Genomic DNA, 144,179 nt, shown 5'->3' on the forward strand with positions numbered 1-144,179 from the left:
CCTTTTCTCACGGTAGCATTGCTCCCCAGGTATCTTAAGGTAATTGACTAGAGCTGGACAGAACCTGGAATTCCCATTCTTCAGGAAATTCCAATACTCTGATTTTTTCCCTCCATTCTGAATTGGAGCAACAGCAAAAAATTTTTTGAAATGCACAGGAGTAGAAGGGATCTCATGGCTCATTGAGGCTAGTCCTTCTGTCTCAGGCAACATAATGTAATAGTTGAAACATTTCAATTAATTATATGATATAAATTTTATTTTTATATGATTTTATAAATTGATAATTGGTTTTGAAATTTGTATTCTAATTGGTTTGGTAATTGTATTTGGTTTGCTCAATTGTTATTTTAATTGGTAATTTCCTATTGCAATTAGTATAATAAAAGTAAAATAATGTTATATATATATTTAATAATACAATACAAAAATAGAAACATTACATGAATAGTCAAAACATTTGTCATAAATATAAAGGGAAGGGTAAACCCCTTTGAAAATCCCTCCTGGCCAGGGGAAAGCTCCTCTCACCTGTAAAGGGTTAAGAAGCTAAAGGTAACCTCGCTGGCACCTGACCAAAATGACCAATGAGGAGACAAGATACTTTCAAAAGCTGGGAGGAGGGAGAGAAACAAAGGGTCTGTGTGTCTGTCTATATGCTGGTTTTCTGCCGGGGATAGACCAGGAATGGAGTCTTAGAACTTTTAGTAAGTAATCTAGCTAGGTATGTGTTAGATTATGATTTCTTTAAATGGCTGAGAAAAGAATTGTGCTGAATAGAATAACTATTTCTGTCTGTGTATCTTTTTTGTAACTTAAGGTTTTGCCTAGAGGGGTTCTCTATGTTTTTGAATCTAATTACCCTGTAAGATATCTACCATCCTGATTTTACAGGGGGGATTTCTTTATTTCTATTTACTTCTATTTTTATTAAAAGTCTTCTTGTAAGAAACTGAATGCTTTTTTCATTGTTCTCAGATCCAAGGGTTTGGGTCTGTGGTCACCTATGCAAATTGGTGAGGCTTTTTATCCAACATTTCCCAGGAAGGGGGGGGGTGCAAGTGTTGGGAGGATTGTTCATTGTTCTTAAGATCCAAGGGTCTGGGTCTGTAGTCACCTAGGCAAATTGGTGAGGCTTTTTACCAAACCTTGTCCAGGAAGTGGGGTGCAAGGTTTTGGGAAGTATTTTGGGGGGAAAGATGCGTCCAAACAGCTCTTCCCCAGTAACCAGTATTAGTTTGGTGGTGGTAGCGGCCAATCCAAGGACGACGGGTGGAATATTTTGTACCTTGGGGAAGTTTTGACCTAAGCTGGTAAAGATAAGCTTAGGAGGTTTTTCATGCAGGTCCCCACATCTGTACCCTAGAGTTCAGAGTGGGGGAGGAACCTTGACAACATTTCAACTATTATATTATAAATTGCAAAAAAGTCACAATTAAATATTTCAGCCATACAGAAATTATTCATTTTGATAATAAGTTCATAAGAAATGTGAGTAAAATTGATACATTCCTGCAGAACATTTCAATTTGGTTGAATCATCATTTTATGATGGAAAAAGTAACACTGGGAATTTTTCAACCATCAGTTCATTGACCCAGGTTATCAGAGAAAGAAAAAACCGGTTGTTTTGTGGTGTGTAAAAATAAGTTAGTCTCAGTTTCACACGCAGCCCCCGGCGTCAGTCATAATTCACAGCAATTGATATCTCTCTGGCCTTCTTAGTAGTGAAGACAAGAACTAAATGGGAATGGAGACCAAGCTCTCCTCACTCTCATTTACAGCAGTCTGATTGTGGGGAAAGTCAATGCTGATCACAAAGTCAACGCCGATCTCAGCAAAAAGTGTGAACAAAACACCGGGAAGAAAAGTTCCCTTCCACTTTCTGCTGCAGAGTACTGAATGCAAATTGAAAATTAATATGGAGCAGCAGAGGTTTATGAAATTGGGAAAGCAAGTTCATAGCCTGCCCTTTTCTTGGGTTAGTCTGCCAAAAAATTTATTCTGGTGAATTTTAAGTTATTTTCCTGGACTTTTCTATTAACTATAGAATGCAGAGTAGCCAGCAGTATTAGTAAAAGTGTTCAAAAGATCCCTTTCCCCAAACTCACAGAGTGGCAGGATGTCTGACAGGGAAGAACAACAAGATAAAGGAACATAAGTTATGAACTTACTAATTCTGAATTTGTGTGTCTTTCACTCCTTCCTTTCTTTTTTCATTTCCTTCTCCTTTTTGGCTGCTTCCATATCTGACTTATTACAGTTTTCTTTATCCTGTCTACTGTTCTCTTTTAATTTTCTCCCTTGCTCTCTTTGAAAAAAGCAGCATCTCCTTCCTCTCATCCTCTCTTTCCCAGTAATTCTCTCTCCACCTTGAAGTCTCTTGTATCCTGGTTATTCTCCTTATGCCTATGCTTCCCCCCTTGTTCCAAGCTGTACTTCATTATCTTTTTGCAGCCCTTCCCATCTCTCTCACTACAATAGGGTTAGTATTTGTGTAGCATTTTACAATCAGTAACTCATCCATCTTCCAACACCCCTAGGGAGAAATCAAGCCAGAAAAGTCAAGTGATTTGTCATGTCCACAGAAGAAGTATGTGTCAGAGATTCTGGGGTTGAAGATTTTTGCCATCAGATCTGTGATTACCATGCTGCCTCTCTCACTTTTGAGCTGCCCCTCCTCCCTGTGGCCAGAAAGCATGTTGGCTGCTGAGTGCAGAAGCTGACTTAGATGCAGGCAGCTGTGTGGCAGCTGAGAGGAGCTTATAGCAGTTCTAGCACCACCAGTCGTTCTGTGCACAGCAGTACCCACTTTCCTAAGAGACTCTCTTCCTGGGCTTTTGGGTGCAGCTGTCCTGGCTCTTTTCTTTGAGTTCCTGAGGCAACTCCTCTGGGTCCTAACTACCCATCCACAATTTTCAAAGCTGATGTAATCTCCATTTATTGGGCAACTAGCACATGGCAGACTGATGACCACAAGGACCCTCTTTTGCATTCTGAAGGATCTGCACTGCCCATCACAGAATGCTATGTTCAACGAGAATAACTGCTCCAACAACAAAATCACTTCCATCCCCATAGGAACCAACCTCCTCAGAGGAAAGGTGAGCAAACAGGTCTTGCAGTATATCTAACTCACTATATTTATATATAGGTATATTTAGTCAAAATTAATCACACACAAGCTGCTGTGTCCCATCCAAGACTTCCCTAATTGGCACTGCAAAACTCAGAATGTTGTGTTGTTGTAAAGGATAACAATGAACCATTGATTATCACTGGAGAATATAGCAGATGAAACGTTTCATTTTTAATTTAGTGTCACGTCAAATTAATTTGTAAATAACAAGAAACATCTATTTTTGGAACTGTAATTAAACTGTTATTGAGTAGGATATTAGATAGAATAAAACAAATTATGAGGTCTGATTCACCCAGCCTCATAAGTTTCAGGAAATAAAGATAAGTAACCTGGATGTGGTCTGTGAGTCTGACTCATCATCATGTAAAATAGTTAAGGAGTACTTGTGGCACCTTAGAGACTAACCAATTTATTTGAGCATGAGCTTTCGTGAGCTACAGCTCACTTGAGCATGAGCTTTCGTGAGCTACAGCTCACTTCAGTGAGCTGTAGCTCACGAAAGCTCATGCTCAAATAAATGTGTTAGTCTCTAAGGTGCCACAAGTACTCCTTTTCTTTTTGCGAATACAGACTAACACGGCTGTTACTCTGAAACATGTAAAATAGTTGTTTTCACATGGTGAAATATACTTATGAAGAACCTGTGTACACATGTGGGCTACTCAAGCCCAATGCAGCGGCCATGCATGGGCTCCTGGACACTGAATATATGTCATAAAAAAGGTTTTCACAAAAATTTATGCAGAGCAGCATGGAGAGCAGTGATGGGATGGGAGGTAGATCGTACAAGGAAGGGGCCACTGGACACACATTTCTATGGATTCAGTGTCCCTAACGCAAGTTAACTGGTGTGGAGGGCCTGGAGTAGTGGCTGCAAATGAAGAGGAGGCTACATTGCAGCCCTACCCTTTGGCCTCAGGGTAGGGTATAGATTCCAGAGCTTCCCAACCCACTTCTGCATAGAGGCCAATTGTGTGGGTGAAGTAGGCATTACTCCTGAAGTGGCAGTGTCCAAAGAAAAAATTAATATGGAAGACTAAAGGGCAACCTGGATTTGCTCTTGGAAACAACAGCTAAACATTTACAATTTGGGAAATGCTTACATATTTGTTTAGGGAAATGTATGAGAATAGATCTTTGAGGGTGTAAAAGATCCTTTGAGACATGTTTTCTTTGCAGTGTGTTCTCAGAATCCATTTCAGAGCCCTGGAGATCCCTTCACCATTGCCAACTTATGCCCTGACCCCAACCCAGAAGGCATCACATCATGGCCACAGCCATCTGAAGGGAAGAGTCTGAGAACAGACTTCTCATTGTGACCCTTCAGCTCCACTTCTGCACTAGATGGGATGTGTTTGTGAGGAATGGAATATTCCTACCCCTCTAGGGTTCATCAGGTTGCCAGTTCCCATCTGTCCAAAGAACAAGACCCCATAGCAGCACCACTAAGCCACTGGGCTAATGCAGCTTGTCCTCTTCATCCTCAAACTCTTGCAGCTGCATGTTTGCATGAGAAAGTTGAGATAACAGTAGATTTAGGATGAAATTCATTCCTATACAGATGACTAGGACGAAGCCTATACTAAAAATAGGGTTTAAGTGGGCATAGACCTTCTGCTGGCCCTTTGCCTTTGGGTTAACTTTACTCTTAATGAACATGACAAGGTGCACATAATATCACATGAAAATCTGCTGCAGTTTTTCCTTGTAAGTTGCATGGATATTTAGCACAAGCATTGTGCACTTAAACATTGTGTGAAGCAGTCAAAAGATTGTCATTAATACAAAAATTTTGAGCCAGGATTTTTTCAGTGCTTTTCAGTTTTGCATCTTATTTTGTTTGCTACAAAGACTAAAATTTACTTCATATTAGAAAAGTCTCTAAATTGCTCAAATTAATGTATCTTACTTTTTATTCATTCCAGACCATGGAACTGAAAAGCACTTCTGAGCTAGGTTTGATTCACAGTTGTATATACAGGAATAACGCTATTGAAGAGAATGAGTATCAGTCTAAAACTGGTGTAAGTCAGATCAGAATCAGGCCTGAAATACACAGAGTCTGTCAAAATTCTGGACTGAATGACCTTTGCATAAAAGTGTCATATCATATCACAAATAAATGCACTAATTTCTCAACTTCATGTGAAGAAAGTTACATCTTAGTTGCAGACAAAAACTAGGCTAAACCAGTTTTGAGAACTTTTGATATTCCTTTATTTTATTCCTAATGCCCCATTTACCTGTATGTATCACCCAGATATTTTTGGAACTATGAAACTTCCTATGACACACACAAACATCCCACATTGAAACATTTTTTCACCATTTTTTTAAGAGAGAAAAACTATAAAAGACAAAAATTGAGCAAGAATCTGTGAGATGTCATGAAAGAACAGGAATCTTCCAAAGTGCTTTTTAGGCTCCGATTCACCAAAGCACTTTTCCAGGAAGTTAGGCATGTGTCAATCTCCACATCCTCAATCCTTTGCAGACTAGAGATGAGATTATTCACACAAACATGTGCTTAAGTGCTTTATCGAATCAGGGCCATTATTTCTAAACTACTTTGTCTTTTTTGCAATCTGATTTCAACTACTTCTGTAACTTCTCTAGAATTATTCCTGATTTACACCAGCATAAGTGAGATCAGAATCAGTTTCTTAAAGACTAGCAATATACTAACATAAGCATAAAATAAAAAGCAATCCATGGACAACATCCTATAGAGCAAAGCAAACTATATTTGTGTGCAAGCTTCTGCTTTGTACTCAAGATAATAAGAACAAAGACAAAGAGAGATTTATATAGTTTTAACAATACAAATGTTTTTTCTTTTAAAGACCTTCCTGCCATGCTGCTAAATAACTAATTAAAAACAAGGTGGGTAATATCTTTTATTGGAACAACTTCTGCTGATGGAAGGTACAAACATTTAAGCTACAAAGATCTCTTATTCAGGCCTACAAAAAGAAAAGGAGTACTTGTGGCACCTCAGAGACTAACAAATTTATTTGAGCATAAGCTTTCGTGAGCTGCAGCTCAATTCATTGGATGCATTCAACAGAAAATACAGTGGGGAGATTTATATACACAGAGAATATGAAACAATGGGTGTTACCATACACACTGTAACGTGAGTGATCACTTAAGGTGAGCGGCAGGCGGGGGGAAATTTTTGTAGTGATAATCAAGGTGGGCCATTTCCAGCAGTTGACAAGAACGTCTGAGGAACAGTGGGGGTAGGGGCAATAAACGTGGGGAAATAGTTTTACTTTGTGTAATGACCCATCCACTCCCAGTCTTTATTCAAGCCTAAGTTAATTGTATCCAGTTTGCAAATTAATTCCAATTCAGCAGTCTCTCGTTGGAGTCTGTTTTTGAAGTTTTTTGTTGAAGAATTGCAACTTTTAGGTCTGCAATTGAATGACCAAAGAGAGATTGAAGTGTCTCCAACTGGTTTTTGAATGTTATAATTCTTGACATCTGATTTGTGTCCATTTATTCTTTTACATAGAGACTGTCAAGTTTGGTCAATGTACATGGCAGAGGGGCGTTGCTGGCACATGATGGCATATATCACATTGGTAGATGTGTAGGTGAACACGCCTCTGATAGTGTATCTGATGTGATTAGGCCCTATGATGGTGTCCCCTGAATAGATATGTGGACACAGTTGGCAACGGGCTTTGTTGCAAGGATAGTTTCCTGGGTTACTGGTTCTGTTGGTTCATATCTATAATGTGATATAACCAAAACTAATCAAACTAACATAATCAAAAACCAGTTGGAGAACACTTCAATCTCTTTGGTCACTCGATTACAGACCTAAAAGTTGCAATTCTTCAACAAAAAAACAGACTCCAACAAGAGACTGCTGAATTGGAATTAATTTGCAAACTGGATACAATTAATTTAGGCTTGAATAGAGACTGGGAGTGGATAGGTCATTACACAAAGTAAAACTATTTCCCCATGTTTATTCCGCCCCTCCACCCCTCACTGTTCCTCAGATGTTCTTGTCAACTGCTGGAAATGGCCCACCTTGATTATCACTACAAAAGGTTTTTTCCGCCCCCGCTCTCCTGCTGGTAATAGTTCACCTTAAGTGATCACTCTCCTTACAGTGTGTATGGTAACACCCATTGTTTCATGTTCTCTATGTATATAAATCTCCCCACTGTATTTTCCACTGAATGCATCCGATGAAGTGAGCTGCAGCTCACGAAAGCTTATGCTCTAATAAATTTGTTAGTCTCTAAGGTGCCACAAGTACTCCTTTTCTTTTTTTTAATGTCTTAGTGAAGGAGTGGAAAACTGATTTTTTTTGGTATTAAAACAAGAACGTAAGAGTTGCCATAGTCCAATATCCTGTCTCTGATAGTGGCCAGCACTAAGAGCTTCAGAGGAAAATCTGCCCCCACATTACATCTCTTCCTGATCTCAAAAATATCTCTTACAAAATTTTTGTTAGCAATAATGATAAGTCTGGATATTCTTGCTGTCCCTGTAAGAGTTTGGTCCCTTTGTGAATCTAGTTGAATTCTTGGCCTCAGTGATGTCCTGTGGGAATGAGTTCCACAGTATAATTACACAATGGGTGAAAGAGTATTTATTTTTATCAGTTTTGAATTTGCCAACTTTTATTTTAATTGAATACCCCCCTTTTTTCTCGTGTTATGTGACAGGGAGAATAGAAGTTCCAATCCAGCTTCTCTAGACCATTTACTCATTATTTTATATACCGTAAGAGGGGACACTATACATGTATATAAAATAATGAGCGAATGTTCTAGAGATAGTAGAGAGGAAGCTTCTGTTCTCCCTGTCTCATGACATAAAAACAAGGCAATGAAAATTCAGTGAAAATACATTCTCAAGGCTTGACATTCTGCCAATTTTGCAAGTGATGGAATGGCAGTAGGAATAGGTGAGGCAATGCTCATCCCATTTTTCTTTGACATGTCTCTTTTTATATCTTTCCCACCCCCCAAAACCCTTTTCTCCCATTAATTTTCACTCTTGCAGAGATTGTATGTCATTTTTTGGTTACCAGTCACAAATATAGCAGTGATCATACAACAAATATAAAAAGAAAATAACCCCTCCGCCCACATTCCTTCCATTGACGTCAGCAAAATGCCCTGACTTGCTGAGTGCCAGTGATGATGTATTGTGTACTCAGAACTTGTGATTCTGGCTATGATGTTTATAGAAAAGAAGAGTTACTCGCAGACCTGGAGAAAAGAAAGATGGACCAGTCTTTGTAATGAGACCAAAGTTATTTCGTAGAGCATTTGTCTCCAGCATTACATTAGCGCCTAGATACTATCGTGACTAACATTCTATAAATGCTATACAGAGAAGAGAGAGGGCATGTGCTTTCATTGATGATAAAGGGTGATTTAAAAAGAGATCTAACGAGTACTATTTAATGATAAATTGAAGCTAGGAACAAACAATAATAGTGTTTTTATTACCTTTTCAAGAGCAGAAAGTGTTTGCCAACTAAACGATTTGTCTTATGAATATTTACAATCTTGCATTCAAATAACACTAGTATGGTCATCACCCTCACAAAATGGCTTTATTTGCATTTTGGCCTAAGGTTGGTTCTTACTTTATGTAAATAAATTGCCCGGCTGTGGGCTAAAAGAACCCCTGTAATAGTTATACTTTCTACATAGGCCCGAATAATAATGTTTGCAGCTGATATATGAGGCAACTTTGCCTTTCATTTGTCCAAATGATCCTTAATTCTTCTCATTGTTTGCTTTTTTTGGTTTGCTTTTATAATTTTAGAGATTTCTCCCAATTTGAGTGATAGATTGTTATTCCTTTTACTTTTCTAGTAAGAATCAGTTAGACTGGTAAGAGAATAGAAATTGTGCACTTCCAAGATAAGAATCTGAATAAGTCACCACTTATTTTAATAGCCTGCAACTATATGCTTGTGCATTATCTTCTGGTATATATGTATCAGACAATAAAGGGAAGGAAGCACCAGAACCAGAAGTGAAAGGATAACACAAGGGCTGAACTACCATACTTCCAGACTGATAGAGATGAGTATTATCATTGACTGAGTACCAGTCATAGTTAGAAAAAAAGATCAGAGCACCAGAAGATTCCAGCTGCACAAAGCAAAGGTTGGGATTTCAGTCTAGCTCAAAAGAAACCACTTACTCTGTAACAGAATTTAGAGAATAAAGAAGTTTTAGCAGATATTTCTGTGAATACCTGTCAGTTTGCTTCTCTAGCGTTTACAGATGAATGAGTTTTTAATTTGTAGGAATCAAAATGTTAATAGAGTATTCACATCAAAAAGCTTTTCTAGCATATTTTAAAAGCTCTGTTTAGTGCTCACAGAATAGTCAGACGGAACAATTAAGTAGTCTCAGACACAATTTATTAACAAAGTACTTTTTATAAAGCTTAGGGGTAACATTTTCAAAAGTGCCCAAATGATTTAGGAGCCTAAGTCACATTGACTTTCAGTAATATTTGTCATTTAAGATAGAACATGATCGGTTTATGAACGGGATTATTTCATGGGGTTGCTTGCAATAGTAAGGAACTGGCCTAATGAACAAGGAGCTCTGTAAAGATGTGGGCCTCCTTTGGATGCCCTCTTGTGGGTCAGTGAGATGCTGTGGGTGTGTCTTGCCTTAATTTCTTGTGGTTGGGGTGGCAATAGTTTTGCTTTAACAGCCTGGGACAAGGAGAAACCAACACACTAACAAAATTGTCTCTCTCCTTTTAATAGGGGTTTAGGACTGAAGCAATTACAATAAACAGTGTATAAGGTGGACGCTTGGTCAGAGCTCCCAAACCTAAAATCCACAAAGTCTCTGAGTCCAGTTGAGCTGGTGTCCTAGAGCCTGAGAAAGCAACCAACACCCACTGCAGCCTGCATGGCTTCTAGCCCCCACTCTTGTCTCTTGCCATTGATTTTACTGGGCCTGGATTTCACCCATAAGCTCCTAAGTACCCAAGCTATGGTTGAAAATGAGATGTAGGAGCCTAAGTCACTTAAGTTCTTTTAAAAACTTTGTCAGTCATCTAATCAGGGAACAAAAACAATAATGTGTGTCTTAAATAATCAATCATATGGCACTTCCCTGTCCTTCACCAAAAAAAAAAAAATCACCAATATGTAACAAACCAGTTTATTCCTTCAAAGACTTATTCAACATATCATGCAATAAGGTATACCTGAATAGTTATAATGGAATAGCGCCCATGTGGACACTTTATTCCAAAATAAAAGTCACTTCTACTTCACAGGGAAATTATTCTGGAATAAAGTGATTTGTATTGCAGAATAGTCTCCCCCCAGGAAGCTAGTCCATTATAGTTATGCCAGTCAATTTCCCCATATAGACAAGGCCTAACAAAAAATAGAAAATAACCTCTGCACAATGATTTCTGCATGGTACACCCTACTTAAAACTCTGATCATCCTTCTGGGCATACATTAACATGAAGTTCTCGCTAACATTTCTAAGGCAGTTTCCCTAGCAGTTGATGGGAACTGCCTGGTACAGGACATTTAGTGTTCTCATTTGTGTGTACCAGTGTCGCGCATTAGCTAATTAGCATTATAATGCAACTTTATTTCCTTGATATCTTTTTTCCCTATATTAAGGTATCTTTATTTTCAGACAGGTATATTCTATCGGTCATATATAAGACACCTCAGATGATTATGTAAGTCCAACAGTAATAATCTACATTGTATTAGTCTTCCAATGTAAAACATAGCTAGTTGAGAAAAGTATTTTTGTTACAAGAGCTATATTTTCACCTCTCTGTCTCTTTAAGGGTTGGACTCTGCTAAAAGGTCAGCAGTGCACAGCTCCTTTGAACAAGCTGTGTTGTAGCAGTGGTTTCTGTTCGGTGCAAGCAGTTCAGCAGTGGGCTATGTTGTTTGATTCCGATGCAAGTTTGAATACCACGTTCCTGTTTAAGCATAGTCCTGGTCTGTGAACATAAGCCATACTTTTTGGATGATTTCTTGGGTCTTGTCTAGATAGAGACATTTTTTGTTAAAATTTCCCAGTATTTCTCCCACTGTTTCAGCTCCTCTGAGGATAGCAATGATGGGAACTCTAGTGTAAACAAAGCACTAGCAGTAGATACCAGCATTTTAAGCCCTGCGTCCTGAGTAGCCCTGCTCTGAGCATGGTTAGATGACGTGGTGCTTAGAATGAAAGTGGTTCTTCTGGAGGGCCCAATTTACACTTATCTACCCACAGCTGCGACCCTCAGTGGAGTTGCACTGGCAATTGCAAGAGGAAAAATTTTATTAACAACACAGTCTCTCTCTTGACACCATGTTTTCTCTGCTCTGAGGCTGAAAATGCTATATTGCTTTATGATTAGAGGAAAAAAATGCATAAAGCCAATGTATTCCGCAATGTACCAAATAAACCAATGTATCTCCTTGGCTTTATATTACACAATGGCATTAAATATTAATCCAGGTACATTTTCTGCCCAGTAATGCTCTTTAAATTTAACACATTACATATGAGCATTGTGACTTCTCCACATTAAATATCTGAGAGTGTTAAGTGAATTTTATAAATATTTTCAACATGCTGTGTTACTCTAACAGTCACATAATTAACACTCACCCTCCCATTGCACACGCTAACTTTTCCCCGTGAGTGCTCCAGCCCCGGAGCACTCACAGAGTCGGCGCCTATGGCCCCGAGGAAAAGGGCAGGTACTTAAATTGACCACATTTCTTCCTGAGCCCCCTGGGTAACGATAGGTGCCTTATACTCTGAGCCCTTGGAAGGGAAAGGATGGGGGTGCCTAAATTGATTGGGTCATGCTTTGAGCCATCGGTAGGGTATAGGCGGGGTGCCCTGGATTTTTTGCAGGTAACAAGACCAAAGGTCCATCTAGCCCAGTATCCTGTCGTATGACAGCAGCCAATGCCAGGTGCCCCAAAGGGAATGAACAGAACAGGCAGTCACCAACTGATCAAATTCTAATATAGAATTCCCCTGTGTTGGCTGCAACACATGTCTGCATATGTGTTTGGCAGCATACAGTATTTTGCAGCTAAAATACAGTTTATGCAATAAACCACAGCATAAAACTACTTTTACCTTCAATACTTGTATTTTTTTCTATATATTGCTTTCTTTCTGTCCTCTTGTCCCACAACATTAACCCAGATATTTACCCCGGAAACTGTGAAGTTAATTTTTTGCACAGATTTTCACCTGTTTTTTTAATTTTTGTAATAAACACAGATTGCTGGGAAATTTTAAACAAAATAAAAATAGAAAACAAAGGGTCCTGCTTATTCTACAGTGGTAACCTGTTGAATGTATGTGTACAGTGTAAAAGTCTTTTATCAAGAGTGAAAATACATCAGAAAAGATTCCTTCTTAGGCTGATTTTACAGCCAAAAAACCCAACAACAACAACAAAAAGTGGAATTTTTAGAGTGAGAAATATATCTTGAGTTAGATATCTCTCTCTATAATCCCAGTGGATTTTTACCACCTCAATGTAACTAGTCGAAGTAAACTCTAGGTAGGGGTATAATCTTGATAAAAGCTGGGCAAAATGTTTGGATTAAACTTCTTTTTGCCAAAAAATTCATACTCAGGTTGATTGAGACTTTTTACGAAATTGCTGATTTGAGTCATCTAGGATTGGTGGGAAGGAAAAGACTATTCCAAAAAAGTTGAAACAAGTTATTTCAACATTTTTTTTAAACAAAACATTTTTCAATTTAAAATGACTTTTTCATTTTGAATTTTATGTTCATTTTATTAAAAAAGTAAAAAAAAAACCCATTAAAACAAAATGAAAAATGTTTTATTTTGGGTTGAACTAAATGTTTGTTTAACCTGAAATAATTTTTTTCCAGCTGTTTTGTTTGGTTGAAAGTTTTGATTTTTTTGTTTGTTTGTTTTTAGGTCAATCCAAAACTCTTCATTACTATTTTTTAGTTGAGCCACTGAATGAAAAAAAAAAATTTTCACACAGAATTAATGTTGACTTCAGCTAGCTGCATTAAGGTAAAAACTAGCTGTGCCTTGTCACCACATGAATTTTACAGCGAGTTAGCTAATTTGATATTTTTTTGGCAGTGAAGGCACAGATATAAAGGGACACTATCCAGATTAAAAATCAAAGGCCAGATAAACCCCTTTTGTGGAAAATCCAAGGGAGAGGTTTAGGAGCAGGAGGTAAACTGTGAGGCTGTTCTGAGGGAATTCAGATCAGACTGTTTTGTTGGGACAATGAGAAATGGGTTTGTTCAGGTTGGATAGCGATTCAGTGCTCAAAATCTGCAAGCCTTGTTGTTCTCCACCAGAGTTTGCTGTGCATCCACACTGCCTCCCTGCATGGTGGCTCTCCCCAGTTCTCCTGTCAACAAGACTTGAGTCAGTGCAGCTGTGGAACTATATTTGTGGATCTGTTTGGATGGCTGGGTTCTTAGGCTATATTCACACTTCTGAGGATGACTCGCTTATAAACTGAAGTAACACTTGGTGAGTCAGGCCCTCGATTTAGATTCGGTTTGAATAAGCACTCTAGGGATTTTCTTCATCCAAGCATTTTGGAACCATAGAAAAGCTTAACTTCAGGTTTGTTTCTAGGGATGAGCAAATATATTTCTGACCCAGGTTATGGTGTTTTGTTTTGTTTTTCTCTGACTTGGTTGCAAATCTTTCATATACAGCACAGTGAAAGTAAAGATATACATACAGAACCCTGTTTTTCCAGATGAAGGCAGGTAGCACTAAGAAAAACAAATTAACCTCTATGTTCTCAAGTAGCAACAGCCTATAATTTCAGCTAAATAATTAAATTATGTGCCTACCATTGAAAAACAATAATCTATAAGCAACTAAACCTTACTCTGAAATGCACACCTTGTTTGGAACCATTAAAAGTAAAGGAGATTGTCCTCCCAACCAGCGGTCAAATTATAAAATGCTCAGAATTATTAATAAGTTTCTTCATTCACAGTTTCCCCAGACAGATTCATAATAGATAAGACAATGAAAGGCACAACAATCTCTTGAATTGATTTTATGGCTAGAAGCCTGGAAACTCCTAAATTCCAATTCCACCCCTGTTGCAGACTTGTTTTGTGGCCTTGGGCTAGTGATATGCTTACCTTACCTTGCTCCTCAGGCAGTCCTGTTATAAGCTACTAGTCAGCATGGAGGCATAACCTCTGTGTATTTCAGTTTTCCCATATGTAAAATGGGGCTGATATTTACTTATGTACCTCATAGGGTTGCTGTGTGGATTAAATAGTTGATATTTATACATCATTTTAAAATGTGAAGTAGAGTGTGGCCTAGTGGATAGTGCACTGGACTGGGACACAAGACAGCTGGACTCTATTCCTGGCTCTGCCACTGGCTTGCTGGGTGACCATGGGCAAGTCGCTTTACCACCCCGTGCCTCAGTTTTCCTATCTGTAAAATGGGAATAATGATAACACTCTCCTTTGCAAAGTGCTTTGAGAACTTTGTATTAAAAGGAGCTAGGTATACTTATTATTAGACTCAAGATACACTAGCTAGGATGTTTTTAGGCCATTGAAAGGTGCACATTCCTTTATAATGGTAAAACCTTAATTAGTGCAGCACTAGAGTAGATCTACACGATCCTTCTGGACTGCTGTCAATCTGCCAGATGCAATCAACCAGTTATGAACAGTGTATTCTGGCCTGGAATGGGGTATGCAATCTGTAAAGAGAGCTTCATAAAGATTTTTAAAGAAAGAAACCAAAGTTGATGCTTAAGCTCATTGGCCTTAGTTTAAACTTAGAGTGCAGTAAGTCTAGTCTGATTTATAATAATAATAATAGTATGTAATCAGCATTTTTAGTGAGTCATAAGGCTAAACTAGATAAGGATGGTAAAAATATTTCAACATTACAAAGTACAAAAAGGAGTGGGGGAAAAAAAGCAGTGCAGTTAAATTAAAGCCACACAGAATTTCTGTCATTCTGAAATCCTAAAAGCTTTAGTGGGTCATGATATAAATGGAAGAGCTGTTTTTACAAAAGCAACATGATTTGCTTTAACCTATTGAGCCTAATCCTTCTCCCATTGAAATCAACGGGAGTTTTGATAGTGACTCCAATGGGAGCAGGAATGGATCCTTTGTCAGCGAAGTATTTTATACAGTCTCAGAAAAGCTGGAAATAATTTTTAGGAGTTTTTCTGTCGGGAAGATAGATTTCTGCTAAAAACTGTATTTTTGTACATGACTTTTCACATACTAGGAAACTTGGACAGTTACTAAAAGATGCTTTGAATGAGCTTATCAGAATCACAAAATCTGCACCATGTTCTACTATTTGCAGTTATTTATTTCATCTTCATAGGGAGCAGATCAAACAGCTGATCACGTTAAGCAAACATGCAGAAACGTGCGGTATTGCAAAAACACGAGATCAGGAATAATTTTAGATAAAGATAATTAATATAAAAGTAAGACAGTTCTTGCAATAAGCCAAAGAAGCTATAAAACAGAACAGTCAGAGATTAAAGTAACAAGGTGTGGGGAAATGTAAGGCTGCCTGCAGTGACTAATGTGCATGAGTGCCAACCTCAGAGTAGACTGTTACGAACTAGGGCACAGATATAATTATATTTTACGAACCAATTATTAAGTGTAAAATCCTCAGGCACTAAAACAGCCTTAACATGGAGTCACAGACAGTCCCTTGGGGTACTTCAACCTATCTCACCAACCAGGTGAGGATACCTTTGTGATAGATGGTCCCTTACTAACACAAAGAATCACAGTAATATTCAGGTTACTCCCAAAGGATCAGTCACTTACCCCAAGTCAATTGCACATTATATCTCACACCCAGAACAATGCTAGTAGTCAATTCTTTAATAAATTCTATAAAGATTTATTAAATAGGAAAAGGAAACCAGAGAGTTATTTACAAGGTTAAAGCAGGTAAGCCTAGATACACAAGTGAGTTACAATCTTAAGTTTTGAAAGGTAATAGAAGCCTCCATAATCAGCAAGTTCTATATGTCTGCTAGGGCTAACCCAGGCTAAGCAGCTAGGGATCTTTCTTATGCCTAGAAACAATTTGTTCCCCTCACCTCAGAATCCAAGCAGCATAGAGATGACTATGGCAGTTTTTCAGGGAGTCATTATTACGGCACAAGAACAAACTATCCCACTGTGTAGGAAAGAGAGAAAGTGACCACCCTGGCTTATCCAGGAGATCTTCAATGATCTGCAACTCAAAAAAGAGTCTTACAAAAAGTGGAAACTAGTTCAAATTACAAAGGATGAATATAAAAAACAACAACAACCCAAGCATGTAGGTACAAAATTAGAGAGATCAAGGCACAAAATGAGATTAGACTAGCTAGAGACATAAAAAGTAGCAAGAAAATATTCTACAAATACATTAGAAACAAAAGGAAGACCAAGGACAAGGCAGGCCCATTACTCAATGAGGGGGGGAAGACAATAATAGAAAATGTGCAAACGGCAGAAGTGCTAAATGCCCTTTTTGTTTCAGTTTTGTTTCAGTTTTAGTTTACTAAAAAGGTTAGTAGCAATTGGACATCTAACATAGTGAATGCCAGTGAAAATGAGGTAGGATCTGAGGCTAAAATAGGGAAAGGAATAAGTTAAAAATTACTTAGATGTCTTTAAGTTGCCAGGGTCTGATGAAATACATCCTAGAATACTCAAGGAGCTGACTGAAGAGAGATCTGAGCCATTTGTGATTATCTTCAAAACCTCATGGAAGATGAGAAAGATTCCAGAGGACTGGAAGAGGGCAAATATAGTGCCAATCTATCAAAATATCTCCTCATAAACAAACTACAGTAATATAGCCTAGATGGAGCTACTGTAAAGAGTGTAGTTATCAGTGATTTACAGTGAAGCTGGAAGGGCATGTCGAGTGGAGTCCCACAGTGATCAATCCTGGGTCCGGTTCTGTTCAATTTCTTCATCAATGATTTCGATAATGGCATAGAGAGTATACTTATAAAGTTTGCAAACAGTGCCAAGCTGGGAGGGGTTACAAGTACTTCGGAGGATGGGACTAAAATTCAAAATGATCTGGACAAACTGGAGAAGTGGTCTGAAGTAAATAGGATGAAATTCAATATGGACAAATACAAAGTACTCCACTTAGGAAGGAACAATCTACTGCACACATACAAAATGGGAAATGACTGCCTAGGAAGGAGTACTATGGAAAGAGATCTGGGGGGTTATAGTGGATCAAAAATTAAATATGAGTCAACAGTGTAACACTGTTGCAAAAAATGCAAACAGCAGGAGTGTTGTGAGCAAGACACAAGAAGTAATTCTTCCACTCTACTCTGCACTGGTAAGGCCTCAACTGGAGCACTGTGTCCAGTTCTGGGTGCCACATTTTAGGAACGATGTGAACAAACTGAAGAAAGTCTGGAGGAGAGCAACAAAAATGATTAAAGGTCTAGAAAACATGAGCTATGAGGGAAGATTGAAGAAACTGGGTTTATTGAGTCTGGAGAAAAGAAGACTGGGAAGGGACATGATAACAGTTTTCAAGTATATTAAAGGTTATAAACAGGTTGGAAAAAAATTGTTCTCATTAAACCTCTGAGGATAGGACAAGTAATGGGCTTAAATTGTAGCAAGGGTGGATTAGGTTGGACATTAGGAAAAGCTTTCTAAATCATGGTTGTTAAGCACTGGAACAAATTGCCTAAGGAGGTTGCGGAATCCCTGTCACAGGAAGATTTTAAGAACAGGTTAGACAAACATCTGTCAGGAATAGTCTAGTTATTACTTAGTCCTGCCTTGAGTGCAGGGGACTGGACTAGATGACTTATTGTGAGGTCCCTTTCAGTACAACATTTCTATGATTCTATGACTAGTTCCCTCCTCCCATGTGCTCTGAGCTGCAAACTCAACTGATGGGAGGAGTCCACTTCCATGATTCATCTTCATAGGGAGGAGAGCAGGACAACAAAATTCTTTTATCCTCTTGTTGACGATATGTATGGAAGTTCTTGTCACAACATACCACAATAATCCATCTGGTATTGATGGACCTTTCCCTTTGGGAAGGGTATAAAACCTTCTGTTGAAGATCAGCACTTCATACTAATGTCTCTCTCCCATCAGGTTATTTGCACAGTCACAGAGACTTACACTACAATCGCTCAAATATTAGCTTGCACTAGGGAACACATATGTTATAAATAAGAGTAATGCATGCAGCAACTGAGAAGCATTTGATAAAGTCTCAATGCTAAATAAATTTTTACAATTCTAATATCTATTTTAACAATACTAGTACACGGTTGAGTCAGACGGATTCCAGGTATGTATTTGTCAGCGTTCAGGGTGAGCTGGCATCTGGTCTGCCAGTGTCATAGGGGAGAAAACAATCCTCCTACCTTTCTTTGTCTCCCCCTCCTCCTTGGCTGGTACAGAGAGTTTCTCCTCCTGTTTCACTTTACTTTAACTACTGGGACTGATAAACCACTAGTGGTGCAGTGGTAGAATTATGAGACTGTTATGTTGTACGACAGATATGTACAAAGAAATCCATCAAATTCTGCTCATGTGAGAACAGATAACCTGGTGCCCTGGTCTTCAGCCAAGTCTCATTCCCATCAGGGAAGTGATGATAAGGACAGGTGCTGAAGGAGAATATTTGAACAGCAAACCAATGGGCAACTTGGGAGTTTGGGACAACATTTAAATCAAGCTTACTGTTACCCTCTCAAAAACCATATAAAGGGCATGCACCTGCACTCCTTGTACACCCCAAATTTCACTGGGGAATCTGAGGTGTGCAATGAATGCAGTGTTGGACCTTAAAAATTGCAATACATAAAGAAATTCAGAGGTGTTACCTCACTTCCTTAAAATTGCCCTTCACATATCAAATGGGATCTGAATTTATTATTTAGAAATTGGTATAGAAAGGGCTGAAGGAACGTTCATGTCCCTAACATACAGTAGAGAGCACAGAGAATTACTCCTCCTTATACTAATGTAACTATTAATTAGTCAGCCATTACTGTATCAGGGCTGAATTTGGCCTTCCCCCTCCCGGATTTGAAGATTTAAATTGTTTCTCACATCTGGCAGAATTCGCAAAATTGCACAACATTAATTGACAATGTATGTCAGAAGTGGATAGGGACAGATATAGAAGATTTTAAACAAAGCAAACTAAAAATGAAATGTTGGAATACAAATCATGGAGTTGAAGGTATGGCTAAATGTGTAATACAGATGGTCTCATTTAAATATGGCTGGCCTGATTCTAATCTTACTTACTGGTTTTACACCAGTAAACTCCATTGATTACAATGGAGTTACTCCCCATTTACACCAATGCAAGTGAGATCAGAATCAGGCCTGAGGACCAAGACCCACTGAGCTCATAACAAAGTAAGCAAGCTGAATATTGATTCTATTTTGCTGCTGCTAGCTTGAGAGATGTGCACGCATAAAAATTGAAGAACAGAGCTGTTTGTGTGAATTCCTCTTGTGTGATTAACAGAAGTTATCTGAGAAAATTATTTTTCTCTTGCCAGTAAAGACATTTGGGTGGATTCTGGAAAAAAAATCATAGATTTTTTTTTTTTACAAAACCATTAAAATTTACCTGATAAAATATTGGGAAGTAATTTTTCAGAGTCAGCATTTGAAAAAGATTTGATGGTATTGATTTTAGCTGTGTACACCTGCTCAGTACTGCAAGAATATTTTAAAATCACATCTCTGTTATCCATATACATTTTCCCTGCTTATTATGAGCAAATGTTTTAAAGAACTATTTTGTGTGATATTGTACCTAGCCACCTTAAGAACTGCTGTTGCAACTGGTATTCTTTTCTTTATTTCTTTCTGAGTATTTAGGGCTCATGAAAGACACAGCCAAAAGTCGGATGTCCCCTATTTAGCCATAAAGCAGGTTCAGTATGAGCAGCACAGTGCCAAAATACTCATTCTTGTTCTCGAAAGACCCCCTTCAAGGGATGAGAAGATAGTTTACTCTTGTTTAACTAGCTCACTAATTAACTTTTGTAAAACCAGTTCAGCCTTTCGCCCTTTTGCCGAGAATGCCGACAAGATAGGCAATTAGAGCTAAGACGTATTTCTTCACATAATCCACAGTCAGCCTATGGAACTCTTTGCCAGAGGATGTTGTGAAGGCCAAGACTATAACAGGCTTCAAAAAAGAACTATATAAACTCATGGAAGGTCGGTTCTTCAATGGCTATTAGCCAGGATGGGCAGGGATGGCGTCCCTAGCCTCTGTTTGCCAGAAGCTAGAAATAAGTGACAGGGAATGGATCACTTGATGATACCTATTCATTCCCTCTGGGGCACCTGGCATCAGCTACTGTGGGAAGACAGGATACTGGGCTAAATGGACCTTTGATCTGACCCAGTATGGCCATTCTTATGTTCTTAACTGCAGTGGTTTTGAGATGCAGATAACTGCCTTTCAGAAACCAAGATCATCAGAAGTAAATATCAGCCTATAGTGTAACATAGGCCAGTGAACAGTTAGAAGGCATGGAATTAACTTTTAATTATTAGTATCTTGGGGACTAATCCTGCTTGCCTTACTCCGACATTAGCATTTTACTTCAGTTGGACTATTTGTTATTTTATTTATTATTTGTATTACTGTAGTGCCCAGGAGCCCTAATCACAGCCCACTGTACTTGGTGCAGTACAAACACAGAACAAAAAGATAGTCTCTGTCCTAAAGAGCTTACAAGCTAAGGGCTTATCTACACTTGAAACTCTACAGTGGCACAGCTGCAGTGATTCAGTGTAGACACTATCTATGTCGACAAGAGGGATTCTCCTATTAGCATAGGTAATCCACTTCCCCAAGAGATGGCAACTAAGTAGATGGAAGAATTGTTCTGTTGACCTAGCACTGTATACACAGGGACCTAGGTCGGTTTACCTCTGCAGCTCAGGGGTGTGGATTTTTCACACCCCTGAACAACACAGTTATGCCAACCTAATTTTCTAGTGTAGACCAGGCTCAGCTGCGCCGCTGTAGTGCTTTAGTGAACACACTACTACGCTGATGGGAGACCTTCTCCCATTGGCATAGTTAATCCACCTCCCCAAGAGGTGGTAGCTATATCAACGGGAGAAACACTTCCATTGACATAACACTGTCGACACGGGGGGGTTAGCTCGGTATAACTATGTCACTCAGGGGTGTGGATTTCACACCCTGGAATGACTTAGGCCTTTTCTACAGTAAGGGGGTAAGTCGACCTAAGTTACGTAACTCTAGCTACCTGAATAACATAGCTGGAGTCGACATACCTTAGGTCAACTTATTGCGGTGTGTACACCACGCTGTGTCGATGGGAGATGCTCTTCCGTTGACTTCCCTTACTCATCTCATTCCGGTGCAGTACCGGAGTCAATGGGAGAGCGATCTGCGATCTTCACTAGACCTGCTAAATCGACCCCCAGTGCATCGATCATCACAGCGTTGATCCCCAGTAAGTATAGACATGCCCTTAATTATACGGATATAGGTTTGTAGTGTAGACCTAAAAGAGGCAACTGAGGGATACAGAAGGACAGATAGAGGAGTACACAGAAATAGTGGGAACTGTGTGAGTAAACCAAACAGGATTTGGCCACTGGAATTCATTTGAACCAGCAACAGAGAGGTGAGAGACTCTATCCAATTACAAATAATCTGAGCCATTCAGCTGCATGACTACAATTCTTGGTTCAACTGACCTGCTAGGATCTCAGTAACAAGCTTCCTGAAAGGGGGTGTGGTTGTTTGTTTGTTTTTGGAATTACACATTCAAGAGATTAAAAGTGCAAGCTTTACCAAATGCATCTACGTGGAGCCATTAACATAAGATTTTTACAGTTTACATGAAAAAAAAAATGTCTGCAACACATTAGTTCCTAAGAATTGCAAATAAAAATTAAAAATAAACAAACACAGGAATATCACTAGAGGGCAAAAATGATACTTTATATATCAATAGTTAACAAGAATTGAATGTAAAGTGTTATTATCTGCAGTTATTAAATTCTATAAGTCAGTGACATTACCCAGAATTTCAAAAAATCTTATCCAAGTTCTGCCTTTTTAAAAGTGAGTTTCCCCATCATTTCCTACATTTTGTTAAATCGAAATGTTATGGCTGGATGTGTGATGTATGTACGGGCTATATCTTTGGCTCATTTTCAGGTTTTCTGCACCTTTACATTGAGAGAAGTGTTCGTCTCTGCTTCAGAGGCAGCTGCCATTTTGTATTCAGATGGAGCCTGTTGTAGAAGGGCACTGGATGATCCTGATGACCATGCTGTCTATCTCCCTCCTTCCCTTTCCTTCCTGGTCTGTTGGGTTTTTTTAAAATGGAAAACTGAAATCACTGAGGTGGAAAGAATGTGGTTGTTCTTTGTCCATCAGACAGGAGATCATTTGTCTTTCTCTTCCAGTGATTGGCTGTAGAGTAACTAATAAGTGGGATATTATTTCCCTAAGCTTTAAACATTGTATATTTTTTCATAGACCTCCCAGCAATGTGAGGTGCTGAGCTTCTTCAGTTCCCTGTGTGTAGTGGGCCTATTGGGGCACTCAGCACCATACAGGTAAGGCCCAACAGGACCAGTGCCAAATTGCTTTTGGCAAATATACAAACAAATCAATTGCTTCCCAAATTTTTACTACTTAGGACACGATCACCAAATATGTAGAATCATGCCCCTTCCCTCCCGCTCCAGGCCCCACAATGCTTCCAGCAATCTTTTCCCATGCCATTTATCACCTTTTTTATTCTGATGGGTGTAAACGTTGATAGATTTGGAGTAATTTCTTCTGTAAAATCAAACAGAACAGGAGGCACCTGCTCTCCATATCCATTTCCATTCATCTGGATCATTTTCTCTCCAATGATCCCCTTTCCAAATTCTGCAAGAAAGGCAATTCTTTTTCTGCATCAACATCTTTCCAAGTTTTATACATACTAGATGCAGCTTCCTTTATACTAATTTCTTCAGCAATATACAGCACTGCTACTTGTAGATCTCTATTTAAAGCCTCTATTTCTGGGGTAACATTTTTTATGACTCTTCTACATCCTACAACTATTAGGAGTCACCCCTTCTCATCATATCCACAATGTCCTGACACTCCCCTCCTTTACTTGCCTTCTCAAAATCCATTTTACTAGGTTTATAAATCATAGTAATATAGTAACAAAATAAATAGAAGCAACTACCAAACCCCTTGTATAATCCTCAAGACATAGGCACTGCTCATCCAAGCAACTGCATAATCTTATTACGTTGACCCTTCTCTTTCTTCCTTTTTATACCCCTTACTGTGTTTATCTTTTTTTCATATTCACTTGGGTATTGATCCCAATTATAAGAAATATTCTAATAATCATCATCACTGTAAGACTTAACCAAGAATTACTGGTTGAAACTAGTATGATCATCAAACTCCACAGTGGTCCAAATACTCCTTGGAGAATTCCATCCTCCACAAACTCAGTGGAAGAGTCCTTGTTCATATCATATTTATCCAGTTTTTGTGGAGGTCTTGATGTTGTGGCCCACGTGAATCAGTGTTCACATCGCACTCCCTGTCAGTACCCAGCCTGAGCTGGGGAAATCTAATGATCCACGCAGCCCACCAAATTCAGTGATGAATCCTGGTCACATGCCACCTGAGGCACATTGTGCATATGCTAAGACTACTTACAATTTTCCTAATATTAGAAAAGAAATATGAAAGAATCCGGGGATTCTAATATACGTGAAACAAAATGAAACTTAGGAATGCAAACATTCTCATTTTGATGTGGCCAAGTGTAAGGACAGCTGTGGGTCTAATCCAAAGCCCTCTAAGTCAGTGGTAAAATTCCCATTATTCCATGTAATTTGGATCAGACCCTGTTTTAAGAGTATCCTACAAAGTAGGTGGTGATAGGGAGCTGATGGTTTATTCATTTTATTTGTTTCTCGTGTTATTTACTTCATCTGTTCTTTTGTATTTAGCTACTCTAGTCTTGACTTTTATGCTTTATGAGTGTCTTGATTTTTTCCACTTCTATTGGGTTTTGGTGTTAGATAATAATGCCTTCTAGACTATTACCTTTCTTTACTAAAATGTATATAGCAATTTAAACTGAAACTACATAGACCCCTGGAGCTTTACCAGCAATTACTAGACCTCTTCATAGCAAGATGAGGTCAGAGCAGATGGGTTTGTGATCACGTAGAAGGGGAAACAAAATATTTTTCCTAATAAAATTGAGTCTATTTAGGTCAGTAGAGACTCGTGAAAAATCTCCTTGCCTCACACAGCAGGAGCAGCAGCACTGAAATAACTATATTGCTCAAATCCCTTTCTAAAAGCCCATGGAACAGTAATATACAAAAGAAACTTGTTAAAATAGATAACTTTGTGACACCAAAATTATGGTTTTTCCTAGCAGTCTGATCTTGCAAGACACAAAATTCAGTTAAATGGGATCTGATGTTTTATTCAATATATTTTGGCTTTCTGAGCAGAAGGTATTCATTTAAGAGATCTTTTATTTTATCAGGTCAAGTTGCTATTTCAGCTTTTCTTCTACTGGACTTCTCTTCTTTAGCATATATGTTCCATTGTAAGGTATTCATTGAAAAAGGCATGGGTGTATTCGATTATTGGCCCTACTGTGCAATAGATTAACCATTTATACCTGGTGTCTTACCAGGGGACTTACCCTATGTCAGAGGATCCTCTATATTTTATTTTTTTAAAATTGCAGTGTTACTTTGTAACATACATAAAATCCTGCATCCATTAAAGTCAGTGGGAGTTTCCCCTATGTTAGCGGTTTTCAATCTGTGGCCCACAACCACTGAGGGTCCATAGACTATGTCTAAGATTTCCAAAGACACCCTCCATTCAAAATTTTAGGGGTTTGCAAATGAAAATGGTTGAAAACTACTGCCCTATGCTGATGGAGGGAAGCAGCAATAGCAGCTAAGATCTTGGTGAAAAACAAACAAAAAAGCAACTCATTTGTAAGATCATAGAATATCAGGGTTGGAAGGGACCTCAGGAGGTCATCTAGTCCAACCCCCTGCTCAAAGCAGGACCAATCCCCAGCTAAATCATCCCAGCCACGGCTTTGTCAAACCTGACCGTAAAAACCTCAAAGGAAGGAGATTCCACCATCTCCCTAGGTAACCCATTCCAGTGCTTCACCACCCTCCTAATGAAAACGTTTTTCCTAATGTCCAACCGAAACCTCCCCCACTGCAACTTGAGACCATTAGTCCTTGTTCTGTCATCTGCTACCACTGAGAACAGTCTAGATCCATCCTCTTTGGACCCCCCTTTCAGGTAGTTGAAAGCAGCTATCAAATCCCCCCTCATTCTTCTCTTCCGCAAGCTAAATAATCCCAGTTCCCTCAGTCTCTCCTCATAAGTCATCTGCTCCAGCCTCCTAATCATTTTTGTTGCCCTCCATTGGACTCTTTCCGATTTTTCCACATCCTTCTTGCAGTTTGGGGCGCAAAACTGGACACGGTACTCCAGATGAGGCCTCACCAATGCCAAATAGAGGGGAATGATCACTTCCCTTGATCAGCTGGCCATGCTCCTACAAATGGTCAGGTACATGATGAAAAGTGTGGTATAAATACCTAGATACCTTAGCAGATCTGGCCTGCAGATCCTCAGAATTGGGAGAGCAAAAAGTTGACTTAAAACAGCAAATCAGGTCCCAAGGATCAGGCCAATAGACATATGATTGATCTCCTTATTTTAGAAGCATCTGAGATTATGGAGGTCAGTAGAGAATATCCATATTTTAGAGAAAGTTAATTGCACAGGGAAAGATCACAGCTTGTGGGGATGGATCTGGCAAAGTGTTCGAGGAATGTCTTGGCTAACAAACTTCAGAATGAGTGTTAAATAGTAGCTCATAGTATTTCACATTCTTTCTCAGTCCCTGCCCTTTAAACATAAGGTCCAGACTGAGTTAAAGCTGTGAGAATACAAAACACATAAGCACACATCTTTGGTACAGCACAGCCAAACCCACAGATTCCTAGAAAATGTAATGAACTTCCTATGCTGCCGGTGACTGGCAGCAAAATAAAACCCTAACATGAACATACAAAAGCTAAGTAGTATTTTTATTTTCACTTCCAACATACAAATATTGATAGGATACTAGTCTGATTTCTTGCTGGTGGTGATGATTTATGTATCAGAAGAGCAATGCACATTTGTTAGCAGGAGATCTTATTGTCAGTGATTTCTGCTTCTGTAGTATCCTCCAAATAACTCAGTGTATGTCTATACTACCCACCAGATTGGTGGGCAGTGATTGATCCAGCATGGGTCCATTTATCGCGTCTAGTCTAGACGCGATAACTCGACCCCTGAGCACTCTCCTGTCGACTCCTGTACTCCAGCACCGCGAGAGGCACAGGCAGAGTCGATGGGGTGTGGCCGCCGTAGACTCACCATAGAGAAGACACTTCGGTGAGTAGGTCTAAGTACGTCAACGTCAGCTATGTTATTCACATAACTGAAGTTGTGTAACTTAGATCGATCCTTCCCCGCCCCCCCGGTAGACCAGGGCTCATTGTCAGCCCAGTGCAATTTAGTGGCTCAGGTACAATTCAATGTTTGCATCTTTCAGTCAGGACCTGGCTCTCCTACTTACTCACTACATGACCTTGGGCAAGAAATAGAACTTCTGTGCTTCAGTTTTCCTATCTGTAACATGGGTTATATTATTTCTGTAGCATCATAGAGTACTTGCTGTTCTTTAAAAAGGATTTTGAAAAATTGGAATTGATTCAGAGAAAGGCTACATGAATGACTTGTGGTCTAGCAAACATACTTTAAAATTAGAGATTAAACAACCTCAATCTATTTAGCTCATTGAAGAGAAAGTTAAGAGGTGATTTTAGTCACTGTCTATTATTACCTACAGTGGTAGAAGATATCAGATACTAGAGGGCTTTTTAATCAAGTAGATAAAGCATTATAAAATCCAATGGCTGGAAGTTGAGGTCAGTAAAGTTCAAACTGGAAACAAGATGCACATTGTTAACTGAGGGTAATTAAATTGGAATGGATTACTAAAGGGTACAGAAAATTCTCTATCACTAGGGGATGTCTGACTGCATGTCTTGCTAAAATATATGCTCTAACTCAGACTTGATAGGGATAGATACAGAAGCTACTGGATAGAATTATATGGCCTGTGTTAAAGCTATTAAATCTATGAATCTTACTATCTAAGCTAAGACAAGAATAGGAGGAGACATCAGGGCAATGAGGAGTTTTTGATAAAGGACAAAATGAATACAACAGAGTAATGATGTTCGAAATTAATGCATTTTGAAAGTTATGTATGGGCTTTTAAAGCTACATGAGATAAGACAAGGAAGAGCTGTAAATGCCTCCCTCCCCCGCATATCCATTTCCCAATCATACATATTGCTTGGTCTGAGAAAAGAAGGAATGAGGGGAGAATGGAAGGAGATGACCTGAAGTAGGAAGGAGCTGAATGGTGGAGGGCAAAAATTAGGCTCTTGAATTTGATTTGGAAAGACATGATGAGCCAACGATTGCAATAAAGGTAGAACAGGGACACAGTGTCAGAAAAGGTGGTAGAATTTTGGGCTCCAGGACCCTGCAAGGTGTGAGAATCGACCAAAAAAAACCAACAGTTGTGTTTTTACACTGGGATAACTCACACTTATTAGCTATCCTGCTGTCAAATCCTAGTGGAGACTAGGCGCTTAGTTTTACTGTGAGCTAAAGCCCAGGTGGGAGTATAGAGCTGACCTCACCCACCTACCAGGAAGTAAGCACTACAAATGCCTGGTCTCCACTTAGGATTTTACAGCAAGATAATGGTGCCCCCTTTCGACCTAAGCAGCTAGACAAAGTTTGGGGCCCGGTGGGTGTTCCAGCCAGGAGTAGAAATTGGTGATAAAAAAACAGTGTCAAAGAAATACCTGATATTTTACAAAGTACAAAGCCCTGTGTCTCTGAACACAGAGGGAATCAAATAGCAAGAAACAGCTTCTTTTGCTCACAGCACCAAGAGCACTCTTTCAGCCTGTGCCCCTGACCCAACCATCTCTTCTCAGGTTTCTTTGAGGGTCAGCCACACATTTTCAAGTACTCCTTCAGGCTGCCTCTCTCACTCAGCCTGTGCTCAGTTGTCCCTTTCCCCTGCCCTGCCCACTCCCCTACCCCTGGTCACAATATTCAGTCAAACCTTCTGTCCACCTGGTGCTAGTTTCTGGCCAGACTCCATTAGGCTTTGTTTTATATGTGGCCCCTTAATTGTATCTTACAACTGACTTAGATGCAGGATTCATTTACATATCAGTTTAAGGAGGTTTTAACTTAACCTGTAACAAGGTTTCACCCAGATCATAACAATAACTATCCATGGTTTGTCCTCTTACTATAAAAACATATCTTTTAAAGTAGTGAAGATAAAGCCTTTTTTCACAGCAGTGTTTTGAACAGATTGGAGGGGTTATAATGAGGTCAGGAAGTCTAGAGAAGACACAGAATAATAATTCTTACCTCCCAAGGGTGTTCCAAGCTTTAATTACTTAATTTGTATAAGACATTTGTACATCTGTAAGTTAAAAGTGCTATAAAAGTGAAGTGTTGATCATGGGCAGCCTTTTCCTCAGGCTTTACATTTTACGGTAGATCAGCATGGAATGTTGTGTTAAAGGTTCTAAAGTAGTGGAATACTTGTAACAATTGTCCATTTGAACCACTGAAGCCAAAGCCCAGCATGGGGAGATTGATATCTCACACAATTTTTCCAAGGGATATAGTTAGGGGAAACTAGTCTAAGGTCTCTTCTAATACAGTGTATATTGTACATCATTCTTTAAATCAGGGGTCTCAAACATGCGGCCTGCGGGCCACCCACCATAGGCGCCAACTCCACCGGCAGCCAAGCTCCCTTCTCCGTCCCAAGCGCACTGTGTCCCCACTCCTCACGCCAACCAGCTGTTTGGTGGTGCTTAGGACTTTCCAGAAGGGAACGGGGAGGAGGCACGCTCAGGGGAGGAAGCAGAGAAGAGGCATGTCCAGGGCTGGGATTTGGGGAAGGGGTTGGAATAGGGGCAGGGAGGGGGTGGAGTTGGGGCAGAGACTTTGGGGAAGGGGTTGGAATGGGGGTGGGGAAGTGGTAGGACATGCGCAGGGCCTCATGGACTAGACGAGCAGTCTGAGGTATGAAGTTCAGCATGTATGATTCTTTGCTGTGAGTAGTTGGGAAGAATGTTGTTAAAAGTGGCAACGTATTTTATATGAATAGTTACTTTTAAAAGTTCCTGCCATTACAGGAATATTGATAGACTGTTAGTGTAGATCATCAGTGTTACTGACCACATAAGGAATAGTTGCAGGGGTTTATATTTTATTGAAACCCCTCTTTGCATTACAGTTTTAAAGATGTTAATACATTGACTTTTAATAGCATACTATATTACTCTTCATTTTTTTCATTTTTGACTATACTTTTGTTTTGTTGTATGAAAAGTTTTCAGTGATGTGGCCCTTGGGTCAATGTACTAGAACTCATGTGGTCCTTGTGGTGATTTGAGTTTGAGATCCCTGATTTAAGTCAACTTAAAAACACCCCAACACTTTAGGACTGTTCAGATATGAACTTAAATCTTATTTTTCTGCTCAGGGATATTTTCCTCTATTGACAAAAAGAGAAAATGATATATAGAATTAATATTTTAAAAAAATTCAAACTGTGATAACTATAGCAAACTTCTTATGCTTCCTTTGTGCTCTCATATAATTTTTTTATATTTTGCTTTAGCTGAAGAGGGGGCTTTTGATATGATAATCCAGATAAAACTAAGTTTAGATTTGGTTTGAGTGGGGGGCAGAGGATAGGGAGTGGAAACAACATGGATTTCAAATATATGTCTGACTTTTTTTAAGTAGAAGATTAAATATTCCATAGATACCTAACAAATATCTCCCAGCCCTTGCTACAAGTTATTCATTGTATCTCACAAGCCTGACCTTTTCCAACAAACCTAGAACACTGAAAGTCTTAGAGTACCCTTTTATTCGTCCTTTGTTGTTTATGAAAATCATGCCATGCTCATTAATCTTTCTTAAATTAAAGTATAACATTGTTTATACAATCCACTGGACAAGTTATAAAAAGGCTTTAATCTTTAAAATGTCACAGCATCAGCCACTTGATTGATTTCATAAAAGCAATCTTCTCAAACTCTGTTTAACCATTTAAATGCAAAGGCATGACTGTAGCTATATCCATAATACCATCCTAGAATTGCATGCAGAACTCCTACTCATGTCAGATCGAGAACAGCAAAAGGTGTGGGCCAGATTCTCTGATATGATTTTGCCTCTTTGCTCAGGTTACAAATGGCCATTGAATTCCCTCAGCTGAAGGGATCTCTGCTTGTGTAAAGCCAGAAAAAACAGTTCCAGTCAACATTCACCCCAGTGTGTGGGGTATGCCATGAGAGAGAAGGGGCATGTCTTGTATAGGAAGAAGGTATAGCATAGCCTGATCTCCACTGCTGATACTTCATTTCCATGGGGTCTCTTGAGGACCCCACAAACAGAGGTGTAATTTAGAGCAGTCTTTAGGCTATGCTGAGGTACGCGCAGGCCAGAGCCAACTCCAGCCAGCCCGCCCTCACCCTCCACTCCCCTGTACAAAGCAGAGCTCAGACTCAGGGCAAATCCTTTTATATTTCTCCTTGTACTGGAGTGTGTACTAGTCAAATTGTTTCTGACTGTAAATGCAATAGCTTTGGCCAAGATCATTTCCCCCAACAGGAGATTTACAGTGGGATGAGGTTTAGGAGAAGTCTCTCCCTTCAGAGTTGCTTCCTGACTATTTCATTTGTTTGGGGGAAGGGGGAATGGGATGGCAGCTCACCCTGCTCCCAAAGGAATAGTCTATGGAGCCTGCCTCCAAACCTCATAGATCCTTGTTAATCCACAGAAGGCCCTATATCTTCATTTCTCTGACATCTGATAGGTCTCTGTACTCCACTTCCTTTGCGGTACTGCTCCGACTGAGTCTCCAGACCTCAGCTACTCCTAAGAGGAACCCTATGGAAAGCAGGAGTGGAGACTGAATTCTGAAAACTAATGGATGTGGATAATTTTACTCACATGACTTGTCCTACAGAATGGAATGGGATTGCCCTCATACATGTGAGTAACTTAAGTGTTTGCAGGATCAGGCAGATTACATCACACAGCAAACTGGTTTTTGGGGTTAAGGAAGTTAAGTTGAGGTGTGCAATGGACTTTGGAAGCATGAACCTGATTTGATTTCCTCCCAACTTTTATATTGATCTCAGAGCACACTCCTCCTCCTTTTTAATATTCTAGTAAAGAAGAAACATTTAATCTAAAAACAAGGAAGTAGCACTATGCCTCACAACTTTTAAGTCAGATTTTAAATCCAGTTTTTTCTATCAAATGTGTACTCACTTTGGAGTAAAGATTTAATTAAGCCTAAAAATGTAATGAAGTGCTGTTGAACATAGTAGATGGCTGTCCTATGAAGGGAGAAGTGCAGCTGCTAAATAGGACATGAAATTTACTACCAAGAGTGGTTTATTTATATAATGTAATATAATAAGAGGTGTCCTTCAACAGATTAATGTTTCAGATGATCATTGGCGAACACTTAAGAAGGTGACATTGACAGGATGGTAGTATTATTCTACATCTGTGATGTTTAATCCTTCCCAGGGGACTGGACCTTGACCTGCTGTGCAAGCGTGTGTTTGAATGACCCTAGGCCCTATGCTTTCCGGCATTTTAACTCTTGGCAGGGTCACTCCTGCCAGACAGGTTAAAGTGTGAAGAGCAGACAAAAAGCAGTATATTGCTCCTACAGATTGGGAGTTGAACAATAGGTCAACAACCTATCCTCTTAAAAAAGTTATAGAAACATAAGCTTGCTATTCTGGAAAACAGCATGATAGACAAGTATGGCAGAGCCTTGTTCATGCCCTAAGCAATTCCTGATGGTGCAGGAAGGATTCATATTTGGAGCCAGACATTATCTAGAATCCTGTATTTTTATGAGCTTTAAAAAAAAAAAGCCATCACTAGAATTAAAGTTCTGAAAAGACTTTTTTTCCCCATGCAAGTTTTCCAGAAAGTAATTTCAAATGTGTTTTTCATTCTCAAAATTTCACTCTTCATTGAAGTTTCAGCAAACTAATTATTTTTATATAGAAAAAATGAGTCAGTTACTGTACTCAAAAAGAAAAGGAGTACTTGTGGCACCTTAGAGACTAACCAATTTATTTGAGCATGAGCTTTCGTGAGCTACAGCTCAAAGTTCAAGTTACTTTCTGGGGTTTTCTTTTTGTTTGTTGTGTGTGTGTAGGTGGGAAATATTTGAGCAGATTCTCTTCAACTGTTTGAGTTTAGCATGGGTAACAAGACAAAAAACAAACCACTTATGTACCCTCCCCCAACACTGTAATATTACTAGGACAAAAGTTAATGTATTTGAAGTTTCTGGCTAATAGTGGACATAGACTTCATGAGGACGAGTGACTGACTAGTTTGAAAGACAGTTTTTGACTTCTTGAAGTACCAGAAATAGAGTGTTCAAATAACCATTTTTATCTGGGGAATGAATGTCCTCCAAATAGTTTTGAAATAGCAGAGGTCCATACCTAGAGCTCTCTCTTCAATGGTAAATGTTGTCTTCTTCATAGAAGCTACAGGGGGTGAAATCCTGATCACATTGAAATCAATGGCAAAATTCTCATTGACTTTTGTGGAACACAAATGTCTACAGATTTGCAAAATACATAGGTTAGTAAATATTAACCTTTTTAGTCCTCTTTTTTATATTAATTCCTCCAGAATTTTTATGACATTAGCAGAAAGTATGTTTGAATTCTAAGAGCATTGATTATTAACCTGTGAGTGACCTGTACTCAGGAATTTTTATGTGATTGAGTGTTGGGCTGTATCTAATTATTCCCAGCATCTCCAGGTCTGGGAAATCCAGGTATCTGGAGAAAAGACCCCTTCAAACTACTAGGAATGTCTACAGAAGTATGTTAACAAAACTGGGTGATTGATAAGAGATACTTTTTATGGCAGATGTTTTCTGTAGTGGGGTGGGTGATAAATAAGGAATAATTGTTATTACAGATAGGTTCTGTAATGGATGTAATAATGAACCATTGAAAGATGTTTTTAAATTATTAAGAACTGTTGGTTTTCACAGCGGTTGGTAATAATGACCAGATTAGAGTTTCATTTTTACTCATCAATCAGGTAAACTGAGGACCATAAATTCCATCAGTAATTAGGAAAACAGAACACATGATAAATGTAACCAATCAGAAAGTATTTTTGCCCTCCAAGAAGGGGTTTCTTTGTCTCCCACCCTATAAAAACCAGAGGGCTTGAAAGTTAGGTCAGGGAGTACAAACTGCCAGCATCCCACTTGTTACAGAGGAGAGACACACAAGGGCCAGCTCTTTACCTAACACCCAGGATGATAATGTATCTATTCTTTCTGTATTCTGTATAGTGCTGTACTAATTTCAGACTGATAATCTTTGATCAGATAATTCCATTTCAGCCTGTTATTTGACAATCTTGAATTATGAAATTCAAATATGCAACCTATGTGATTCCTGTGAACATGATTATCATGAGCTTGATCTTCAGAGGAACTCAAAAACTGCTACTCCCATCCAATGGCTAACTCATGGGAAGGGATGACATACCTTTAGAATTATCTGCCTCCATCAGAACAAATAGGAATACAAGAACATTGGATTTAGGACTGGAAGGGACCTCCTGGGTCATCACATAGGATCCTTTCCTATCACAGGCAACCCAATCATACAATTCTGTTCATAAACTTATCAAGCATCATCTTCAGACAAGTTAGATTGTTTGTCCCACTGTTCCTATGGAAGACTGTTCCAGAACTTCACTCCCCTGTTGGTGAGAAAAACTCAAAGTTGTACTTTTTTGAAAATATTGCATCATCCATTTTCAACCCTGGTTGCATTGGGAGGGAATTGCCCTCTTCTCTGTAATTTTGCTTTCTTTTCAATGGGAGGACTCTCATTGGCTTCAAGCAGTTTTAGATCAGGCCTGGTGCTCACACATCCTATACGGCTAAGCAACTGATGCTGGGCAAGTAATGCAGGTACTGGTCAACATGGGATCAAGAGAAGTCTTGGAATACTCTAGCTAGCAGATTTCAAACTGATGCAATTCATGTGATGTTTGAAGCAAATTAAAACTTCTTAAGCAAGTGCAAAGAAAATTCAAGGCAACAGAGTTGCTAATAATCTCACCATTCAGGTCCTCTGGTCTACCTAGCCCACCTTCTTCTGAAGTATTAAATGGAATGAACAGACCCAATAGCAGAATTAATGAACAAAATATGGAACATCAGCTGAGAAAAAGATTACTGCAAATCTTCGTGAGCTTTCTCATTGCTATGACTTTGACTGAAGCCTGACTGAGTCTGATCACGTGGCTATAACTGGAAGGTACTCTAAACATTTTCAGAAGAAATGGTAAATTAAAGATGCTTCAGGATAAGACCATAAATAGGTTGCAAGGGAAGGAGATGTTTACCATCAGTTTGAGAGTAGCAGGGAAATTACCAGATGTCTGGAAGACTTCTCAATGTTTGGAATGAAAGGGAATATTGGCATCAGTACACGCCCACAGAAGTTGGCTGGACAACAGGGTCCAAAAATATGAGTTGCTGCAACAGCAGCAGAACCAGCTTTGTCAATGAGAACAGGAGTAGCTGTCCTTAAAGTCTGAGCTGACAGGGGATTTAAAGAGGCTTTCCAAACAGCTCCCGACCGGCTCTTCCAGTTTTGCAGTGGCAAGTAACGTTTCCTTTGCACAGCCAGCCGTTTAACAGGAATACTGCGCTTCTCCTTCTGTCATGGGCTATAATACCAAAGCTTCAGAAGCAAGCAGGCACTCCAGCAATACAACAAACATCAACTCCTAGAAGAGCAAAAATCCCAGGAGATTCTCAGACCCCTACCCATTGCTCAGTGATGGCTCCAAACAAGGAAGCTGCTGGGCTTGTGACGTCTGCAAACTTCTTAATGACAGTTCTTCTGAACAACACATTTAAGTACTATGAAGATCCTATTAGCTATGCAGCAGAGAGACAAACACTTATCCTGTGGCAGAGCATTAGCTGTATCACTAATGTCACCTTGAAAGGACAAAAAGGAAAGGAGTACTTGTGGCACCTTAGAGACTAATCAATTTATTTGAGCATAAGCTTTCGTGAGCTACAGCTCACTTCATCCGGCGTGATGAAGTGAGCTGTAGCTTACGAAAGCTTATGTTCAAATAAATTGGTTAGTCTCTAAGGTGCCACAAGTACTCCTTTCCTTTTTGCGAATACAGACTAACACGGCTGCTACTCTGAAACTTGAAAGGACAGAAACCCAAATGTCCACTTCCTGGCTACTTCACAATAGGACTTAAACTATACAGATCAGCAGTGTCTGAAACTCATTACTATCTGAAAGCTGTTCAGTAGCCTATGTGAAGTGAGTCCAGTTCTGTTTGGATAGATGTCCACCTAACAATTGGCACCATTTAGTAAACTTGGTGGCAGACCCAAATAAGAATCAAAGGATTGAATGATTGGATGACTCAACTCTGCCCTCCCTACAGGTTCTGTTCAGAACAAACAATGAAGTTGGGAAATCTGGATTGCCACTACCCAGAGTGCACCTGCTCTGTGGATGGAGACAGCTTCGTTCTCCAGTGCTGTCACTATGGCACAAAATTCATTAAAAAAAAGCCAAACTGTGACATTCCCGGGTGCTTTGTCATCACCTGCCCTGTAACCAGGGGTGACCTGCAATGCCTTGCTGCTGTAGCTCCCAACCTGGATCGCTCATAGTGACCAGCATGCAGGTGCTCCTGAGTGTCTGTGTGTAACTGCAGCCTGCCAGGCACACACTGATCACACTCCAGCTGTCAGCAGCGTTGGTTACTACTTCAGGGTGACCCCAACACACTCCCAGTCTCAGATTCCCCCCCAAAATGTATGTTCTGTACTGTCCAGCCCTCTCCTGGACAGTCCCAGAGATATTAGGTCTGTTGTTCCCAGGGCCATCCTTAGGATTTATGGGGCCCTAAGCAGTATTATTAAACTGGTGCCGCTATGCCCAATGGCAGCCCGGGTTCACAGCCTGGGCAGGGGGGGAAGGGATGAGGCAGCAATGGATACAGAGCCACCTGGCCCGCCTCACGGCAGCAGAGTCACAGTTCCCCGCAGAGACCCCCGTACCCTCTCCCTCACACAGAATGCGCGGCACCGGCGCATTCAGCTCTGTGAATACAGCCCTTGCCTAAGGAGACTGCAGCGTGCACTGGGTGTGTGGGAGCCGACCCGCTCTTACCTGCCGTCATGGGCAGTGGATGAAGCTGCTGCTTAGGGAGGCTAGCTCCCCAGCCCATCTCTTCTGCCTGTGGCCCCATGCATACTCTACTCTCCGCCCCAGGCCCCACCTCACTCCACCCAGGCCCTGCCCTCTCCCCACTGTCTCCCTCCTCTCTTCCCTCCCCCACCCTGCTCACCCCCTTCCAGCCAAATCCCTGAACCCAAATGAAGCAAATGACATCTGAAGGGAAAAAAAAAAAACTCTTCTGCAATTTCTTTCTAAAGAAAATGGGGCATGTTTTCCACTGCATGCCAGATGGTGCAGACTGGACATGCAGAAGGTTCCTAATTAAAAGCACTAAATCTGGGAATAAAAAATGTCAGTCACAGGTTTTTTGATATGCCCTGAAGTTTGTCAGAGATTTATTTGCAAAAACTTTGTAGTAAGGCCAGGCGAGTCAGTTGTCTCGCTGAATACAACATTATATATTATGGAATACATGATGCAGCTCTTCTCTGTTTTATATTTTCTTAATCAGTATTTCTAAGCTGATTTTATATTTTAAATATACTCTTAAATCTTCATAAAGTAATCATCCCAGATTACTACATATTTAACTCACTGAAACAATTATCTTAATCAGTCACAGAGGTTTAGTGTGTTCATAACAATGTTCATTGCTTTTAGAAAAAATTAACACTAATTTACTTTGTGTGATCTCCATAACAATAGACATGTTTATGAAATTTCACCAACTTTAAAAAATATGTTTCCAAAGATTTTAGGCATAACAAAAAGGTTTTTATATCTTACTAGGTACGGATTTTGCTGGAGGGTTCTCTTAAAACTAGCTCATCAGATAATCAGAAGTAAAGAAAGGGAAACTCTTTATCTGGAAGGAAAGGGTTTTTGTCCCTTTAAGGGCTCTCTTCAACGGTGGGGTGTGTGTCTGTCTGCGTGTAGGGAGAAAGGGATGGACAGAAGGGACAGGAAAACTTTGGAAGCAAGATTTTTTTACTATAGTAATTAAAATGTGTATTTTAGACCAGGGTGGTCTTTTGAAGGATTTATTTAAAAAACTATATGTCTGAATATCCAAGCATTTATGGCTAAAGATGATTGTGCATCTAAAAATCTATGCAAGGATTTTTTAGAGATGTGATTTTATAATCTTCACCAACTCACTAGTGAAATATTTTTAAAGCAAATGTTAAACTAAGGTCCTGTAGACTAACATGTTTTGAGTAAATATTACAGTAATGCACAACTATTTTTGTCAGTAAATTCAGAAACTGACAGTTGGCAAATGCTTGTTAAATGGATTAATTACCACTGGAATGGCTCTTTAACAGTTTCAATGTTGTGCTAATAAGTCTGGCAGGCTGGAACGCTTTTTCACTTTTAAGTTACTAGATCTTTTCTGGAGTAAGAGTCACCAGGCTGCAGCAGCCAGCTACGGGAGCCGGCAGGAAGGTCAGAACAGGAATAGGAAAGGGGGAGAGAGGATACTATGACCCAGTGGTGCCCCAAATTTTCAGGTGCCCTACGCAACCGTGTATGCTGCGTATGCCTAAGAACGGCCCTGGTTGTTCCTCTAATGAAACAATACAGAACAATTTGCCACCTTAAATGGAGCTTACAAGACTATTTAACTTAAACACACTGGGTTCGATCAAACAATAAAACAAACAAAAGAAGATAGGATTTTAAGTGAGTACAAGTAATGAGGCATAAAAAAGTCAGAAATGGTTACAAGAAAAATAAAGAAAATTCTTTCTAGTGCTTAACTTTAACTGTACTTGATTCAAGGTAATGTCCTTTCCACATCCTTCCAACAGCATTATGGACCAAAATCTTCACGCCCAGACCCTTCCTCACAAGTCCAACAAATGTTTCTTTTGTCTTTTTAGGTGCAAGAAGGGAGATGGATAGGGAAAGAGATACTGTGACATTGCACCCCACAATGCTTTATAGAAATATGCTTATGAATGTAAATATGACATAACTGGAATATGTTTTATGCTAGATATGGCATGTAACATATCGTTGCAAAGGTTATGTTCTACTGCATGTATTCATCCTATTTGTATGCATTTATCATTTTTATATTTGAAGTTATGAGCATTGGCTCTATGCTTGTATTTAAAGTGTTCGCTGTAGAAAGCACCTAAGGCAGATTTGGTCAACCTAGTGTGAAGGGATTATTCAAGTAATTGGGAATACTTGGCTAACAATGAACCTTGAGAGACACCAGTTCACATCTGAGCTTTCCTGGGAACGTTCAGGCTAACATGAGGACAATGGTTCGGCCTGTAGAGAACTGAGTCATGCATGGACATGTGACTCCAAAACTCCATCTTGTAGCTGTGATTCTACACAGGGGAAAATAGGGGTTACCACCCACAAGAGAGACTCTGTAAGCCCATGAAAACCCCTTCATTTTGTCTTCACCTGGCTCAAGAGATAGCCTCTTCATCCCAAAGGATGCCTGAAAGAAACTGGAACAAAGGACAGTAACTATGGGGTGTGAGTGATTGCTAGACCCAGACTAGCAGGAAGTCTAATCTGTAAAAGAAGCTTATTGAAACATCTCTGAGGGTGAGATTTATCTGCTTTTAGTTTCTTACTGTATTAGGCTTAGACTTGTGTGTTTTATTTTATTTTGCTTGGTAATTCACATTATTCTGACTGTTATTACTTGGAACCACTTAAATCTTACTTTTTATATTTAATAAAATCACTTTTTACTTATTAATTAACCCAGAGCAAGCAATTAATTACTGGAGAAGCAAACGGCTGTGCATATCTCGCTATCAGTGTTATAGAGGGCGAACAATTTATGAGTTTACCCTATATAAGCTTTATACAGAGTAAAATGGATTTATTTGGAGTTTGGATCCTATTTGGAACTGGGTATCTGGGTGTTGAAGGCAGGAGCACTTCTTAAGCTGTTTTCAGTTAAATCTGCAGCTTTTGGGGGACATGGTTCAGACCTGGGTCTGTGTTTGTAGTGGGCTAGCATGTCTGGCACTACCAGGCAAGGTACTGAAGTCCCAAGCTGCCAGGGAAAACGGGCTCAGAGGTAGTCCCAGCATATCAGGTGGCAGTTCACAAGGGGGTTTCTGTGACCCAACCCATCACAGATACCTTGGGGTGTTTGCCCCTCACTTTTATAGTTCAGCCCCCACATCATAAAGTTCTATCAAGCTGAGCAGAAACAGACATGGAGTCTAATGAGGAAAGATTCTTCATGCTGTTTTCTTTTACCTGTGTGTGCTGAGATGCAGATTTTCTTTTCTCTCGCTAGGCTTCAGGATCCTGTAAGGTGGGAGAGTCCTACAGCCCGGGCCCAGCCTGAGCCCAGACGTCTAGACTACAATTAAACCACCCCTTAACTCAAGCTCCACGAGCCTGAGTCAGCTAACATGGGCCAGACATGGGTTTTTAATGGCAGTGTAGACATCCCCACAGTGGTAGGAGTTTAGGCAGCCAGTCAGTCACTAATATCTAATGGCCCATAGCAGCAGAAAGGGAAAAAATAACAGATTTAATTTACATTGCATTGTTGAATAAGTCCAACAATAATATCAATAAAAGTAAAAGTTATATCAATAAAAGGAATATCAATAAAATCTTAATAGTGTGTTGTCCAATTAGCGGACAATGATGTATGATCATGAGTACTAAGAAGATCACAGGAGATAATTTCATTCTCGTTAGTTCATTGGTATCACTAAATTCTTAAACCTGACAGCTCAACCCCGTAGGAGAGTTTTGCAGCTGACTTTACTGAAAAAAAGAGACCCGATAGCACCTTTGGAAAGGCACAATGGGTCCAGATTTTCAAGAGTGCTCAGCTCCCAGTTAAGCACCAAATAAGGGCCAAAATTCCTCTCCACAAGAAAAGCCCCATATCTGGTCTGTACTTTTAAAACTTTGGGGGCAAATCCTGCTCCCTTCTTAATTTTCACCAAAAGCCCTAGGTGCTGCAGTCCAAATGTGGTTCACCTGCACACAGATGCGGAGGCCACAGGGTGTGGGAAGCCAGTGAAAGGAACCTGCATACCCCCTACATGCCATATGGCCCCTCTCCATGGGGTCCTATTTTTGCACAGGGGGATTTTTCTGTGGGTGAGATCACTAGAAAGATTCATCATCAGCCATTGACCAAGTGAGGGGGCTGCCCCACAGCCTGATGCATAGGATAGTCCCCCCATCAACACTCTGGAGAAAAACCTGTACTTCAATCCCAGCTGCTCCTGCTTGAGGTATGGTGGTGAATTAGTTCTTTAATAATTTTGCTTTGCCTTTTTTTTTTAATGCTGTACTACCTAACCTTCTTTGCTTGGACAGAGGACAATCACTGTATGAGAAATATTCCTACAGTAAAAAGCATGTTAGTAACTTGATATTACTGTTAGTTACTGCTTTCTAATTAATTTATCAGCATGCAGGAGTATATTTTTTAAAAATGTCAGTGTTATTAAAATTTTATTGTGCCAGCATACTGGTCTTTAGTCTTAGATTGTGAGTGAATTACAAATACGGTATATACTCTCCATCAGCCACTCAGGGTGCTGGACTACAGCCCTTATCCACAGAATATAAATTGAAAATAAGCTTTATCATTCGGATACCAGCTTTTGCATAATATATAGACAAAGTCCATGCAATTATGCACAATGCAAAAGCCTGCATATCTTTATCTTCCCCCCCCAAGATAATGCATATAAATTTGTTTGCCCTGCGTAAATCCACAAAACTGGCCAATTTTCCTGCCATCCTCAGCCTCTCATCCTGTCTGGCCATCATTTAGCTTTTTTCCTCTATGTTTGCATATTCTGCTGTGCTCTCCACCCAAAGGTTAAGCCCAATGAAGACCAACAAAAATGATTTGAGGGATGGAAAACCATACCTTTTTTTTACAGCAAGAGACTTAAAGAGATCAATCTGTTTAGTTTATGAAAAAAAAAAAAAGATCAAGAGATGACTTGATTGTGGTGTATAAATACCTTCACAGGAAGAAAATACCAGTTACTAAAGGGCTCTTTAATCTAGCAGAGCAAGGCATCACAAAACCAATGGCTGGACGCTAAAGCCACTGAGGCTGATTAACCATTCAAAGAAACTATCAAGCAAAGTGGTGGATTCTTCATCTCCTGAAGTCTGCAAATCAGAAGTGGATGCCTTTCTGGAATATATGCTTTAGCCAAACACAAGTTATTGGGCTCAGTACAGGAGTAACTGGGTGAAATTCTATGATCTGTAATACAGGAGATCAGGTTAGATGATATAGCAGTTCCTTTTGGCCTTAAAAATCTATGAAGAAATCAATGGAAAGTTACCTATTAACTTCAGTGGCTTTGATCAGACCCTAATTGCTACCATGTTGAAATGGGCCCAGAGAGCCCCTCTTGCTTTTCAGGTCTCCCTCCTCTGCAATACAAATGAAAAAACATTTGTAATTTGGTAACAATGTTGAATAATAGGCTCTTCGCTTTTTGATCTTGTGTCTCCTGATTGTGCAAATTGTTTTCAGAGGCATCTGAAAGCACATGGAAAATGCCAATTTTGTGATCTTCTAGCAAATTCAGAACCCAGACCAGCTTTTCTGAATTACTTATTAAACTTCCTGAACCTTTCCATGCCAATAGGTCTTGTTTCATATGAATCCATGCTCATTTACGGCTTTTCATGGAAGCTATGTGCAGTTTTGCATTGCTTGGCTTGCAAAACTCAGCACTTTGCACTGAATTTTGCTTTGCCTTTTTAACTTTGAATTTCAGTTTCAAACAAAGCAAATCTTGAGGTATGTGATGCAGACTCAAAAACAAAGAAAATATTAATAGAAACATGTCCAAAGCAAAACTGGAGAAATTCACAGCTCTATTCAGAAGGTGGAAAATTATCTGTATAGCTACTCACCTAATGGTGTGCATTTGCTTATATGCTGTAAACACAGGGCCAGATCCTCAGCTGGTGTATATCAGTGTGACTCTCCATGGGCTTCAATACAGCTACACAAGTTTAACCCAGCTGAGGATTTGGCCTCTGTTATATACAACTCTGGACATTGCTCACCTTGCTGATCTGCTGCATCCCAGATTCCTTAACCTTTCAGGCATACAAAGCCCATCTTTTATCTGAGCAGGTATAACTTGAGGGAAAGATGATAGTTTATAAGCCTATAATGACTCCTTCCCTTAAAAGTATCAGTGTTATCGATAAATAGAACCAAATTTTGATCTATTTACTCACAGTGAGTTGTACCTTGCTCCACAATAGAGCGTGACAAGTCAATGGGACTACTTTACAAGGGTATCATAACATTCTATTCAAACAAATGTTATATTGTATGTATTGTTTTTTATTTTCTGTTATGTGTTATATGTAGGATCTTAAACTATAAAATAGAAATAAATAAGATATAGGTAATGCAGAATGTACAGCGTGGAATTATTTCAGACTCAGAATACATAAAATGCAATGCATTAGAGTAAAGATGCTACTGATTTCCCCCAAATTGGTTCAATACATTAAACACTTTCAAATTTTCAATGCACATAGGAAAAAAATGTTCAACTGTACATATAAAATGATGGGATCTAAATTTGCTGCTATCTCTCAAAACAGATCTTTGAGCTATCATGGATCATTCTCTGAAAACGTCTGCTCAAAGTGCAGCAGAAGTCAAAAAAGCTAACTTTGGGAAAGGGATAAGACAGAATATATTATAATACCATTTTATAAATTCATGGTATGCCCACACCTTGAATGCTGCATGTAGTTCTGGTTGCGCCATTTCAAAAAAAAATAAAAAAATTGGATGAGGTGCAGACAAGGGCAACAAAAATGCTATGGGGTATTAAACAGTTTCCATATATGGAGAGATTGAAGGCACTGGGCCTGTTTATCTTAGGAAAGAGGTAACTAAGGGAGGATGCAGCAGAGGTCTATAAAATTATGAACGGTGTGAAGAAATTTAACAGGGAAGTGTTTTTTACCCCTTCACATAACACAAGAACTAGGGGTCACCCAATAAAACAGACAGACAGCAGGTTTAAAAACAAACAAAATAAAGTACTTTTTCAACACAACCCACAGTCAACCTGTGGAACCTGTTCCCAGCGGATATTGTGAAGGCCAAAGGATAACTGGGTTAAAAAAGAATTAGAAAGTGGAGAACAGATCTATCAATGGTGTTAGGCGAGAGTCTTAGGGCTACAACACCATGCTCGAGGTGTCCCTAAACATCCAACTGCCAGAAGCTAGGACTGGATCATTTGAAGTTGCCATTCTGTTCATTTCCTCTCAAACACTGGCCATTGACTGGATGCTAGGCTAGGTGGACCATTGGTCTGGCCCAGTATGGCTGTTATTATGTTCCTAAGAAAGGCAAGTCTTTAAAAAATGCTTGTTTTACTTTGAATATATGACCAGAAAAATAACTACAAATGTTTAATCAGCCTTTTTCATAGCTTGGAAAGAGAACATTGTCATTTTTGCTGAGTCAGTTGGCTCAGTCTAACCAGTAAATTGATCTCTTTCTAAAGTGATCTATAGTCTACCAGCATGCCCTGAAATATATCCCAGAATTTCATAATGGAACATTTACACTATTTATCTCAAATGGCAGTTTGACAGTATTTGTTCGTTCCCAGGGCTCCTTATTTCATATCGTAGAGTTAATTTCCCACACCAAGAGCAAATGAATCTGTAGCACACATCCCCAAATTCTGTAACAGTTAAAATAGCAACAAGTTCCTTTAGTTGTCTGCAAAGAGTCCCAAACACTGCTTATCCAGTTTCCAATGGCATAATCTGGCATAAACAAACATCAATTATAGACAATGTAATTATCCTTTTAAAATGTCAGTTTAATGGAGATTTTATATCTGTCATTTGTTTCAGTTGCGGAACTATAATTTTACTCAAATAGCAATTACAATGGGATTATACAAGATTTATAGAAGTGATGTATAATCAGAAGAAGGATTATATACTGAGAATGCAGTTCTCTCACACAACTGCAGAAATGCCTGTGCTGCAAGGAAGAATTATAAGAGCACAGAATCATAGATGTTAAAGACTGAAGAGACTTGGGGCTAAATTCATCATAGCCTTTGGCCAGGCATAAATCCCACTCCCAGAATGCTCCTCCACTCTCCCCAGCCTGGCACAGGGGACCTGTATGCTAGGTGTAGTGATCTGTATTGCCTGTAGAGAGATGCTATGTCACAGGTGGGCAGGCAGTGGGTAGGCAAGGACAGAGTGGTTGGAGGCTTGACTCTGCCCCACAATTCAGTAGGTAGAACAGCAATTACAATCTGCTTCCCAATCCTGGGCTCCTCCTGGAATAACACAACTGGGCTTGCCACAAAAGAACAAATTAGAATAAAGAAATTAAATATCTCCATAAATATCTCCTTACCATGGCATCATTTGATAGACATAATTAAATCAGTTATATAATTAAGCTTCAGCACCTCTGTGGTAAATTGTACTTGGAAAAGATGTCACATACATTATGAATTGTACAGACAAAAGTATTACACAACTCACGTTATTCACTCCATTCTGTCACAGAAAAATTCCCAATACTCTGCTAAACAGACAAATCTGAAATATGCTTTTCATTTCATTTTAGAGAGATCCTTTTTACTTTCAAACTCTCATCACAAAGAGCCAGATCTTGTGGAAACAGAGCTCTTATGTGACACTGATTTTAAACAGAAGAAGTTGTCTTATAATCGGAAAAAAGGAATCAGAAAAACATTGAAATCTTAAAGCCAGAACAAATCCACCTGATTGTTACATCTCCTCTGCTATGTTTGGAAAATGTAATTCTCAGGAAGGGATTTTCATAACTGAAGTGACATAGGTCTGAGTCAAAACCTCCAACAATCGTTAGGAGAAAAGAAAAAAAAAAGGGGAAGAAAAGAGACACTGGGTATAGAGACACACACCTATATACATATACAAACACACATACATACATACACGTACATATATATACACACAGATATATATACTGTCCTATGTTTATGCTGGGCAAAATTCAATTTTTATTTTCTTATGTCAACAGATATTAATGCTTCCTTTTAAAATTTCCCATTTTTATTGATTTAAATTTTTACAGGTAGGAAATTATGGTGGGGGAGTCAGACATTTAATGACAATAGATGTTGACAGTTTGTGTTTTAATGGTTATAAAGCTTTAACATTTTGAATCTCAACATGACATGTCAAATTGTTAGCCTTAAATCAAACATCAGTAAGCTCCCAAACAGCATTTTTCTTCCTTTGCCTACCTGTAAATTTTGATAATTATCAATGGAAGTATTTTTTATTTAGTTTGTGTGTGCACAGTGAAATAAACATTTATCAACATTTAACGATAAAAATCTAATTCTTGCAAGCCTACCTGCATTGTAGGGGAGCATTGTTAATGCCGTGTATAGGAGAGGGGCAATGAGATCATTGTTATAACAGCATGTATTCTGTTTTCTGACAGAATTTTAAGACATATGTTCAGTGTTATCACTCGTCGGTTGATAAACTGACATTTCATTCCATTCAATGTAACCGGGCAGCACAACAGAAAGGAGGGGAAAAGCAGGGAGCTAGCAATGGAAAGCTAAACAGAATGTACAGTATATATGCGCTAAATTCAGAACAGGTTTGAGCAGGCGCAAAACTCTGCAGAGTATTTGATTAGATGGGTAAACACTTTCAAGAGCACTTAAGTAATTTAGGAGCCAATTTTGAAAACATTACAATTTACGTTTTTCTACCTTAGTGTCCCACTCACAGAATCATAGGGTTAGAAGGGACTGCAAGGGTCATCTAGGCTAACCCCCTACCAAGATGTAAGATCCAAGAGACATTGGGACATGTAAGTCCCAATCCAGCAGAGCACTTACTCACATGAATAGTCTCATTGACTTCAGTGGGATTACTCACGTATTTAAAGTCAGGCACATGTTTAAGAGCTTCGTTGAATCAGGGACCTGGCACTTACATCAGCTTTATTTAAAGTTAAAAGCAAATTTGTTCCACATGAAGTGTTTGGATTTTATATAATAAGCAATTTAGTACCAATGGTGCATGATTACAATAAAAAGCCTGTAATTTAGAGGCATGCATGGGAAAAAGGTGTTTTGCTTTTCCTACTTTGCAAGTGGACAGGAAGTGTCTGTTAAAGCGGCATTGTAGAGATTAAATTGGAATCGTTCTCTATGCTAGCACCCAGTTCTCACAAGGGACTTTCCCTACACATTTTCTTTTGCCTTCCTATTTCTGTCTGCCACTAAATCTGACCCCCTCAATTTCCCCTATAAAACCATGGATTTTATTTGCTTTTTTCCCCAAATGTACTCTAAAGGATAAACTAAACAATTGTTTTAAAGGTAAAGTTGTTGAGGCAACTGGAATATATTCCAAAAAATGCAATTTAGCACCAGATCAGATTTAATCAATTCTTAAGAAAGCATGCAGGAGAAAGACTGAATTATAAACGAGATTAAAAAAGTTTACAAGAAGTCTTTATTAATAAAAACTAGAAGAGCAATAGGGAAGAAAAAGACCCAATCAATTCCCATTTAAATCAGTGGAAAGACTTCCACTGAAGTCAATGGAGTTGGATCAGACACCGAGTTACTTAAGAAACAGATTACTGAACCAAGAATAAAAGGAGAAAGCAATGTAAGAAGATACACAAGACAGCATGGACTGTAGCTGCACATATCAAGAAGAACAAGTTGGAATTCCAGAGTTGTATTCTCTTCTCAGATTTACCACTAACTAGTCGTGTGACATTTGGAAGGACCCCCCAGAGCTGCTCTAATTTACAACTTGCACTGTGTCACCCACTGCAGTAGGTGAAAATCTAGGTGTGTAAAGCCACCCACTTTCCTACACCCTCTGTGCTATGTCTCAGGAGATGCAGCACAGAATCTGGCCCAAGTTATCTACTGGTTGAATGAAAGATCATTTTGAACTATCTTTCTAATGAAGTATAAGTAGTTCAAAAGACATTGTCATAAGAATATCTAGCAACATTTTAATATACCTTTTTGATAATTCAAGTAAAATTAATAAGCCAAGCTCTCCAACACCACTTTCTACAAGCCATTACCCTCTGATCCCACTGAGAGTTACCAAAAGAAACTACAGCATTTGCTCAAGAAATTCCCTGAAAAAGCACAAGATCAAATCCGCACAGACACACCCCTGGAACCCCGACCTGGGATATTCTATCTGCTACCCAAGATCCATAAACCTGGAAATCCTGGGCACCCCATCATCTCAGGCATTGGCATCCTAACAGCAGGATTGTCTGGCTATGTAGACTCCCTCCTCAGGCCCTACGCTACCAGCACTCCCAGCTACCTTCAAGACACCACTGACTTCCTGAGGAAACTACAATCCATCGGTGATCTTCCTGATAACACCATCCTGACCACTATGGATGTAGAAGCCCTCTACACCAACATTCCACACAAAGATGGACTACAAGCCGTCAAGAACACTATCCCCGATAATGTCACGGCTAACCTGGTGGCTGAACTTTGTGACTTTGTCCTTACCCATAACTATTTTACATTTGGGGACAATGTATACCTTCAAATCAGCGGCACTGCTATGGGTACCTGCACGGCCCCACAGTATGCCAACATTTTTATGGCTGACTTAGAACAACGCTTCCTCAGCTCTCGTCCCCAAATGCCCCTACTCTACTTGCGCTATATTGATGACATCTTCATCATCTGGACCCATGGAAAAGAAGCCCTTGAGGAATTCCACCATGATTTCAACAATTTCCATCCCACCATCAACCTCAGCCTGGTCCAGTCCACACAAGAGATCCACTTCCTGGACACTACAGTGCTAATAAACGATGGTCACATAAACCCACCCTATACCGGAAACCTACTGACCGCTATTCCTACCTACATGCCTCCAGCTTTCACCCTGACCACACCACACGATCCATCGTCTACAGTCAAGCTCTGCGATACAACCGCATTTGCTCCAATCCCTCAGACAGAGACAAACACCTACAAGATCTCTATCAAGCATTCTTACAACTACAATACCCACCTGCGGAAGTGAAGAAACAGATTGATAGAGCCAGAAGAGTTCCCAGAAGTCACCTACTACAGGACAGGCCTAACAAAGAAAATAACAGAACGCCACTAGCCGTCACCTTCAGCCCCCAACTAAAACCCCTCCAACGCATTATCAAGGATCTACAACCTATCCTGAAGGACAACCCGACACTCTCACAAATCTTGGGGGACAGGCCAGTCCTTGCCTACAGACAGCCCCCCAACCTGAAGCGAATACTCACCAGCAACCACATACCACACAACAGAACCACTAACCCAGGAACCTATCCTTGCAACAAAGCCCATTGCCAACTGTGCCCACATATCTATTCAGGGGACACCATCACAGGGCCTAATAACATCAGCCACACTATCAGAGGCTCGTTCACCTGCACATCTACCAATGTGATATATGCCATCATGTGCCAGCAATGCCGCTCTGCCATGTACATTGGTCAAACTGGACAGTCTCTACGTAAAAGAATAAATGGACACAAATCAGATGTCAAGAATTATAACATTCATAAACCAGTTGGAGAACACTTCAGTCTCTCTGGTCACTCAATTTCTGATCTCAAAGTGACTATCCTTCAACAAAAAAACTTCGAAAACAGACTCCAACGAGAGACTGCTGAATTGGAATTAATTTGCAAATTGGATACAATTAACTTAGGCTTGAATAGAGACTGGGAATGGTTTGTTCATTATAAAAAGTAACCTATTTCCCCTTGTTTATTCCCCCCCCCCCCACTGTTCCTCAGACGTTCTTGTTAAACCCTGGATTTGTGCTGGAAATGGCCCACCTTGATTATCATACACATTGTAAGGAGAGTGATCACTTTAGATAAGCTATTACCAGCAGGAGAGTGGGGTGGGGGGAGAGAAAACCTTTTGTAGTGATAAACACCCATTTTTTCATGGTCTGTGTGTATAAAAATATCTTCTGTATTTTCCACAGTATGCATCCGATGAAGTGAGCTGTAGCTCACGAAAGCTTATGCTCAAATAAATTGGTTAGTCTCTAAGGTGCCACAAGTACTCCTTTTCTTTAAGCTCTACTCTGATTTACATACCTCATGTAGTCCACTTGCCTTCAGTGGGGCAGTCCAGGGCTCTGTTCAGCATCCAAACACTGCAGACAAGAGATACTTTTTAGAAAAATTATACGCATATCTGGGGAACTAGGACTAGAACCTTGGTCTTTCAAATCCAAAACTACAGACATCTACCAACTGAAATTAAAGAGATGGGGTTAATGCCCTTAACTGTCAGCAGTAACACCACCACCTAGAAATTGGAACAACAACATATACACACAGACTTACAATGACTCTACACGGAACTGGGTTCAGTGACACAGGCACAGACTTCTTCTCTTCCGGGGTGGGGAAAGAGTATTCTACTCCTGCTCTTCTTCCCCAGGTCCTGCCCCCACTCCACCCCTTCCTCCAAGCCCACCCCCACTCCGTTCTGCCTTCTTCCCCCCACTCCCACTTCTCCCCACCACCGCTCCCTGCAGTGCCTCCTGCACCTTTCTGAACTGCAGATCTCAGTGGGCTGGAGGCAGTGGGAGGGAGAGGTAGGAGCTGATCAGTGGGGCCCACTCGTGGATGGGGGGTGCTGTGGGAGGGGGAGGAGCTGATCTGTGGGGCTCCCAGTGAGTGCTGAGCACCCATTATTTTTTCCCTGTGGGTTCTCCGGCTCCCGAACACCCACAGAGTTGGTGCCTATGTTCAGTGACTTCAGAATTAATTAAAAAGAAGCACTGCAGCCCTAATCCAGGGAGATCTTGCTGAGCCACCTCAACATTAGGACCTCAGCAACTCACAGGTTTGGTTTCCTATTGTATGTTCAGGCTCATTCTTCATGGGGATATCACCCAAATCACTCTGCTTGGCAGAACATCCACAGTGCGTGCATTCTGCCCAAGAGCAATAATTACTCCATATTACACTGTGGCATATGGGGGAGGGAGGCATGCTCTCCTCCTGCTCACTCTCTACCGGCCGAGACATGGTGGGGGGGAGACAAGTTGTGTCACAAGGCACCAACAGGGACACACAGAACTCCATCTGCTCATATGGCTGCATATTAACAGTTATTTGGAAGCCCAGAAATGACTTGCTTTTCAGGGCAGGAGTAAGTACCTTTACATGTTTACTCTTTATGGGGGTCTTCTCTCTTCATCCGTGGAAATTACCAGAGAGAGCCTTTTGAGATTGAATGTCTTGGAAATATTGTTTCTCTCTCTTCTTTGTCAGTAGTGGCAGTTTACCCTGCGATCCACATGCAATGTATAAGTTAACAAAATTTTAAAAGGAAGGACAAACACCATCTTATTTTCGAGAAAATAAGTATAGTTAATGATTTGTTCTCAGATGTGATGGCATGTTTCTGCTGTTGGTATCTCATCTTCTAATCCTGTGCTCAGACCATGTCTCTGTTAAAAGGCTCTCCCTCATTCATAAAAGTCAAGACTGGGATGTGGGTGGTCTGACCTAGGGGCAGGTCAGCTACCAAGAGATCAGTCTGTGATATGCAGCAGGACAAACAGAATCAGGTGTCAGGTTACTAGAATCAGGCAGTAACAGCAGGGAAGCCACCCTAAGCAGGAGTAACCCAGGTGTATGGAGAACTTCCTGTTCTTCTGCTTGATTTAAATAGAAGAACAGCCCCAATCAGGACTCCCAGAGTTTACCCAATCAGAAGCCATGGTTGGAGTCTTCTGATTGGAGTCTTCCGTTGGAGGTCAGCTTCTAGTTCTAACAACTGTGGTGGTGGGTCAGACTTTCCAACTACCTAAGATCCCTATGAACTGGGGTTCAAGATCTGTAGTCCCTGACATAAAATGCTTTTCAAAATGAAAAAGTCTCTTTTGCTAATTGAGCTAGAGAGAGGCGGAAGGTAGAATGACTTTAAACAGGATATCATTATTTTGCATAGCTGGTGAGTTTTTAATAACATATTAAATAGATTTTCCATCCATATTTTCATTCTCCTGGTGCCAAAAGAAAGAGAGAGAGAAAGTAGGCACAGCTGATGTTATTTTTAGATTTGGTGTAGGCATCCTTTTAAGTGATAATACACTGTAGCACCCTAGACTGTCACATACTGAAGAATAATTACAATCAAGCTCATGAAATTTTAACACAGAAACTGTTGCATTATTTAGAACGTTAATGTGGTTTCAGGAAAAGTAATTACTGGTTATCTATTGCCAGAGACCTCATTTGCTGTCTAACTACAGGGGTGCTGTCTGTGCCGGGATCAAGGCAGAAAGCTCTGAATATTTCAAATAAGTCCATAGTAAATGCTTTCTTGCAGTTGTTTTTCCACAATTATGAATATAACCTATGTTTAAAAGAGAAAAACTTATAAAAAGCTACTTGTACTAACAAAAACAACTGCCTTTTGGCAAGGGAACTAGGTTGGTAGCAGAAAGAATCCCTGCAATATCGATCTCTTTGTACACAATGAATTATCTTCGTTTTGATCTTCTAGGGTTACAAACGTTTAAATATCTCCCCCACTATTACAAATGCTTCCAACAGTTCTGCAACCAAGTCATTATGGCAATCTGGGGGAAATGTCAGGATGATCAGCACACGAAACTGTATTAGAAGTTAAATGTATTAAATTACAACCTTTGCAGTTATAGCTGAAGCCTATTTGAAGGACCCTTTCCTCAAATTATTATTTATATTGCAGTGGTATTCAAAATGTGCTAGATGCTTTCCAAATTCAGGAAGAGACAGGTCCTGTCCCTAAAGTTTTGTAATCTAGGCAACTAAGTAATATCTCCTTTTCTAATGTTGGAGCTTTGTGTATAATACAACTTCACTGCTGTGTAGGTGGCTGAATAATTCCCCATTTTTTTTAAATAGCTGCATATATGTGGTCTGAGATTCCATTATTTTTTTTTCTCTAGAAAATATGGTTTAAAAGAAATTTCAAAATGTGAACCATGTGTAACTGATGCAGTGAACTTCTGTCTGTACCTGCTGACAAATGGAAACAATACCCCACAAAAGTGTAAATTACTCACACTCATCTTAATGAGCTGTTCACTTGGTAAAGTAAATTAAATATTGATTATTTCACTGCTTATCATGTTAGGAATAAAAATAAGTAAAAGCTATACATTGATGTGGGACATAATGGCACATATGCTGTCTATCTCTCTCCATTTTAACTAGAGCTTCACATTATCTTTGATTTTTTCTTGTTTTCTTTTTTTTTAAATCAGCCATCAATAAACTCTTGTGCAAATAAGAGGACAATCACTGACATCTACTTGAACTCAGAACACTGAATGGTCATCATTCTTGAGTAGTAATGGCTTTAGGTTGCTTTGTGCTCTCTGTCGCCTTTGTGTGGCAGAGACTGCTTCTACTTCCGAGAAGATAAATTATTACTAAAAATGCAGCAGGACTCCACTGAAGTCAATTGAGTGACAAAAGTGTACAATTAGTGTGATATCAGAATCAGGCCCTATATATTTTGGAACATGTTTATTACTCTGATTGAAGGAGGAAGGTCTGCTATTCTACTTCTCCCACCTTGAGGCAGAGGATCACATTTATCATTTCAGGGGTTTGGGCTGGAAGGACAGGCTGGTGTGGGAGGGGAAATCTTGGATCCCTTCCAAATTCATGTGACTGAACACATTTCACAAAGAAACTCCAGATATTTTGCAGGCCCCACAGAAAGTCTCCACAGACTCCATGGAAGACATGGACCCCAGACTGAAAAGTCTGTGGCATCACACTGTATTTAGAATCAGTTTAAACCCTGTATAATAATTAACATGACTAATATACAGGAAATGAATATTACAGTACATCTTTTGTCCTGAGTGGCCTGATAGAAGCAATAAAGTCTCAATTGCAGTTTCTGTTTTGTACCCCAGAAGGCCATGATGGATGGATAATGGATGCGGTCTCTTTTACTACCCTTGCACAAAAATAGCAGTTTATTATAAAAAAAATTTCTATTTTATAATTTGAAAGTGATACAGCTTTACAATGTAATGAAGATTAACTGAAACTCATGACAACAACATGGCATGATTATTCTGAAGTTATGGATTTTTATCAAGACCCAGTTCAATTTGTTTCAATATTGCAGAGGTCTCTCATTAACAATCAGTAGCACAGTCTGGATGCAGTTTGTATACTGATTAATGTGGAACTTACAGTCTTCCGCCTCTCTCCCCAGAAATATCCTAACTGCTGCCTCTTCAACTTCTTGTTGGTTTGACGCTACATTAGCTTTATTGGGTTCAAATAAATGCATGTGGAATCAGACAATTATTGCTTCATCACAATATAACTGCTGTCGTATAGCAAACTCTACTTTGCAGATAAGTGTCCTTGTGTGTTTTGGTTTTAGTAGCACATTCCCCATTGTATTTTTAGTAACAATTTATCTTATTTGGGTTTATTGATGGTTGGTTTAAAAGGAAAACAATAAAAAAGAAAAGCATGTGAAGCTATAGGCAAAACAAAAACAAAAAAAAAGAGGGACATAGAGGAAAGCAGAGGCTATATCTACTCTGATCACCACTGGTGTTTTGTAGGGCATGTTTATCTGTCCACACAGCAGTGTGTAGCTACATATGTCAGTGAAAGGCTCTGGAAGGGGGAGGCAGTGGGGAAAGTCTCTGGCAGCTCCTTACCACAGGAAAAGGCTCCACAGCAGCGGGAGTTGCTGGAGCCTTTCACTGCTGTTTCACCTTGTCAGAGCTGTTCTCTGCTGCTGAGGTCTTCACTGTGGCAGGGAAATGCTCTCTGTGACAGGGAATGGCTCTGGCAGCAGGACACTGGGGAGGCACTGCTTGGGTAAGCAGAGAGCTGTGTAGGGTACATACCCACAAGGTTCAGGCATGTCTTTAGTCGCTGGCTCCACTTCTACTTATGCCTTAGGTAGGGGATGCTTGTAATGTATGTACTCTACATGCCATCATAGACCTACCTTAAGAATGCCATAAAATCCTGCCCCCACCCTGACACAGAGTTGCCGGGTCTTTGATATTATCATCAGACTCATGATATTTAGTGTTTCTTAAAGTACAGGTTCGTAGATTCACCTGATTATGGTTGATTCTTAGCTTGCTTTCTTTTCTTAGTTTTTAGAGGAAGTTTCTAGTCCTCGTGGTTGGGGAGAAAAACTGGGAAACGTGAACCCTAAAGGCTTAAATACCAACAGGCAAATAAAAAACGAATTTTAAAAAAAAATCTCATGGTTTTTAAGTCAGTCTCATAATTTATGGTCTTGGTTTCTAAACCCTTGGGGTTGGCAGTACTGCTGCCAACCTCTATGTCTGTGAGTAGTGTCGAGATATGTGACTGAATAGCTTTATGACACCTGAGAGATTCCCTTATGCCAGCAGCTTTCCAGCATTGTAGGGTGTCCAAAACAAAGGAAGAGGATCTGGTGCCTGGTTTAAACTGGTATATCTGAAAACTGAGGCAAAATCTGCATTTATAACCCTCCATGGAAAATTCCTCTGGGTCACTTTTCCCAATGAAGGAAATGTTTCTTCATAAGCAGGAATGCTAATGAATGAAATGCAATGATATTTAGAATCTGTTGATAGGTTTTTGTTTGCTTAAAAAAAATCAATAAATCAGTATTGCATAAAAGAGGCAATGGGTAAACCAGTTATTTTATTTTTTGAACTTTCCGTGAAGTCTGAAAATGTAAGTCTAAATATATGTAAATCTCATTGGCAAGGATAAAGACTTTGTTTTAAAGAGCTAATGCATTTTAAAGGCAAGAACTTTCATGAGGATTGAGACTTCTGACATTCCTTGTTGTTCAACCGTGTAGTACTGACATGTAAATACCATATAGTATTATGGACAAGCTGGCTGTAACTTCGTAGCAACAGATGCAACCACATTTTCATTATAAGGTTTATTTTAACCCTTCCCTCTAACATTTTATAAGAAGGAATTATTCTGATTTGTATGTTTTGATTAATATCAATTTGTAGTAGCTTTTTTCTGTTATGCACTTTAAAAAGTGTAGCATAAGAAGTGTTCATATGACAATGACTTGGATACTCTCTTTTCCAAAATAAAAATGAGATCTCATTTTTTGGCTTGTATCTGAATACTGTTCATTGTAAAAGTATAAAAATTTATATTTAGCTACATTTTAAGTCACTGGTATTTGTGGTGTAGTTAGGTTTTTTTTTCAAAAAATGTCTGAAATCTAGTTGACTTTAGGAACAATTATATTATTATTTTTGATTAGCCATGCCAAAGGAGGATATTGTATGTTAGGAGAAGAATATTTTATTTGTCGACAGTTAAAGAATATATTTTTCAATGTTAAATTCAGACATTTACTATATTCAGAACAAGAACATCTTTACAAAGCCAAAGGGCTTTATAGAGTATTAGATCTGTTTATATCTCATGAACATCATGGCTCTTTGTAAGGCTCAACTTTTTTTCCTAGGCAGTTGAAAATGAGAAGTGAGTGTTACTTATAGTTATACTTACAATTTAAGTGGGAAGGGGATTTGTGATAGGTTATCTAAGTTGCACTTAGGTTTTAAATTGTGTCAAGGGCACCTAGCCATCGCCTCTGGCTAACCTTATCAGCATTTCTATAAATCTAAATGGAATAAATAATATTGCAGAACAACATTCTTTGTTTTTTAAACCGATGTAGACTATTCTACCCTTCAGCCATGCTGCTATAAAAAGGCTTTCACTTTGTGGTATTGTAGAATAATACATTATCCTTCACTCATGACTCCATGTGAAAGATTTCATGTGTTTATAGAGCAAATAGTACTCTTACAAACCTAGGAAACTACCTAACAGAAATAAAGAGGATTAATGCTATATAATAAAGATACATTTATAAAAGATTAATAGATATTTTAAGCAGGTTACAGACAAAAATAGAATGTGATAAAGAGGATTAACACCTATTGATGTGGTTATACAGTTGGTTCAGCCACAGCTATTGCAACCTATTGGACTCGATATCAGGGAACATGATGATTTCTTGGAGGGCAGATTGCTGTGGAACACAGTGAGAACCAATTCAAGGTTGTTGTTGGTGTTCGTGGAGCAGCTGCTAATGGCGGAGGGCTGCTTCTGGGCCTGAGAAACTAGCACTGACTGGTAGGGTTGCATTATAATGCAGTTTAGGGATGACGAGCAGAGCTGCAGAACTTTCAGATGTACAAGGCCACATTTCTGGACCTGTGTGCTGAACTCACCCCATCCCTCCAGCGTAGGGACATTTCAGTAAGAGCTGCACTGACAGTGGAGAAGCAAATGGCAATCACACTGTGGGAACTTGCAGCACCAGATTGCTATCAGTCAGTAGGGCATCAATTTGGGGTTGGAAAATCTACTGCAGAGGCCACTGTCATGCAAGTGTGCAGGGCATGCCTCCTGCTATGCTGGACTGTGACTCTTGGCAATTTGCAGGACAATGGATGGATGTACAGCAATAGGGTTCCCGAACTGCAATGGCTTAATAAACCCCATACATCCCTATTTTAACATCAGACCATCTTGGCCCCAGAGTACATCAACAGAAAGAGCTATTTTTATGGTTACGTGAGTGTGGTGGAGCCAGGGAACACTTCACTGACATCCATGTTGAGTACTCAGCGGTATTCCTTTTACATTCTCCTTTTCTCAGGAATGGTGTGTGTAATTGTATGCCTTCTTTTGACTTATACTTAGCAATTTTAAATTTACAAACTTTTGTGACTAATGCTTATGTAATTTTAGCTTGGGACTTTGTTAGTTTTTCACATTTGGATTTCTTCAGGCATGTGTGCTGTCCCTCAGTTGGAGTACTCTCACAATGCAAACATGGCTACAACTCACTTATATTGTTGAAAATTACTAACATGAAAAATACAGACTCCTGGAACTGAGGTTATAGAAAGTTATTTATGCTAAAGGAAGGAATCCTTCAGCATTTAAAGTTTTCTGTATGAATACATTTTTGATGTCACACATTGTATTGTTTATCTGGGCCTTGACAAGTTGAGAGGTGGGTGTGATGGTATGTGTTGCTTTGAAATGAACTTAGCAATTTTAACTCTAAGTTTTGGGAGTGTGCATGCATATCTATTTCAAGGCCCACGGATATCAGGTTTCAGCTTGTTCTCTCATCTCACCATTTCAATAGTTACCTATGCATTCAAAGACTTAACTATGCTGCATTGCTAGTCTGACCAAAACTGAGGTTAAATGTGCCTCCTCTGCAGAACATTAGGCAGGTATATTTGAATACCAATTTCCTGGCGCAAGTACTAGAGGAGCCAACTAGGGGGGGCGCTTTTCTTGACCTGCTGCTCACAAACCGGGTAGAATTAGTGGGGGAAGCAAAAGTGGATGGGAATCTGGGAGGCAGTGACCATGAGTTGGTTGAGTTCAGGATCCTGACGCAGGGAAGAAAGGTAAGCAGCAGGATACGGACCCTGGACTTCAGGAAAGCAGACTTCGACTCCCTCAGGGAACGGATGGCCAGGATCCCCTGGGGGACTAACTTGAAGGGGAAAGGAGTCCAGGAGAGCTGGCTGTATTTCAAGGAATCCCTGTTGAGGTTACAGGGACAAACCATCCCAATGAGTCGAAAGAATAGAAAATATGGCAGGCGACCAGCTTGGCTTAATGGTGAAATCCTAGCGGATCTTAAACATAAAAAAGAAGCTTACAAGAAGTGGAAGGTTGGACATATGACCAGGGAAGAGTATAAAAATATTGCTTGGGCATGTAGGAATGTTATCAGGAGGGCCAAATCGCACCTGGAGCTGCAGCTAGCCAGAGATGTCAAGAGTAACAAGAAGGGTTTCTTCAGGTATGTTGGCAACAAGAAGAAAGCCAAGGAATGTGTGGGCCCCTTACTGAATGAGGGAGGCAACCTAGTGACAGAGGATGTGGAAAAAGCTAATGTACTCAATGCTTTTTTTGCCTCTGTTTTCACTAACAAGGTCAGCTCCCAGACTGCTGCGCTGGGCATCACAAAATGGGGAAGAGATGGCCAGCCCTCTGTGGAGATAGAGGTGGTTAGGGACTATTTAGAAAAGCTGGACGTGCACAAGTCCATGGGGCCGGACGAGCTGCATCCAAGAGTGCTGAAGGAATTGGCGGCTGTGATTGCAGAGCCATTGGCCATTATCTTTGAAAACTCGTGGCGAACCGGGGAAGTCCCGGATGACTGGAAAAAGGCTAATGTAGTGCCAATCTTTAAAAAAGGGAAGAAGGAGGATCCTGGGAACTACAGACCAGTCAGCCTCACTTCAGTCCCTGGAAAAATCATGGAGCAGGTCCTCAAAGAATCAATCCTGAAGCACTTGCATGAGAGGAAAGTGATCAGGAACAGCCAGCATGGATTCACCAAGGGAAGGTCATGCCTGACTAATCTAATCGCCTTTTATGATGAGATTACTGGTTCTGTGGATGAAGGGAAAGCAGTGGATGTATTGTTTCTTGACTTTAGCAAAGCTTTTGACACGGTCTCCCACAGTATTCTTGACAGCAAGTTAAGGAAGTATGGGCTGGATGAATGCACTACAAGGTGGGTAGAAAGCTGGCTAGATTGTCGGGCTCAACGGGTAGTGATCAATGGCTCCATATCTAGTTGGCAGTCGGTATCAAGTGGAGTACCCCAAGGGTCGGTCCTGGGGCCGGTTTTGTTCAATATCTTCATAAATGATCTGGAGGATGGTGTGGATTGCACTCTCAGCAAATTTGCGGATGATACTAAACTGGGAGGAGTGGTAGATATGCTGGAGGGGAGGGATAGGATACAGAAAGACCTAGACAAATTGGAGGATTGGGCCAAAAGAAATCTGATGAGGTTCAATAAGGATAAGTGCAGGGTCCTGCACTTAGGACGGAAGAACCCAATGCACAGCTACAGACGAGGGACCGAATGGCTAGGCAGCAGTTCTGCGGAAAAGGACCTAGGGGTGACAGTGGACGAGAAGCTGGATATGAGTCAGCAGTGTGCCCTTGTTGCCAAGAAGGCCAATGGCATTTTGGGATGTATAAGTAGGGGCATAGCGAGCAGATCGAGGGACGTGATCGTTCCCCTCTATTCGACATTGGTGAGGCCTCATCTGGAGTACTGTGTCCAGTTTTGGGCCCCACACTTCAAGAAGGATGTGGATAAATTGGAGAGAGTCCAGCGAAGGGCAACAAAAATGATTAGGGGACTGGAACACATGAGTTATGAGGAGAGGCTGAGGGAGCTGGGATTGTTTAGCCTGCAGAAGAGAAGAATGAGGGGGGATTTGATAGCTGCTTTCAACTACCTGAAAGGGGGTTCCAAAGAGGATGGCTCTAGACTGTTCTCAATGGTAGCAGATGACAGAACGAGGAGTAATGGTCTCAAGTTGCAGTGGGGGAGGTTTAGATTGGATATTAGGAAAAACTTTTTCACTAAGAGGGTGGTGAAACACTGGAATGCGTTACCTAGGGAGGTGGTAGAATCTCCTTCCTTAGAGGTTTTTAAGGTCAGGCTTGACAAAGCCCTGGCTGGGATGATTTAACTGGGAATTGGTCCTGCTTTGAGCAGGGGGTTGGACTAGATGACCTTCTGGGGTCCCTTCCAACCCTGATATTCTATGATTCTATGATTCTATGAATACAAGTCTCATTACCATAATTATGAATACATTTTGAGTGGCTCTAATTATGGCTACTACAAAATGTAAATTTCTATTAATGGCAATTTTAGAGTTTTGCTTTCAGTGGATTAATATTAATAAACCATGCCATTATGTATAGCTGCACAAAGCATAGGCATTAAACAATTACTTTTGCTACCACTATTCTTCTGCTGCAGTGATTTACACATTAACAAAATGTCCTTATTTTCCTCTGCTGTTTCCTTGTATATATAAAGAAAGAATGTAACTTTAGACCTGAGACAAAATGCACTTTATGTTCACTCTATACTATTGGTTAAAGTTCCTTCCTCTTTGAAGACTATTGTGATTAAACTTTTTGGCCCTTTTGTTCTTACGCTTTTAAAAAAAATGTGGGTGGTCAGCAGTTAGGGTCCTTTTCAAAATGGGAAGTCATCTTTCCTCTTTACTTTATCGGTTACATTAAATCACACTGAGCAAGTGCCAGGCCTTTAGTCCCAGGGTAAGCAGGTGTCACAGAAAGTCTGAGATTTGGCTTAATCACAGAAAGCAGAGCCATCAGTTCTTTCATCTGAGGGCACATTTGTGCTACAGAGACAAGACAAAATTACTGTTTTTCTCATGTGTTTTTAAAGCAAAAACATATGGCCTCTATCTTAGGCACATATATAGCTCCCATAACTGCAGCATCTGAAGGCCTTAAAGTATGTGGGGTCCAGAAGCACTATCATCCCTATTTTAGAGATAGGGAACTGAGGCATACAGGGCTAGGTTCATAGGTTCATAAAGGACTTAGATTCATAACTGCCACATTAGGCATCTAAATGCCAGAATCAGGCCGCACTGGCATTCACAAAGCCCCTGCTCAGTGACCCTGGAACCATGTAGACACCCAAAATTGCTCCACACCTAAATTTTTGCAGTAAAAGTTCCCTAGATGCCTATGTTGCCGCCTCTAGCATGAGCACTTCAGCCAGGAATCTAGACACTTAAGTTTCACAGTGGTGCACAAACCAGAGAAAGATAGGCAGAGGAATACCTAACTCACCTGCTCTCCCTGATCTAGTAATCATTTTCAGAGCTCACTTGCCAGAACGGGCCCTCATTGGTGAACTTACACTGTGCCCAATAAATTTAAAAAAGTCATTGTAGCAGGGGGACTAGCTCCTAGGTATCTCATCTCCCAGGTGGATGCCCTAAGCACCAGGCCATAAAGCCAGTCTCATGCTTCCCTCTTCACCCCTGTGCCCATCTGTCCTCCCTCAGTGGAACAGCTTCAATAGGAGAGATTGACAAATCCTTACATCAGGATATCCCATAACCCAGTAGCAAGGAAATTCACATGAGAGGTGACAGATTTCTCAGGTAGAGGGAGGACGACTTCAACCAGGAGAAGTGGGGGGTCTTCCATATCCCAGATAGGTACCCTAACTTCAGGGCTAAAAGTTAGGAAGGATGTCTTTGTCCCCTCTCCCCTAAAACAACACAGTTGCCTAACTTCAAGAGAAGGTCTACAGATGAGAATCCCAAGCAGAAGGAGGTGCCTCTCTGAAGCCCAGATGTAGTTACCGCTCTCCAAGACAGGGACAGGGCTTAGCACACACTCCTGGGCTTGGCACCTCTCACTGTCTAGCTTAGGCAAAAAGTTGCCTAGCATGCTGGCTTTTGTGAATCTCATTCTAAGGTGCCTCGTTTTCACAGTTCATCATATAATAGGAAGCCTATGTGCCTAACTCAGGCTTTGTGAATCTCAGTGATTTTCCAGGTGCTCAAAAGTTAGGCATGACACTGGGGCCTGGTGTACAATGCGGGGTGGGGTGGGGAAATCGGTCTAAGTTATGCAACTTCAGCTACGTGAATAACGTAGCTGAAGTCAACATACTTAGATCAACTTACCCCGGTGTCTTCACTGCGGTAAGTCAATGGCTGATGGTCCCCTGTCGACTCCACCTACGCTTCTCACTCTGGTGGAGTACCGGCGTCAACAGGAGAGCACTCAGCAGTCGATTTATTGCGTCTTCACTAGATGTGATAAATCAACCCCTGCTGGATCAATCGCTCCGGAGGTAAGTGTAGACATGCCCTGAGTGTCACAAGATTTATGTGGGCTAGATTCACAAAGGAACAGAGACAAAATGACTTGCATGAGGTCATACAGAAAGCCTGGGGTGGAGCAGGAAATTGAACGTGGGCCTCCGAAGTCTGAGGGTACCATCCTAACCACTGTCCATCCTTCCTCTCCTCTTTCTGAGATGCAGATAAAAATAAAACTATGAAATAAGGAGCCCAGTGGAGAATCTAGCGTATTGCCATGACTGTTCCAAACACTGGGGGGCCTAATTCTCCTCTCATATAAATTTCACACTAGTGTAACTCCATTGCTGTCAGTGAGGGTACTCCTGATTTACACAGCATAGGAATCTGGGCCTGGATCTTTATTCTGTTTGTATTTTTGAATTAATCTGTTAATTTGAACATCGCAGCCAAAAAGTCATTTTAATAGACGATCTAGATGACAGGTAATATGTAGATAAGCTATTGAACGTATGGAAGACCACACATGTGACTTGACATCTATCAGTGATAGTTTGAGGCTAATAAAACCAATGCTGCCACAGTTTAGGGGGCTGGAGTAAATGACACATGGGAGATCCCCTTACTCATTTTGTATCTTGTCACTGATAAGGGGAAAATTCACATTCTCTTTTCTCATTCTTCATAAGGTCTTAATTAAATTAGGTTTGATTTTCCTTAAATTGTGCATGTATTAGGAGTGTGGTATGAACTATGGAATGCACTTTGTTTAATCTTTGTAAGCCTTATTTGAGGTAGCTCTGGCCATGTCTTGTTTAATATGGCCTTTGATTGGCGAGGTTTTTTTGTTTGTTTTGTTTTGTTTTCTAATTTGGCTCCAGATGTCACTTCTTTATATATCAGTCCTTTTCTTTTCCTTGCTTGGCTATTTTAGAGTGTTTTTCATCATACATATTACACAAGGCCTTGCCATATTTTAGGGTGACCACATTATTCACCAATAGCATAATGAAGTGAAGCCACGAATCATTTAGTAGCTCATCTAAGGGGTAGAAATTAAACTTGAACTTAAATTCAGTTGATGGATTTTATTTGATACATTTTTGAAGATTTTTATTAATTCCCCTCTTCCCCACCTTTTCTCATATCCTAACAGGGGTATACTCTGACAGGAAGCTACTCTATAGTATGGGCATTTGCCTTCAAACACAGATGCATAAAGGTAACCACAAGAGAGATGAGCTGCAATATGGCCTTCCCAAATGAAATAGTGAAGGAAGAACATAACCTAAATTATTTAAAAGTTACTTTAGCTCATGGAATATTTGCCTGTCGCAAACCCCACCAGTCCAACCCTTACTCAATACATATTGATGGGAGTTTGCATCTTCAAATGTTGACTGCTAGTGTGGGGCAGATACTACAAAAATGACTTCAGTGGGATTACTTACGTGCTAATGTTCAGCACATGCTTAGCTGATTTGCAGAACTATGCAGGATCTAGACCTTAGACAGAATGAAAAATTAGAAAGAATATAAATTAATAACCAACTGTTTAGTTTAGAAAGACACTTGCCCTTTGTCATTCATGGGAATGCTCGCACCTTCCTCTGAAGCATATGGTACTGATACTAGACTACGTGAACCACTGTTCTGATTTAGTATGATAGATTTCTGACAAGATTCAGATTTTTCATCCTAGGTCAAACCCACACAGAGTGCCCCAAGCCTGCCACTCTGGTCATTGTTTTGAACTCGGCTGCAGGCATGCGGATATCACCTTTCAAAGCTCCATTTCTGACATCTGGCATGCTTATCTGCTCCAGAACAAAGCAAGCCATTACTGTGGAATGCTGCTGCTGCAGAGGCAGGTGTGTGTGTGAGAGAGAGGAGCGGGGCGGGAATTGGGGGCTGATGTCGGGGTTTACCCCTGCCGCTGTCTGAACTTATAAGACAGCATGCTGACAGATTCGCTGCACCCCAAAACACACTGTCTCTCTCCCCCCACATACACACCACACACTCCCTGTCACACTCCACACCCTCCATTTGAAAAGCACGCTGCAGCCATGTGCACACTGAGATAGCTACCACAATGCACTGCTCTCTGTGGCGTTGCAAGAGCTGCTAATGTGGCCACGCCGCTGTGATTGCAGCTGACAGTGTAAAAAGATGGCAGCACTTTCCCTGCTACTGTCTCCATGGGCTGGTTTAACTCCCAGTGCTCTACATCTGCAAGTGTAGCCATAGTCTTGGTATCCCCGTGATTCCTCTTGTCCCAATACCCCAACAATCTCTCTTGGAAGTCTACATTTCCCAGGGTTCTCTGCTCTTAAAGTCTAAAACTCCAATTATGCCTGGGCTCAAGGCACCCATTCTTCAAGAGTGCAGCATAGTCTCTTACAAAGTGTCATAGTTAAAGTTTCAGAGTAACAGCCGTGTTAGTCTGTATTCGCAAAAAGAAAAGGAGTACTTGTGGCACCTTAGAGACTAACCAATTTATTAGAGCATAAGCTTTTGTGAGCTACAGCTCACTTCATCAGATGCATATCGTGGAAACTGCAGCAGACTTTATATATACACAGAGAATATGAAACAATACCTCCTCCCACCCCACTGTCCTGCTGGTAATAGCTTATCTAAAGTGATCATCAGGTGGGCCATTTCCAGCACAAATCTAGGTTTTCTCACCCTCCACCCCCCCACACAAATTCACTCTCCTGCTGGTGATAGCCCATCCAAAGTGACAACTCTTTACACAATGTGCATGACAATCAAGTTGGGCTATTTCCTGCACAAATCCAGGTTTTCTCACATCCCCCCCCACCCCCATACACACACAAACTCACTCTCCTGCTGGTAATAGCTCATCCAAACTGACCACTCTTCAAGTTTAAATCCAAGTTAAACCAGAACATCTGGGGGGGGGTAGGAAAAAACAAGAGGAAACAGGCTACCTTGCATAATGACTTAGCCACTCCCAGTCTCTATTTAAGCCTAAATTAATAGTATCCAATTTGCAAATGAATTCCAATTCAGCAGTTTCTCGCTGGAGTCTGGATTTGAAGTTTTTTTGTTTTAAGATAGCGACCTTCATGTCTGTGATTGCGTGACCAGAGAGATTGAAGTGTTCTCCGACTGGTTTATGAATGTTATAATTCTTGACATCTGATTTGTGTCCATTTATTCTTTTACGTAGAGACTGTCCAGTTTGACCAATACATATGTGTCCCGTTGATTATCCTCATTCCACCAAGTTTCTGTGATGCCTACTATATCAATATCCTTATTTAATACAAGGCACCCGTCTTATTATTTAGATTTCTAGCATTGGTATATAAGCACTTTAAAAACTTGTCACTTTTTAGCTGTCTGCCATTACATGATGTAATTGAATGGGACTTTTTTTTTCTTTTGACTGTTTCTCATCACATCCTACCTGTATTTTATCATCTTCTATCCTCTCCTACTTACTAGGACATAGAGAACCTCCATTAATAGATCCTCCCCTAAGGGATGTCACTGTCCGAACCACGTGCTCCTCCGCACCTGTCAGCTTTCCTTCAGGCCTTAGTTTAAAAACTGCTCTATGACCTTTTTTAATTTTAAGTTCAAGCAATCTGGTTCCATTCTGGTTTAGGTAGAGCTGATCCTTCCTGTATAGGCTCCCCCTTTCCGAAAAGGTTCCCCAGTTCCTAATATATCTAAACCTATCCTCCCATCACTATTGTCTCATCCACACATTGAGACCCTCCAGTTCTGCCAGTCTAACTGGCCCTGTGCATGGAAATGGAAGCATTTCAGAAAATGCTACCATGGAGGTCCTGGACTTCAATCTCTTATTAAGCAGCTTAAATTTGGCCTCCAGGACCTCTCTCCTATCCTTCCCCATGTCAGTGGTACCTACATGTACCACAATCACCAGCTCCTTCTCAGCACTACACATAAGTCTATCTATATGTCGAGAGAGATCCACAACCTTCGCACCAAGCAGGCATGTCACCATGCGGTTCTCCCGGTTATTGCAAACCCAGCTATCTATGTTTCTAATGATCAAATCCCCCATAACTATAACCTGTCTCTTTCTAATAACTGGAGTTTCCTCCCCTGGAGAGGTATCGTCAGTGCAAGAGGATACTATGACATCATCTGGAAGAAGGATCCCAACTATTGGATCATTTCCCTCTGCTCCAGTTGGATGTTTTCCTTCCCTGAGACCTTCATCCTCCTCAACAGCACAAAGGCGGTCACACCGGGGGTGGGGCCATTCTACTGTGTCCCAGAAAGTCTCATCTATATACCTGTCAGTCTCCCTTAGCTCCTCCAGTTCAGCCACCCTGGTCTTCAAAGCCCATACAAGGTCTCTGAGGGCCAGGAGCTCCTTCCACCAAATTCACACATCAGACAGCTGATGGAAACACCACAATCTGACAGGAAGCTCATCTGTTAGACCATTTTTGATATATTAGGTTTGAATATTTCATTATTGTCCAGTATAGAGAGCTACACTGAAATAAATAAATGAAGCAGTACATTGGATATGTATAAGTTTTCTGTGAATTTTAATCACTCAAGATATATTCAGCCAGAACACAGGAGAGAATACTTAGATAGAGGTGTGGTTCATTAATATGCTAAGAGAAATTGGTTTAAGGAAGATGTGTGCTCAGATACACAAGAGGGAGGTGAAGGCCTTTAGATATGCTCAAAGCTGTTAAATCTTCTGGGCTACTTTTTGATGTGCAGGCATTTTGTATTCAGTTTAAAAGACTCACTCAGCCAGGTTGAAAGGTTTCTTTACAAAGGGGTGAAAGATCTCTGAAATGCACCATATAGCCCATGCACATTAGAAGAAAGAAACTAAGATGCATCTAGAGACAAGGAATGATTAATAAATAATATAAATTTGAAATCCAATTCAGTTTTTGTATTGCTGTCTGGACTAAAGGGGGAGATGACATATAACATGCTCATGAAGATTTTTAAAACCTGGCTTCACCAACTGACAGAGGACAGCAAGGAGAAGGGATCTCTGGTCACACACACAGGCCCTGGACAGACCTTTATGGAAGATGCTGGAGTTCTAGCAGAAAATATAGTCAGAGCTAGAAGACAGACAGAACTTTTATTATATTTAGAATCTTCAAGTAGTTTCAATACCATTCTGTATAACCAAGAAGAGAGCCAGCTTTCCATGACGTTTTAGACTTTGCTTTTATTTAACATACCTGATTTGGTGGCAAAGACTGTTAGTGAGGGGAAAAAAAAATCACTGTCAGGCACCCAAGAGAAAAGTAACCTAACCTTAACCCTCTATATCAAGAAATCACTTAAGCCTAGCGGCTAGCGTACTGGACTGGGAATCAAGATCTGGACTCTATTCCTGCTTTCACTACAGGACAAGTCAGTTCACTTCTCAAGGACCTCCGTTTCCCCATGGGTAAAATGGGGATAACGATACTCAGCTCCTGTGAAAGCACTTTTAGGTCCATTGATGAAACCACTAGACAAGAGCTAGGTATTATTTTTAACTCTAATCATGTCTGTAAGTCCCATTTGAAGTCAATGGGACTTAAGTGCTTTGCTTAATAAAACGTGGATAAAAATCTATGATTTTTTTTAAAAAAATCAGATTTGTAAAAAAATAAAGCTCTTTAAAATTAAATTTGAAGTCCTGAAACTGCCAAGTTTAAAAAATAGTCAAAGCACTGAATTGGTGGAAATCCCTGCCTAGGCACATGGAACCAGGGTTTGTTGAAGTGCTAAACCAGCTTTTGTCAACAGTAGCCTCTTCATTGTTTTTCATTTCAGTTTATTCAATTAGTTCAGCTCAATGACCAATTCATTCAAAATTAAGAAGCCAACGGGAGTTTGAAAAAACAGGAAAGCTTATTTTCCTCTTTTAATCTATGAATAAAAACTAGGTGTGAGAGGATGAGATATACTAGTTCTAAAATCTTAAAGGACATGGAGACCAGAAACAATCGTTCAATTCACTAACTACAAATACTGGCTTTGTTTAATACATCAGTTAGTTTTAAATGCAGAACATATTTTGATAAACATTTTTCTTATGTATTCAGCATATTTAAAGTTTTATTTAATACAAATTTGAAAATACTTTTTTCCATTTTAATTGAATTTTGATTTCCATTAAATAGAGCTTGAAACAGAGTATCTAGTAAATAAGAAATGCATCATTCACCGCTTTATAATATAATAAAATACAAAAATTAAGCATCTAAATAAACGTAAGTTAAGCTATTAAATTGCTTAAATTAAATATGTATAGATACGGAGTATTCTCCTGGTTATCAAAAAGCAACACCTAATTTAGTATAAAGGTTATCTTTAGTTGCAAATCAACACTGGTTAATAACCATTAGACTATGAGACTCAAACTTACTTTAGGAAAATAGTTAAAAAGTACAAATTCAAAACAAGATTTAAATAATATGTTTGAATCAAGGTTTCCTATTTGCTGAATTAAATCATGATTAAATCCACCCTGGCTGAACCTAAGTGAGGTGGAAGTGGGAAAGAGTTAAGAGTTGCACACCTGGTCAAAGGGAAAGAAACTGTGAATTCTCTCCACAAAAAGTGCTGAGAAAAAGCTATCCAAGGTTGTCCTGAGGATTGGGAAGCCTGAACTGTCATTCTGACGACATGGATTGCCATATTGATTTCAAAATACAGGTGGTAGAATCAAGGCTTTCCCTAGCTTTCCCTGTGTTTGTACATATTTTGCATTAATTTATATAAGTTTTCTGGTAAGAACATTTATCAACACAACAAATTTTAAACAAACAGTAAAGAACATCCAGGGAAAGTGAGTTGAGCCCTAAAAATGAGACATGATCCCAGAATTGCCATTGCATGTAATAGCTTGGATTGGCAACTCAGACTCAAGTCACAGAAATTAGTGCTATCATCAATTTGGGTTGCAAGACTGACTACACTCATGTTTCATTAACTATTATTAATTGTTGTTTATCACACTTCAGTTTTGTCTAGGGATGGGGCTTTTTAACTCAGCATTTATTAACCATGACTGACAACTACAAGAGATCTTTGCTAATAATGTATCAGAGAAATCTTATGGTTAGCCCTTTGCAAATATACCAGAGCAACTGCCCTGGAAAAGAGTTTTGTAATAACCAAAACAAAAATGCTCTTTAGTTTCATAGTGCTGGTGGCCAGTAGTAGTACTGAAACCAAAGATGTGTTTCTATAATAACTTCCTAGATTTAAGAGGTAGATAATTTTGTCCCAAAAACTCACAAAGGTTTTAACTCTAGATTTCTCTCACCCTCATTTTTTTAAACAGACTTTCAAAGGAATCGGTTCTCTTATTTTATATTCATAAGGAGAAAAAACAAGCTTAACAGGCCTTAAAGGATCACAAACTCTAAGTAAAAACCAAACAAAATAATGCTGTCCTGACTGACTGACCCCCTTCATTTCTACTTTTGGGTCTCTCTAGGCCCACAAGCAATATGGCTTAATCTGCATGCTCATGTGCCCCCTTTAAACTTCTGCACGCATCACAACAACATTGCCCCACCATTCATGGGACTTCTTACAACTTCACGGGACTTCTTACAACTTAGAATCTACCAGCACCCCTTTTAGAATGGCCAAGAGAAGATGTTACGTAAGTGCTTTGTTCCATGGTGTAACCCAGCATCTAAGGAAATAATTATCTCATACGATATGCATATGAGTTAAGATGGCATCCATATGAGCAACTATTACCAGTGTATGCCAAACCAGGGTAAGCCTTGCCATGTAATGGCACAGCACTTTCCCTGATATATATAGGCCCAAAAGGTCTGATCTTACTTAGGGTTGAGTGCATTAATGCCAACTTCGTAGGGAATTGAGGGTGCTTAGCACTTCAGAAGAAGCATTTGTTACCTTGCAGGATTGAGCTCAAAGAGAGCACAGGTGTAATAGTGTAGGGGATGCTCAGGCAACTCTCACACTCCCCTTCCTTCTGCACTCAGTTTAACTCTTTGCTGAAAAACAGACTAGAAAGCATTACACAGAGTTAAAACTTCAGGCCTATTGTACATAAAATCCTGAAAAACTAGTATTAACAGTTCCCATCCAACGTCAGAAAGAGTATCTTACAGTTTTTAAGTAAAACAAATATGTAATGCATACTAAATAGTATAAAACACTGTAAATAGGACTCCAAATACTATGAATAACTTTTAAACAAAAGTAAGACAGTAAATCTACTGGTGTTCCTCATATATACTTCCTCACTGTTGCTGATACATATATTCAACATTTCAGCATTACATCTACACTTCTATACTTTAGCTCATACATATATAAACATTTCCCTTTGATCTTCTCTCAGATATGATTTCTCAGCCTTTACAGCGTGACTTTCGTGCGTAGTGAGAATCACCTGGACTCTCGAGAACTTGAGAAGAATGGCAGCCTTTCTGTCCTTTCAGACTCTTCAGGACTCTGTCAGCAAACAAACAGTCTGGGGATTTCCCCAGTAAAGCAAGTTGAAAAGTTTTCATTGGAATGACTTTCCAACAACAACAACATTACATTTAAAAATCCCCTTCTGCAAAACTAAAATTTCCCACCAGAAGACTCCAGCTCCAGGAACTGGAGAGGCAGTGAGAACCACACCATGCAGGCTGTCTGGTCTCCCAGGGTTTGGGGCGCTGAGGCAGTTCTGCCATGAGGACTGGTGCTGAAAGCCTCACCTCTAACTAGGGCTCTGCAGCAGGGAGCCTGGAACCCTGACAACACCAGTTCAAGCCTGGGCTCTCAAGTCTTCCAAGCTCTCTGCCATGCAGCTTGGATCCTGACTCTGGCCGTGAAGTCTGGAAGCTGTGGGGTTCCTGGCCAAAGGGACATATGCATGGTGGGGTGCGTCAGAGCTACAGACCTGAGAGCCTAGGCAGCCACAGAGTGAAAGTGATCTCTTATCAGTTCCAGTCAGTAGCTGTCAGGATCCACGGAGCAGACTATTTAGATAATACCATATGTTGGTGTTTCTGAAACAAAAGTTTTTCAGGATTTCTAGTTTGCAAGACATTTGAAAAAGTTTCGATTTGTTCTGAATTTGTTTGGATTTATTAGGAATGAAACCAAATTTCAAAACTCCTGAAACCTGGGTAATTCCATATTTTAACCAGCTGTACTTGACAGGTACCAGCATTTCAGCCCTTGGGTTAACAGCTAATTGGCCCTCTCAGTTACTGGTAAAACAGAAATCTGTAGCAAGTATCCAACGTGGTAGAGGTATTATGATCAGAATATAAAATATCCATTCCCTGGATCTCTATAAAGCTCTCACTCTCTAGGACAAGATCTTCTCACCATAAGCCCAGCTACATCAGGCAAGAATCAGCAAACCCTGACCTCACTCAGCTTTGCTCCTGTTCTTTCTTCAACTAAGACAGAATCCCAGTTTAAAGCAAAAAAAAAAAAAAAAAAGGAGTACGTGTGGCACCTTAGCCCTGGTCTACACTAGGACTTTAGGTCGAATTTAGCAGCGTTAAATCGATGTAAACCTGCACCCGTCCACACAATGAAGCCCTTTATTTCGACTTAAAGGGCTCTTAAAATAGATTTCCTTACTCCACCCCTGACAAGTGGATTAGCGCTTAAATCGACGTTGCCGGCTCGAATTTGGGGTACTGTGGACACAATTCGATGGTATTGGCCTCCGGGAGCTATTCCACAGTGCTCCATTATGACCGCTCTGGACAGCACTCTCAACTCAGATGCACTGGAAAAAAGGCGCAAAATGATTGTCTGCCCTTGCTTTCACGGAGGGAGGGAGGGAACGGGGGCCTGACGATATGTAACTCAGGAAAAAAGGCGCGAAATGATTGTCTGCCCTAGCTTTCACGGAGGGAGGGAGGGAACGGGGGCCTGACGATATGTACCCAGAACCACCCGCGACAATGTTTTAGCCCCATCAGGCATTGGGATCTCAACCCAGAATTCCAATGGGCAGCGGAGACTGCGGGAACTGTGGGATAGCTACCCACAGTGCAACGCTCCGGAAGTCGACTCTAGCCTCCGTACTGTGGAAGTGCTCCGCCGAGTTAATGCACTTAATGCACTTAGAGCATTTTCTGTGGGGACACACACACTCGAATATATAAAACCGATTTCTAAAAAACGACTTTTATAAATTCGACCTTATTCCGTAGTGTAGACATACCCTTAGAGACTAACCAATTTATTTGAGCATAAGCTTTCGTGAGCTACAGCTCACTTCATCGGATTCCACACACTTTCCACAACATGCATCCGATGAAGTGAGCTGTAGCTCACGAAAGCTCATGCTTAAAATTGGTTAGTCTCTAAGGTGCCACAAGTACTCCTTTTCTTTTTGCGAATACAGACTAACACGGCTGTTACTCTGAAACCTGTCATTATGCAAGTTTAAAGCAGTTAGCTGGTAAGTGTAAATTCCTTTAGGGTGCATAGTCTCTAGGGGCAACAAATATCCCTTCCCAGCTCTCCTACACCCATAAAGTACACCACAGTGGACAAACATTATTCTAATGAAGAGCTTCCCTTGTAAATGGAGTTGGAATAGCATTCACCTGTATTCAAAGTAGTACAGGTATTAGAAGCCAGCCCTCATACAGACACATCAGCTGCTGATCTTTAACTCCTCTATTTATAGCCTTCCTCCTCATACCCCTTCTCTGTTATGCGCTCTGATTGGCTCAGCTCAAAGGGGGGAACTAGGGTATGACCTACCAGGAAGATTGCCCATAATTACAGGTTCCGAGAGAGCTTCAGAAACAGCTACTGAACATATCCAGTAACTGCCACGTCCTGTTGTAGGTGTTTCTGGCTGAGTTGCCCTGCGAGTATGTGGAGACCCAGTATGGCAGCTAAAATCCATGTCTCCTCCTTGCTGCTTCTCTCTCTTTCTTTGAGCCAAAGTCAAATGCTACAGTATAAAGCATGAGTTACACATGCACTCATTGAGCACATATAAAAAGTATGCTGCCTTTAAACCAATAGATATAGTCATTAATATGTAAGCAAATATCTACCTCATGTAGGAACCTGTTAATATTGCTGGTTTGGGTGTTGCTGCTGTAGCAAAGACCTTGTTTACTCACAAACATTGCACTTGTTTAACTAAAATAATTTAAAAAAATCTGTTTTCAAACTCCTGAGCAGACACTTCAGTTTAGCTGGGTTTAAAATCAAATCCCCACAGGGTTTTGAACCATTTTCACAAAGTCAATTAAAAAATACACCGTTAGTTAAATGACTGCCACTTTGTGTGTAGACAGAACTTAAGATAATTTCTACCCCACGGGAAGCATTTAGTTTCAACAACATATTTATAGATATTCTTTTTCTACAACAGTTATGTAACACCACTAAGTGCTTTACAAACATTAATTAACTTAGCCTCATAACAGTCCCATGTGAGATGTTATTATCCTCAGAGTGCACAGTTTAAGAAGTGAGGCAGAAAACTTAAGTAACAAGAACAAAATCACAGGACCAGGAATAGACCCAAGATCTCCTGGTTCCCAGTCTTGTACTTTAATCACTACAATGCCTTTCCACATGTTTTCAAAATAACAAAGACGTTAACTTAGGGCCTGATCTAATGCCCATTGATGTCCATGTGAATCCTTACATCATTTTTCTAAGACATGGATAGAGTTTAGCCCAAAATTATACATTTCTTTATTTCTCCTTAGCTTAAGACAAGCTGTTAGTTTGTTTGTATGTATGCTTGTTAGAATACAAAGAAAATAAATGAATGCAATAGCAAACATTGGCCTACTACATCAAAAGCCTTATAGCAAAGCAGAGATGCACATACTGCGTCCCTTGATGTGAGAGTTTTGAAGATTTCACCCCACATCTGCTTATCAGCTTTTGAATGTCAGAACTCTAATAATTGGTACATGGGCAAAAGAATGAGCTAAGCAGAGGTTGTCAGAGGAGGAATAGAAATTTCACAAGGTGAAAAGAAGTTCTTGGTAAGTGACAGATAGATACAGGTTGGCTGGAATGATTCTCAAGCAGGGGCAGGAGGAAGGTTATGGTAACTACATGCTGAACATAGAAAAATACCATTAGCGGTAACTTTTCAGCCAAAAAGCCATCTTCAGGATGGCTCTCCAAATTAATTATTCAGCTGGAGAGGTATGAGTGTAAAGAGATGTGCAAAACTGCACAATTCAAAAATGGTCTGTAAGAAAGAATTACCTTTTTCCTGACTATATAGGCTATGATTATTGTTTTCAGGCACAGAACAAATGCAGGATCTTAGTTATCAAACATAACAGGTGATTGACACAGGGTAAACACAGTTATAAGCATTTGGTGGAAAGATGAGTCACATCCAGTCACATATAGGACACCACTGCAAACTATGACCATGGCAATATCATCCAATATCTCATCATCAGCTCATTCACTCAGGACTTAATCCATGGTCTGCTGAAGTCAATGAGAATCTTTCCATCAACTTCTGTTGGCTTTGGATGAGGTCCTAAATTAGCTGCAAAGCATAATGGGTCTGAAATATAATGAACAACAAAGGAAACTGAATCGGTCACTAGGAGAAGGGTAAAGGAGCCTTCTTTGGAAACATATGTTTAGGCAAAGTGTCTGTCATGAAGTTATAGCATCATGACCAGCTGTGAAAGAAGAAAAGGCAACAGAGCCTTATTTTCCTCTTTGGAAAGCTGCCGTTCAACAGAAGACAGACAAGCAACTACAGCATCTGTAGAAGCTGGAGGACAAGGAGAAAATGAACTTCAGTTTACTGGCATCTGCAAACACCAGCAGATCCCAGAATACATGCGAGACAGACAGTGTGTCTTGTTAGCCCATCCAGTATATGGAAGCTACGTAGATTATCTATTATTTACGTTGTCTAGTCATAGTCAAGAATTTTATTGGAAGAACTTATTTATTCTCCTAAGTTATTAAGTTATCCTGATGTATCGTATGTACTTTGGTTATCTGAGCTCTTAAATAGTTTACTACAGTACATTCGTCCCACCAGTCAATCAACACAGCAAGCACAGCTCTGCATCTCTCATCACACCCAGCACAGCTCCGGCATCTCTCACCATACTCCCGCTCTCCAGCACAGTGCCTCCATCTCTCACTATGCTCCAGCTCTCTAGTACAGCTCCAGCATCTCTCACCATGCCTCACCCCTGCCCCTCCAGTTGGGGTGCTTCTCTGCCCTGTTTTATCCCCAAGTCTGATGACAGCAATTGTCAGGAGACATCAGTCAGCTCACCCCTCCATCATTCACCAGCCTTCAGCCCTCTCTGGTCCTTTAGCTTCAGTTCTCAGGCTGAAAGTCTATATCCATCTCCCTCTTCTGCTCTCAGGCTTTAGCCCTCTCTTGCCATGGCTCACTGGCTTGGGGAAGTTTTGGTGACTACTTGAATGCCTTCTTTCACCAGCCAGATCTGGATCTATGGCCCAACTAGGGAACTCTCACCACTCCCTCCTTCAGGGATATCCCCTCCTTGCTCTTAGTCCAACTAAGCTCTTATTCTGAGCTTAATCTCTGGACTCTCCCTTTCTCTAGGCTGTCTACTCCCTATGGGTTCTGAATTCTCTCTGTCAAGGTTCCTCCCCCACTCTGAACTCTAGGGTATAGATGTGGGGACCTGCATGAAAAAAACCTCCTAAGCTTATCTTTACCAGCTTAGGTCAAAACTTCCCCAAGGTACAAAATATTCCCCCCGTTGTCCTTGGACTGGCCGCTACCACCACCAAACTAATACTGGTTACTGGGGAAGAACTGTTTGGACGCGTCTTTCCCCCAAAAATACTTCCCAAAACCCTGCACCCCACTTCCTGGACAAGGTTTGGTAAAAAGCCTCACCAATTTGCCTAGGTGACTACAGACCCAGACCCTTGGATCTGAGAACAATGAAAAAGCATTCAGTTTTTTACAAGAAGACTTTTAATAAAAAATAGAAGTAAATAGAAATAAAGAAATCCCCCCTGTAAAATCAGGATGGTAGATATCTTACAGGGTAATTAGATTCAAAAACATAGAGAACCCCTCTAGGCAAAACCTTAAGTTACAAAAAAGATACACAGACAGAAATAGTTATTCTATTCAGCACAATTCTTTTCTCAGCCATTTAAAGAAATCATAATCTAACACATACCTAGCTAGATTACTTACTAAAAGTTCTAAGACTCCATTCCTGTTCTGTCCCTGGCAAGAGCAGCATACAGACAGACCCAGACCCTTTGTTTCTCTCCCTCCTCCCAGCTTTTGAAAGTATCTTGTCTCCTCATTGGTCATTTTGGTCAGGTGCCAGCGAGGTTACCTTTAGCTTCTTAACCCTTTACAGGTGAGAGGAGCTTTCCCCTGGCCAGGAGGGATTTCAAAGGGGTTTACCCTTCCCTTTATATTTATGACACTCTCTCTCTCTGAACACTCATTTATAAGTTCCTAGGGCAGCCCTTCTAGGTTCATTATACCAAATGAAGGTACAGCTGGACTGGAACACAAGAGTTGGGCCCAATTTCATTTACATCCTGCTCAACAGGGAAGACCCACTGCCACCAGACAGAGTATTGCGAGACATTTAAGAGGACAAAAGGCATTGGTTGTTCAGCCTCCCCTCCCAATGAAAAAGAACTATGAAAGTGGATTCCTCCCATCAACTGAGTTTGCATCTCTGGGCACAAGGGAGGAGGGGGATAAAAACCTCTAATGAGAAGGAACTGTATGGCTATGCTGCTTGGATTCTGGGGCAAGGTTTTCTAGGCATAAGCAAGAGATCCCCAGCTGCTTAGCCCTAAAGGACATATTGAGCTTGCTTATTATAGCAGCCTGTATTACCTTTTGAAACTTAAGATTGTAACTCATTTGTGAATATGTTCACCTGCTTTAATCTTGTAAATAAGTCTCATGTCCTTTTCCTATTTAAGGAAGCTGTAGATAGTTTATTATAGAATTGGCTACAAATGTTGTCTTTGGTGTGAGATCTATGGTACAATTGACTTAGAGTAAGTCCTTTGGGATTGCGAGTAACCTGAATATTGCTGTTATTCTTGGTATAAAGGACCCTCTGTCACAAAGGTAGACTCAAGTGTGTGGCAAGATAGTCCCTTTGAGTACTCTCATCTGTCTGTGAGTCCATGTTAAGGCTACTATAGTGCCTGAGGAAGTTTACACTTGATAATTGGTTGGTGAAATGTAAGTATAGAACTCACAGCCAATTTGGTGTTTGTGCCCTCATTCTGAACAGTCAACCCTGAGGCTGATATTCTTGGTTGGTGCTCTTGAGTCACAGCAGGCACCAGTATGACCTCTTTTTCTGTGCAGCCACCAGGGAGCTATCTTTGTAGAACTTTCTGACTGAGGCCAAACATGCCCATATATCTTAGTGGCAGGTGAATGCACCTGTTACATAATCCTAATTTTAGACACTATGGCCCATTTTTAAAGTGCAAAACCCTGAACAGATTGTCCCCTGAACAGAGGGGAGTGAAGGTGACAAATTAGAGTGCTGGTTGTCGGTCACAGTGGTTGTGTTGGGTAATATAAATTGTGGTTATAATATACAAATGACAGGTAATGAAAAAATGAACAGAACAATACTATAGGCTATGATGAATCTGCTGAACAGTCTTAGGTCAGTGAAGATGGTGTGATGACTCTGCTAAGGAATGAGTCTCCTGCTCTCCTTCATGCACTGGAAGGACCTAAGTCACCAGGTTCCATGGCAGTTGGGGAAACAGTTGGCAAGGAGTGGGACAGAGAAGCAGGGTGTCTGTTGGCTCTAGAGTGAGTGAACAAAAGGCAGATGGGGACCAAGGCTGATGGGGCTGAAGAGAGCTGTTCCTAGGCAGCAGGGCTGTGGTGACTGAACTGAAGTTAATCTGCAGAAGGCGGTGCCTGTGCGCTGTTTGGTGTTTAAGATCAACAGAATTTATACACATAGCGTAGATAAATATCACTGGAAGATACATGACTCCATGTGACTGATTTCTCTAATGATGGAAACTGCCTTTCTTGCAAAGCCCTGAAATCAGCTACCACTCAACCAGGGACAAGAAGTCTGTATGTCTGGAACACAGCCAAAAGGGAACATGGCTTTGACAAGCCTAAAGCAAGTGTCTTCAGCTTCTTCTGCCTGCAGGGCTAGCTCAAACTGACTACCACCCAGGAGAGAGATTTATATATAGGGCCCAGTTCCACGCCCTTGTTTTTATTACCTCAAGTAGGAGGAGCTTATTCTTGACATCCACCTTAGGTTCTTAACTCCAGTTAAGCACAGCACCAGGTTCAGAGAGCAGAGCTGTCGGTGGCAGGTCAACTTTAAAAAGAAAAGGAGAAAGAAAAACAAACAGATGAAAAGGTAAAAATGGCAAATGTTGTACAAATGGTACAACTTCTGTCTGGCCTCAGTTCAGAATTAAGAGTAAGAGGAGAAAAAACAAAGCAAAACATGCAATCCTTTAGGGCTTACTGGGACAGGGGGCATTTCAGTTTCCTTGCCAGAGGTTTTTTGTTGTTGTTTTTCAGTGCCCCATATTAAACAGCTTCTGATCTCAGTTACATCAGTATAAATGTGAAGTAACTCCACTGAAGCCCATAGATTTATTCCAGATTTATTCCAGTGTAACTGAGAACAGAGTTATGACCCTTCCTGAACATTCCCATAGAGGTTTAGTTTAGTTCCATGCATATTTCGAGCTGAAATTCCTTCCTTTCCATATGTTGGAAATAATTAGATTTGCCTCTAGTATTTTAAGTATTTTGAATTAATAATGTAAATACTGTATAACTCCAGTTGCTAATTTTCTGTTAGAAGACTGTACTGTAAAGCAACCTAATTTACTTTGAAGGTTGAGTCATTGTTGTGTTGCAAGAATGGCCTGTGTACTTGTTTTCAACTGTTGTAAACTGTACCAAGCTGCTATGCTGATAGGTGCTTTTAGAGATCATTAAATAAATAAGAAGAAAATAGTTGGGTATCTATCATGAGGTACATATTACTCAGATTACAAGACTAACCACATAGGGGAGTCAGGTTACCTAACATGTTGCTTGTGACCTAGAATTGATCCCGAGATGCTCCTTTCTGTGAAGTCCCATTTTTCATTTTCATATGACTCTACAAGTCCAAGATCTAGCTCTGTCTGTTCCTTTCAGAAATTGAATGCTCTTCTGTATTTTCTGTGGAATCAAGAAGTAATGGAAATCTTCCAATTTTTGCAGGCTCAGGAGCATTAGATAAGCATTCAGCCATCCTGGATTTTTTTACCATATCAACCCTGACCTCTTTCAAGGCCTAATTATCTGTTCCTCTATTCCTGCTCCTTAAGCCACCTTCGCATCCCTGAATTGTGAAGCAGCCAGGAATATGTGCAGACTGAGCTATAAATTAAGCATTCCTGAATCTGCTCTAATTTAACATGTCACCCTATTGCTTGTGGGAGCCATAGTGCCATGCACTCCAGCCATGTTCCCTCTCTGTGTCTTCTCTGCCCTACGCCCATCTTCCAACTCCAAACCTTTGGTCTGCCTTTTCTTGGGGGAGAGCCCTATTATGTCAGCTCTGCACTGGCGGAGGAGGTCCCCTGCACAAGTCATATTCTCTCCTCAGGGAGCTATTTCCAGCCATTTGAGGTTCCTGTACCCCACCAGAGTGGTGTAAAAAGATCTCAGTGTGACAGAGTATCAGGCCTACTGTCTTAATCACTATAACTAATTATGACTGGATATGGCTAAGCAGATGCAAGTAAAATAAGAACTAGTGCTGACTTATTCTGGTTTTGGAAGCTGAAATGGTAAGGGACTGTTTGAGTGCTATTTCTGGAGAGGTCCAAAGCAAAGATATATTACAAAATTTGCAAGAAAATCTGTCCTCATGAGGTTACATCCTGATTTTCAGACCAAATTTTCTCAGATGCATTTGAGAACTTTGTTTGAGTCCCTCCCTCCAGCATCAAAAGTTTAAGGGTTACATTTTGCATCTTAATTTTAAAGTGTATTCTCCATGCTATATGAAGAAATCTATATGAGGAAATTGCCAGATTGAAGGGCAGAATGGAATGAAAAAGGCCTCTTGCTTATTTTTACCCATGAACAAAGAATTCATTACCATATGCTCTGAACCAAGAATGCAATTGACAGGGTCTCTATGGATTAATAAAAGGATATTTTTGGAATTTTAGGCTCTAGGAAAAATAAAGAACATCTGAGTCACTCCCCTTTATTCAGGTTAATTACCACAACCTTGCTTAAGACTCTGTGAATAGTAGAGATAATTTCAACAGATGACACTGAAAAAGAAAGTGGGTAATTATTATGGAATTTAAAAGGGATTTAGGAAATATATGAAGATTTGACCAATAAGATAAAAGACTTCCCACAACAATATACCTTTAGTGCTTTTCAGAGCCTTTGTCAGCATGAAAAGTTCAAAGAAATAATTATCACTTTCTCAGATTAAAAAAAACAATAACTTTCTATTCAAACAATTTTTTTCATCTAGTCGTTTGTAACTGGCTACATGCATTTTGGGGTTTGTTTTGTTTTTCCTTCTTCTGAAGAATCATGTACTGGTCACTTCCAGAAGAGGGTTATTAGCCATCATGGACATTAGGCTTGCCCTATCCAGTGTTAAAAACCCTGAAACTGTACATGTGAAAATGTTTGACATGTCTCTGTGCACTGCAATGGCACTGATATTTATACTATGCCTGGTTTGGATCATGTTCCATTTGCTGTAGGAGGACTGTTACCCATCCAAACCCAATACAAGAAGTGTTCCTATTTGATTTTGTCCTCTATTATTTCTCTGTATTGACTTTTCCATATCCAATATGCCTTATTTATTCTCTTCTCATCCAGATGTGTAATTGCCACCCTATTTGCTTTTCACCACACCTCTGAACCCAATTTATCAACTGGAAAACTGCATCAGCTGAAATAAAAATTCTGCAGAAAGACCAGAGTTCCAAAATCCACATGATATATTCAGCTGATCATTTGAGTTGATGTAAGGCTACCTGGAAGACTTAAACTCAGGATTCCTACATATTAAAGAAAAGGGTTTTTTTCATATCAAGTTAGTATAAAAACAAAAGAGAATCTAGGTTGTAGTCTGACAATTGATTCCCTATCAATGTTGTAAATGTTAGCTTTGTATTGGCCTGGAGGTGCTTACATAGACAAACTCATAAGTTAATCACTGAGTGTAAATGGAACATGGGGAATCCGTCTCATGATCTTTTAACTCTGAAAACACAGGACTGTACTGACGGTTCCTCTAGCCAATAGTGAAAGAACTCTAGAAATACTGGAACAAGACTGACACTCACATGCAAAAACACAGTCTTCACCAGTCAGCCTGGATGTGCCTATTATACATTTTAGTTTTATGCTCCATTCATAGGGCTTCATTGTGGCTACACTTGCATAGGTGCCCAAGGGCAGGAGAGGGGGAAGGGTATGGGGAGCCCTCCCATTATGCATCCCATGCAGAAGGCAGTCAAAATGACAATGCAAAGAGGGTAGGCCAGCACAAATAGGTAAAGGGATACAGCTGGTCCTGGATACCTCTGCCCATTCATTAGTATCTGGCAGCCAGCGTGTGTACTGATTCTTTAAATCTGTAGCAGGAAGCTGGTGAAGATTCTACACAGAAGCTCAACAGTGAAGAAGAGACAGAAATAGAGTGCAGCTTTAGGGGGGAGACTGTTTCAATATTGCCAGCTTCACACTTTTAAGACCTATGAGATTAAATACATTTTTTTGTGGGGGAGGGCGGGGTGGGTAAAAAATTGCCTTCAGGGTGTACTCAAGTCATTTTGCCACTAGCTTGCTGGATGACCAGTTTGCCTCTCTATACTTCAGTTTCCCCAGCTGTAACACAGAGAGAAATGATACTGACCTCTTTTGTAAAGCTCTGAGATCTCTGAATGAAAAGTGCCATAAGAGAACTAGCTATTATCATCATATTTTCAAATTTATCTCTGCAACCATGAGGACTAGACATATAATTGAAAAAAACAACAAAATCAGATTTTCTCATCCCAGGGTTTAAGTAAAACACCAAGTGTCGCAAGATTTGCAATAAAATTGCAAGAGGTGGCAACATTAAAGTTTTCCCTATTCTAATAGATTTCCTTGCTCAATGTCAGGCGAAAGTGACTCCGATTATTTAACATTGTTTTGTGACAGCCAGTGCTGTGGGGGAATGCATGGTACACTATTTTAGTCGATGCAGTAGCCGTCTTTGGATGATATCCCTCAGCACCTCCAGAAATCTTCTGACTGTCTTTGTTTTTTATAGGCACAATTCCTCTGGCAACTGTCACTTGAATGTTATATTTCTGCATTCCCCTCTCCCTATCTGCTCAACCAGCACACTGCTGTCTCTTGAAAAGCTACAAGAAAGCCACTAATTTATCCATGACAAGAAATGCTCACTATGTGAGCTTTCAGAATGCAGTGCTAAGCAAAACAAACCAGCTTTCTTTAAAGATACAACTGTAAATGAAGTGAAAAACTACAGTAGAATAGAGTTATTTCTTTGCCTTTTTCAATAAGGTGTTTTGTTAATGTTGAAAGATTAACGTACTGCAATGTTGAATCCAGAGACTGATGTTTTTCTGTTTGACTAGTAATGAAGAACAGTGCCATCTAGTAGCCACTAATGCAAACTACATTCATTATGGAGCCAGTGAATTTGATTACTCATAGGCATAGCTTTTCATTTAATGCAGGACTACTTAACATTTAGGGTTTTTTAAAATTTTGTTATGAACTTGAAGAGGTGCCTATTTCTGTGGAAAATGTCACTAAGGCATACACATTTTTCAAGCAAAACCAGGCCCACTTTCCCAGTGAAATAGACTAGTTTTCAAGCAAAGTGGCAGGGTGTGGGGAGTTGATTTTTCAAGCAACAATGACTTTTACATTACCAAGATGCAAAAATGCATCTTTTTGCATGTTTGTAGTATGGAAAAAAGCCACTGGGTAAACTTTTCTAAACATGGGGGGAGGTTGTCTTAAAATACGGGTCAGGCTGTGAGGGAAGCAACTATTTGGGTCCAAAAGTCCGTTAAAATTGAACACTCTCTCACAACTTTGATATTGTATGCTGTGAATAACCTCCAGTTCATGATGAAAGCAGGAAGGTGTCTGTGAAGCCAAGATCCTGAAATCACTGGCACTCTAGACAGGTGTAGGGGATGAGCAATGCTGATTTAAAGGCAGGATCAGGGCTGAAATCTTCTACAACTTCAGGTGCTGTCTGATTTCTCACCTACTTGTGCTTCAGGTTCCCCAGCTGTGAAATGGGGATAACGATGCTTACCTCCTTTGTAAAGCACTTTGAGATCTGTGCATGAAAAGTGCCATGTAAGATCCAGGAATTAATATTTCTTATTATTGCCCAAAAGATGATACAAAGAGAAGAGAAAATGATGGCTTGGTTAGTTGTATCTAACTATGCATTACTTCATGAATTTGTCAAGAAATCTGTAATAATCCCTATTTATAATAGCATAAATGAACTGCTGGCCCCTTACTAAAACTCAGTGGGGGTTTCTTAGTTGGCTAGCTCCCCATACCAAAAGTAAGAGGAAGGGTTAATGGGAAATCTGGACCTGGAGACTGACAGTCTGACTGAGCAAGTGTCCGACCCACAGCATCCCTGCAGCACAGCCAGGGCCTGGGAAGGAGGCCTGGGACTTGTGAGGAACAGACCGAACTGCCCTTACATTTCAGAGATGCTGGTTGTGATGTCCCCATGCCACAGAGCGGGGTTGTGTGTTTTTCTTTAACCTTTCCCATTTTTCCCTTATTTTTAAAAATTGATTGCTATTTAATAAATTGTATTTGCTTTGAACTGTATGTAATGATCAGTGAGTCAGGGAAGTGTCCAGTACAGAGAGAGCACCCCTGAATGGGGACACCCTAGCCCCTGCCCTAAGTGACCATGACAAAGTTGGGGGTCAAGCCCCGCAGGAATCCTGGGCCCAGCCTTGTTGGGACTTTGCCACACAGGAGAGTGGAAGGGCAGCCCTCGAGGTTGGGCAGACCTCTGGGTAAAGAAAGTGGGACCGAGGATTCAGATCCTTTCACTCGCTCATTTCACCGGGGTAGTGTATAAACCAGGAAAGTTACTCACAATAGTGGGCCTATTCCCCAGTTTACAATAGCATAACAGGTAGTACTAAATTAAAATAGTGCAGGCTAATACTCTGATGTGTGTTTATGCTGCATGGAAATGATCTAAGCATATTACTTTTATTGAATTAGGATTTAGATGCAATATTGACCAGTTATCAGGGAATTTTTTTCCCCTGCAATTGAGATGAATGATTTATTTCAGAGATACAATTTTTCTATTTGACAGTGAAATAGGCTATTTCTATCTTAGTGTTACATTTCCCTGAAAGACAAACAATGAAATCAAAACTGCATTCCACTGCTCTTAGGTAATAGCCTAGGACACAAACATAAGGATCAATAATAGAAAAACCAAGTTCAGAAAATAACTAATTAAGCTTTCTGAATGTTTTTTTTTTTTTGGAAGTTCCAAAGGATTTGTAATTTTATCTTCATTATTTTCCTTTTCCCATTCCCATCTGTGTTCCAGCCAGCATCAGAAACCCTAGTGCTCAGAAAACAAAAAAGGAAAAACAAACAAATGCAAAACAAAGCAAAACCCCCACACTACCTTGCTGGAGTATTTCCAGTCTCATCGGTGCAGATAAACTTTGGACAGGTATCTTTTGCCATCTTATTCTACTTTCTGAATTTATCTGAGCTTCACCGTCATTAATCAAATACTTGAGATTTTTTTATATCACAGAGAGATTCATAGCTGTGATTGAAAAATATTAATCTGGTACTAGCTGTATATTCCCATCAAGTCTAGGCCAAGATTTTCAAAGTAACCTAAGGAAGTTAAGAACATAAATACCATTTAATTTTAAGAAGAGGTGGAACCCCTAACTCTAGTAGGTGCCTTTGGAATTCCCACCTCTAATGTGATTAATAGTTAATAAATATAGCTCTAAATGCACCTTTAACAGCAGTATCTATCTGTCTCAGTAGTATCTACGTCTGTGTTTCACTCATTTCTATATTTAGCACACAAACAGAAAGGCCTTTTTTAGCCTCTAATGTTATGTAAAAGAGTGGGGTTATTTTTCTCTTTTTAATTATAACCTTTGAGTGGCTACTTTTAGATCTTGACACATATGGAGGAGTGTGGTCTTTTCCACTTATTGGTTATGTGCACTTAACTTTCTGGGACCGACTCCTATTTCTGTTAATTATAAAACTAACAATTTTTTTTCTTAAGAAAATAAGAGCCAGTAACTGATTTCATTTAGGAATTATTTCATGTTTCCATCTGGTGTAGAGGTCCATTAGTGTGATGGGAATACTTCCTCACAATGAAGAGTGGGAGGAGAAGGAAGAAAACCTAAGAATGCAGCATCTTATGACCTGAGTGTTTCTGGTGAGAGAAGAAAAGGTAGGTGTTTCCCTTAGATAATCAAAGTGTTTTGGAGTTGAGAAAACAAGAGCCCAGACTCCCTGTTTAGGAATTCTCTCTCTCAGGGTTCCCATGAAAAAGGAAACCTCTTCCTCTAACTACGAAGCTTGTGATGCTCAAAGCCCACAATGATGGCCCTGGAATCTTGTGATATCCTTTATTGTAATAATTACCACCCCAAGGCACACAAATATCCCACTGAAATCTGTGGGCCCATCTCTGTGCTCAGTCACACACATGAATCTTATACCTCTGGAAATGATGCATTCATATCTGACGCTATAGAATATCCCTGCACTAGCACAAATAACTTCAAACAGGATGCAATGGCTCTTACTACCCCTTATTTCTGGCCCTCTTCCTGACAAGTGGAAACAAAGTGTTTATTAAACTGAAGTTCAATGAGCGCCCATATAATTTGGCACTACCTTGATTTCAGGGGCTCTGTGGCCTTGGGGTTTGCAAATCATTAACATTGTCTCTTTCCCTTAGTGCTTTGCCTTCTGAGCAACTTTCTAGTCAAGGATTTCTTTTTAATAGTGATGGTGCATGAAACTACTGCCATACAGGAGGCCTTGCTTTGTGGGAACACTGGGATTCTCCTCAGTGGCTGTAAAGAAGCAATCAGTGCATTTATAAAGGATTGATGGAAACTGTGTAGGCGTTATGGCACTGCAGGGGGAAAAAGTCCTCTCTAGAACTGAGCAGTGAGACTATGGCATCAATTCAGTACTCTAGAAGCGATATCTGAGAATATCCATGTCTTTATACTTAGAGCATTGCACAAGCAGGACTGTCACACCCTATATACAGCTTACTATCAGAACTGTGGGAGCCTATGTGGGAAGAAAACCTAGCTACTGGTGGGAGTGGCCATCTGTCTTCACCCGTGATGCATATATGATACTTTTGCTTCTTGGGACAGTCGCTGTTGGACAGTTACTGGGTACCTCTTGAACAAACCATTGCTATTTTTCTCCACAGCAAGCAAACACTTAGACATGCAACAACAAATCTGGGTGGTCTAAGTGGATCACCTTGTCCATCCTTTGGACTTTTCTTCTCCCAGTGAATTAGTGCTGTACAGTTCCCATCCCTCATGACATCATTCATAGCATGATGATGTACAACCATGTACTACCCACTGCTCCATGAAAGTTATAAAGTTATATGCGATCTTTATATGTAATAAACTGCAGGCAGCTTCTCTCTCGCATTGTGCAGTAGGAAGATACCTGCATCTAGTTGGGTATGGAAGACATCACCTCCAAGAGGAGGCTTTGGCTCAGACTTATTGCTGAGTAATACCTGTTACTTTGAGTAAAAGTTTGGGACAACTTCTCTGGGTTAGTTTATGAGTGTGCACATCAAATACACAGAAGGGAATGAAGAGTAATGAAGCCAAGGTGCTCCTACTCTTTGCCAATGCCGTGACACTTTGCAACTTGCACTTGCTCCTGCATAAGAGGTGGAGATTTGGTTCCACAGGATTGATTATAGAATGCCTTTTATTTTATACTTTTCAGCTGATTTCCTACAGGAAACCCTCTCCATGCTTGCCACTTCTGCAGTCTCATCAGCTGAGTACTGAATTAGGTGAGGTGTCAGTCCAGAATAAATGTGTTCCTGGCAGCACATGTTCTTAAATGCTTCTGTATGTCACATTCACAGTGTAAAGAAATGTTGTGGGGTAAATGTTCAGGAGGCATCCTATTTTATGGAAACTGAATTAAACTTTATGAAGAGCAATTTAGAAGCCATGAGTAATTGTTTCAGCATTTCCATTAGAATTCCCTGTGTTCATGGGTTTATAACTGGCCATAAAAATTCACAATAGGATTGACATATAAGGTCAAACCATAGAAATAAATTTCTTTTTAAAGGGTGAAGTGTTATTTAACCAGCTTTCTGTATTCTTGTACCAGAAAACAAATCTGATCAATGATTAGTCCAGACCAAAGATTATTTTGGAAAAACAAAACAGATTAAATTTACCTTAAAAAATGAAACATTTTGCTGTCAAGCATTTCATGAGAATTTTTATTTTGTGGCTCAGCTACACACAGAGTGCATTCAGAGTCCTACTAAACTAACAATGACTCCTCTTAGGCTCCGTTACCACAGTGATGAGCATGGGAAAGATAGTTGAAACATCAAGATCTGTGAATTAAGCAATATTCTGATTACTGTTGACCTTGACACCATAACATTAATCTTATTAAACATGCTCATTTCCATGAATTTTTAAATGTCTGTACATTTTTTAATGTACATATGAAAAAAACTTTGAATATATTTTTAAAAAATGACCAGACACCTACATGTGTCACTTTCTTACAGAAACATTTCTCAGACACTTAACAGTTTGGTGAGAAGGATAATAAATGGTGACTAGAATCTAGAAAAATATGAGTGTTTCACTTGAAAGAGACCCTGAAAAACTTAGAACTTAGATTTTGCTGTGGCCTACAGAGAACGGATTTGAAGATGCCATTACTGCTGCCAAAGAGATGGAGGAAAACTTAGAAGTTGAGCCTGTGTTCAAGGAAACTTGTATTTAATCAGAAGAAGGGACAGTTTGGTTACAAGGGCAATGATGAGGTGATGGGAAGCTTGGAAGAAAAATTGAAGAGGGAGGTTTTTTGCTCACTTGTTGACACTGCTTGAGTATTCATTGAAGAAAAGTTTGGACAAATGAAGCACCATAAAAGACCTGGGGTTTTCTACATGACCTTAGTAAGCTGCTGTGGAGAGGAAAACACCCTTGACCAATTGTACAGAGCTTGACCAAATGCTGACATATGGGAATTGTTTGGATGTCAGTGATCAAGACCACTATGTTGAATTGGACTACATCCATCACATTTTGCCACACAGGAAGCACTCTCCACTCCAAATTCTCCAATTCATTCCTGATGCAGAGCTGAAGGACGCTTTTCCTAATGTGTGGATAGCTTTGAGAATTCTGCGCATGCTGCTGGTCACCGTCGTGAGTGATGAGCGCAGTTTTTTGAAGGTCAGGCTCATTAAAACATATCTTTGATTGATGATGGCCAATGAGAGACTGATATCACTTGATATTTTATTGCTTGAAAATGACATTGCCAGTCTTTGGATCTCTCTGACACTGTGCTTCAGTTCACGAGAGCAAAGACAAGAAAAGCGCCTGGGGTTCTCAAACTGTGGGTCAGGATTCCTCAGGAGGTCACGAGGTTATTATATGGGGTGTTGCGTACTGTCAGCCCCTACCCCAAATCCTGCTTTGCTGCCAGCATTTATAATGGTGTTAAATATATTTAAAAGTATTTTTAATTTATAAGGGGGTGTGTGACGGTGCCCCCAAAAAGGCTTTATGGAAATATGATTATGCATGTATACATGACATAACTGGAATATGTTTTATGCTACATATGCCATGTAACATATCTCTGTAAAGGTTATGATCTACTGAATTTATTCATCCTATTTGTATGCATGTGTCATTATTGTATTCAAAGTTATGAATATTGGCTGTATACTTGTTTGACTAAATGCGTTACTAAGGTCATTTAAAATCAGCTTCTTTAGAAAGGAATTTGCAAGGTAAGTGCCCAATCAAGAAGTACTTAATGCACAATGGATCTTGGAAGGCTCCAATCCACATAAGTCGTCTACATGAGGACATTCAAGGTAGCAGGTGAGCAATGGCTGCTGCCTGTAAAAATTGAGTCATGCATGGACATGTGACTTGCCCAGGTGACTCCAAAACTCCATCTTGGAGCTGGACTTTGCATAGGAGAAAGGAGGGGGTCTCCACCCACAAGAGAAAGTCTATTTAAGCCCATGGGAGACCCCCTCCATTTTGTCTTCAGCTGGCTAAAGAGATAGAACACGCACGTCTATGTCTAATACAGTAAGAAAACTGAATACAGATAAAAACCTCACCCTTAGAGGAATTCCAATAAGTTTCCTTTTACAGATTAGTCTCCTTCTAGTCAGGGGCCTAGCAATCACTCACACTGCCCTGTAGTTACTGTCCTTTGTTCCAGTTTCTTTCAGGTATCCTTGGGGGCGGAGAAGCTATTTTATTTTGTTTGGTAATTCCCTTTGTTCTGTCTGCTATTACTTGGAACCACTTAAATCCTACTTTCTGTATTTAATAAAATCACTTTTTACTTATTAATTAACCCAGAGTATGTATTAATACCTGGGAGGGCAAACAGCTGTGCATACCTCTCTATCAGTGTTATAGAGGACAAACAATTTATGAGTTTACCCTGTATAAGCTTTATATAAGGTAAAATGGATTTACTGGGGGTTTGGACCCCATTGGGAGTTGAGTATCTGAATGTTAAGGACAGGAACACTTCTTAAGCTGCTTTCAATTAAGACTGCAGCTTTGGGGCATGTGGTTCAGACCCTGGGTCTGTGTTGGAACAGACCAGCATGTCTGGATCAACAAGACAGGGTGCTGGAGTCCCAAGCTGGCAGGAAAAGCAGGGGCAGAAGTAGTCTTGGCACATCAGTTGGCAGCCCCAGGGGGGTTTCTGTGACCCAACCCTTCACAGGGGGTTGCACTCAGAGGCTTGCTATGTGAAAGGGGTCACCAGTACAAAAGTTTGAGAACCATTGGACTAGGGTTAACATGCTAAGGCTGTCACCTACTGTAACGCTATTTAATTCTGGTCCACCCAATGTTGGTGCACAGTTCAATTTCTTGATGTTAGTACATTTCAGTTATTCTTAAAAATTAAGAAGTTTCTATAAGCTTAGGGGAAACCGTTTTTTTTTTAATTTCCTTATATATGGCATGAATAAATACAGATTAACAGATCCTAACATGCAAATTTATCATCTTATATGACAGAGATAAATCATGCATCAAAGTTGTGAAATGGGCTACAAATTCAATAAAAATAAGGTATTCAAAAGTTTAACAAATGCGGGGGGGGGGGGCAACGAAGATGCTCCTTGCATGGGCCTTGCGGTAGCCCTATAGTACTAGGCAGATACCCTTAAAACCACAGATATACTTAAAAAGACCTTAAATGCTTCTCTCTAAGCCATTCTTCTTCTGTGTAAAATTCAAGGATTTCTTTACTTTTAAAGCTTTCCATAACCCTGCCTACATCTCCGTCCTCTTCTCCTGCTAAACTTACACTCTATTCTTTCTCAGTGCTTCACTCCTGACCTCTCCCTTTGGCTCATTCACCCTCTCTAGACTCCAGACTTTCTTTCATGCCACTGTGTATGCTTGGAATAACCTCCTAATCAATAACCATCACACTTCTCTCTCATCTCCTTCAAAAACTCCGAAAGCTTGTCTGTCCCTGGAATATTCTGATTTTAATGACTAGACATTAAGATGTTTTTCCTATTTGATGCTCAACTGCTTTTGTTAGATGGTAAGGCCTCGAAGGTACAGGTCTGTTACCTATTTGATAAAGTTCACCAGCTGCAATCAGAAAAATAAACCATTTAATAATAAATATTTATTTTCTCTAATTAGATTTTAAAAATTAGAAAGTGCACCCACATAAAAAAAGCTGTAGATGTCCTAATAATTAGACATACAACAACATAGTGATGACTATCTGGCAGCATTCAACATACATATACAGCTAACACATTAACTTATTAACTCAGCATGCTGTTTTATTCGCTCAGCCATGCTGTATTGAATTAGTATTCATAGGTAACAAATAAATTGAGCCAGCCAGTAGCTTAAAGCAGTCAGAAACAGCAAACAAATTCATCCAGCAAGCTAATAAATCAAAGCAACAGAAAAGGCCCTCTCACCCCCACCAGGTTCCTACCATCCAGGAATAAACTCTCAATCCCTCCCCCCCCCACAACAATGAATAATAGTAGCAATCATCAAAATTTTAATTGCTTCTTACTCTGTATGTCACATGTCTGGAGGATATGGGCCTCCTATCAATTTTCAGAAGAGCTGGTTAAAATGGTTTATTTGAAATTGACGTTTGTTTGTTTGTTTTGGGGAAAAACAAGGCTTTTTCTGTGAGACATTCTGATTTTGATTTAAAAAAAAAGTCTGTTTTTACACAAAACAGATAAAACTTCAGCAGAAAACTTTGAATTTTCATCAATTTTTTTTTCATATAAACAAAAGCTATATCCTGACCAGCTCCAGCTTGCAGTCCTGACTGTGTAGTTTTTTGTTAACATTCCAAATATGGAGTTCTGTTTTAATAGGTGCTAATAAATAGCCTGAGGACAGATTCAGAGCATTTCATTGAAAAAGAAAAGACTAATGAATGTTCCTGTTAAGAAGCTGTACACTATTCCCTCTCTCTCATAACACCCTTTTGGTCTCCCTGCTACTTATAGGAAAAATCTGATAGTCTCTCTCTGGGTCCCTGTTTCTTCTTACACATCATGAAGACACCAGCTAAAGGTGAAACTAATGTTAAACTAGGTTTCAGAGTAACAGCCGTGTTAGTCTGTATTTGCAAAAAGAAAAGGAGTACTTGTGGCACCTTAGAGACTAACCAATTTATTTGAGCATAAGCTTTCGTGAGCTACAGCTCACTTCATCAGATGCATACTGTGGAAAGTGCATAAGCTTTCGTGAGCTACAGCTCACTTCATCGGATGCATACTATCCGATGAAGTGAGCTGTAGCTCACGAAAGCTTATGCTCAAATAAATTGGTTAGTCTCTAAGGTGCCACAAGTACTCCTTTTCTTTTAATGTTAAACTAGAAAGTAACCTCACTAGTCATCCTTAGCACATGTAAGAGTCAGACTTCTGATGAAGGAACCTCTCATAGTACTTAGAGAAATTACATAGCCTAGTAAAGAGTGCTAGCCTCCTCTTGTGGACAAATGTCCTCACTTCTGTAGACATCTTCCACTAAATAAAGTGGAGGTAGTATTTGAAGTATATACAATACTACATTATAGGGATAGTGTGTATGTTTAGAAATATGTGCTGCAACTTATGTCAGTCCTGTTCCTTTCTGTCATTTGGAACAAGAAATTCGTGTTCTGTTCAACAGATTTTGCTGTGCTGCTAACTGCATGCAGATAGTGAACCTAATTGTATTTGCTAGTCATTCTAAATGTTGTCAGTAAATTTCTGCTTTTAAGTAGAGCTGTGCTTTGAAAACTTCATGAGAATGGAAACCATTTTATGCAAATAGTTGGGAAATGTATTTTCCTGTTTTCTTGCCAGTTCTTCTGGTTAGTCACAAAAAGTTTACGTTTAAAGCATCCCTGTCAATCCCTCTTGTGAAAGAGATCCCTTTTAAAGAAAAATATTTGCACAATGCTTTAAAATAACCAGCATATACTTACACATTGGACTTTTGTTTTAGTTAAAGTGATGCACAGCTAAACTAAACATATATAGCATTTGGTTGCCTTGAAGCCACAACATGGATGAGCACTAATATCAGCTCATCTCACCAAGAGCAGGGCCAGTTCAAGAAAGTCCAGGAAGCCTTTCAAAGTCCACATTTGGTTGGGCTGGCCAACATAAAGCCCAAGTTGTAATGTTCAGTCTTATTCCAGACCATCAGCAGGACTGAGCTGGAGAGGTGAGGGCCTTCAGGGAGAGCAGAGAGGGCTCCAAGGGTCGTCTGGACAGGGATAGCTTGTGTTTGCCCATAGCCTTTCCCTCCTGGGCCTGGGGATGGTCTTTACTCCAGTCAGATAAGATGGTTGGAAACACCAACAGCCCCATTTCATGTTGTGATTGTCTGGTGGGTCTGGCTGCCTCTGCACTAGTCTGCCGCATGTGCTTACCTCCCGCTGTTAGGAGAATGCTTAACTGAAACACAGGAGGCAACAGTGTTGCTTGTATCGAGACACTAAATTAAAACACAAAAAAGCAATAGAGGAAAGCTGGGGTTAGCCTATGCCCTCACTCAATTCCTACCTCATGTACCCATGCATTTCCAATGATTGGATTCCCCCCTGATCTACACGTGCGGATCTAGGTTCTGTTGGTCCCAGGCCCAATGCCAGCCTTGACTTAGATAAACAGATCATTGGGATTTGTATTTGAACTGCCACTGCTTGGTTTTGGGGGGCCTTGGAGACCTGGGGCCTCCCAGGAGATTTCCCTTTCAGCCTTTCCAAGCCTGTCCATCCCCTGCTCCAAATTAATATGCCAGCTGGAGAGGGACAACATAACTAAACAAGTTAAGAACTCGTGTGTGTGTGTGTATATAGAAGTTAGAGCAAGTATTTCCTTTTAATGAGAACTTCTGCTCTGCCCCAGCCAAGTTGACAATAAAGGAGAAGATGTTGTGGGTTCCAGAGAACATTATCACTGTGTTCTTCATCAAGCAGCAGCTTGTTCTCCACACCACATGATAGCAGAAAACAAACAGTAAATGTCTCACCAATATTTCAATTTGCCCTTGGTGTGGTAGGGTGGAACTCCCATGGCTTTGGGGATATTTGTGGCTGTGAATTGGACATCATGTATGAGCAGTCCCTTACCAAGAGAATACCAGCTAAAAAAGTGCACAGAGTCTCTCAAAGAAAACTTAACTCACTCCTACCATAGCTATGGAATATTGTGGGTACTAATTCTTCTGTTAAATGTATACATATACCTTAGTGTTTGTACCTACATACTGTACAATGAGCCAAACAGTTCCCTGAGATACTCATGCACAACTGCAGTGAACATCAATGAAAATTGCATAGATGTAGCAAGGGACAAAAATTCAACTCTGTATACTACAAGAGAGGACAGTTGCTCCTCACCCAAAGGGATTATGAGTCCCATCCTATACAGAGGGTACAACTACAGTATTGCAAGAACATAGCCCGCTTTAAATAGTTTAACAATCCATGACTGGATACATATACGCACACATGTATGTTTCTGGGAATAGGATTGATACAGCCTCTCTTTCCCTGTTCATTTTTAGGCCCCAATTCTGCAATGATTTATGCATGTGCTTATCATTACTGCTTAACATAGGCCAATGGGACATGCAGTAGGTCATTTTAATCTCATGCATAAATTGTTGCAGGACTGGGATCTTAATTTGTATTCTTTAGTGAGATCAATATCTAGGAACTGCACCACTTATAAACCTAATATGTAACCTCACATCGTCTGTAGATATATTCATTTATTACAATGAAACCGTAAAAACAAAAACAGCAAAAAACATACCACCTTTCGAGCACTGCTCACTCTCTCCTGTTTCATTCTATTCTTTTTTAATCTAGACATTGCTGCAATTTCCCTCTAGTGGACAAATGGTAAAGTGACCACTACTGTGTTACAATTTTACAACAATTAAATAACCAATTAGTACATATATATCTTAATCAGACAAAAATCATACTAACGGTGGTTATCAGACAGCTATTGATATATTTAAAATATTCATCATGAGAAACCTGTAGCTATGTAGTATTACAAATTTTTAGAGTGAGGAAATTTAACATCTTCTGCAGATACCTTCTTTTATTGCAATAGAACAGTAAAAAAAAAAAAATCACTTTTCAAGCACTGCTCATCCTTAGTAAAATTAAAGCTGTAACTTCAGTAAGCAAATGTTTTAGGCTCAATGTAGCTGAAAAAAAAACAAAACAACAAAGACTGGAAATACTTTGGCAAGCTTTCAAGACTGATCTTAATCCTTCTAATTTACTCTGCTTTTACTTGATACAGGTGGGAGAACCTTACTAGTAGCTACGGGAAATGTGCAAAAGTGACACAAGACTGAGGTCTAAAAATGCCTAAAATCAACAAGAGAAAGTGGGTGAGGTAAGATCTTTTATTGGATCAACTCCTGGTGGTGAGAGAGACAAGCTTTCGAGCTTACACAGAGCTCTTCCGCAGCTGTGCCACTGCGGCACTTCAGTGACGATGCTACCTACAGTGACAGAAGGGATTCTCCTGTTGGCGTGGATATTCCACCTAGGGTTGCCAACTGTCTAATCACACAAACCCAAACACCCATGCCCCACCCCTGCACCAAGGCCCCGCCCATCCCTTCTCCGAGGTCCCACCCTGCTCACTCCAGCCCCTCTCCCTCTGTTGCTCGCTCTCCCCAACTCTCACCAGGCTCAGGCAAGGGATTAGGGTGCAGGAGGGGGTGCGGGCTCTGGGCTGGGGTCAAGGGGTTCAGTGTGCAGGGCTGATCCTGGGGCAGAGGGTTGGGATGCAGGAGGGGGTGCAGGCTTTGGGAGGGAGTTTGGGTGCAGGAGGGGGTCTCAGGGCTGGGGTGTGGGAGGGGGTTTTTGGGTACTGGGTTCGGGAGAGGGCTCAGGACTGGGGCAGGAGGGGTTGGGTGCGGGACAGGGTGAAGGGTTCAGGCTCTGGCAGGGCAGCGCTTACCTCAAGCAGCTCCTGGTCGGCAGACACAGCGGGCCTAAGTCAACCTCACTGCCTGCCCTGGCCCCATGCCACTCCAGGATGTGGCTGGCACATCCCTGTGGCCCCTGAAGGGGGGGCCCAGGGAGGCTCTGCACACTGCCCTCGTGCCCATAGGCACTGCCCCCTCCGAAGCTCCCATTGGCCGCAGTTCCTGGCCAACGGGAGCTGTGGAGTCTGTGCTAGGGTCGGGGGCAGTGTGCGGAGACCCCCTGCCTCGTCCCTAGGGGCCGCAGAGACATACAGGCTGCTACCTGGAGTGGCATGGGGTCAGGGCAGGCAGTGAGCCTGCCTTAGCCCCGCCGGACAATTAGCGCCTAAAATTTCCCGATTTGGCTGCAGTAGCCTCTGGGAGATGAGCCCGATTCTGGGAGACTCCCGGCAAAACTGGGAGGGTTGGCAACACTAATTCCACATCCCTGAGAGATGGTGGCTGGTTGACAGGGGAATTCTTAGCACTGTCTACACCAGGGGTTAGGTTGGCTTCACTGCATCGCTCAAGGATGTGGATTTTGCTGGAACAGATTGTTTAGCATAAGAAGTTAAAACATATTTCAAGAGACTATTCAAGGTGAAGTGGCCTGTTAACAGTTCTTCAGTCAGAGGGGAAGGAAAAAGGGGGTGGGGGAGAAGGCAGCTTTCTTTGTGTGTGTATTACGTGTGTGTGTTGTTTGTTCCCCCCCGCCTCACTTCCCCTCCCACCCCATGACTGGAATGGTGTTAATGGTACCACTTCATCTTGAATGGTCCCTTGAAATGCGTTAACTCCATATGCTAAACAATCTGTTTCACTTTGTATTTAGCTGTAACACACCGAGTACTTTCACAGACCTGAAGAAGAGCTCTGTGTAAGCTTAAAAGTTTGTCTCACTGACAGAAGTTGGTCCAGTGAAAGATATTACCTCACCTACCTTGTCTCTCTAATATCCTAGGACCAAAATGGCTACAACAACACTGCATACAATTAAAAGGGAAACAGATCTATGCTTTCTGGGCTGCATAAAATTATAGTAATAGAATTTAAGGCCAGACCAGATCATCTCATCTGACTTCCTGTACATCACAGGCCACCAGAATCCACACACTAAACCCAACAGCCAAAATTAGACCAAAGTATTACAGCCTACAGGAGTCCTACAGATTATTATATGCCACAGGCACAGAGAGCAGGAGAGGCCAAAGGGCACCAGAGCCCAAGGCTCCTGCACTGGCAGAGAAATGGTTAAGTGAGAGATACCCAGATAATCCTGGCAAGTGACCTGCCCCCACATGCTGCAGAGGAAGGCACCCCATCTCCCTGTAAGATTACTGCCAATCTAGCCTGGGGGAAAATTCCTTCCTGACCTCATATATGGTGATCAGTTAGACCTTCAGTATGTGAGCAAGAACCAGACAACCAAATCCCCAAGAGAGGAATGCTCAGTGCCACCTCAGATCTCTGGTTCCTTCTCCAGCCATGACAATCACTGATGCTTCAGAGAAAGATTTTTTTGGGGAAAACATCCCTTCCTGACCTCTGCAGGTGGCTGTCTGAAACCCTGCAGCATGAGCTTTTGGGAACATAAGAAACTGAGAATGAGCTTCAGGACTGCTGAGCCCTGCCCCCTAACATCATAAGCAGCACCATCATGCAATCACACTCATAAATTCCTTATGCTACATGTCTGCAGTTGAGTGTATGAATTATGGTTCCAGTACTGAAAGCAGATCTGTACAAGACTGATCCTTATACCTGTGTGGAACCTACTGAAGGCAAAGTCTTGTGTGTTGGGGGGCGGAGGGGGGAAGGGATGAAGTATGAAGGACTGTAAGTTAAATGTTTGGTCTCTGTTCCGTGCCACAGGGGTAGAGGCGCTCTGGTCTCCATCCTTTGATGAGTGAGTGGATTTGAGGTTTGCAGGCAGCATGGAGCACTTTTTCTAGGATAGCTAGGCACCATGGCAGAAAATGGCAAGGTGCCTTTAAGAGTATTCAGTGGACTTCACACCTTACTGATGTCACCTGCTGTGAATTGCAGCCTGTGTCACTGCTTGTTTGTACTTTTCTTGGTTCACTTCTTGGTAGTGTATAGCAGTAATGTGGTAACTGGTTTTTTGGGGAAAATCTGATTTATGGGTGGTTGAAAATTTTCCATCACAACTGTTCAATAGAAAATTGGGTTTTCAACTACTTGAATTTTCTGTGAAAAGTATTGAAAAAGAAACCCCTAAAGCCAAAATGTTTCAATATTGAAAATGCTACTGCAATGCCTCATGGAAGCTGCAGTTCAGGGGCCTAATATCCCCATTCTCCTCTATTAACCAGGCTCGACTACATCTTACATGACACACCATGGCTATGGACTCCTATGATGCACCATCACTCTTATGCAAGAGGGAATACATAGTGCATCACGGGAGAGAGAGTCTGACCAGGTAACCTGGCCTACGGAGGAGAATTAGCATGTGAGACACTCAAACAAAATTCTTCAAGTTATGCTGGCAGCATTTTCATATCAAAACATTTTAGTATTCAAATTTCTGTTGAAAATTTGCAGAGCCAGCACCTGGGTCCTGCTCTGCCTGTTGGAATCTACAGGGGCTTCTCTGAACCCTGGGGACCTCTGAAAAGTGGGGAGGGATAAGGATTTGAGGTGGGGTGCAAGCTGGGCTGCTCTTGTCCGGCCTGTCATGGAGCTGCAATGCAGGAGGAGAGACAGTCTGTATCACCACTACTGAGACAGAGTTGCCCAGTCCGTACACTTCTGGTTGCTGTGGGCTGCAATGGCAACTCTCACCTGGGGACACCAGGAGAGCAGAAAAGTGGGAGCAAGGCTGGATGTAAGTACAGAGAGGAAGACCCTAAAATCCCTTTCCCCAAGGAAACCTCAAACCAGCAGGGAGGGGCAAAGACAGGTGAGGGAGGCATGGAGTCCTGGGAAGGGATGGTGCATCCATCTACCTCCAGGCCTCACGGAGAACCCCCAGGATGGTGACTGACAAGGACTAAATTGGAAGCAGGAAGAGTGATGTGCTTCAGGTATCACCAAGCCTTGTGGAGATTCTGGTAGAAATCTATTTCACCCTGTGTCTGCATTAACTTTTCCATAAGCTCCTCCCAGGTCTAGAAGCCCCCTCTAACAGGGAGGTGGTGGTTAAGTGGGAGCAGCCATTGACTTATGTGTCCCTTGTAATGAAGTTTCTGTGCCTATGTCATTGCAACAAAATAGGTTTGGTTTACATGGAGATAGGTAACTCACGATAGCTATATTAAAGTACAATCCTAGCAGAAACAAGACATGGGTGGTTTTTATTCCAATGTATCTAGTCAAGGTTGACCCTTCAGCCTCCAGCTGGGGTTGAACTTCACTAGTTACATGGAAGTTAAAAAACTATCTGTGCCATCTCTCTACTAGGATCTCAAAAGCTACCTCTGTGTTAAAAAAAATAATCCATTTCTTTCCGCAGAAGACAGCCTATGACAGCTAGTTTAACCTCCCATTTGACGTCTTACCAAGTCTCTGTTACTGCAGATATATCCCATTTTACCTCTGATGTATATGCTTCAGATCTAACAAATAGTTTTGGTATTTACTGTCAAGTTACTTACTGTGATGTCAAGACAATTATTTTTCTAGGTCACAGATATATTGTTATAGCACTGGTATGAACTGTGGATACCGTCAGAAAAGAGTGGATGGGACTGGAGACAGTTATTTTGTTTTCTGATAAAAGTATATTTTGAAAAATGAAAACAAACATTTAACTCAGGTGAGTTGTATCTAAAGCAGGAATTAAAAGTATCCAGGATAGCAGTCTCTGAAAGGGAATTGGGAGTTGTTCCACAAAAGAAAGAATATTAGATAAATAAAACAAAATCAATAGAATAGTGCACAACTAAAAATTATCCCCAGTACTACTACACACTACTATTGTTAGGTGTTATCTCATTTGACAGCAGCATTACGGAGCTATTTAAAAATCTTTCATGCAGTTGGATAATTTGTGTATATCTGAAGGTATAGTATTTACTTTAATTGTATTCTGACAGCTACCCATATGATTATGCATTATGATTACTTGGCTTTTCAGAACTGTTATCAGACATTGCAGAATTAATGCAGTTTACCCAAAGTTGGTCCTTTCCGGCTTCTAGCCTGCAATTCTGTTTTCCCCACACAGTGAGTGCAGCCAAACAAATCTGTTTATGCTTCTTGATGTTTTTTTTTCTTCTTCGCAGAACTACTGGGTTGTTTAAAACAACACTACCACCATGACAGTTTCAACAGAGCAAATGGGATGTCAAGCATTAAAGAGCTTGAGTTTTCATTAACAATACAGACAAACCGAAGTTTGCTTGATTTGGAAACAAAGTATACTGAAATTTGAAAGTGACAGTGTTTTAGGGAGAAATTGTCCTCGTTTATCTGGAAGTTTTCCATTGATCTCATTCACCCTTCTGACTGAAGATTTTGAAGGACAGCCAAGCAAATATCACCATGGACTTTTCTATACTGCAATCCCCCTAGTGACTGAACTGTGAGTCAGTCACTTGAAATGCTTCTCAGGGGATTGCACCCCTGCTGGGCCAATTGCTTTGAAAACTAATCCAACCAATGTCAGTGACGGGATGTGAATGTCCTTCAGGTTCCATTGCTATGAGGTTTCGCCAATTATTTAGCTTACATGATTTGTAATGAATACTAAGGATCCTATATATCTCATTCCAATTGCTTGACAATCTTTCCTAAAAGGGAGAAATGGCCTTCCACTCAAAGGGATAAAGGTGGTGGACCAGTTAACATATTTGGTCAATAATATGGCTAAGTAAGACTAAAGCATGACTTGTAAAGCAGAGCTCATTTATTTTAATTCACTGGGGTTTGCTAATGAAGAGGTTGCTTCCCTGTTCATAAATGAGACAAGAGGCACCTAGGTAGGTTAACAGACTCCTAGAAAGACAAGAGGGAACACTGGGAGCCATAGTTCTGAATGAGGGTATGCAGGCTTAGACAATTTGGTCATGTAAACCACAGGCCTGACAACTATCTAGGTAAAAGAGTCTAACAGATCAAGTCTGAAGGAAAGATACTGTGTTAGGGACCAGGACATGGGTGGTCAGGCTTAGTGCCCACAGTGGGAGTCATGCGCCAGAGGCAAGGGTCACAGCTGGAATCAGAAGCCATACACTAGAGCCAAGGGTCAGAGCTGAACTCAGAACTCAAGGAATCAGAGCTGAGGGTCACAACTGGGTTACCTGGAGTTAGGCAAGGCAGAGCAAGGCTGGGCCCAAGAGAGGAACAGAGCTTGAAACAGAAGTTATCATAGCTATGGTTGAATGCTTTGAGTGGCCAGCACTCTGCTGCTGATCTTAAGATCAGGTCAGCTAATCCCCTCAGCCAATGAGGTGGCTCATAGGGGGCCCAGGTGCACTTATTAGATTAGGGTTAACCTGAGGGTCCTTACTCCTCACACAGAGAGAATACCCCATGAAGTAGTGGGATGTCAAAGAGAGGCGCTAGCATGTGTTGTGATAAAAAAACATGGCTTTGAACAGGGCACTTTGGAGGAACAACACTTGTAGGGCGGACCCCATTTAATAGGATTTACACAAGGAAGAAGATTTTGAATGTCACACAAGTTCTAAATATACTGTGTTGGTTTCAATACACAAGGAGACTGTTGCTGTCTGATGATGCCACTATATTTCAAACAAAAAAGTGCAATTAGGACACCTGGAGAAATTAGAATTGTAAGCGGCCATCCTTTTCATCTTAACATCCCCATTACTTTTCATTGAACTTTGGAACATTTCTGATGCTGGTTTTACAAGACTGTGCACACTGGAAATACACACTTGTATAACATTGATAGTATTCATTTAAGTACATATGGCTACCTGTAAGTCTGTTATGTAACATACTATATTGTATGTATTTTGTGTAGTTCTCCACTGACTAACTTTTAAAGGTACTCTTAAATTTAATATGGGCTAGCAGCCTTGTATGTCTGCACTATCTAGAGAGAAACCATGCCAATTGAGAAGAATTCTGTTTCTGACTGTAGTCAACCAATCCTAAACCTGGGCTCAGCTGTAGTAATTTTGAGTGTCCTGTCCTTGGGTCCTGTATAGGAACACCTACTCCTGGACAATCTCACTGTTCCTAGTGGTAATTCAGCTCACTTCCAGCATCCTTTCTGAGTCCAATTATAGTTCACTTGCCTCTAATCCAGAGGTGGACAAACTATGGCGCATGGGCCATATCCAGCCTGTGGGACCCTCCTGCCTGGCCCCTGAGCTCCCGACCCAGGAGGCTCGCCCCCAGCCCCTCCCATACTGATCCCCATCCCCTGCAGCTTCAGCGCACCGTGCCGCCAGCACAATGCTCTGGGCAGCCGGGCAATGCAGTTGCAGAACGGTAAGGGGGCAGCGGAATTGGAGGTTGAGGGTAGGGGCAGTCAGGAATGGGGGTGGGTTGGATGGGGCAGCGGGGGGCAGTCAGGGAGCAGGGGTGGTGGATGGGGGCAGGAGTCCCAGAGGGAGCCAACAGGGAGCGAGAAATGGGGGGAGACGAGGGGTCAGATAGGAGGTAGGGGCCAGGCTATGCCTGGCTGTTTGGGAAGGCACAGCCTTCCCTAACCAGCCTTCCATACAATTTTGGAAGCCGGATGTGGCCCTCTGTCAAGGTTCCTCCCCCACTCTGAACTCTAGGGTACAGATGTGGGGACCTGCATGTAAACCTCCTAAGCTTACTTTTACCAGCTTAGGTTAAAACTTCCCCAAGGTACAAATTAATTTTATCCTTTGTCCTTGGAATATCCACTGCCACCACCAAACTCTAACTGGGTTTACTGGGAAACGTAGTTTGGACACGTCTTTCCCCCTAAAATCCTCCCAACCCTTGCACCCCACTTCCTGGGAAAGGTTTGGTAAAAATCCTCACCAATTTGCATAGGTGACCACAGACCCAAACCCTTGGATCTGAGAACAATGAAAAAGCATTCAGTTTTCTTACAAGAAGACTTTTAATAGAAATAGAAGTAAATAGGAGTAAAGGAATCACCCCTGTAAAATCAGGATGGTAGGTACCTTACAGGGTAATTAGATTCAAAACAGAGAATCCCTCTAGGGAAAACCTTAAGTTACAAAAAAGACACACAGACAGAAATAGTCATTCTATTCAGCACAATTCTTTTCTCAGCTATTTAAAGAAATCATAACTCTAACGCATACCTAGCTAGATTACTTACTAAAAGTTCTAAGACTCCATTCCTGTTCTATCCCCGGCAAAGCAGCATACCAACAGACCCTCTGTTTCTCTCCCTCCTCCCAGCTTTTGAAAGTATCTTGTCTCCTCATTGGTCATTTTGGTCAGGTGCCAGCGAGGTTACCTTTAGCTTCTTAACCCTTTACAGGTGAGAGGATTTTTCCTCTGGCCAGGAGGGATTTTAAAGGGGTTTACCCTTCCCTTTATATTTATGACATCCTCACACCAAAAAGTTTGCCTGTCCCTGCTCTAATCCTTGGCAGCACTCCCCAAGTCCCACCATGGTAGCTGGATGGAAGGAGCACGCCAGTGCCCCTCATCTGTATCTGGTTTGTAGTGTCAGTCTGCCCCAAACAAAGGAGGGGACAGGGAAAGAAGGGATAGCAAGTGCCTCACACTAAACTCACCTTGCTATCAGAGCTCACTAGCAATCCCTGGAAGCCTCCCAGATCCTGGGAAAACTCCCATTTGTATGGCCAGTCTCACCCTTTAAAGCTCCATTTCTCTAGGTGAGGCATGTTCTGCAGGTGAGCCTAACTGGTGCTGCCTGAGTACAGGAATGCGTGTTACCCATTCCCTCCCCTCCTCCGATAGAAAGGCTGTGTCCCATCACACTGACTAGCAGCTGGTGTGCTTATTTATCTATTTGATGGTCTCTTTACTTTCCTAACTTCAAAATATCCATCTACCTTGCACACTTTACAGCATAAAGCAGAGACTTATTTTACATTAACCCTTCCAGATACCAAGCAAAACTACAAGTGTCAATCTTGGTCAGTAGTGTATAATTGATGATAAATTAAATAAATAGGCTTAAGCTGCAAAATTCAGATCTGGAATACCTGAAAATTCCAGGGGTATGTAGAGCAGAGGGGTTGACCCATTATAAAGGCAAAGGTCATTAGCTAATTTTAGTTCCAGGTTTGAATTTTAAACACTCACAGACTCTAGGTGTGTTTGTATCCAGGGTTTTAGTTTAGGTGTGTTTCCAGAATGGATTCTTCCATAACTTAAGTTTTCTCATGCAGAGGAGAGCAGTTCATCTCAGTATCATAATTAGACACAGTTGTACTTCTTAGTGAGAACTCAAAATTAAAGTTTGTTGGAAAGACGGCACAACACTTTTATTAGCTTCATGAGCACTCAACTGGGTCTGATTCTGCTCCGGTTTCTTATCCAACAAATTCAGACATTTAACCCAAGTATTAGCATAGCCACTCCCATAGTAGAAATCTGATTCTTACCTTTGCAGTAGATCATTATTTAAATTTAATGGGAACTCCAGATTTTCTTATAGTTGTCTTTATTGGTGTTGATACCCTTCACATACTCCCTGGCTCTCTCTACTATTTCACACATCCTTACAGGCTGCCTCTGCTGACCCTCATCACTTACAATCTCTCCTGCTTCCTTGATTCCAATCTCCATCTTTCTCCCTGCTGCCATTCACATTTCACCCTAGTATTCTCAATCCTAGCCTTGTTCCTTAAAACACTTTGGCCTATTCGTTTCTCCTGTGGGCTTTTACTAAAGGGAAGCTGTTCTTTCAGTTTCACGATCCCATTGGCTTTTTAAGTTCTTAAGGCTTTGTAGCCATTAAAAAAAAAAGTACCTTCTTCTTGACCCCTAATCCTCTCTGCCATGCTCTGCTATGAACTCACTCACACCCTGATTCATTATAACTCCCTGCTTTACAAAAAATGTTAAACTCTTAATTAAAATAAAAAATAAAATCAGTTTTGTCTCACCATCCTTTCTGCTCCTCCTTGAGACTGCTTAATCTCACCCCACTAATCCCTCTTCTAAATCCTCTTTATAATGTAAAGAAAAATCAAATACTTTCCATCGCCTCCTTCCTACTAATCCTTTATTCTCATTCCTTTTCCCTCCACAACAGCTCAATACCTGCCTATATTACTTATTGTGAATGGTTCTTTAAATAGAATGAATGTGGGTTGGGGCTAAAACGAGGGATCAGGTGGGATTCAGAGACTGGAAGGTCTGAACTGTGCATACAGAATGCACGTTACAGCAGTCATGGTAGCCTAGTCAAAAATGGCATGACTTGGTGTCAAACTACAGACTATAAAGTCAATATGATACATTCTGATATCTGGGCTGTGCAGTATATATTAAGGTTAAGGCAAAGTCTACATTACTTTAAATCAGTCTATATTTTATTTTGACCAGACAGCAGATTTCCATTTCCGCCCCCCCCCCCAATACTAACAAATTTACAATATTGTTAAGTAGGTAAAGGGTAGGAACTTTTTTTTTTCAACTAATTTAAGGTAATGTATGGTTCTTTTTGCAATTGCTCAACTGTAATTAAATCACAGTATTCTGCTGATTTGTACCAATCATGCTTTTTCTTTTATGTTTATTATATCATTATAGCATATTATTGAATGCTTAAACTGAATTGCAATCCTTTTTGCTAAGTGCCCTGCCTATTAGCTTCAGTTTAAATTAAAAAAAAAAGTCCATCTTTGGAGCTTTTTTCTCAATAGATGGGGAAAGTTTTGAAGGTTCCTCAGAGAAAAGAAATATTTCCAATGAGAAACTGGCTATGTAAATTCTCAAGCACTTGAATATAATTTACCTGGCACTTGAAAAAGCCCTTAACCACTCCAATATCAAGTACTGACAAATAGAAAGAGAGCTCACACTCAAGTGGAACTTGCATAATGAAGAGATTTATCTGTTAGTCTCTCTTTTTACATTTATTTACATTTTTTTGGAATGGAACTTATTTATAACATGAAACCCACCTTCATTTCCTTCTCCGTACATATATTATTTACTTGTGTGAGGCCAGAGATCCAAATCCAGCCCTGGTAGATAAAGGCTGAAAGGAACTACCAGGCTGGTGTGGAGAAATCCATTGGTGGTCTTTGCTCAATTTTCAACCTACTAGTGGGAAGCTGCAGTGGATCAGGTATTGGGTAAGAGGGAACTTCTCCCTGCTAACACTGCTGGTACAGCCACTGGTGCCCGGAGCTGATAAGGGAGAGGAGTGTTGTGTCCTGAGTAGCATCTTCCAGAAATAATCACACACGGGCTGTATATAGTTTCAAATGAAGATCCCACAGACAACTTGTTTAATCCAGCAGCTCCCAGAAGACAGCATACATCTGATGCAGCTTCTCAAACCATAACTAACTGAAGTCCCTAGTAAAACTCCAAAACCTGGAATGGACTAATGTAACCCAGCTGATATATTCGATACTCCATGAGAAACCTGGCACAGATCACAGAATGAATTCTCCATAAACACTACAAAGATTGTCAAGGAAATGAAGAGTCTATTGTTGTTCTGGGACCCAGAGTGAAGGAAAAGATGCTGGCTGCAGGTAGCTGAGGACCTGGCCCCTCCTTGTCACAGGAAGACCTAGACAAGGGAACTAAAAGAGAGGAAATATCTTGCTGAATTTTCTCCTCAGTTGTTCCATCCAAGAGTGATGTTAGCTCTCCCAAGAAACAGCCTCCCCTAACCTTCATGGATCCTCAGCAAAACCTCTGGCTCCACTCCTTAGCAGTTTGGCTCCATAGTCGGGATGCAGTAACTCCCAGACCCATTTCAAAGGCAAGTTACTGCCATGGAGTGGGGTTGCAGAAGTGTAATAAAATCTTCTAAGGGAATCCCCATGAGGCTGGTGGGGAAGAAAGATATGCACTCTGCCCACACCTCTTTAGCTACTCTGTGGATCTCCAGGCCTGCAGACAGACCTCTTTAGGACATTGCGTGGAGGAGTGGGTGGGAGAAACACGTGTGTGGAGGCTCCCATCTGTGGGAGCCTGATCTAGTCCTGACTTCCAGAGTCTACTGGCTGGGGAGGTGTTAGACAAGAACACAGCTGGAGAGGGTGGCAGGGTGGGTGGATGTCTGAGTTGTTTTCTATAATTTCTCTGTGTAAATATCACTGTGACCAGCCATGTTAGCAATCAGATAATTTATACTAAGTTCTTTGTGCAATGAAGAATCCTATAAATGTGCTATTTAAAAAAAATAAAAATGGAAAGGGTCAGATTCTCCACAGTCAATTGGACAGTATTAGAAGGGGCCACTCTGACATTTCCTCTTTGCCCTTCAAAGAAAATTGTGCATGGCACCAGAACATGCCAATCTGTTTGAGATAAAGCAAATGCTAAGTTTCTAGCCCAAACTGGTTCTGCTACAGAGTGAGGCCAAGAATATATTATAAAGCTATTCTAAATGTGACTTACACTGAAGTTTTTAAACTCTCATACCTCTGTAATTTTTAAAAAATTCAATTTCCTCATATTTAGACAGAAAATTCTCTTGTCTCTTATGAATAATATATGAAGTGGAAAGGAACATTTTGGAGGATTTTAGCATCTGTTTACATCCTTCACCGTGACAAGGCTATTTTCCAGATGACTTGGAACATTGCTCCCCCAACCCATATCCATGCATGAAGTGGGCTATCTATAGGGAAAGCCCCCACCTTCCCATATATCAGCGGAACTATCTGTGAATAAAATGCTACTCAAGATGAGGGAGCAGAATGGGACCCTCGGTTATCAATGTGAAGCACGTGGGTCAAGCTTCTCTCTCTTTTCCTGTGCATTTTACTGGTGGGAACCTGTAACTTGAAACCTGCCTTCGATTCTCAGTTGTTTTGGTATAAAGGTATTATTCACATAGTAATGTCTGAATGCTTAGGGCAACCCAAGGTTTATTTAGCACTAGCCCTAGCAAGAGCTGGTACCAGGCAGGGAGCGGCTGGGGCTCCAGGCCACTAAGTGGAGCAGCATAGGCAACTGATTGGAAAAGGTGAATCGTTGTCTAGCCCAGGCTTGTTCAAACCATGGGGTGACTGGTGGTATCTAGTCAGTGTTTGGGTGGGAGCTGATACTCTTGTTTGATTCTATTATTTACACAATAAAAATAAGAACGTACACATCGCTGCCTGGGATTTTCTTTTCAATCCAACTAAACATCTCACTCATGCACACATCAGGGAGCGATTAGGGTTTCCCTGCAGTGACTCCCCTGGACCATCATGAGTCATGGTGGTACCAGCAATGACAGCATGTAGACTGTCTCTCTTCCCACATGCTTAATGTCCCTTGCTGGTGCCCAGCCAGCCAGCAGACACTGGAGGAAAAAGGAGGAGGCAGCAGCCAGTTGCTTCTTGGCTGTACCAACAGGGAGATGAATAGGAGACAATGAGATTCAGTTTGGGTCAGGCTGCCAGATCTGGATAAGCTATTCACATAAACAAGTCACCCATCTGTGGTGGGGTGTCCATCCCCCACAAGGCAAAGCAGGTTAAATTAGGACAAATAACCTTTGAGGCTGCACCTGGAGAAGAGCCAGGACTTGATAAAGGCTAATTGATGTAAACATCTGAAAACCTGAAACTGAGCAATTAAAAACCCCTCTGGCTGTGAAATTGATCAAAATGGACCATGAATTTTGGTAGGGCCCTACTTATGAAACATGCAAAGCTAGGTGGTTGGTGTGCTGAGACTGATGGTTGCTACGCTAATTGAGACTGTTTCACTGTTGCCTTGCCCTCCTCCTGCTTGTTTTATCTACCTGTCTGCCATCACAAACTAGACCGTGATCTTTCTGGGTTAGGAGCTGCCTTTTTATTAGCTGTGTGTATAGTCCTTAGCTTAATAGCCCTGAGATACTTCTAGTGATACTACTGGTACTAGTAATGGCCCCATTCTTCATAAGCAATGCAGCAACCAAACCTTTGAGGTTACAGCTCAAAGGAAAAACAACAACGGCGTCTGAACAGTCCTGTAGCCTTCCATGCTGAAGGATATTGTCACAAGAGTATCTCCTATGAGTTCTTAATTGCTAGAGGAGATTTGGCAAATTTAGCTTGAAGGTAACATGGATAAGTTGCACATTATTCCGGCATTATGGGAATCAAAGACATACTGGTAATGATATTCAGTTAGCTTGGTGGAACTTAGTTTAGATGATCTGGGAACTGGCTGAGACATGCTACCTGCTTCTCCATATCACAGATCCAAATGAAAGAATAGAGCATGAGATGAGGGAGGCTTGTGTAGTCTTACAAACTAGCTAGTACTGCTCAGTTTGAGTGAGGGTGTCACACTCTGGCCCTAAACTAGAATCCTATACAGCTGTGGGGTTTTAATTTTTTCTGCTGATACCTGCTCACATTATTTGCAGCTCCGTGAAGCATGGAAAGCACTGTACGAATCAGATTGAATGAAACCAGAAAACTTATCTTCCTCCAAAAATTGTTCTCTGTGGACCAGATTCCAAAGTCATTACAGTGGCAAAATTCCCATTGACTTCAGTGGGAATTTGGCTGCTGCAAGGACTTCAAGAATAGCTACTTGCTAGCCAATGTGGGCCTTTGATTATCCCAGGCACAGAATGGGGAGAGGCTCCTGCAGGTCATTCCTTCTGCCTCTGACATGCCTAAGACCTCATATGCCAGGTGGCATATGGGTGCTCTGGTGATCCATGCTCCACCCAGTGGCTGGCCAGCTCATAGTATATGAGGAGATGCCAGAGTACTTCTCCCTGCCCTGCTGGGAGTGTATATGTGGATGAGCTACCTTATGTTTCTCTCAGGTTTGTGGTCATCAGTCTTGGTGCCCTCTTTTGTCCCTCCCTTCCATCTTAAGTTTGGGTTGAGGCTGCGTATGTTTGGTTATCACCAGCTCTCCTGGAGTGCTGTGGGCTTGGCTGCTCACATCAGAAAAGCATTTCTATTTAGTGCAAGTTTTTTTGAATACACTTTGTGCTTTTTTCCTGCATTCAGGGGTTTTGTTTCAGGTTGTTTTATAGACAATTAAATGTTTGTTGCAACTTTGGGCATCAGTCTACTGTTCTGGGGTTAACAGTGGCTAGTTTGCAGGATCTCAGCACAAGCTCTGACTTCTGACTTGTTGATTCATTTTGTGTGTACCCGAAGACACTTAAGTTAGCTGGGTAATCTTTTGTCAAGTTCTGGTTTTCTAGGAGTAGCAGGAAGTAGATATTTCACTACAAACTAGAGTTGGGCAAATGTTGAAAAAAGAAATTTCACAAATATTATTTTGACACTCTAAACAAATTTTCCAACTATATTTGTACCCCTTTTTTGTTCATTTCCTTCAAATTTTCAACCAATGTTGAAAATACAAGTTAAGTGAATATTGCAGAATATTTGCAGAAAGTATATAGTAATTCAAAATCGTGTGTGTACAGTCTTAAGGGCATGATCTGTGTTTGTACAACAGACCCCTGATTCTGGATGGAGCTTTTGGGCACTATTGAGAAATAAAAAAAAATACTACTTGCAGAAGGGACCTGATTCTAAGATTTATGCTCACCCACTGAGGGAGCAGACACAGGTCTAATCAAAGAGCTTGAATTTACAATTCTTGCAACTAATTGCTTGGAGTTGAATTACAGACTGAGAATAATTCACAAATGTTATTCTTCAGATAATGCAAATAATTGATAAACTCTAGAAAAATCACCATCTGGTCCTATGTAATTCATGAACAAAAGAAGAGTCAAGATGCAACAGATGAATGGGTTTATGATTATACACCCTCCTCTGTTGCTAACAGGTGAAATCTGTTGAGCGCTGCTATGCTATGTTCAGAATGGAATTTTGGTAATGGCTGTATTTCATCATCAGAATCCTAGACTGTTAAAGGAAAAGGAAGGTCATTTAGCACAAAAAACAGTGGTCCTTGGCATATTGAAGATAACTGCTTAACTTCTCAGCTTCTTTAAGTTATCCACATTGCCAGGAAAACAGAAGATATTCTCTATGACAGAAGATACATGATTTGGCCGAGTGCCTCATCTCTCATTGCAGCAGGCTGCTGAAAGAATAGAAATTTGATTGCATTTCTTCAGCTTCAGTCAGCTAGAGTCAGGCTAAAAATATAAAACATGACTAGAGCATTGTTTCTAAATAAAATGAGTTTGAATGAAATTAGCAAACTGCTTACTGACCAATCAACTTTCAAACAGCTGCATTAAGCTGTAGTAAGCATCCTTTTCATTCTGAAAGTTCCCAATGGGCAGGAGATACTCTTTGAATTCCATGGTCATCTCACAGACCTTTGCAACATAAGACATTTTCACACAAGTTGTCTGGGTATTTGGATAAAATTCAAAAAGAGGCTTATACTTCAAAGAGTAGGAAAGCTGACTTAAGCTTTAGAATAAATACCAAAAATCTCTTACCTTTTCATATTTGTCGTTTGTTATAATCCTTGCAAAAGTGACCTCAGCAATAATAGGAAAAAAAATTCACAAGATTGGCTTGACAGACTAACAAAAGCATTATATATAAATGCTGGTTAGGGGACAATTATGGTGGATTCAAGCTTCAGAAATGATAAATGCTCATCTAAATTAAAATGTACATGAATTTTCAGTGGGAATGTTTCACCATGGAAAGTATAAAAAGCTTTCTTTTGGGAATGTGACTTACATTTTTTCTTTAGCATTCATTCAATGGAAAGTTTCCCCTGGGTGCCGAGTGCAAGGACAGTGAGGCCTCATATCCTGCTGATTTTATGCTTTAATTATTGTTGTTGTTGTATTCTAGTGAGTCATAGAATATCAGGGTTGGAAGGGACCCCAGAAGGTCATCTAGTCCAACCCCCTGCTTGAAGCAGGACCAATTCCCAGTTAAATCATCCCATCCCAGTCCCATTCTTTTCTACAAGTTTAGGACTCAAAGTCCCTTAGAAAATATAGTGATGAGTGTAAACGGATCTCTTTTGTAAATTACCTTTTGATTGTGAGGTGGTTAGCTAATGTATTTCAGGTGTAGTATTATGGCAGTGTTAGTGATTATATAGTTAAGGTTGCATGGGGATTTGCACTTATATAAAAATTAAAATCCCACTATTCCATTCCACATTAAATTATTAAGATTAGTCTCCATATTAAAAACTTTTGTTCTTGTGTCAGTATTTTATACACAATTTAACTTTTTATGCTTCTTTGGGTAAAACTATTAATTTTGGCAGAGGAAACATTTAAAATGAGTCACTTGTGAAATTTTCCCCGTGAGTCTCACTCTTGAAAGAACAGTTAAACCAACCCTGTAGTTGCTCCATACACATTCCCATAATATCTCACTTTTCAAATCCACCATTTTAACACACAAAGTTATTCCTCCTATCATTGAAACTGAATTTAGCACCAAAAGTAATTAGACATAATTACCCTAAAACAGTGACTTTGGGCCCCTAATGAAGCTGCTTCATGCTGTCTTGGAACTGGCCTAAGCAGCCATCTGAAGATTTACTTGAGGTAGTGATGTAGGGGAGACCCCAGTGATATAGCAGTGACACAGCAATCTCCACACCATCCCCTTCTGGAGTTAGCCTTACTTCTCTTTACTTTGTGTGGCTGCATAGAACCTGGGCACAACCTAACATCCATAACGATTCCAATTAATGCAACTTCAGTAATCTGAACTTTTAAGTTAGCTAATTTTTCTGTGTGGGAATGTAATGGGCTAAATTCAGCCCTGGTGTTAGCTACTACAGCTCTACCTAAATCAAAGAGATCACACTAAGGCTAGTTATAGTTCTATAAATGCAACCTTTGACATACTTGGGGTTAGCACTCTTATCCCAAAAATAATGTCTTTGAGTCTCCCTTATTATTATTTTATTATATAAGACTTTAAGGAGCTTAAATTCATGTTTCAAACAATACTATACCATTGAAAATAACTGATTTTTAAAATATACAGCAGACATTGATTTTTCATATGCTACAATACACTCATACCATCACCACCATTAGCAAACTGCTGCAAGAAACCATTTGCTAGGGGAAAACACAATCTTGGAATTTTTTCCATTTGTTAACTCATTACTTTTTTATGATGTTTCTTTTTTTCTTCTTGAAGCTTTTTTCTTTTTTTCTTCAGGTCACAACAAACAAGTTACCTTCTAGATGAGAACACAAAGTGCAACAGCTCACTAAAATGCCACAGAGAGGTGCTCTAAGCCCACTTAAGTTACTCAGAGCTGCTCTGCTGAGAACAGATGGATCTGCGCTCAGATCCTCTCAAGACAGGATTCTTTCTGATTTTAGTACTCTTCCATTCATTTATTTAGCACTTATCGTGCAGCAACATGTGCCAGCAGTCAGAGCTTAAAATAATGTCAGTGACTGCCATTACACTAGCAAGCCAGGTGAGATTCACCCCACAAAATGAATTCAACCAGAACGCTAATATCTAGAATCTCATTTTTCATAAATAACACATTATTTCTAATAAACCCCTTTATAATTTGATTAAAATTATGCAATACGTGAGTTGTTTGGGCTTATTTTATATAGACCTCAATCCTGAAAACAGTTATGCAGCTGTTTAGCCTTGCTCATGTGAGTAATCACCTTGATTTCAGTGGGACTACTCGCACAAGTAGCGCTCAGCATGTGCGTAAAAGTTTGCAGATGTGTTCCAGTGGGTTATGGACTAGAATTTTCCTTCTGGAGATCTGGCTTCCAAATATGTTTCCAACAGAAATAAAATGAGTTTAGACAGGTGGGTGGGCAAAACTTTTTGGAATATGTCCATGCAGTATATGGCTTTGAACAGTGCAATTAAAGGAAGGTTCACCTTCTTAAAGTCCTTGTGTGTCCATAACTGTGTGCAGGACTTTCTAGACAGAAAGGGTCAAAATTTCACCCTATCAATGGCAAAGTTCCCACTGAGGTCAATGGGACCAGGATTTCACCATTGTCTCATTATTAGAGCTATTAAAGCAGAACACTGTATACAAATTTCTCCCGCTCTAAGTGTGAGGAAATTTGCATCCCCATTCAGATCAGGGTTTACACTTCAAGCTTATTTCTATAATGGACCAAACTGAAATACGAAATTTGAACAGCCCCAAACTTTGAGGAAGTTTGGATTTGTATGGCTCAGGCCTCATTCCCAGTCATCATACATATCCTACTATTTACTGTACAATGAAGAGCCACTGTGTGTGGTTTTCAGAGCCTTTGTTCATTAGGCTTTCAGCTTATTTAGGCACCTCTTACAGGTGACACTACATTGTTAAGTGCTTTTACTTTTATATAGTATGTCTATCTGCTTACCCTTGTCAGGTATCCTCCTCAGAAGCCTCTCATTAACTATTCTCTTTTTCTACCTTTTATGTATAGATATTCACCATCCTAAGAGTCTCTAAAAGCTGCTATTAACCCTACTAACTATAGAAACAGTAGACTGGTATGAAAAGTTGTGCATTTCTTGATGTAGTGCTAAGTATTGCCTCATCAGCATTCAACACCACTGCCATAGCATAAAGGATAGAAGGGGGAAAAATCCTACAGAAATAGGAGAAGATAACAAAAAAAGAAACAGTGAGCAGAAAGAAAAGCTCTTTATTCTTTTTTCTAATGGGCTCCACTCCCAACCAGTATTAACACTAGCATGTGGCGTGTTCTGCAAATAATAGATCAGCAATGTCACATCTGAAATTGCACCTCTCTAGCATTCAGGTGTTACAGCTAATCAGCCAGCAGCCAGACTTTTGGAGGAATTACCCAGGGGTGTATTACAGAATGAAAGTGTATGTTAGATCATCTAGCAGCAATTATAGTAAACCACCTCTGGCTTGAGCCAGAATCACTGTTTCTTCCCACAGCTATGTCTCCGTCACTCTCCTATCTGTCTGTCCCTTTCCACTACTTGGTATCAGACCAATTTGGCTGGAATTAGTCAGGCATAGTAAATACCATAACTTCTTCAGATATTGAAATGACAGTTAGCTCTTCAGCAGTTCTCAATCATGAATAGATCTTAGTGAATAATTGAAAAGATCATCAAATTATTTATCTGAAAAGTATTGCAAGATGTATTAAGTAAATGATTTGATGCTTATTGTTAGACCCGCTCTAGTCATGAATGTAACTTTTTTCTTCTTTCCTTTTTCTTTTTCTCATAATAGTCTCTGCAGCTAGTTGTAAATGCATTGAAAAAACCCTGCTTATGTAGGACGGAGAGAATACAGACAGTGATTTATGGTTTACAGCACTGTGCAAAGTTCAGGTGCAGTCAAAATCTCACCAGTTTCTGAATTCGGAGGGAAGAAAAAGGCTCAGCCTTTCATGTGCAAAATGTGAGTGGAATTTGCACATGCACAATTACTACAACTGTGTATGTATTTCCACATATGCACATGACAAATTAGTTGTCTAACTGACATTTTTCAGGTCCAATTACTATGTGAATAATTTCCACACGTGGCAGGTGTACATGCTTACCTGTCAAGTTTCATGCAGCTACGTGTGTGATATTTTTTGTCAGGGACTTCTGCAGAGAACTCCCCCAGGCAGCTGTGGGAGAGGCACAAACTTATTTCCTGTAGCCCTCCAATATGGTAGCAGTGAGGGTTTGTGGGGAGCCAGAGGCAGTTTCAGGGGCTGGAACTGGGAACCATATTGAGTCTCTATCCTAGCCTACTCAGCCTCCATCCCACCCTTCAACCCTGACAACTCCACTAGCTCCTGTTCTGCTATATTGCTCACCACCCTTGGCAGCAGAGCATTGGACCCAGCGGGGGAACCAAAGACCATCCAGATGGGAGACAGACTGGCTGCCTTCATATCTATCCCCACAGTTTTAGGATTTTCCTATTCCTCACTCTGTTAGCAGGTGTTGGAATCTTGTAGAGAGCTGCAGGTCAATTAGGAAGGTTGCTGTCTCATTAGGGACTTATTTGCTTACTTGTTAAGGAAGGTGTGACTCCTCTTAATCCTCTATGAACGGAAGGAGGTGAGGATAGCTTTCTAGCAGAATGAGCTAGAACAAGCACCTACTTTAGGGGGACAGATATCCTTATGAGCAGACAAATCTTAAACTGGGGTGAAGTAAATATGGCAACAATCAAGCCTGAGGAAAAGGCTTGGCTGGTGTTTCCATGTATTGTTTTGTAATTTTAATTTCTCATCAGTACACCTGACTCTAGCAGGTGTGATTTTTTAAAAAATTTTTATTTTATTCAAATGTTAAGTTTTGTTTGGTACTAGGGGACAACTCTACCCATTTGCACCAGTGAAACTGACCATACACAAAGTGCTGTCAAATTCACAACTGAAAATAGAGAGGAAATATATATTCTGAAAGGGATTAGACTATCCAGGCACTTGCTCTTCCAAACTCTCCAAGCCATTAAAGATAAATTAAATGACTTTATTAAAAAAATAGAAGAAAAAGTTAGTTCATTGTTGGTCTCTGCTCATTCCACTTATGTTGTCCATATCAAAAATCTGATGGAAACTGAAACAGCTGTCAGTAGATCTATCCAGGTGGGAATGAATTTCTTTATGGGTAGTAGTAATGAACTGAATCATGATTAAAGAAAAAGTGACCTTGCTGTGCCCTAAACCACAGAATATGTGAGCAATCTTGTAATTTTTGAGAGTTGAATGAGTTTTTATGATACTTTGGCAGGACACCAAAGGTTTTTTTGGATATATTTTTTTTGACACACTGAAGTTTTACTATTGTAACTTTATCAGCAAGAAAGAATCAGCCATCCAGCAGTCTGTCTGGCAGTCTCAGACTCCATTTAATTTCACATTTCAACATTTAGTTAAATCTTGGTAGTTAATTATTTGTAAAGTTACTTTAAACATAATGTGGAATCACACAATACAACTGTCTAGCACTGGGAACTATACATTCAAGAGAGTGTAGAGCTAATATTTTGAGTTTGGCCTAGTTCTACTAACTTTTAAATAAAATGAATTATCATATGACCAGCTACTGGTACTGCTCCTGTAATCTTATCTGCTTGGGCAGGCGCTTACACCCATGTGAGGTCCCTTGTTGTCAATGGGACTCTGCACAGACGCAGGGTTCTGCTTGCATGGGTGAAATTGCAGGATCAGAGTCATACACAGTGAAATTATGTCTATGTTAGAAACTACAGAAGATGAAGTCTGCAACAGCTTTTTGACTTACTCAGTGACTGAGCCTTACTTACTGACAAATAATAAAACTTTGACTAGTTAGAAAACAGCCTGGTTTTTTGTGAAACTTCAACTGTTCACTGATTGGCTGAAGCATACTTGAAAGTTGTTCCCTCAGCCAATTATAATGCAGGTTGTATAAGAGAAATGAAGTCTCTCTAGTAGAACATTTTCTTAGGATCAATGTCTCTCAATATACCTCGGCATTTACTTTCAATAGATGTCTCGCATCTCTGCCCTGGCATTTATCTAACAACGGGGGACCATTCTTCTGTGACAATGTTCTAAATCCATTGAGGTTACCTCTTTTACTCTGTGTGTGTGTGTGAGAGAGAGAGAGAGAGAAAAAAAAGATGTGCAGTAATGAACAGAGCTATAGAAAGGAGCAAACTGCTAAATAAAGAAAGATCTAGGAATGTATGCTTGGACCAAATGAGTGAAGTTAAGTCTAGTAAAACCAGACAGTATTTATAAAAAGTGTTCATTGCATAGTTGGAACTCAGTTAATATTCTGTATGGCTGAGTTATTTTGGGGCAGGGGAGAATTGTATGCTATCTAAGTTGTAGTTTATTATGCATTCCAAAGTTATTAGAGGAAGTGCATTGGGAATGGGACTTGCTACACCTCTATAACAGGTGTATCCAGCACTCCTCACTAGCTCAGCCCTACTGTCTTTCAGTGGATGGGAGAGGGTACCCATACATTCTTCCTCTCGGGTCATTGATGCTGCTGTCAGTGTAAGACACTCATTCTTGTTTGTGATCCCCAGACCTAATTTAGGAATGCCTCTTTCACAGCTTCATTAGAGGGGAGAGAGATAACAGCACTGCCTTTCCCTCCCTAATACTGCCTCACTATTTCTCATCCCAAAGCATCTTTACAGACATGGGGAGCAATACAATCACTATTCATTCCTGTCCGAGGCTTGTTCCTCCATTAAGCCCGTCCTGTTCCTGTGTATAATGTCCCGCCATCTAGTTGTCAGTTGGCCTCTAGATCTGACTGACCTTGGTGGTATTTGAATTATTTTCTTTGGCATCCTATCGTTTGTTTGTCTTTGATGGTTTCCCCACCATTTCTTTTTGATTGCAGCCAACCCCAGACCCTTTGTGAAATTAATTGCTTACCTGTCCATTCCCTAGAAGAGAAGAGTACACATCAGAAAAAAGCCACCATTATAACTGACACCATTTTTAGTAATCTCAGCAGAGAGGTCAAAGATTAAATGAGTCTGAAATCTGAACTGTCATTAGATTGGTCCCACACAATCTAGGTGACTTCACAGCTTACTCTCCTAACTTTCTCATTTGTCTTAAAATCATTCCACTTTATACCTGCCATCTTCTGAAAAATCTCATCTCAACTGCTTCCAGTGTTCTGATGTCTGTTTCATTCAATGCAGCTGCTTCCAGACCATAGAATAATATGGTTAGTACACTGATCAGTTTTCACTTTCGTACCAACAATATTTTTATCAGTCCATAATTTCATCAACTTCTGTGCAACACTTGTAGCTAAGCACATCTCCTTTAACCTCATTCTTGATGAAACTATCAGCATTGATCAATCTTCCTTAGGATTCATAAGCTATTATTTGTAAAATCTTGTGTACCTGGCAGCCTTACTGGTGGGGCGTAATTTGGCCCTAAATAAGGGTTTCATTCACAGGTCATTTACGTATCAGTGGTTTTGGGAGAATTCTATTCTATATTTGTTCCTACACCACACTCAGCTCTGTAATATCCGAGTGCTTTCCACTAATGCATTAAACAATGTGACTAGCATTTCTCATGCGGCAAAAATAATGGTGTTGCTGCCTCTTGTCCTTGAGCTGCTTTTTTCTTTAACATCCAATAGTTCATGCTGTCTAGTAGGTGTGATCAGTATCTCTTCTGAAAACAGCTATTGCAGTTTTTAAGAGAAAGTTAGTCAGTTTAGCCTTCCCCAACTTGCTGTTACAGCTCCAGGCCCAAGCAGAGAGAAAGGGAATTGCACAGCTCTGTGCCTGATGCTTGGATTAGAAGCAGCCATTTCAACATTAAGCAATAGGGTCTAGTAAACAAAAATATGATCCATTAGCACTTACAAATGAATGACTATTAAACTGAAATCTGGTGCAAATGAGTCAGCACCATTAACGTTAACAAACCAAGCAGAGAGATTACTAACTTTAATGAGAAAGCTCTTTTAATAATACAAAATATTTTTTTAAATTCGTGTATGTGCATGAGGATTCTGTCAGATCTTTCAACAACCTTAATATTCCTCTGATTATCCGTTTGAGAAACTAGCATATTCTTAAGGCTCATTCTTGGCTTCAGATTTACAGGCACACTGCACTGCGTAATTTTCTAGTAGTCGGCTACGGTGCATGCAATTTCAAGTGCAGTAGCAGATTTTAAAAGGTAAGTGGCAATGCAGACTCATGTATGTAAGGGTTGGATTGAACCCTGAGGGTCTGAAGTATATTTGTTTTTCCACAAGGGATGCTGGATCACCACTGTGGGAAAAGATAAACTGCCAGGTTGGAATAACAGCTGGGATGATATTGAGGATGCACTAATATGATTACTCTCATACAAGGCATTATAATATCAATGTCAGCTCAAAAATTGCGCATACCTATTCTGTTTCAATTTGAACATGTCTTTGGTGAGCTCAGAAAGAGCATTAAGGCCTGCTCAACTGGATCACAGCCAGAGAACATCTGCTTTGATGAGGTGCTTAATAAATGCTATTTTATTGAATATTGCTATATCTAATGAAATTAAATTGTGTAGCATCTCCTTGTTTCCTCCTAAGACTTGGAGTAGCTTTTGACAAAGTGAACAACCTCCAGGCTGTTTATCTTCCAAGGATTTAATTGAGCGTGTGCAGATGTGGAAATGCATAGGCAAAGTACTGAGGATGTTCCACAACAATGTCCATTCCATTAGAATCAGGCTAGGTGTCACCACTCCGCTTTTGCACTTGCTTAGAGAAGTGTATTTGATTTTAAATACTAACATACTTGCCAAATAAATTATGTAACTGTACTCCATGAAGAAGAAAAAACAGGAAATGATAATGCAGTGTTAACGCTTAAAAATTAAGCATTTAGAGTTGATATTCCAAAAGTTAAGGTTGAGTATTGCCTTAAAATAGTATTTTTATAACAATGAGCTATTTGTCTAATATACCTTAATTTTTATACAACCTTAGGTACAATACACATACCATGGGTCAGATTGTCTCTATTAATATATTCTTGACAGGTGGGGAACTGTCAGGGAGTCCCACATTTTCAAGCTGTCGCAGCCCTAATGTAAATCAGCACAGCCTAGGGTTGACTCTAATTTACAGCAGTTGGCTGTTATAACAAAGGGGCCACATGCCAGCTGAGAACTGTGTTGAGAGCACAACTCCATTCAGTCTCCTTCCTGCCTCATCATGCCTGCTACGCCATATGAGGAGGGTAGCATAAGAGCTGGCTCCGCTGGCTTTACACCAACTGAGAATTCCCTTGTTGGGGAAATATGCTACAGTCAAATTAAGTCACCTGAATGCAAGTTAGGCAGAGTGAAAGGGACGGAATTGGCGCTAAGAATTTGGCCCTCCATGCACTTGCCATACTACCAACTTGTTGTCACTGACTGTTACTCAGCTTGGCTTATGGTTAATTTATAACTTTTTCTTCTACCCATGGGGAAACCCAGAGGCACAGGATAAAGAGGTGATTTCCATGTAGTTCTCCTTATGTTCTTGCTACCCTCATGGAATAGGCCACGCAACCTCCCCACAAACCCTGAGGTCCCAAGAGATCAATGGAGGATACCTTTTTTGGAAAACCAGTTTATGAGTGTCAGTGATTGGTTGAAACCCCAAATCTGGTCCCTACATATCATTCTAACCTGAAGAGGCTTCTATCTAATTACTAATTTTAATGGGCCAAATCCTAAAGTCTTGATTTCAGTATGAGTTTGCCTAAATTTCCTTTGTACTCATAATCCCTATGAAATTGTTCATGAACAATTGTTCATGCTTTTCTAAATTACAGATTGTTTTAAATTTTCTCCTGATCCAAACTAACAGCAAAAAAGGGTTCACAGTGTAGACTACCCATTTGTATAGATTTTTAAATACATAAGTTTAATTCATGGGTTTTAGAATTATTGAAAGATTCATTTCCCCCCTAACCACATGAATTTAAGATAATGCTATGTTATCATTTTTATACCTCTGACTTTATCCAATCACTGGCTAATTTGGTGCTCCATTTATTCTGGAACCAAGCCATTTGTATTAAAAATAACCTAACTTTCACCTCTTATTTTGAGAAATTTTCTGCACTAAGCAACTATCTGATATTTCAATTACTAGCTGTAAAAAAAAAAAGTGACCATAATTCAGCCTGAGAGAGAAAAGGAGCCTAAGTAAAATCTTTGTTATAACAAATTAAAATTTCTGAGTAACATAATTTTGTTACTGATGGGGGTCCAGGTTGTGAAATCCTGACTTACTTGAAACTGACATGGATGTCAATGGGATTTTTGTCTGAGGGGGGACTGCAGGACATTAAAACTCACAGTGGTATGAATTTTTACTGTATTTTACAGCCATTCAGTAAGACATGTTGTCTACCCTACAGAGTTTACACTTTAAGGGGTCTGATCCTGCAAACACTTATACATGTCGCTGGTGGGTTTCTCTGGCAACTTCTATTTCCCTGGTGCCAGATTTAAATAATTGGCAATCCGTCAAAAGAGGAATTCAGTTGCCAGAAAGAGACAAGGCACCTCTCCTGAAAGAAAAACATTCAACCCACCATCCTGCTAACCAATGACTAGTATCATGTTCCTACTCACACCCTGGCTGATTCCTTTCAGACTGAAGATGGAGAGACACTAGTAGAGGTAGTCTATCTATTTAGCATGCATACTCATCTAGAAGTTAAAATGGTCTCACGTCTTCCAAGGGATTATAGAGGCGGTGATGGGTTGCAATTCACCACACCAGCGCTTCCTGCTGGTCATCTTGCAGATCAGCTCCACGGGTGGGTATGCCGATACTTGGTGGTGTCTTGCCCACTGTTACTTCTGCTCCTGGACCTGTGTCACTCAAAGGAGTACGGTGTCCTCTTCAGGACACAGCCTTCTGTCTGCGTCACATTCTGTGCTCTCCCCTTTTGAGAGAGCCCTTCAGTCCAACAGTCCATCCACTTTCTCAGTGGTCAGTGGGGGTGAGGGACCCAGACCCACCTATTACTCTGAGTTCAGGCTCAGAGACCTTGAAGATCACAGCCACGTGCTGCATGCCCTCCAACCTCACAGTCTATTTCCTTGGACTGCTTTCTTGCAGCCCCAGTGCCTTCTCCGCCCTTATCTCAGGGCCTCTGCATGCCAGTCTTAGCAGTCAGCCAGGAACTTGCTCTCACTCCCCTGATCCTGCTCATTACTGCTCTGTCCAAGGTGCTAGCTTTTTTTCCTCCTGCAAGGCAGCTCGTTTTCCCTCCTGGAGCTCCATTGACTAACTGAAGCTACTCTGCCCTGCAGCCCTTCTTATATGGGTCTGCCCAGTCCTGATTGGCTGCTTCTCGCAGCTCCTCCCTAATTGGCTGCCTTCTGCGCAGCCTCCCTAGCGTTCTATTACCCCTTATGGGCCAGTGTGGGCAGATGCAAAGTAGGAATATTCTCAAACTGTGAGTTCTGCCAGGAGGGACTTTACAATGATATTAGATGGGTAAGAGGAAGCAACATGTCTGGGGGGGCATGAAGGATCCCGTGCCCCCTGAAATTTGTGGCTTGGCTTGTACTGAGCATGCTCAGTAATACTGCTGAAGCTGGCTGCCCTCATTCTGTCCCCGCCATGGCTAGGCACAGGTCATCTCTGGATTACTGCTTTAACAACGATTGTAGAAACTGGAGACATTGGAGGATGACCTAGAATATATAAAACATTGGACTGAAAGGAGATATTAAGGAGATGGGGACCAATAAAGGTATCTCTCAATTTTCAGAACTTTGCTTTGATTTTATTTGATACATATTGTTTTTGAAAACAGTTTAAGGATTGCATGCGCCCCACATCTGGTGCTCTCACTAATCCTGGGAGCAGATGCCATACACCAATTGTTATATTTTCTTTATTCATGATGAGAAATGGGTTCAGACTAAGATGAAAGAGAAAAAGTGACTTATGATGAGAATCCCTATATTCCTTGACCACCTTAGAGCTGCTAAAAGTTGACTTTTTCCAAAATGGAACAATTTCAGCAATTATTTTTCCCCCTGCTAAACTTTGAGGATTAGCTGAAGGAACTAAATATGATATTAAAGGTTGCCTAGAGGCAAAGCTCAACTCTTTATGGGGAAAGCTGAAAATTCATTATATAATGGTTTTAACTCAGAACTCATTCCTCCTGGAATATTTGAAGTTGATTGCTGAAGGATAAATGTTTTATTTGTCCTGCTTTTACTTTAGTTGACTTTTTATTTCTAGAGGGAACTGCATTGATAACGATTGTCCATACAGACAGATTCTGAGCCAAGCAATATTTGTGGCAGAGTAGCTGTATAATGAGAAGGATTTCTTTTCTTCATTATTTAACCTGATATTGAATTCTGCCATTTTGCACTATCTTGCTTGGGGGTCATTTATTTAAAGGTCCTTCTCTCCTTTGAACTTAAATTGACTATTTCTTCGGCTTGATTTTTATACTTTTTAATGTTCCCATTTTTTTAGCATTGCAGACTATTTTTAATTTGTGGACCTTCAGAATCATGGAGTCCTCCTCTACCGCCAGGTCAGTTGTTTTCTCTGAGTTTGGCTGGTGCTGCAGTTAAACAGGACACCCACTATGGAAGCATGTTCCTCTCTTCTGCTCCAAACTTCCGGTGTGTTGCTCCGAGTTCCTGTAGTTCATATGCCCTCTACCAATACCAGATACTTGTTCTGCTGTGGAGGATTTTCCATTCCCCTCCCTATAGAGAAGGTGGAGGGACTAGCTTCTCCCAGCTTTAGCCAACCTACTGTCCCAAGGTTTTTCCAACTGAATAGGGGCCTTTTAAGGTTTAACCATCAGCTATTGTGCCTGGTCTAGCAGAGACCTACTATTATCCCTGTCGACAAATGGTAGATTCCACATTGAAGACTTCCATGATAGACCAGTTTCCAAACATAACATCCACCGAAATTCATATGTTATACAAAAACAGATTTCCAAAATCAGCACAGCATCCTATAACACAGTGGTTCCCAAACTTGTTCCGCCGCTTGTGCAGGGAAAGCCCCTGGCAGGCCGGGCCAGTTTGTTTACCTTCCGCATCCGCAGGTTCGGCCGATCGCGGCTCCCAGTGGCCGCGGTTCACTGCTCCAGGCCAATGGGAGCTGCTGGAAGCGGCGGCCAGTAAGTCTCTCAGCCCACGCCGCTTCCAGCAGCTCCCATTGGCCTGGAGCAGTGAACCGCAGCCACTGGGAGCCGCGATCGGCCGAACCTGTGGATGCGGAAGGTAAGCAAATCAGCCCGGCCCGCCAGGGGCTTTCCCTGCACAAGCGGTGGAACAAGTTTGGGAACCACTGCTATAACAGGTCTGTTTTTGTTGACCCTGCAGTTCTGACTCGTGTTTACTAACGTTAGAGTTACAGGATTAGGCTAGGTATTTCTTGAATGTTGCCAGCTCATAAGTTATCAGACCACTTCTCCCTCCCCACACCTTCCTTTGGTACAGATGTTTCTGTCACTCAGCTAGTTTGCTTTTGTTACTAAAGACCAACTTTCTAAAGGATTTCAGCTTCACAACCGATAGCCCCAATTTTGCAATGAGAATCCACATGGATATAGAGTTTCAACACCAAAAACTTTTAAAACCACTGTACAATATCTCTAAAAAATGTCATAAATAAAATAATACATGATGGGATTGTGTAGCTTTTGCTACCCTTTGATTAGGATGGTCTCCATAATCCAGGTCATGGCTTGGTTCACACATGCAGAGAAGACAATACCAATAATAAACAACATTTTAATGATCATAGTGCCTAGGAGCCCCACTCAGAGACCAGGACTCATTGTGCTTGGTGCTATATGGACAAAGAACAAAAAAGACAGTCCTTGATTTTACAGTCTTAGACAAGAGACAGATGGATACAGACAGATGGGGAAGTATAAGGAAATAGTGAGACAATATTGATCAGCCTGGTAGACAGTAGCCTCTGCAGACTAGCAAGCTAACAGTTGTCAAGTCTTTTGTAGACATCCTGGCAAAGAAGGGTTTTGAAGGAGGATAATGAGTTAGTTTTGTTGATATTTACAGGAAGCTTCTCTCAAGTGTGAGGGGAAGCATGGGAGAAAGCACGAACACTGCTTGTTTGAAAGTTTAACAAGTGGATGATGGAGGCTGACAGCATGGACTGAACAGAGGTGGGAATTGACTATTTGACATCGAAAGAGAGTAGATAGGGTTGGGATAGACCATGAAGAGTCTTGACAGTGAAGACAAGCAGCTTACGTTTGATACACCAGTGAAGAGGGTTTCAGTGAAGGAATGCAAAGAGGGGGTGACATGATCAAAGGAATGAGTACAAAAACGATCTTCACAGCAGCATTCTGAATGGATATCAGTGGGACAAGATTGCATTTGTCAAGACCAAAGACAAGAACGTTGCAGTAACTGCAACATGAGAACCTGGAAGAGAATTTTAGCTGTGTGGATGGGTTAAAGACTATCTTACAGATGTTATACAGAAGAAGTCTGTAACACTTAGATATAGCCTGGATGCAAGGCCCTAGAGAGGGCTGAATTGAAAATGACACCCAGGTAACAGGCCTGAGTGACAGGCAGCTTGGTGATGTCCACAGTGATCAAGAAAGTAGGTTGTGAGGATGGTTTTGGGGAGATTAAGAGCTCTGTTTTAGTCATGTTGAGCTTGGGCTGATGGCTAGACATGCATGAATATATTTAGTCATTCCTAGATTGGGTCCTTGTCTGACAAAATTTAGCTCAGAGCTGTTTATGCAGCACATCTGTTTATAAATCCAGAACTAAAACCAGGATTTTGTGATGGGGATTATATCAGCGGTGTAGCCTGATGTATAAATTATATATATGTTGATTACTTAAGAATCCCCAGTTATCACTTTGAGGCTTGACAGGTTCTTCTCTCAAGATCAGGCTCAGTATTATTCAAATTATTATATAGTTGGGAACCCCAACGTGCACAGTCGCAACACTCACTCTATAGGAACTCCTCTATATTTACAAAATAATGTATTAATATTAATACATTTAGCACAGTCACAAACACCCCAAGTCAGTACGGTAGATATATTAAAGAATGTATATCTGCACATCCATATACTCACACCATCTCTTGCAGAACAACCTGGAATGTTAGCCATCATCTTCCTTATCACCAACGCCTTCCCCATCATCACCAATGGCCATCATTCTTGCACCTAGCAAGGACTACATCTCCTTCTCCTACTGTCCCTAGGTTGGGATGGCACTTCTATAATATGTTACGCTGATTCCACTATGTTTGATGTACATTCAGCTGGGGATTTCCCCCTTTTCTTTATTTGTATTTCCTCACCTTACTAACGTTGGTATGTCATTTTTTCTCTAGGTTCGTTTATCAATGATCTAAACTTATGATCATATATGTCAGTTTGCTGCCTTGTCCCTTTAGTGGTTAGGTATCTACAGATTTAGCTCATATAACTGTCATACACATCAATTCATTGCCGTGACACTTCTGTGATTGGATCATGTACCTGTGGCCAGAACTTCGCCTTAAACACTCTATTTTCAGTTTTCCATTTGGCTGTTTATCTGTGCAAAGTTCATAGGCCTCAAGCATTATGCTAACTTGCTGAAGCTAATACCTTACAGGATACAGGCCTGTAGGTTCCTTGCATTACTGCTGAATATAATTCAAAGCAGAATATAATATAAAGCAGTGAATATAATAAAGGCAAGCTAGCCCACTGTGCTACTGTGACTAGATTTTAAATTCTTTGGGGGCAGCAGACATCTTTTTGTTCTATGTTTGTATAGCACCTAGCAGAATGGGGTCCTGGCCATTGACTGGGGTCCTAGATAATACAAGTAATAAATATATTGGCATGTGCCATGCACTATGACCCCAATCCAACAATGATGGATCAATGCACTCGTGCAGAGCTCATTGCAATAACAGGGTGCCTAATAGGAAACCAAGGCAGGTAGGCACTATGTTCTGAGTAACACAATGTGCAGAAGGAAACTCTTTACTAAGATACTGCACATTAACTTGTTGTTCTCTTCTTTTACGGTTGTGTTATTTTAGTCCTTGACACTGGTTTTCAATTTGTTAGTAATACTAACGTCTGATGAGGTTCAACAAGGACAAGAGCAGAGTCCTGCATTTAGGAAGGAAGAATCCCATGCACCGCTACAGACGAGGGACCCAGTGGCTAGGCAGCAGTTCTGCAGAAAAGGACCTACAGGTTATGGTGGACGAGAAGCTGGATATGAGTCAACAGTGTGCCCTTGTTGCCAAGAAAGCTAATGGCATTTTGGGCTGTATAAGTAGGAGCATTGCTAGCAGATCGAGGGACGTGATCATTCCCCTCTATTTAGCATTGGTGAGGCCTCATCTGGAGTGCTGAGTCCAGTTTTGGGTCCCACACTACAAGAAGGATGTGGAAAAACTGGAAAGAGTCCAGCGGAGGGCAACAAAAATGATTACAGGTTGGAGCACATGATTTATGAGGAGAGGCTGAGGGAACTGGGCTTATTTAGTCTGTGGAAGAGAAGAATGAGGGGGGATTTGATAGCTGCTTTCAACTATCTGAAAGGGGGTTCCAAAGAGGATGGCTCTAGACTGTTCTCAGTGGTACCAGATGAAAGAACAAGGACTAATGGTCTCAAGTTGCAGTGTGGGAGGTTTAGGTTGGATATTAGGAAAAACTTTTTCACTAGGAGGGTGGTGAAGCAATGGAATGGGTTACCTAGGGAGGTGGTGGAATCTCTTTCCTCAGAGGTTTTTAAGGTCAGGCTTGACAAAGCCCTAGCTGGGATGATTTAGTTGAGAATTGGTCCTGCTTTGAGAAGGGGGTTGGACTAGATGATCTCCTGAGGTCCCTTCCAACTCAGTTGTTCTATGATTCTTTGATTTCTGCTTCAGTGTCAGCAGCAACTCAAAATAAAACACATCTGAAAGAAGTTTAACAAAAATAAGTTTTATAGACAGAAGTTACCCAGTATCCAGTTTTTCCATTTTCTCTAGTATTTTTCAGCAGCAAACTGTCTTCCAGCACAGTTAATACTTCCAAATAAAAGACAATTTAAACTAAACTTTTAAAAAAAAATCATTGCTTTTATATAAAATAGGTTTTCTGTACCCAAGGTGTCATGATTTAATGATCTTCATGTTAATAAATGATTACAATAGAGTATAATAACAGTAGATTCGGGTATGACATGAGCAAATTTTCATTTAAAGTAAGAATATCCATTATAATCAGAGACAGGGTACTTGAACTGAGGATCACCACTTTGTTAAAATAATTTTTAAAAAATGGTATTTTTAATAGAAAACGTCACATGAATACATGAAGAGCAGTGCACTTTTAAAAATGTTTTCTAGAAGTCTGTTTTGCCATTTTGGATTTTAGTGTTCAAGCAAAAGAAACACTTTAAAGCTATTTTAGCTGGTACAAGGCTATGTTTAATTTTATTGGAGATATTAAGGCATCTGAATCCATAAAACTGCCCCGTGTTGCGCTGTATATGAAAACAGACAACCAATCAAATAAATGTTTAAAACCACAAAGCCTAATTATAAATGGAAGTAGATAACCACAACATAAAGTTATAACTCACTCTAGAGGCTCCACAAATGTCATAAACTATGGAAGTGCAATTTGAGTGGTTTTTGAGGATAATTTTAGCCCCTTACATTTGCTTGGTGACAGACAATAATCTAAGGTGTACAAATTAAACAGGGCTTCCATTACTAACAAAGCCTTACAAGCAAAAGGCTGTATCTCAGCATGATGGCTTTTACAAAATCTTCAGAGCTTATTTCAGCACTTCCCATCCACACAGCCAGGCTGCTGAAATTAATGAGAAGTAGTGTAAAGTTGATGTTAGAGGTTGTGGGGAGACAGAGAATATTGCAAATACTTTTGAGCAGGTGTTTTTCATTTTAAAATTAAGATTTGCTACTAAATCTGAAATCTTAGGTGCACAAGCCTCATTTATAACATGCCATAAAGCTCCAAGAGCATGGGAAAGTGGAAAAGGATAGTGGATTGGTTGGAATCATAACAAGAAAGCACTTTTTCAGTCAGAGTTGTCTGGTGTCCTCACAGATGGGCATCGCTTTCCTTATTACAGTTCCCATCACGGTTCAATCAGCTACTAGGATTTTCTCCAAGTGTCAGCTGCAAAGCTATCGTCTTCGTTTGAAACAACAATATTCATCACCATACTATAAGTTGAATGTAACTTAGGTCTTTTAGTTGCAATATGGTTCAGTGGTGTGCATATATTCCAGGTCTTGCTTAATTAGCAGGGATTAATGAGAGTAACTAAGAATGATAAATCTGGTCCAGTGAAGCGCAATGATTTCTCTGCCTCATTCTTCCACACAGAGGATGCTGAGGGGACACCTATTTTTCAGGCAACAAAAACAAGACACAATTAGAGACAAAGGGAACAAGGACCAGATAGCTCTTAAGTTCCCTCAGAACTCTTGGATATAAACTAAGGACATGATTCACAAAAGTAATTGTGCATCAAATTCTAAATTTTAGGCTTCTCTGTGATCCACAAGACTTCTGCCAAACCCCATAGGTGCCTAAATTTTCAGGGCAAAAGTTCCCTCCGTGCCTATGTTTCCACCTCTGGGCATGCACACTGCTGCCTCCCTCTAGATGTCTTGATCCCTATCTCTCACCTAAACCCCAGGGCAATTCACAAACCAGGAGAACATAGGCCTGTGAATGCCCATCTAGTAGGTGTGTTCAAAGGCTGCTTATTGAATTGGGTCCTATTCAGAGCCTGACTGGAGGAAGAGGAGGAGGTGCCCATCTTATAACTTTTACCCCCCTGGTTAGAGCACTTGCCTGATATGGGAGAGACCCAGATTCAGTTCCACTGTGGATAATAGAGTCACTGGAGCAAAGGGAGTGGACTATGGGTCTCCCCCGCCTAAGTGGGTGCCCTAACCACTGGGATACAGTGTCACTCTCTCCCTCCACAGGGGAACACCTTCAACATGGGAATTTGAGGGGCCGGGGTCCCATATCAGAATATCCCATAGTTCAGTGGTTAGAGCATCCTCCTGGAAAGTGGAAGACTCCTGTTCAGATCCTCTCCACCTCTGGCAAAGTGGGGGGACTGCATCATCAGTGAGTGCTCTAACCCCAGGGCACCACCACCTCCTCTTCTTCCAGTCATTTCTTGTGGAGCGAGACAGGGACCTAACTCATCCTCACAAGAAATGCCGTAGGCACCTAAGCTCCCTGACTCTAGGGGAGGGGTTCCTGGTTGTGGATCACAAGCAGAGAGAAGTTCTAAACTCCATGAGCGGGGTGGGGCTTAGGGTTCACTCCTCTTATTGGCTAGTGTCATGGATTTTATGAACCACATTCTAAGGCACCTATCTCTCCCCATGCACTGTGTAGGGAACCTGGGTGCCTAACTCAGGCTTTGTGAATTGCAGTGTTCCTGAGATGTTTCTAGGTGCCTAAAAGTTAGGTGTGGCAACGCTCAGTATCACAACATCTAAGTCCTTTTTTTGAATCTAGCCATAAATGGCTGATCTGTCAACAAAAATATGCAGTCTCATTATGATCAGTGATTATACCAGTTGATTGGAGGATGGCAATGTTGTTGCTCACTTAAAGAAGGTGTTACTCTCTGGAATAACAGATCAGTAGGCCTGATTATGGTACCATTTAATTGTTTTAAAACAAGAGTTAGTGCACAAAATACCCACAATAGATAAAAATGATATCTGCGGGACAAACCAGCACAAAAATGATACCTCAATATCTGTGAATCCTTAGAGTGGTTAAGAGGTGGAAAAAGGAGAAATGGTAGATATATTTATTTAGATTTTCAAAAGGGGCTTGTCCCTCACTTGAGATTGTTAAAGAAAATAACTAGCCCTGGGGCAAGAGGTGAAGTTCTGGCATGGCTTAAAACTGGATAAGAGACAGGTGGACAGGTCATTGGCTATGGCCAAGGAAGACTCAGCAGAGGTCAATGAGCAAATCTCTTCTTTGCTTTCCTGCAATCTCAGCCTGAAGGCATGGGCCTCTATTTCCTATACCATCATCAGGGCTAGATCAAGTAATTGGTATTAAGTTTATCTTAGTTGTACTACATCTCAGTACTGATGCTAGAATGATGAATGTGTAGACATGTGATATGGGAACTAGAGGTGCTGAAGTTCTTTGATTTCTATTCACAAGAGATTTGTGGAAATCTTTTGTTTCATTTTGGGTTAAAGAACAAAAAGTCAAAATTACAGGTTTGCATGGTTTCCATGGAAATCCATAATTTGTCCCAGGCTTGCTTAACATTTAATCTAGGCTCACTGAAAAGCTTGTAAACCTCAGCAAATCTTTAAAAACTAGGCTAAAGATTCAAGTGCATAATGTAAAGAGAAGCAAGTCAATTTCAATTATCAGTTGATTTCATGAGACAGGTTTTGCACAGCTGCATTGGGAACATTAAGATTACAAACTCCATTATTGGTTTCCTTGCCTAATTCAAATTTCTCATCTCTCCATGCTGAATTAACATTAAATATATAAATGTAAACAGTATTGGAATTCAATGTAAAAAAAACATGCCATGTTTACTCCAATGTCCATGCACAGTAGCCTTGAAGTTTCACTCCATTGTCCCATTCAGCCGTAGAAGACATATGAACAATTCCGCTCAGTAAACACTGGAGTTGATACTGTCACATGGCAACATTATATGTCACATATGATACTGTCACATGGCAACCCATTATACCTGGGAGAAGGATTATGCTCTTCATTTGTAGATATAAAGCTCTGATCGTGTTTTTTTATTTGATGCATAATAGCACAGTGTGTGACATGTATATTACAGAGTGGGTGCACATTTAATACTCATTGTACATATGGGCACTGGAAAAATGCATCATTCTGATTTTAAGGTAGCCCAAAAGCTGTGCTAAACCTGGAACTTGCTCAGGTCTATGTCCCCTAAAAACATAACACCAGTGCCAGTCCTTTCAATGTCTCTTTCCCTAATCCTAATGCTTCTGAAAAATCTGGCTCCTTCTTTTGTTTGGCTCTGTTAGTCACGGGCATGTGGTTGCTTCTATATCCTCCAGACTTCTCTGAAAAACCTGGGGAGAATCCAGGAACACACAGGTTCCTCTGCAGCCAAGAAGAGAAACTAATTTGGTGCCACCTGCATATTCACTCCTGACTTCATAGATAATATTGTAGTGTGAAGTGACCTTCTGTACCAGCAGTTCCACTACCCCTGACACAGAATTGGACTGTCTGTCTGTAGATTGGTTCAGGTCATTTAACAACCTATTGACAATCCTACAATCCAACAATAAATTCAAAGAAAGATGAGGTTAGTGACAGATGTTCCACCAGGACTGCCTAGGTCATTACAGCAATAGAGGAGAAGAGCTCTAATACTGCTGCATCCCAAGAACGGTCTGACATTGGGCACCTCTACAAAGAGAATTTAAGAGAAGAGAAAGTGTCTGTGCTTTTTAAGTAAGACTGAAATCTGACCACCAGATGATTCTTCCCTCTTAAAAATTTGGTCTTTTCTTAAATGCCTAATATAAATGTATTAAAATATATTTCTGTATAAATAGCTTGTGTCTTCACACACTTTCTTGGACTTCAAGAACTATGATACCACCTTCACTGGGTGGTTCAGGGAAAAAACACAACCACCCATCAACACATTGTTAATTTGTTATCCTCCAAGCTGGAACACAGACAATATGATGTGAAGTCAGAAATAGAAACTTTATTTAAACATGTACAGTTGATGCAAAGAATCATTACTATAAGTTCATGCACATGGAGTTAAGTTCACAATTACATGAAATATGTATTATTACTTTTGCTTATATGCTTTCCTTCTCTAGATATATGCCTGAACAGTTTGCATTCATTTAGGGTGTCATTTCCCCCCATTTAGCATTAGAAATATTTCATTAAGTTTATTACAAATAAAAATAACTCTCTAAAAGTGCCAGTGTGTCTGTCTCTCTAGTCTTAAGGAGCTGATGCTGTGAGGTGTGAAGACAATGGGAGTTATGGGTGTGGGTAGTACCTACCAGGATTTAGCTATAATTGTTTAAATAAGATACGTATGGCTGGCTGGCTGAAGTTAAAAACTGATTATATTCTGTAAATAATTATCTCACTTTCTGCCAATCAGATCTTTCTGAACTCATAATTCAGTACTTTGAAAGACCCTGGTTAGAAATCAGCTGCTGAATAATACCACAGACTCTTTAATTTCTATTAAAATAAGTTATAACTAAGTAAAGCTAAATTCCCTTACCTGGAGCTAAAGGCATACTATTATTATCTTTACTAGAAATAAGTAAAATAATGAATAAACTCTTACCTTATTTGGAGTTGCATAGGCAGAGCGGCTCATCTCTGTTTTATGGTCACCTCTCAAACTGAAAAAGATGATACCTTTATCAGGTATAAACATATTCTACCATTTGAAAGTCTCCTATTCTGATAAGAGCAGCATCAGTGCTTTCCAGTTCTGGATTTTGGGGTTGTTGGTGCAGGAGTATAAAAAATAAACTGGTTGATTTTAGTTGCAATTGAGTTGAGCTCATAAAAACGAAAATGGCTTTTGCAATCATTTTGCAGGAGACCAGCATATTTTCCAAAACAAAATGTAATTTAAAATAGACTTTTTACATGGCAATGCAGTTAAAAATCCAAGAGACTTTTTAGGGGTCATTGTTATTCTAGACATCATAACAGCAGCCATATTAGCATAATAGAGATGTAATCATTTAGTCTGATCTTACAGGGAGCCACTGCAGTCACCTGTATCACAAATCTGTTAATTACAGCCATCAGTAAATAGGCCTTGACATGAAGGACCATCGGTGATAGCGCCAAAGCCTGTGCAACTGTCTCCAGGTAGGCTTTGAAATGACAAATCCAAACAGTTTCAAAGGAGATTTTAGGTCTCCATGACTGCAGCTTAAAGTGTCTCCAAGTAGTCTTTGACATTACAGTCCATAAACAGCCCCTATAGATCCATTAAGTATATTATACCAATAATCTATGGAAGAGTTGACAAAGCCCTGGAAACAAATTTTATTTACACAACACTTCTGCTTATATGAAACACTATTTTTTTTCTGCATTCTTCTTCCTTTTAAGGGAACCTCACAGAAAACTGAAAACATTTTATTTAAATCCAGTTTTGTATCTGTTTTCTAGATGTCTCCTCCCACTTTCTTTACTACTGAAGGTATTTGCAGTGGAAACCGGAGTTTTGTTTGTTTAGCTCCTTAATTCCCACCTAATTCTCTGTGACATTGCAACAAATTGCGTGAGAATAAAGGGTTATTAATAGATTCATAGAATTTAAGGCCAGAATGGACCCTTAAACCTTGTGTCTGGTGTCCTGTATATCACAGGCCATTAAATTGCACCCAATTATCCCTGTATTGGGCTCAATAACATGTGTTTGACTGGTTTCAGAGTGGAAGCCATGTTAGTCTGTATCAGCCAAAAAAACCGAGGAGTACGTGTGGCACCTTAGAGACTAACAAATTTATTTATAAGCTTTTGTGGGCTAAAACCCACTTCATAAGATGCATGCAGTGGAAAATACAGTAGGAAGATATATACACACAGAGAACATGAAAAAATGGGTGTTGCTATACCAACTGTAACAAGATGAATCAATTAAGGTGGGCTATTATCAGCAGGAGAAAAAAATAACTTTTGTAGTGATAATCAGGATGGCCCATTTCAAACAGTTGACAAGAAGGTGTGAGTAATAGTAAGGGGAAAATTAGCATGGGAAAATAGTTTTTACTTTGTGTATGACCCATCCACTCCCAATCTTTATTCAAGCCTAATTTAATGGTGTCCAGTTTGCAAATTAATTCCAATTCTGAAGTGTCTCGTTGGAGTCTGTTTTTGAAGTTTTTTTGTTGGAGAATTTGCCACTTTTAGGTGTGAAATTGAGTGACCAGGGAGGTTGACTTGTTCTCCGACTGGTTTTTGAATGTTATAATTCTTAACGTCTGATTGGTCTCCATTTATTCTTTTGCATAGAGATTGTCTGGTTTGGCCAATGTACATGGCTAAATCACACCATCTTCAATCATGCCTGGATGCCTTTCTAGAAGAAAAATCCATCACTTTCCTTGCTAGTTTGTTCCAATAGTTATCACCCTCATGGTTAAAAATTGTGCCATGTTTCTAATACAAATGTGTCTGGTTTCAGCTTCCAGCCATTGGTTCCTGTTATGCCTGTCATCCCTAGATCAAAGAGCTCTTTGGCACCCAGTATTTTCTGTCCAAACAGTGATTAAGCCACCTCTCTGTCTTCTTTTTTGTATGCCAAATAGACTGAGCTCTTTAAATCTCTCACTGTCAGGCATTTTCTTCAGCCCTCAAATCCTTTTTGTGATTCTTTTCTGCAACCTTTCCAAAAAATGTTGTCTCCGGAACTGGATGTAGCATTCCAGTATGGTTATGATATAAAGTAAAGAATAAACAGCAGAAATAAGTGAACTCTTAACAAAGATCCTGATTATACACAAAAAGCATCACTAGCAACAGGGCCAGATTAAGGCAGGGGCTTTAGGGGCTGCAGCCCACGGCCCTGGCTCAAGGGGGCCCCGCAAAAATAAATCAGAGGCAGTGATCTCTGGGCCGCTAAAAGGGGTGCTCAGGCAGGCTTCCTGCATGCCATGGCCCCACACCACTCCTGGTAGTGGCTGGCTGCTGGCACGTCTCTGCAGCCCCTGGCAGTGAGCGGGGAGGCAGCCCTGTGTGCTGACCCTGCCCCCAGCACTGTCCTCACAGCTATGGGGGCATTGCTTGAGGGCACGGGCAACCCACAGAGACATGCTGTGCCCCTCCCCATAGGGGCTGCAAAGATGTGCTAGGAGCCAGCCACTTCCTGGAGCAGCGTAGGGCCAAGCCAGGCAGGCAGCCTGCCTGAGCCCTGCTGCGCCGCTGGCCGGGAGCCACCTGTGGTAAGTGCTTCCTGGCCGGAGAATCTTGCACCCCTTCCTCCATCGCAATCCCCTGCCCCAGGTCAGAATCCCCCTCCTGCACCCAAATTCCCTCTAAGACCCCACACCTCCTCCTGCACCCCAATCCCCTGCCCCAGCCCCATCCTGCACCAAACTCTCTCTCAGGAAAAAGACTTGTATACAGGGGCCTGTAGTGAAGCAGTGTGGTTCCCTGTTGTTCTGGAGAGAGACGAGCCCCTCTGGACACCAGAGTGGGCAGAGCCAGGGAGCTCTGAGCCCACCCCCCAAAGGGTCAGGCGTTGCCCCGGAAACATAAAGGCCCAATCCCAGGGCTCAGTGGGAAAGCACTACACCCCCTTTCCTGGGGAAGGCTTGATAAAAATCCTCACCAATTTGCATAGGTGAATACAGACCCAAACCCTTGGATCTTAAGAACAATGAAAAAGGAATCAGGATCTTAAAAGAAGAATTTTAATTAAAGAAAAAGTAAAAGAATCCCCTCTGTAAAATCAGGATGGTAAATACCTTACAGGGTAATCAGATTCAAAACATAGAGAATCCCTCTAGACAAAACCTTAAGTTACAAAAAGACACAAAAACAGGAATATACATTCATTCAGCACAGCTTATTTACCAGCCATTTAAACAAAAGGAAATCTAACACATTTCTAGCTAGATTACTTACTAACAAGTTCTAATACTCCATTCCTGTTCTGTTCCCGGCAAAAGCCTCACACAGACAGACAGATCCTTTGTTTCCTCCCCCACCTCCAGCTTTGAAAGTAACTTGTCTCCTCCATTGGTCATTTTGGTCAGGTGCCAGTGAGGTTATCCTAGCTTCTTAACCCTTTACAGGTGAAAGGGTTTTGTCTCTGGCCAGGAGCAATTTTATAGTTCTGTATACAGAAAGGTGGTTACCCTTCCCTTTATATTTATGACAGGCTAGATGTCCCAAGCTCCCACCTCAACAAGGATCTATGCCCCCTGTGCCGAGTGTCCAGAGGACCCATCAGAGTCCCCCCAGGGGCCCAATGAGAGCTCCCACCCAGGATGGTTACCTGAAACTCAGGCTCTGCTTTGTATGGGGAAATATGGATACTTACAGCCTGACTGCACTGAGATGGACTGCAACTTCGGCCATGTCTGTGCGGGAGAGATCCGGGCCTGGCTGCCACACGTCCCCAAGATCACAGTTCCGGTAATTGTCGGGGACCACCCAACCCTAGCCTTGATTGATTTGGGCTGTGGCCAGACGCTAATCCATCAGACCTTGGGGCCCCGGGCCAACCCCTTACTCGGGCCTACGGACAATTAGCCACCGTCGATGGGGCTGTGATTGACCCGCATGGCGCAAATCAGTGGCCCCGGTTTGAGCTACGCCGTGACCATCTTTACAGGTGGAACAGGATCCCCGCACCAGAGAACCATGGACCCAGCTGCTGGGGCCTCGGTGCCACCGATAAGCAGTAATGAAGCTCTCACATGACATCCCTGCCGCAGGGCACTTGGGCCATGAAAAGACTCTCGCCTGGATTTTGGCATGATTCTTTTGGCCTGGCGTTCACCAGGAGGTGAGGAACTATTGTAGCTCCTGCCTGGAGTGCCCTGGAGTACCCCCATGGGTACCCAAGGCCCCTTTGGTTTCCATGCCCATAGTGGAGATACCATTTGAGTGCATGGCCATGGACTTGGTGGGCGCGCTCCCGAAAAGTGCCGTAGGATTCCAGTATATGCTGGTCATTGTTGATTATGCCACCCATTTTCCCAAGGCTGTGCCATTGCGGAGCACCACCGCCCGGACCATCGCAGGCAAACTAGTGAAGGTCTTCGCCTGAGTGGGCCTGCCCCAGAAAATCCTAATGGACCAGGGCACCAATTTCACCTCCCGGCTGTTGCAGCAGGTATGCAAGCTCCTGGGAGTTAAACAGTTACGCACCTCCGTCTACCACCCACAGACTGACGGACTGGTGGAACGATTTAATCGGACCCTGAAGGAGATGCTGTGCAAGTTCCCCGCAGAGGAGCTACTCTGGTGGGACCAGCTACTCCCGCCCTTACTGCTGGCGATCTGTGAGGTACCTCATTCATCAATAAAATTTTCCCCATTCGAGCTGCTATATGGCTGCCGCCCACAGGGCCTATTAGTCTTAATGCGGGAGACATGGGAGCAGTCTCCGTCTCCAACCCAGGGCCTCCTGAAGTATGTTCTCCAGCTCCAGGAGCACCTTGCTCAGGTCAGAAACTTAAAAACCACGCAGGAAGCCCAGGAACAAACCTATAACCAAGAAGCATGGGTCCGTGCCTTTGAGCCAGGTGATCGGGTCCTGCTCCTCCTACCGTCGAGCGAATTGAAGCTGCTGGCCCATTGGCAGGGACCCTATGAGGTGGCCTGGAAGGTTGGGCCTGTCACCTATGAGGTCCACCAGCCCAACCGGTGCAAGAAGACCCAGCAATATCATGTGAATCTATTGAAACCATGGCGGGAGTGGGAGAGCCTATTAATTAACCCTTACCCACTGGAACCAGAGTTGGGTCTCCACACGCCCCTGACAGAGGACCCTGCAGGCCCCCAGCTTGGTGACACATTCATGGAGGAGCAGAGAAAGCAGGCCCAGTGTCTCTTGCAGGCTTTAAGCCCCCAACTAAAACCTCTCCAGCGCATCATCAAGGATCTACAACCTATCCTGAAGGACGACCCATCACTCTCACAGATCTTGGGAGACAGGCCAGTCCTTGCTTACAGACAGTCCCCCAACCTGAAGCAAATACTCACCAGCAACCACACACCACACAACAGAACCACTAACCCAGGAACCTATCCTGGGTTATATTGGTGTTACCTTTATGGTCCTACCCAGTTACATGACCCTGGTCCATCATGCCATCCAGATCAAACCAGGGAAGATAAGCCAGGAGATGACCAGGCCACTGCCACACCGAATGCGGCAGGAGGTCAAAGAGGAAGTACAGGCCAGGCTAGCCCTAGGAGTCATCGAACCATTGCAGAGTGAGTGGCGCAGTCTGGTGGTCTTGGTACCCAAGCCTGATGGAACACGGCACTTCTGTATAGACTTCCGGGGGGTCAACAAGGTCTCGAAGTTCGATGCATATCCCATGCCCCGTGTGGATGAACTGCTTGATCACCCAGGGGAGGCCGTTTCATCACCACGCTCAACCTCAGAAAGGGGTACTGGCAGATCCCACTTGACCTGATCTCTAAGGAGAAGACAGCGTTCGCCACCCCAACGGGACTTTACCAATTTATCTGGATGCCCTTCGGCCTCCATGGGGCCCCAGCGATGTTCCAACATCTAAAGGATCACCTTCTACAGTCCCATCAAGACTATGCAGCGGCGTATTTGGATGACATCGTAGTCTACAGCCGCCAGTGGGAGGACCACCTGGAACACGTAGCCGTGGTCCTGAGATCCCTGCGAAAGGTGGGACTAACGGCCAATCCAAAGAAGTGTCGCATTGGGTGGCAAGAGGCAACAGACCTCGGATACACCATCGGGGGAGGACGAGTGAAGCCCCTTGTGGGGAAGGTTCAAGCACTGGCGGCCTGCCCACCACCCACCACGAAACGCCAAGTGCGATGATTCCTGAGGCTCGCCAGCTACTATCGGCAATACATCCCCCAGTTCGCTTCCATCTCAGCCCCCTTGATGGGACTTTTGACTAAGGACATCCCCTGGCATGTGATGTGGATCCAAGAATGTGAAGACACTTTCCGGACACTCAAGGAGTGCCTCTGTGGGGAGCCGGTCCTAAATAGCCCGGACTTCGACGGTGACTTTATCCTCCACACGGATGCCTTGGAGGTTGGGCTTGGGGCCGTCCTGTCCCAAGAAATCGATGGAGAAAACCACCTGGTCTTATATCTTAGCCAGAAATTATTCCCCCGTGAGAAGAACTATGCGGTAATAGAGAAAGAAGCACTCGTGGTGAAATGGGCCTGTGACGCCCTGCGGTACTACCTCCTTGGGACCCTATTTACACTAGTCATGGACCATGACCCACTTCAGTAGTTAACAAGAATAAAGAACAACAACACTAGACTACTGCGCTGGTACCTGGAGTTACAGCCCTATGCTTTCACCACCTGGAATAGAGCTGGCAAAGACCATGTGAATGCCAACTTCCTGTCCCGCCAAGGAGGGATGGAAGAGCCTGGCTCTGATTAGCGGGAGCTAGACTAGAGGGAGAGGGGGTGTAGTGAGGCAGTGTGATTCCCTGTCACCCCGGAGAGAGATGACCCCTCCGGACACTGGAGTGGGCGGAGCCAGGGAGCTCTGAGCCTGCCCCCCAGAGGGTCAAGCATTGCCCCAGAAGTATAAAGGCCCGACCTCAGGGCTTACTGGGAAAGTAGCTGCCGGGAAGGCCAGACGCCTCCAGCCTAGCTCACGAGTGGAAAAGCCCAGCAGCCTGCGGAAGACCTGAGGACTGGCCCGACCTGCCAGCTACCCAGAGGAGTTGCCGAGCCTGCTCTGCACCAGCTACCAGATGGAGTTGCCAAGTCTACCCCTGGCCAACTATCCCAAGGAACGCATGGTGCTGGATTCCCCTGAGGACACCACCCTGACCCAGGTACCTCAAGTGGGGGAGTCTGGAAGTAGCCCTAGTTTGGCTGCAGCACTGCCAGAACCCATGTCAGTGTGTTGCGGCCAGGATCCCCACTGACTCAGCAGCGGGTCTTCTACCACTACTAGGGCCCCGGGCTGGGACGCAGTGGAGTGGGAGGGCCTGTGTCTCCCCTGCAACCCTGCCTGAGAGCCTGAGTGCCCCCCTGCAACCCTGACTCAGGGCCTGGGCTTACTGTGTTTATTTGTACTCACACTAAGGCCGTAGTGGAAGACTCCCACAGCCAGACTAATTTCCCGCAAGAGCTATTCCCAAAGGGAGTGAGGCGGTGTGGTTCCCTGCCACCCCAGAGAGAGACGAGCTCCGGCTAGCCTCTCTACAGGGCCCCACAGGAGAGTTAATATTATACAAAATGTAATAGCCCTGGGCCCACAGGAGAGTTAATCCACCCCTGACTAGCAGTAATCTTGGAAAGAAAAATAAACACACACACACACACACATACACATAATCTAGACTGTTCTCAGGGGTAGCTGATGACAGAACAAGGAGTAATGGTCTCAAGTTGCAGTGAGGGAGGTTTAGGTTGGATATTAGGAAACACTTTTTCACTAGGAGGGTGGTGAAACACTGGAATGTGTTACCTAGGGAGGTGGTGGAATCTCCTTCCTTAGATATTTTTAAGGTCAGGTTTGACAAAGCCCTGGCTGGGATGATTTAGGTGGGGATTGGTCCTGGTTTGAGCAGGGGGTTGGACTAGATGACCTCCTGAGGTCCCTTCCAACCCTGATATTCTATGATTCTATGATAATCCAGACTATAGAACTAGAATTGTTTTCCCAGACTGCAATGTTTGCAATTTCAAATGAACCATCAGCTGCTCCTTATGTGTTACCAAATAGAACATGCCTAAGGCTTGATGTTAGAAAATTTTCTGCAAACATTTAGTGGAATTCTGATTTTTTAAATATTTTTAGTTCACTTTGCTGCAAAGGTTGAAATTTTTAACCACCCGAATTGAGTGCTGTTTCATCACACAAATGTTTGGGGGAAAGATTTTATTCAAACATACCCTATAGGTGTATTTTTATACAAGTGTATGAATGTGTGTGTGTGTGAATGTGTACATTTTAGCTGGAAATGGCCGTCCAGCTGTCATACATTGCTACTTTAAGCTCTTCTGTGGGTTTAGGGTCCATAGAGGATTGCTGTGATGGAGCTCTGCCCTTTCTCTACTTCCAACATGCTTCTTCTTATTTGTGAAATGTCCCCCTCCCTTCCTGATTTGCCCTCAATGCTGAAAGAGGGTGCACTAAGTGGCAGGGCCCACCAGCAACATAGATGTAACAGCAGGGAATTATTTTCTGGGGATTTGTTACTGAGTTATAGCCCCTTTGCATCACTCGAGGGAACCCAGCTTGTGAATCTGGCCCATTGGTTTTGTGGATTTGGAAGTGAAGTTTGCAAGAGAATGTACGAAGCTAGAGAATGAGAAGCTAAACACACTGTTGTCATTCTTATCCATTAATATCCTCTTCTTTCCACAACCTCCCTTCAGTGACAAAACAGAAATAACATGACTTAAATGACCAATTACATATTGGGAATAGTGCATCTTCAAATTAATACTCACAAAGAACAGTGTATGATCATTCCATAGGTTGAATTATGCTCATTGTCAAAAAACAAACACATTCAAAAAATTGTGGCCTTTTCATAAGCAAACCAGAAGAAAACTAAGCTAATTTCAATAGATACACTGACCGTATGTTGTTTCCCATGAATAATGTGACCAGTTCTAATCTTGACACTATAATCATTTTCAGCCATTCTGGTCTGTCCTGCCGGTGGCCCACATGTTAAAGATTGTGTACTGTACCAAAGCCAATCAGGTAAAGTCTTCTGTGTCAAAAATCCATTCATTATCCAACACCACTGAGATGGTTTTACTGATGACATATGCTGCAAATAAAAGACTAAGGCAGAGCTGTGTGGTTTAAATTAGATCGTTAACACCAGATTCTAACATCTACAGTCCACTTTGTGGTCAAATGCCTTACATGTGCTGGTTCACAAGCCACTATTATCTCTTCATTATTTCTCCTGAAGACCCACCTCTGCCATGACGGCTACCAATTAACTATAATAGTAAAATTTTCCTGCAACAATGTCATAATTACTTGTGTTGTAGACATCATTGTAGAGGAAGATCTTCAGGAGAAATTTCAGGATCAATCCTGAAAACACACGTGTTCAACTTTCTGCATTTGTTTAGGATTATTCATGGGGCAACATTGAGCATGTACATATGATAGGACCAGAGCCTAATGAAGAGAAGCTGGTGGACTTGCAGATCATATCAGGAAGCATTACATGCGTAGGAGATGGACATAGAAACAGACATCTGTTGTATAATCTACGGATTACTGACACAAACATTAACTGCTCATTTACAGTATAAATGCCAATCTGGAGACTCTAACACATGCTCATTGGCAGGATGGGCCATAATGACTAGAAATTATTATAGGAATTATAGAATTTATATATTTAATATAGAATATTTAATATATATAATATATTTATGTAATATAGAAATTATTAATATATTAATATATTAAAATATATTATTGCAGATGGTCAGTTTATTCATTAAAAACAATTTATCTGCTTAAATTAGTTTTTGTTTGTGATTTTTCCTGTGAGGAGGTCAGTTTTTTCGGAATGTGTTGGCCTCAGTTCCCCTGTGAACAATGGGTGGAGTTAGCAGCCATTTTGAAAGGACAGTTCTCCCTGAAATTCTCTGTGGTAAAACAGCATTATTCAGTTTCTGCCAAAGAAATAA

This window comes from Lepidochelys olivacea (assembly GCF_965140295.1).
Source record: "Lepidochelys olivacea isolate rLepOli2 genome assembly, chromosome: 6".
In the NCBI taxonomy this organism is placed as follows: Eukaryota; Metazoa; Chordata; order Testudines; family Cheloniidae; genus Lepidochelys; species Lepidochelys olivacea.